General features: G+C 48.2%; 5 protein-coding genes and 1 pseudogene across 6 annotated transcripts; 3 read left to right on the forward strand and 3 right to left on the reverse strand.

The window, feature by feature from the left end:
• The first annotated feature begins 726 nt into the window (after positions 1 to 726).
• LOC136640375 (zinc finger protein 665-like) lies at positions 727 to 10,320 on the forward strand (annotated as a pseudogene).
• A 6,664-nt stretch (positions 10,321 to 16,984) lies between these two features.
• On the forward strand, positions 16,985 to 28,669 carry LOC136640338 (piggyBac transposable element-derived protein 2-like). Of its 2 annotated transcripts, none has more exons than XM_066615385.1 (4): positions 16,985 to 17,054; positions 21,423 to 22,526; positions 23,866 to 23,971; positions 26,642 to 28,669. In XM_066615385.1, exons 2-4 carry the CDS (start codon positions 21,720 to 21,722, stop codon positions 28,465 to 28,467), a joined length of 2,739 nt encoding a protein of 912 aa, XP_066471482.1. In that variant the 5' UTR covers positions 16,985 to 17,054; positions 21,423 to 21,719; the 3' UTR covers positions 28,468 to 28,669. The 2 variants fall into 2 exon arrangements, with proteins under 2 accessions (XP_066471482.1, XP_066471483.1); XM_066615386.1 differs by lacking the exon at positions 16,985 to 17,054 and adding an exon at positions 19,022 to 19,070.
• A 3,563-nt stretch (positions 28,670 to 32,232) lies between these two features.
• LOC136639156 (zinc finger protein 271-like) lies at positions 32,233 to 49,728 on the forward strand. The gene is made up of 5 exons (XM_066613166.1): positions 32,233 to 32,378; positions 34,367 to 35,392; positions 39,434 to 39,792; positions 44,217 to 44,547; positions 47,820 to 49,728. The coding sequence occupies exons 2-5, from the start codon at positions 34,636 to 34,638 to the stop codon at positions 49,052 to 49,054; spliced, it is 2,682 nt and encodes an 893-aa protein (XP_066469263.1). The 5' UTR covers positions 32,233 to 32,378; positions 34,367 to 34,635; the 3' UTR covers positions 49,055 to 49,728.
• A 6,605-nt stretch (positions 49,729 to 56,333) lies between these two features.
• On the reverse strand, positions 56,334 to 61,851 carry LOC136640408 (zinc finger protein 397-like). The gene is made up of 4 exons (XM_066615528.1): positions 61,777 to 61,851; positions 60,435 to 61,063; positions 59,166 to 59,295; positions 56,334 to 58,231 (listed from the first exon to the last, which is right to left on the reverse strand). Exons 1-4 carry the CDS (start codon positions 61,802 to 61,804, stop codon positions 57,165 to 57,167), a joined length of 1,854 nt encoding a protein of 617 aa, XP_066471625.1. The 5' UTR covers positions 61,805 to 61,851; the 3' UTR covers positions 56,334 to 57,164.
• A 5,592-nt stretch (positions 61,852 to 67,443) lies between these two features.
• LOC136639157 (zinc finger protein 721-like) lies at positions 67,444 to 94,926 on the reverse strand. Its single transcript, XM_066613167.1, has 8 exons — positions 94,823 to 94,926; positions 88,145 to 89,145; positions 87,548 to 87,674; positions 85,007 to 85,979; positions 79,516 to 79,574; positions 71,746 to 72,566; positions 71,508 to 71,607; positions 67,444 to 69,379 (listed from the first exon to the last, which is right to left on the reverse strand). Exons 2-8 carry the CDS (start codon positions 88,958 to 88,960, stop codon positions 67,830 to 67,832), a joined length of 4,446 nt encoding a protein of 1,481 aa, XP_066469264.1. The 5' UTR covers positions 88,961 to 89,145; positions 94,823 to 94,926; the 3' UTR covers positions 67,444 to 67,829.
• Positions 94,927 to 102,504: 7,578 nt separating this feature from the next.
• On the reverse strand, positions 102,505 to 109,113 carry LOC136640470 (zinc finger and SCAN domain-containing protein 2-like). Its single transcript, XM_066615632.1, has 2 exons — positions 108,698 to 109,113; positions 102,505 to 105,578 (listed from the first exon to the last, which is right to left on the reverse strand). Exons 1-2 carry the CDS (start codon positions 108,807 to 108,809, stop codon positions 104,527 to 104,529), a joined length of 1,164 nt encoding a protein of 387 aa, XP_066471729.1. The 5' UTR covers positions 108,810 to 109,113; the 3' UTR covers positions 102,505 to 104,526.
• Between the last annotated feature and the right edge of the window lie 2,126 nt (positions 109,114 to 111,239).

Consider the following 111,239-nt stretch of genomic DNA (forward strand, 5'->3'; position numbering starts at 1 on the left):
ACAGTTAAACAAACCAGAGTGAAATATCTCCATTCTGTCAAACGTTATGGCCAAAAAACCAGAGAGCAAAAATACAGCTCTTTGCAATGAAAAGGAGATTTCCTAAACTCAAATGGACCAATGAGACTGAGGATCGGAATAGTCCATGAGATGTTACTATGACAAAGAGCGGAACCCATAAGGTGCTAGTCAGGTGACACGCTTGGGGGGGGGTGACACAGGGGCTGTGTTTTGGGGAGGCATGAGCACTACCTTAACTACAGAGCCCAGGTCAACCAGGTGGGCAGCAGCATCCAGAAGCCACCAGGAACTGCCAGGGCATCCCAGGACGACCCCCAGAGGGGGCTGCGCACAAGTAGTGAGGACCTGGATGCAGGGAAAGGGATGCGGCATCAGGAAAGGAGCCAGGTGGGAGGACAGCAGGGGGAAGGGGCGCCCGGAGGGTCTTCCAGGCCTGCCCCACAGTGCTGCAGAGAGACCAGGCAGGAGGGAGACGGGAAGCCCCCAAAGACGCCCCTCGCCCGCCCCGCTGCAAGCACCAGGCGGGGGACCAGCAGAGACCCCCGTCTCGCCCTTCGCTGCGCATCGGATGCTGCGTCCGGGAGGAGGAGGAGGGGAAAGGAGGGTCCAGCCTGCCAGTCCTTCCTCCGCACAGGCACTGCGAGGGTTAACAGGAGGAGTGAATGGGAAGCCAGTCCCTGCTCCGCCCCTTCCTCTGCCTGCCTTCTCCAGGCCAGCAGTCCTCCCTGGTGGGATCCTTTGGGGCGGTGAGTGGGTCCCAGGGCTCCTGGGGTGGGAGAAGCCCCCATAGGGGAGAGACAGCCAGGCTGAAAGGCCATCCAGGGAAGGGAAGGGGGGCTGGAGAGGAACTGTGACACTCCTGCCCCTCCCCGCTGCACGCTACCCTCTGGGGCTGCCTTAGAGGGCTCTGCTTCTGTGCTGGGGTTTGTGTGACAGGGACAAGGCCAAAGGGGAAGCAGTGTCAGAGCTGGAAGAGCGGCAGGAAGAGCCGGGCGCAGGAGGGATGCCCGAGAACCATGTTTGAGCCCTGGGACTGTCCCTGAAAGGGAAGGGGGTGGGGGCTTCTCAAGTGTGTTGTCTTTTAATTGTGTATCCTTCAGATCCTCCCTTCTTGCTTGGACTCTTCTCAGCTTCTTCATTCCTGGTGTGAACAGAGGCAGGTGGAGTAAAAGTCTTTCCAAAGAGAGCTGGAGTTTGCAACCGGAAGGGGTTCTTCCAGCATCCTGGCCTGGCCCAGAGAAGACAAAGCCCCAGATCTTGGCCCTGCCCTCACACAGCCTCAAAACTTCTGCATCATTCCAGGTGTGTTTCTCAGTGGGACGGGTGATGTGGTGGTGGGGTTTCATTCCACTTACACAGCATTTCTCCATATTTGTCTCCTGCCACTGGAAGGAACTGGTGACAACATCATCACGAGTCACTTCCAGGTTGGGTACTACTTACTCCAAGGGTGCCCTAAATGTGCTTTATGGTACGTTTATGACACCTAGCGATGGCTTTGAGCTCCAGCACTATTGGCGATTAGGATTGGGCCCTTAGAGAGATAATAGATCTTCCACCCACAACTGTTCTGGGAAACTGCCCTGCCAAGGCCCCCCCCCCCCATTACACCTGACTTCTCCTGCCCCCTGCATCGGCCAGTCAAGTTTCCCCTCCTCATCAGGTCGAATCGCCTGAGTTGCAGGACATCACCTGGAATGGAAACAGCACCTGTCTTGTGTGCTGCTCAAGGTCACTCCTAGGGACTGGGCTTTGTGAAAGAACAGCTGTAGGAAGACTGACTGGAGGCAGACACTGCAGCAGAAAATGTGGGTTTTGAAGGGCCTGAAATGCTCTTAAGGAGCAAGGACTGCAAGGAGGGGATGGAGGTGACTAGACAGGCAGGGAGGGGAAGAAACAGGGACCAGGTGGCAGAAAGAAGCATGTGAAGAAAGGGAATGCGGATGTGAGTGTCTCACCCAATGGAGGCATTTCTGGGTTGGGGAAATCGTGTCAAGTTGCAGAAGGAAGAGGGTACGAAGGTTCAATGACCTCCCATTAGGCTTGTCTCCCTCACAGGCAGTGGGATGGCATCAGGGCAACGTTCCAGACCATCTCCTGTTTTGCATGGAGCAGAATCAGCACCTCTGCAGCCTGCTCAGGTAAGGGGGGAACCCCAGAGCAACTTGCAAGGAACACCTTGTCCTCCTCCTGTCTTCCAGGCCTTGAAGGAAGCCTTTTTGTCTGGTGCTGTAAAATAGTGTATTTGACCACACAGAAGAGTGCATGCGAACTCCAGAGAACGCCAGCGACTGGAGTGTCGGTTAACCAGTAAAATCCTGTAATTAGTCTCCTTTTATTGGGATGCCCTCACATGTTGTCTGACGTTCCTTGGTTTAGAATCTGTGTCTCTAAGCAGCTCTCTCCCTTTTCCACTGCATGGGGGGGCCCTCAATCATGGTGGCTGGAGTGAGGAGCTGCATGGAGCCTTTTCTCCCCAGCCCTTCAGGAGTCCGTCACACACAGCACTGGCCTTCCAAACTGTTGTAATTGTCCTTTGAATCTCACCGGGGATCCTCAGTCCTCTGCCCTTGGACACCATGGCCCAGCTGCTGCTGTTCACCAGTCGCTTCATCATGATTTGTTTTAGATTTGGGGGTTTGAATGAATGCCAGATGGACGTTTGCTTGTGTGTGAGTGTGAGCAAGAGAAGGTGGCTGAAGGCAGGCTGAGGTTGTGACATGGCCAAACACAACAGATTATGGCTCAGGGCAAGAGCAGCTCAGAGAACATTGGCTGCCCTCCTTTTCCAGACAGACCTTCAGTGAGAGAAGCTGAGCAGAGCCAGCAGACAGCTATAAAACCTGGAATGGCAGGCCATGTGTTAAGAACAAACTCTGCCCACAGGAAGAGCAGCGCAGTGCTGAGTGGGCAATGACTGAAGGGAGAAGGTCCTGGGGAGGCACTATGGCTGTTTTGTTTTTGGCAACCTTCAGTCTCGAGAGACTGGTATCGCGCTGTGAAAGGTGGTTTTGGAACATCGTCTAGTGTGGCTGAAAAGGCCAATCCAGGAGTGACAATCCCTTCCACACTGGGAGCAAGTGCAGTCTGTCCCTGGTCTGTCTCCCTGGCTATGGGCCTTCCTTCTTTGCCTCTTAGCCTCAGACTGTTGGCCAAGTGTCTCTTCAAACTGGGAAAGGCCATGCTGCACAGCCTGCCTCCAAGCAGGCCGCTCAGAGGCCAGGGTTTCCCACTTGTTGAGGTCCACTCCTAAGGACTTCAGATCCCTCTTGCAGATGTCCTTGTATTGCAGCTGTGGTCTACCTGTAGGGTGCTTTCCTTGCACGAGTTCTCCATAGAGGAGATCCTTTGGGATCCGGCCATCATCCATTCTCACAACATGACCGAGCCAACGCAGGCGTCTCTGTTTCAGCAGTGCATACATGCTAGGGATTCCAGCACATTCCAGGACTGTGTTGTTTGGAACTTTGTCCTGCCAGGTGATGCCGAGAATGCGTCGGAGGCAGCGCATGTGGAAAGCGTTCAGTTTCCTCTCCTGTTGTGAGCGAAGAGTCTATGACTCGCTGCAGTACAGAAGTGTACTCAGGACGCAAGCTCTGTAGACCTGGATCTTGGTATGTTCCGTCAGCTTCTTGTTGGACCAGACTCTCTTTGTGAGTCTGGAAAACGTGATAGCTGCTTTACCGATGCGTTTGTTTAGTTCGGTATCAAGAGAAAGAGTGTCAGAGATCATTGAGCCAAGGTACACAAAGTCATGGACAACCTCCAGTTCATGCGGAGAGATTGTAATGCAGGGAGGTGAGTCCACATCCTGAACCATGACCTGTGTTTTCTTCAGGCTGATCGTCAGTCCAAAATCTTGGCAGGACTTGCTAAAACGATCCATGAGCTGCTGGAGATCTTTGGCAGAGTGGGTAGTGACAGCTGCATCGTCGGCAAAGAGGAAGTCACGCAGACATTTCAGCTGGACTTTGGACTTTGCTCTCAGTCTGGAGAGGTTGAAGAGCTTTCCGTCTGATCTGGTCCGGAGATAGATGCCTTCTGTTGCGGTTCCAAAGGCATGCTTCAGCAGGACAATGAAGAAAATCCCAAACAAGGTTGGTGCAAGAACACAGCCCTGCTTCACGCCGCTGTGGATGTCAAAGGGGTCTGATGTGGAGCCATCGAAGACAACAGTGCCCTTCATGTCCTTGTGGAAGGATCTGATGATGCTGAGGAGCCTGGGTGGACATCCAATCTTGGGGAGAATCTTGAAGAGGCCATCCCTGCTGACCAGGTCGAAGGCCTTCATGAGATCTATGAAGGCTATAAAGAGTGGCTGTCGCTGTTCCCTGCATTTCTCCTGAAGTTGTCTAAGGGAGAATGCCATATCAGTGGTGGACCTGTTGGCTCGGAATCCGCACTGTGATTCTGGATAAATGCTCTCTGCAAGTACCTGGAGCCTCTTTAGTGCAACTCGGGCAAACAACTTTCCTACAACGCTAAGGAGAGAGATGCCACGGTAGTTATTGCAGTCACCCCTGTCGCCTTTGTTCTTGTACAGCGTGATGATGTTTGCATCCCTCATGTCTTGAGGTACTCCACCTTCTCTCCAGCAGAGACAGAGGATTTCATGCAGCTCAGTAGCGATGATCTCTTTGCAGCACTTTAGGACTTCAGCAGGGATGCTGTCTTTTCCAGGTGCCTTGCCAAAGGCAAGGGAGTCCAGGGCCACGTGAAGTTCTTCTAGGGTTGGTTCACTGTCAAGCTCCTCCAGCACAGGCAGGCACTCAATGTTGTTCAGCGCTTCTTCGGTGACTACATTTTCTCTGGAATATAGCTCAGAGTAGTGCTGCACCCAGCGTTCCATCTGCTGCATCCGATCCTGGATGACCTCGCCTGTGGCAAACTTCAGAGGGGCAATTTTCTTCTGTGTTGGACCTAGGGCCTGCTTGATACCATCATACATCCCCTTGATGTTGCCCGTGTCAGCTGCTATCTGTATCTCGGAACAGAGCTGGAGCCAGTTTGGAGCTGGAGCTGCTATCTGTATCTCGGAACAGAGCTGGCACTATGGCTGGGGGGGTCTGAAAGGGGCACAACCAGCAGCACGATGGAGGTTGTTCACTCAGGACAGGCTAAGTGCATGTCCAAACTCTGGCCTGCTATACTAGAGTCGGCTATTCCTGTTACATGCAGCACAGTAATGTAAGGAGTTTTGTGCTTCTCTGTAAGCAGCAGTGCACGATCTTTGCCTCTTTACACCATCAAGGTGGGCAGCAGTCCCTCCAAGGGAGGCCACACCTGGGCATCCCTGTCTGGCCCGCGCTGGGACAGAAGGATTGCCGTGTTGTGTATGTGGTGAAACAATGAGGCGGTCTGTGAATATTTCCTGGACCACTTTTCAATTGCTGGTAAGTCATCCTGCCTCCTAGTCTAATACCATTGATGTGGCCACTGAATACCATAGAGGTGGTCACTCAAGCGATGTGATATTTTTCATCAGGACCACGTGTGTCATACATGGATGGCGTCTGTTTTGTTAGAAAAGGGAGGAGAAAATTACGTGTAAAGAACTGTTCTGATTTGCTAAATATACTGCAGGAAAATACCAGTTGATCCCAACTTAATTTCTCTTTCAGGCTGAGGGCAAAAGAGCAGGAAAATGTTCTATCGAAAGGGTGGGACATTCTCTCTGGGAACAGAATCATTATATTTTTTTCTTCCAGGGTCTGGTGTCCTTCCAGGAGGTGGCTGTGCGCTTCACAGAGGAGGAGTGGGTTCTGCTGGAGCCAGGCCAAAAGGCTCTGTACAGGGACGTCATGCTGGAGAATTATGAGATGGAGGCCTCTCTGGGTAAGGGTGTCCTTTATTCTTGGTATGTAGGAACCAAAGACATGAACTGCTATTCTTGTTTCCCACTGTTAGAATTCCACAATAAAATGGGGCATGTAGGGTTGAAACTTGTGTTCTGAACATGCTTGATGTTCATTGCTGTTATAGAGCTGAGCATGGCCTGACTGATGCTTTCTGGACCTGCAAAATGCACCACTTCTACCTGACAGTGCTGGTCACGCCTCCTCAGGTCCTTCTTCTGTATTGTTCAGCTTCTTTCCCCATGAATTGGTGGTTTGTCGACGACTAGGCACTGCTGCTAGGGGGATTTTGCATGACCTGCCGCTTGATCCTATCACCAGGGAAATGTGGGATTTCTCAGACTGACAGAAGGGGCTGTGTATCCATGACCTGTACCTCATGTCTCCAGACAAACACTGAACTGTTGCACTGGGGGCATGACGTGGGTCTGCTCTGGTTCCCTCTATGGGTGGTTTGATGTCTAAAGTGAAGGGGGCTTAGGGTTGAAGATTATTTCTCCCAACTCCCACATATGTTTTCCAGACCACCTCCAGGACTTGTGGTTTATGCCATCTTGGCTGTTGTCTGTTGTGGCATCAGCAAGGTCTTTGGAACCTGTTGATTTGCCAGCTCTATTTGGGCATCAGATCCAAGTGGAGAAACTGCCAACTTAAGTCCTGGTTTTCTTCAGTGACAGATCTTAGCACTTTCTCCTGTTAGGAAAAGTGGGTTTGCTGAAGAAGAACATTGTGAGCTGAGGGGAAGACAAGGAGTGTCTTTGCCCTTTAAGCTCTTCCTGCTCAGCCTGGGCTTGTCTGGGGAGGCATTCATGGTGCTCTGGGACAGAGGGAATCTGCCTTCTGAGTCACACCCATCTGGCTCACTACTGCCAACACTGTTTGACAGCAGCTGTCCAGGGTTCAAGCAGGGATAACTCTCAGCCCTCTCTTGAGTTGATGCCAGGGATGTTTTCTGGGCCCTTTGTGCACAAAACAAGTACTCAGTCACTGAGCTATGACTGTTCCGGAATGAGAATCTGGTGCTTTAGTGAGAGTTGCTGAGGAGATGAGAAGGCCACCTTGTTTCTCTGCTTGCCTAAATTCCCAGTCACTTTGCAGAGAGGGAATTGCCAGAAGAGGAGGGGGACAGCTGACCTTCTGGTTAAGGCTTTCCTTGCATGTGATCAGAGGTAGATGAGAGAAGCGTGGCTGGTTTCACATTTGCAACTGGATTCCCAACTGGTCCCTCATTCCAGCACTTTTCAGCAGTGAGCCTGTACTTACATAAACCAGACTGACCCTTTCAGAACTGACCATTCAGCTCATTCATGTGAAGGTGTTCAGCGAGGGCACCTCTTGTCCCGTCCCATTCCGAGCCACTCTGGAGGTGGGCGGCAGTCGTTTAGGAAAGGCTGGATATTTTGTAAGCAGAAGGAACTCATTCTCTTGTTTCTTTCTCAGAGGAGTTTCCCAAACCTGCCTTTGTTACTCAGCTGGAGGAAGGAGAGTATGCATTTTTCCAGGAGCACCAGGAAGAAGAGGAATCAGCAGGTAATTCTATTACACACAACACAACTGAATACAGCAGTAGCTTTGGATCAGTGTGTGCTGGCTGACCGGGGACACCTCACCACTGTAAGCAAAATTTTGGCCACAAGTCTCCTAAGGGAAAAGGAGTTGCGGACCTGACCCCTGTGCTGTCCTTCAGCACAGACAATATGGCATTGAAACTGTTGTGAAGCCTTAGAAAATTCTGAGGGAGGACCCCTCTTGTGACATTGGGCACAATCCTAACCATGTCTACTTGGAAGGAAGTCCTATTTTGTTCAATGGGGGTTACTTTCAGGAAACTGGTTAGGATTGCAGCCATTACCTACAAGGGATAGAAAAGCTGCTCCAGTCCCAGGCTGAGTCAGGTTGCAACAAGCCAGGCAGTTGTAATTTTTTACTCTTGCACAACAGCTAACTATGAATGGATTACTGAGAGGGCTGCAATCCTAAGCAAGGCTTTGAATGGCTGCCTTGGGACCCTTTGGGAGAAAGGAAGCAGAAAAGTACTGGAAATAAATTAATAAATACCTTCCTGGGAGTCTTTAGAGGTCCCATTTTTCTATTGGGCTGCTCATCAAGCTTCTTTCTTTGTTCCAGGAAGCAACAGAGTAGAGGATGAAAGAGAACCACGGCGGGTGTCACCAGGAACAACCACACATGATGTACAGGAAGTAACTTTTAGAGACCAGGAAGGTTCAAGGAGGGGGAAGGGAAGTCCAACATTTATATTGTCTGAGACAAGAAAGAGCTTCAGCACCAGCACAGATCTTATTGTCCATAAAAAGACCCACACAAGGGAGAAAGCTGTGCATTACGACAGACCAGAGGAACAGAATGAAAGTAAGACAGAGGCATCAAGTAATCAAGTTGATGTCCTTTATAGGAGGGACTTCAATGTCATCCCAAATCCAGAAAAAGGCACTGGAAAGACTGTGCGTCAAATAAATGACGCAAGGGAGAAACCTTATCAATGCTTGGAGTGTGGGAAGAGCTTCACAGTGAGGTCATCCTTGACTGTGCATCAAAAAACCCACGCAGGGGAGAAACCATATAAATGCCTTGAGTGTGGGAAGAGCTTCAGTCGGAGCTCACACCTGTCTGTGCATCACAGAACCCACACAGGGGAGAAGCCATATCAATGCTTGGATTGTGGAAAGAGCTTCACTGAGAGCAGAGGCCTGACTGTGCATCAAAGAAACCACACGGGGCAGAAACCATATCAATGCTTGGATTGTGGAAAGAGCTTCACTGAGAGCAGAGGCCTGACTGTGCATCAAAGAAAGCACACGGGGCAGAAACCATTTAAATGTTTGGAGTGTGGAAAGAGCTTCAGTTGGAGCTCACACCTTTCTGTGCATCAGAAAACCCACACGGGGCAGAAACCATATAAATGTTTGGAGTGTGGAAAGAGCTTCATTCAGAGCTGCGAACTGACTGTGCATCAAAGAACCCACACGGGGCAGAAACCATATAAATGTTTGGAATGTGGAAAGAGCTTCACTCAGAGCTGCAACCTGACTGTGCATCAAAGAATCCACACAGGGAAAAAACCATATCAGTGCTTTGAGTGTGGAAAGAGCTTCATTAACAGCTCACACCTGATTGTGCATCACAGAACCCACACGGGGCACAAACCATATAAATGCTTGGAGTGTGGGAAGTGCTACACCCTAAGGAAAAGCCTGATTGTGCATCAAGGAAACCACACAGGGGCCAGACCATATCAGGAGTGTGGAAAGAGCTTCAGTCAAGGCTCACACCAGACTGTGCATCAAAGAACCCACACAGGGCAGAAACCATATAAATGTTTGGAGTGTGGGAAGAGCTTCAGTGCAAGAAATAACCTGACTGTACATCAAAGAACCCACACGGGGGAGAAACCATATCAGTGCTTGGAGTGTGGAAAGAGCTTCGCTGAAAGTGGAAAACTTACTGTGCATCTAAGAAAACACACGGGACAGAAACCATATAAATGCTTTGAGTGTGGGAAGAGCTTCAATCAGAGCTCACACCTTACTGTGCATCACAGAACCCACACAGGGGAGAAGCCATATCAATGCTTGGAGTGTGGAAAGAGTTTCAGTGATATCTCATGCCTGGCTAGGCATCACAGAATCCACACAGGGGAGAAGCCATATAAATGTTTGGAGTGTGGAAAGAACTTCAGAGAGAGTGGAAAACTGACTGTGCATAAAAGAACCCACACAGGGGAGAAGCCATATAAATGCTTGGAGTGTGGAAGGAGCTTCAGTGTGAGCTCAACCCTGAGAGTGCATCAAAGAACCCACAGGGGAGAAACCATATAAATGCTTGGAGTGTGGAGAGCTTCAGTATTTCCTCAAACCTGACTGCGTATCAAAGAACCCACATGGGGCAGGAACCATATAAAAGTTTGGCATGTGGGAAGAGCTTCATTCAGAGCTCATACCTGCCTGTGTATCTGTTGTGATATATGCCCCAGGCCCATATGAATTTACAGGCTGGATAGGACAAGGCTAGGCCCTGATGGCCTGAATGCATGCAGTATAGCACTGCAAGTATTCTTGGCCTGAATACATGCAGTATAGCACTGTTGCATCATGGGATTGTCTGATGCAACAGGGCATAGCAGGGATGATGCAGTACCAAGTCACAAGACTATGAGTCATACTGTCACCAGATCGTAGCCCGCTTCCCATTGGCCAGTGCCTGTATATATTTGAGCCTGTACAAGCTACTGTGTGGGAGATGTTATGTGCCAGCCCACTTTGCTTTTAGGGGGAGTAGCCCACTTCTCTTCTATCAGCAGCCTGAACAGCTGAGGGACAGGAAAGCCCTGAAGTGCCTCCTGGAAGTGCTGGAAAATCTGCCGAAGCACCCCATTTATTGCCATCAAAGACTCATTTGCATATTAATCTCTGTTCCCCCATCACTACAAGACCACTTGTGATGGGGTCCTGCTGACTACTCAGGTAGACTCCAAGGTAAGCCTAACATCAGGTGTTGTGTCCTTTGTCAGACTTCAGGCCCTGAAGGATCCCAGCCAGGATCCCAGTGTTTGGATCCCAGCCAGGCTGACCCCCCTCCAAGCCAGTCTCCCATTGCCTCTGGGGTCACAACCTCCTAATGAAGGATGATGGGGTTTAAAGTTGGACCAATCTAGATTTGGATTGACCCCTCGAGTTGCTCATCCTAGTGCTCGTTCTTGGAGAATTAACTCTTGAGCTTAAGTGGAGTGCGGCCTTCCCACCAGTGGCAGACGCAGCCCTGGCAGGGATCGATGATGGAGAGGGAGGACTTGGAAGGTCAGCAAATAGAATATATGCCTGAATGATGCTCTTTGGTCCAATCCAGGCACCAGGGTACCAGACCTTCAGGAACTCTGACCTCATCGGCTGATGCAATCCTTTCCCCCTCTGACCCCGAAAGTCACAGCTGTATCATCCACTTACCGCTTAGTGTAGGAAAAATCACTCCCAGAAGCACCAGGGTGTGTGTTTCCCCTCAGGATAGTGGGCCCTGCGAGGTGGCAACGCAACAACACGTGGAGGTGACAGTACAACAGATTCCTTTAAGCTAAGAATAAGGATGAGATAAGTAGCATGTAAACATACCCATGCGGGTTACAGATTTCGCCCGCCCAGGCTGTGTCTCGCCTCCCGGCTCAGTCTCAGCCCAAGAGGCCAACCACCGCTGTACCGTTTCCAGTGTTAGGAGTGTGAGGATTCCCATCAGCACGACCTGCATCTTTTATACCCCCTTAACGGAAGGTTCCAGAGTCAAGCGCACATAAGGACAGTAGTTCTACCAGCCTCCCGCAGTGCAGAAGGTCCCTCTCTGGTACGGTGCATCCTCCCAGACCCACAACATGGAGTCAGGCCTAACGAGGTGCAGCCCAGATAATAGGGGTTGCTTCTTTGTCCACATGCGGTGCTGTTTCCCAGCCAGAATTCCCAGGTTTAGCAGCCTTTTCCATTGTGTATACAGATGTGTTTCTTTTTTCCAGAATGCTTCCTCGGAGGGAACATGATCCAAGGCTGCCCTCCTTCCATGTGCAGGGAACACAGCAAGTCTGAATGGTCTTCCCTTGTTCTCTGGAACTATTTTTCTCCATTCAAGTTTATTTTGGCTTGAGAATTATGAGAAGCACACAACAAAGCACTTTGATACCTTACCCAGTTGTTCTCACACATTTAGCACCAGGACCCACTTTTTAGAATGAGAATCTGTCAGGACCCACCGGAAGTGATGTCATGACTGGGTGACATCATCAAGCAGGAAAATTTTTTAACAATCTTAGGCTGCAATCCTACCCCCACTGATCCAGGAGTAATTCCCATTTACTATCATTGTTAAAGAATTTACATAGTAGCTTGATAAAAGCACAGGTCTGTATCATTTCCCCAAATGCAGTCACCTATCATGCATCTATACCGATCATATCACCTATCACTATATATCACTATACCTATCACCTATCATCAAGTCTAACATATTAAAAATAATATATTGAAATGAATGGGGACCCATCTGAAATTGATTTGCAACCCACCTATCGGCCTCAACCCCCAGTTTGAGAAACACTGCCTTATAATCGATAGACTGTGAACCTAGGCATAGGATAGCAGCTTGGATGGATGTCCCCACAGTGTTTTGATATGAATCTTGACGGGGAATAGTCAATTGCTTATAGTTACACAGATAGGAATTTTTCTCATATGGCTGCAGGCGGCAATTCTCTGCATCAGGTATGAATAGACTGTCTTGTCCTTCCCAGGGCAGAGACAGAACACACCGAGCTGCTGCCTAAGGAGGGTGTTCATAGGATCTCTGCAAGAGTCACTGCTCTGGTCTGGCCCCCTTTCAATCAGCCTCTGCTGATTGTGGAAAAAGATAATTATTCCACATGTCTTTGCAATGGGGTGACAATCTTCTATACCAGGGGTGTCAAACATAAGGCCTGGGGGCAGGATGTGGCCCATGGAAGCTCAGCCTGCTCTCCTGGCGCCTGCTCTCCTGGCACCTGCTCTCCATGTGGCCTCCACCTTCTGGCAGAGACACTCCTGAGCATCCCTGTGCTCAAACAGAGGTCACCTTGGTTTCATGATGTCATAAAGTTCATCATGTCATAGAGGCACCTGTTTGGAGACTACCTGGCCCTCCCATCCCATCCTCACCTAGTCAGCCAAGTTGGGCTGCCAGTACTAAAGTTGCTACAGAAGCACCAGTTTTACGTGCCAACGTATCTAGATGCCCATCTGGCACCATTAATTGTTTCTTCCAGAACCCATACACACAAATGGACGTGAGGGCAGGGTTGGCTGAAGAAGCATGGCACTTCACTTCTGGAATGCACACATTTCTTCCAGTGCTGGTTCTCACAGAAGCTCCAGGCGGATCTTGGTTGGTCTGAAGGCGAACGGGACCTGGGGCGGGAGTTGCAGGAGCGCAAGGGTTGAGGGTGTGCTCCCTCACCAGCTCCCCGAGAGAGGCGAGAGGCGCATGGCCCTGCAGCTGCCAGCTGGAACTCAGTTTGGATAAGGCAGTAACATGATTGGATCATAGCCCTTTCTCACACAGGCTTGGAAAGATTGCCACGACCTCCCAAATCTTTTTAAATAAAATAAATAAATAAATAGTTCCATCAGAGGTCTGTGTTTCATTATGTTCTTTTAATCATTCCCCTAAAGTCTGCTCTATCAGTTACAACTGCTCTCAGAACTCTAAACAGAGAGGAATGGATGGCTTCTGCTATAAAAATGACACCCAAGGTGGTTCTCCGACTTTTAGTATCAGGGCACACTTCTTAGAATGACAATCTGTCCAGGACCCACCTCAGAAGGTGGAGCAGTTTCAAGGAGACCCATAGGGGCAGCTTCCCAGTCGTGGCGGGCCCAGGACCTACCAAGGATGATGAAGTGGGTCTCAAAGGTAAGAAGTTTCCAGCAGAAGTTTGGGAACCACTGCTGGAAAGTATTAAACCCTCCCCCCCACTGGCTTTCTACCTTCTGGGGTATGATGCCGCACAACCAGGAGTTGGGATTTCTTTCACAGTTTGGGGGTTTCTTCACATTTCATGTGGGTTCTTTTGGTTGAGTCATTTCAGGTAGGTGTGAAGCCAGAGAAAGAATCCGGAGTGGGGAATGGGAGAAAGAGAGAGAAGTGATAAGAAGGAAAACGTCTTTCTCCTTTTTTTCTTCCCCATAAATCCAGACGAAAGCTTATTTTATTCAACTGACTCTGGCTTCTGGGGTGATTCCCACTGGGACACTTTCACCATGTTCACTCATTGCTACTCCTCCTCCGAGTGTCTTAGGAGAGACAATTTTATTTATTATTAAATTGATTTGTAATGTGTTTTAAAATGGATTTAGCAAAGTGGCGAACAGATCTCAGACATAATAACAAGGCCTGCAGGGAACCAGCTCAGTCAGCCTCATGGATGGTGTCGTACACTTGAGCTCACTCCCAGGGTTTTGAAATTTTAGAGCAGACCTGCTGGCAGCTGTACTTGGCATGTTGTACCTCTGCTGATTGCTCTGGTTCTCTGGACTCCATGATGCACATGCTTGGAACTCTTGGAACTCCAGGAGTTGAGCTTGATGCATCCCTGAGTGTGATCTCGGGTGCCTCTCATCCTCCATGCTCATCGGTGGTGCAGACTTAGGTCTGTAAACCCCTTCCAACAGGCTTGGGGATTGGGAATCCAGTATGTTGACTGGCATCGGTCCCACAGTCCCTTCTACCTCTTCAACAGCATACAACTGATCTCTGTACATCATGTTGCTGTTCTCTATCCTATGCTAGTTCTGCTTAACGTTGCTGAGGCAGAACAGCCCTTACTGCCAAAATAACAAACCACTGAAATCTTTGTAGAGGTTTTGCTCTGCCTTAAGTGTAACCACTTTTGGGAACAAAGTTCAGTCGGATCCCAGCGCTAGGCCACCATGTCGTAAGACTTGAGCTCACTCCCAGGGTTTTGGGGTGCTCAGAGTTGTTGGTTCTGAACCCTAGAGCCCTCAAAGATCCCTGTTCGGTAGTACTGCCACCACCCTGTAAGAGCCAGTGCCTCAGTCCAGGGAAACCGAGACCCTCTAGGCTTAACTATATCCCTTGTAGGCACTGAGCACTTTCTTTACTTAAAGTCTCAGTCCTCAAGTTTCTAGTCCACAATGAGGATTTTTGGTAGCTTGCTGAATGGCTAGGCAGGATTCTGAACCTTTGTCCCCAACAGACAATGAACCAACATGGTAAAAGGATTTTTTACTTTATTAAGTACATAGAGTTACAAAAAGGCAGCAAATGCTAGAGGCATAAAACTTCTAGGAAACATATCAGCATAAAACAATAAAGCTAACTGGCTATCTCTATTATTCCCTAACGCTCACCTGGGTCAGCTTCTTTTGTAGATCCTCAGTTACCTATGAGGCCACATGGTCCTGGCCTGGGGCAGGATGTGCACCCACGCCAAAAGACAAAGACCAAAGACTTTGTTCTTATACTTCTCATGCCAAGAGGATGGTGTGACTCTCTACTCATTTCAAACTGCCCAATCAGAACTCTTGGGGACAGAATCTTCTCGAAGTGGGGCTGGATGCTAGTTCTCTTAGTTCTCCCCCTCCCCACTGGGGATTCCTGGGCGCCTCTCTGGCTACTGAGGTGCTACATCTATCACCTTCCATGAGTTGTAAATACCTTTCAGCTAGGATTCCAGCCATTCTATGTTACTGGGTTACTTTGGTTCAGGCTTTGCAATGCTACTAGGCCTGAACTGCACATATTCATGACAGATGGGTAGGCCCAGCAGGAACTGAAAGGGGCTTGAAAATAGACAAGTAAACAGTGTGCCCTTGACTTCCAAGCCCACTAATTAATACAGTATTGGTCCACTGTGGCATAGCAAGAGGGGGTGCAAAGCACTAAGTTTCACAGGGAGCCTCACCGCGGTGTGCAAGCAGCCCCTCCCCTTTGCAGCCATTCCAGACAGTGGGAGCAAAAGGGAGGCGTACACCCAGATGGCCTCCCTGAAACGCTCTCTGAAACATTCATGCCTCCGTTTTGCTCCCATCGCCTGGAATGGCTCCCAAGGGGAGGGGCCCCTTGCATTGCCATGTTTTCACCCTACACTGCTTACGCTATGGGCAAAGCCATGTTCCTGACAGGTTTCTGCATTTGGGATGCGTTCTTTATTCAGTAGAAAAAACGTGGAAGTGACTTTTTCAGCATGCTGCTAGGGTGCTTCCAGCGCGGTTACTTTAAAAATGACAAAACGGCACCCCGTCATTAAAATCAATTGAACTGAGGCCGTCACATTGTCACCATAAACTGCATGCACTATGGAGGCCAACGTGTTCCTGACAGGTTCCTGAATTTGTTTTGATAGAAAAGAGATGGAAGTGAGGTGAGAATGGTGATGGCCATCCTTTCTAGCTCTGAGCTTGCTAGGAAAAATTCTAGCATGGTGTGCATTTTCTTCCCTGGGAGCACTGAGGCTGGGACACAGGGCTCCAGTTTTGGATTACTGTTGGCAGAGCCCTGTGGGCCAGGGCATGTTGGCAACAAATGGAACTGGAAAAGGTGCAGAAGAGAGTGACCAACATGGGCTGGAGGACCTCCCTTATGAGGAAAGGCTACAACGTTTAGGGATCCAGTCTAGACAGAAGGCACCTGAAGGAGGGGGGGTGGTCATGATTGAGGCATATAAAATTATGTGTAGGGCGGTGTTTTGCCAAATTCCCAGTCCAAGCTTCACTTAGAGAACTTATGCCCACTTTAAGCTAATTAGCTTAAATTTTAGCTCCCCTGCATTCCCCAACAATGACCCCAGTTCTCCACTGCAGAACTCCAGCACCAGGATAGCTCGCCTGTTCAACCTGCAGAGGTTCTCCTTCCTCCCCTTTCCTACCAGCAGCTACTCCAGCCACTACAGCAGCCTCTTGGTCCTCAGCAGGTCTTGGGCACGGCAGCCACACACCAATCTCCAGCAGTCCTCAGAAGTCCATTTATCCATCTGTCTGTTACTCAACCAGTCCGTTGGTCAGTCAACAGGTCCAGTAAGTTTCTGTTTAGACAACAAAGGCAATAGATTGGACTGAATGTTCACTTAATTACCTAATTGCATAAAGACGAGGATTGGAGAGCGTATCCCTAATTGGCACACACCTGTGCTTGGGCCTCACAGTTTGCAATTGTTTTCCATGTACTCAGGAGTGTGTGTGTGTGTGTGCGCGCGCGCTATAGTCTCTGCTGCAATAAATGTTTTTCATGATTTTCTTTCAGGTGCCCCAAACAATCTTGTTCCCATTTGCTGTAACAGACCACCACAGCTACCCGTCAGGACTGAAGTGTTTGGAAAGTTCATGCGTGGGCAGGGAAAGATATATTTTTGGGCTTTAAAGGACAAATTTAAAGGAAAGAAGGAAGTTTTCTGCTCTGGAATTTGTGCTTCAAGAGTTAAACCAACAGAGCGCTGATTGTTAGAGAGGCCTGGAAATTTGAAAAAAAAAAAAAAGAGGTGGGTGGGAAGTAAGAAAGAAATCTCTTTCCTGCTCCTCCCTCCCTCCCTACTGAGAAGAACTTTTCAGTTCAAGTTGCCCAGGCTTGGACACCACTGGAGTGAACTGGGAAAAACTCCATGGAAATTGGTGCTGCAGTTCCCACGTGTGGAGTGTGAGTTAAATAACTTTTGGGGTAAGGTGGGTAAGAACAAGAAAGGGAAGTAAGAAAAGGGGTAGAAAAGTTAGAAGGCTGTTGGGGAAGGTGAAATTCCTCAATAAGTATCGCAACCCAAAGGGCTCCCAAGGCTCTGTTTAGGAGTGTAGTGTAAACCAAAAGGTTTGAGATCTGCTGCCTGACAGCCCTATCCCATGCATGTCTACTCAGAAATAAGTCCCATAATAGTCAATGGTGCTTACTCCCATGAAAGTGAGGATAGGATTGCAGCCTCTGATACCTGCTGGGTGCCACGCAGATACTTAGACACTATTTGCCTTAGACTCTGCAGCATCCAGTTTGGGGTGTTGCTTTGTAAAGGATTTGCTGAATTTGGAGTTGGGGGGGTTGCTGCTGCTGCTTCTGTTTCTGTGATGTTTGAAACTGTGTTGCATGATATTTTCCAAAACAGGAGGGCTCTTTGTGGGGATTTGGGCTCCCAGGGGGCAGCACTCTGAGCAGGCGCATTTCAGTGCAATCTTCTATTCCAGGGGTGTCCAAATTTTTTTGCAGGAGGGCCAAATTATCTCTCTGACACTGTGTTGGGGGCCGGGGGCAAAAGCTGCTCTTTTTAAAAACTTGAATAAATTTACATAAATGAACATACTATAGATGGAACTTATATGAATGAGTGAAGGTCTCATGATAGCTCAGCACCTGTAGAAGGCCTTGTGCAAAGCAAGGCCGGCCTTTTCTTTGCACATCTTTGTTTCACAGATGTGAAACAGCCGCAGTGGAGGGAGCCCTCGGCCTGCAGCTCGCACGAGAGGTCGAGCAGTTGGCCCTCGCACTGAGTGCAGTCGCATTGGACCAGCACAGGCTGCAGCAAGTCTCCAGTGGGCCAGAGGCTCAATGGAGACAGAGGTCCCCGTGAGCTGGATTGGGGGTCCCCAGGCCAGAGTTTTGGCACCCCTCTTCTATTTGGAAGGAACTCCAAGTGATGTCAGTGGGACCGACTCCCAAAAAACTGTGCGCAAGGCCGCAGCGCCAGAGGGCAGCAACTAGAGAGGTCAGGAAATTTAACATCTTCCAGCACTTCTCAGGTAGAAACAATAACTTATTTGCAGGAAGCTGGTGGATTTATAGCGGGCAAGGGAATGAGGGCCCAATCCTATCCAACTTTCCAGCACCAGTGTAGCTGCATTAATGGGGCATGTACTGCACCCTGCATTGGGGAGAAAGCCACTAAAGCCTCCACAAGGTAAGGGAACATTTGTGCCCTTACCTCAGGGCTGCATTGCAGATGCATCCGTGCTGAAAAGTTGGACAGGATCGGGCCCTCAGATGCCAGTCAGGATTTTTCTGGTTTGAATCTCACCTCTCCCATGAATTCATTGGTGGATTTAAGACAAGCTGCTCCCTCCCAGCTGCAGTATGGACCCAAAACTTCCTTTAGAAGGTTATTGAGAGGAGTGCAAACAGATAATACTTATGAGGAGCTTTGAAAGTGCTCTGCAAATGCTATTTATAAATATGCTATTATTAATGCCAAGCACTGCGAAACTTGGACCTGCAGCTCTGCAAGCATTGCTTGCTCACTGCCCAGTTTGGGTCAACCTGAGTTAGTCTGTATGTGCATGTGTGGGTCAACCTGTGTGTGTGTGTGTGTGTGTGTGTGTGTGTGTGTGTGAGAGAAAGAGCACAGAACCAGCAGCGGCTCCTCTGCAGCTCAGCTGCTGTGAGCAGCCCTGGCAGTTCCTTCCATGCACCAGGATGGAGCAAGGAGAGGACAGCCCTTCTCTTCCCTGGGAGGGAAGGTGCTTTCTGATTGGCCCCCACGCCTGCCTGTCCTGCAGCAAGAAGGGTGGGGACAGGTTGCCAGGGAACCCCCTCCTCCAATCAGGCAATCCGTGACGTCATAATAGCCAATGTTCTAAACAAACCCAGAAAGCGGAAGTGGTGCATTGTTGCTCCTCCAGAGCCCAGTGTAGGAAGCTTGCAGGGAGCAGCGCTGGGCAAAGTCCAGGACTGCAGGTAGTTCTTCTTCCAGGTCTGCCTGGTCCCTGGTAGGAGGCTGCATTGCTCTGCAGGCAGCTCTCTGGGAGGGGTGTTCATAGGAGCCCCAAAGGTTTAATGATCCCATGGGGGGGGTTTCACCCAGATGGGCTCCTCTGCTGGTCTGATACCCTGGGCTGGTGGCAATACATTGATACTACCAAGACACCCCCCCCCACACACACACACTTTCAGCTATGTGTCCATATTGGGGGAGGGGGGGAGCTTGCTCACCACTAGGTGCTGCTGCCCTGGGTCAGCCTGCACTGACAGCCCCTGCTTGACAGCCCCTTGTGATTGCCAGCCTGGAAGGTTCAGCAGATCTGCAGATGAATGCAGGTCACTGGGACTGTGGTGCTTCGGGGGGGGGGGGGGACATTAGTGGCGAGGGTCCCCTCCCTGCTCTCTTGAGTGCTCTCCAGGCATTCCTGTGGGTGGTTGTGGGACGTCTGAACAAGATTGGTGAGAGAGTGGGGAAAATCCACTTTTGACCTTTTATGCCAAAGTTCCTACTCTAAAGGGTTAACTAATCCAGGCCAGCCATGCTCTTTGAAGGATTTCTATGGTATCTCAAGGCCAAACTAGCTATAAGGGACAGAAGTATGGTTCTCCCCTCCCCCCCATGAAGGAAAGAGAGGTGAATTTGAGGTGTCTGGGCTCCTGACACCTTCGGTTTTTCTTGTCTATTTCCCTCTCTAAATTGTCTTTCTGATGCTTTTCTTGCAAGATGACTACAGAGGTACCAGAATGCAAATAGCAGCTCTGGGAACAAGGAAGATTTGCACTGACAAAATGACATGGGCTGGAGGAAAGGGCTTATCACCTCCTTTCCTCCAACAGATCTTCCATTGTCATCTCTAGGTGTGCTGCTTTCTGTAGGTTAGGATGCCATAAAATTGGCTGTCAGTTGTCAGTGTGTTTCATGGCAATCTCTGAAGCGTGCTCTGATGGCCCATCAAGCCCAGAAATGCCCTTGCATTAGAGGCACCTGCTCTTGGACTGGCCTCCCTGGGTCCTCCAATAGGTTTGCAATGGCACAAATAAAGGCTGCTTGCGTTCCAGTCCTTGGATATGCCCACACTTCATGTCAGAGCAAACACCCCAGGCTCTGAGCAGTAGCATTTTGAAAACTTCTTTTGACTTTTCTTGGGGGCCAGTTCAGAAGATGCTTTTATTGTCTGACCAGCCTTGTGTGTTAAAAGCATATGCCTGCATGTGTGCCTTGGGCCCTCCCTTCACTTCCCCAATATGCTCGACCTCTTCACTACCTGCCTTCCAAAGGACAGTGCAGAGCATATTGTTTTGGCTGCTGTTTAGATCTTTTTAAGTGACCTGGTTGGTATGTCTTCCATTTTGCTTGGGGTGTGTGTGAGTTCCTTAGGTCATGTGCAAAATGTAGTCCTCCAATTACTTGATCATGCACCAGCTTTGCTCCTCTCACTCCCTGGATTGAAAAAGGAAGGGGGGGAGGAAGTGTGGTGGAGTGGAGAGTAATGGGCAAGAGCGTTAGAGGCACTCTCCTCCCCTCAAATCCTCTTCTGTGGCATCCTTGCTTCCATTTCTAACCCAGGGAGTGGGGAGGGAGAAGCAGCGCAGGGGACAGCTAGGGTTGCCACTCCTTGCTCAGGCATCAGATCGGCGTGACTGCTCTGGGTATGCGTGTTCTGTTGTGGGTTTATATTAATGTGTTGATGCATCATTTGAACATCAGCTGCCTTGAGTGGACTTCTGTGCAGAAAGGCAGGGGATAAACTAAACTAAATGGGACAGGGACACAGTGATCTCCTCTTAGCTCTACACTGAACTACTAGAACAGGGGTGTCCAAACATTTTGGCAGGAGGGCCACATCATCTCTCTGACACGGTGTCGGGGGCCGGGGAAAAAATGAATTAATTTACATTTCAAATTTGAATAAATTTACATAAATGAATATATTATAGATTGAACTTGTATGACTGAAGGAAGGTCTTGCAGTAGCTCAAGGCCAATAAAAGACCTTGCACAAAGCAAGGCAAACCTTTCCTTCACTGCCACTGCTGCATTACAGACGTGAAACAGCAAGTAGTGGAGGGAGCCCTCATCCTACAGCTCAGGTGAGAGGTTGAACAGTCGTCCTCATGCTGAGAGCAGTTGTGTCGGGCCAGCACGGGCTCCAGCAAGTCTCTGGAGGGCCAGAGGCTCATTGGAGACTGGGGGCTCCCCGAGGGCCGGATTGGGAGCCCCTGAGGGCCACAAGTGGCCCCCGGGCTGGGGTTTGGGCACCCCTGTACTAGAACTGTAATACTTTCCTTCTGCTTCAGCTTACATTTTTTTGTTCCTCCCCCCTCCAGAAGAAAGCTTCATATTTTTGGATACAAAACAAACAGAGCACACCCTGTTTTGTGACATGAAGTACTCTTGGGCCCCATTGATCCAGTGACACTGCCCTGCCAGACCACCGTTGCAGCAGGCGCAAACCCAGAAGCAAGTCGTGTCTCGCTAACTTGAGAACGTGCCCCATTTTCATCCTGAGAGAGCAGCCAGTTTGCAGTAACATCGCTACAGACAAAAAACAGCTTGGCTGGCCATTTCTCTTCCGTTTGTAGAAAGGCTTGGACTGCAGCCCAAGTCGTCACCTAGAGGAGGAGATGGCCGCAGAGCAGGTGGATGGATCAGTGCTACGATGCTTCCAAGCTACAGTGGAGCAGGGGCTACAGGCGGAAATGGGCCATGATAGGCCCGGTGGCTTAGAAACAGTGTTGGGGAAAGCTGGAGAAGCCCCGAGCCTCATCCAGGTGGGAAGTCCCGAGCCATGCCTGAGATGGGCAGCCCAGCGGACTGTCATAAGGGAGCCCAAAGAGGTGACCTCTTCTCTGCTCTGGGAAGCCCAATGTCAAGAGCATGTCAGGAGGGTGCAGCGCCCTCAGTTGAAGTGGGGAAAAGTACAGCTGCCAGAGACCGCACAGTGGGCCGATGCTAAAACATCTCCAGGTCCCCTGGAGTGCCTTTCTGCTACCCCTGACAGCCATTGGGATACTGAGGAGGGGGTGACCAAACCCCTGGATGGATTTCATGGAGCAGCCCAACAGGCTAGCAGCAGGCCGGAGGCCACAAAGGAAAGTGACCATGACCAGCTGAAAACGGTCAAGGAGGAGGAAACGGTGAGCTCAGAGGTCCAGCGCCAGAACTTCAGGCAGTTCCTGTACCAGGAAGCCCTGGGCCCCCGGGGGGTGTACGTGCAGCTCTGGGAGCTTTGCCGCCAGTGGTTGGAGCCAGAGACGCACACCAAGGAGCAGATCCTGGAGCTGGTGATCTTGGAGCAGTTCCTGGCTATCCTGCCCCAGGAGATGCAGAGCTGGGTGAAGGACTGTGGGTCTCGGAGCTGGTACCATGTGGTGGACCTGCTGGAAGATTTCCTTTGGAGACCACGAGAGGCTGAGGGACAGGAGCAGCAGGTGAGTAGACCTGGGCCAGTGAGCTGTACTTAGTAGACCAGGCCCAAGGGCCACATTCTAGTCTGTCCATGCAGTAGATGTTGGGTGGGGGGAAGAGTCCTGAGGTGGTCAGATGCACAGGACCCCTTCAGGCCGCAGGGAGGAGATGCCTCCCTTGAGTGCTCCTTCGCATCGTAAAATCCCTGCAATCAGAAGAACCAGGATATTCCTCTTCTGGCTTTAAGATTTTATAGTGAATTAATGCAAGAAACCCCACCTACTCAGCCTATTCGCATATAAGTGTCGTCCTTCTTATCGTCTGAAGTTATAAGTGAGCAGATCACCATCCTTGCCCTGATCTACATTAGGAGGTTCAAATAGTTCCCTCTGCTGTGAAGTCAGTAGGGCCGCAATCCTAAGCTCATTTACCTGAAAGGAATCCCCATTGAACAAAGTGGGAACTGTGTTCCAAGTATAGAATTGTGCTATAAATAGCCGTAGGTGAGCCACTCTGCCTCTCAGCCCCAGTTGCCCACACCTGCAATATGGGGATAGTGACCTGCCTTTCAGAGTTTTTTGTAGAGAGTACAAGAGAACCCACATGGCAAATTTAAATGGTTATAGAAATGCTCTTTTTAGATTGTGAGCCCTTTTGGGACAGGGAGCCATTTAGTTATTTGATTTTTCTCTGTAAACTGCTTTGTGAACTTTTAGTTGAAAAGCATATATATATAAATATTGTTATTATTGTTATTTCTCTCTCTCTCTCTCTCTCTCTCTCTCTCTCTCTCTCTGTGTGTGTGTGTGTGTGTGTGTGTGTGTGTGTGTGTGTGGATGGATAGCTATGCCACTTTCTGGTGACAGAGCCCCCCCAAAAGCAACAATTATCTAAAGCAGGGCTGTGCAACTCAGGCCAGAAGGCCGGATCCCTCATTCGCCCGGTGAGTGGACCATTTGGCCAACCAGTGGACCATTTCCACTCAGGCGCTGTGCAATGTCCTCCTCTTTTGGAAGGCAGGGATGCTCTGGGCAGTCACGTTTACCTGGATGTCCTGTTGCGCGACCTTCTAGGACGCTGGGCAGACAATGCGACTGTCCAGACCGTCTCTGTCCTCCGAAAGAGGAGGGTGATGCACAGTGCCTGAGCAGATGCCATCCGAATGGGGACCACATTCCAAGAGCACAGCAGACGTAAGTTTGAGCACCACTAATCTAAAGCAAAGCACAGTGAAAATGGATCTTGCAGCCTGGCCCTTGCATACTAAAGCGTCTACCTCATTTTTCTGGAAGGCTTTCACCTTCCTGCTGCTTTCCTTTCTGCCCCAATATGTGACTGAAATGTTCACTGCTTTTCCAACAGGTGTCTGCTGATCTCTCCGTGGAAGAGGGAACATTGCAGGAAACGGAAAAGAGGCAGACCTGCAAAGAGGTCAGGCAAGAGGACGAGGGCGATCCTGGCTCGCTAGGTAAGGCCCGGTTGCTTCTCAGAGACTTGTTGCTTACTAGTGCCAGAAAGGGCAGCGGGGCTGTTTGCTTGAACCTTTCCTTTCCATAGGGCTGAAGACCCATGGACTGTTTTTCCTGTACCCAATGTTTCCCAAGCCCTGGGTTGTAACTCATTGGTGGGTCACAACCCAATTTTTGTTAGGTCCCGGGCTCACCATGACCAGGTAGCTGCAGATGAATATGACGTGTGACCCATGTCATTGACCACATTATTTCTCCAATTGTGTGTCTTGCTGGTGAGTTGCATATTGTTCAGCAACTTCCTGGTTGTAGTGGGCCTGAGATCCACTGTAGATGACAAGGTGGGTTGTGAAGATAAAAAGTTTGGGAACTGCTGTTCTCATTGACATTGCTAATGGGGGCCATTGCCCTGGGCCCCACACTGGGTGTGCCAAGCAACTCATCATCCCATCGTTCCAAGTTTTGGCCCCATTACCCATGTATGTCCTCCCTGTGATTCAGAATGCCCACTGGAGTCTTTAAACATGGATTTCGGGTTTAATGAAAGAGCTCTTGAAGCCTGGAAACTTGGGGCAATGGGGGGGGGGGTAGGAGGCAGTCTTAGCCAGAAGGTAGCCCCATTTTTTTTGTTTAAAAAAAAATATATATATATATATACATACACACACACACACATACACAGTGCTTTTTTTGTAAAAAAAATAGGTGCAGGAACTCACAACTTTTTATTTATTTATTTATTTTTAAACCATTTTTTATACATGCGCGCGCGCGCACACGCACACACACATGTCCATCCACAGCCTCCAGCAGGGGGCTCACTCCAGGAGCTTAACTGTGGGTTAAGTCCTAACTGGAACTTAAAAAAAAAAAAAAAAGTTAAAAAAAGAGCCTGCCTGGGACTGAACTTTGAGGAGTTTTGCAGCCTCAACTGGCCCCCCTTTTGGCAACTAGCAACCAACCTTTATATTTTGCAGCCATGGAGCACCTTCCCACCTTAAAAAAAAAAAATTATTCTTCAGTGGGATTTGAACCCCAAGCCTCTGGCTCCAAAGACCTATAATTTAACCACTGAGCCACCAGAGGTCTTAGATTCAAAGTGTTTGGAACTAATACTTGAGGCACTGATAGCCACCAGCTGGGCTGAAGACCTTATATATTAGTTCTGAACACTTTGACAACAGGGTTTCCTATAGCCTAATGGAGAGAGTGCTAGGCTGTGGAGCACAAGGTTGGAGGTTCAAATCCCTCCCTAGCCAGCAGTGCAGAGTGGGGTGGTGCAGGCAGGGGAAAAAAAGGTGGGGGCAAGGAGGTGGGAAAAAAAGGGGGCGGGTGGTGCAGGCAGGGGGGAAAAAAGGTGGGGGCAGAGAGGAGGGGGAAAAAAAGGTGCCGTGCGTTCCATTGCAAAAAAAGCCCTACACATACACACTACCTTTTAGCTAAAGTTGCAAAGGACCGGACCACAGGCCTCAGGCACATTACCTCCTGCTGCTCTTGGCAAACCTGTCTGACATAAGAACATGAGAACAGTCCCACTGGATCAGGCCTTAGGCCCATCTAGTCCAGCTTCCTGTATCTCACAGCGGCCCACCAAATGCCCCAGGGAGCACACCAGATAACAAGAGACCTCATCCTGGTGCCCTCCCTTGCATCTGGCATTCTGACATAGCCCATTTCTAAAATCAGGAGGTTGCGCATACACATCATGGCTTGTACCCTGTAATGGATTTTTCCTCCCAAAACTTGTCCAATCCCCTTTTAAAGGTGTGCAGGCCAGTCGCCATCACCACATCCTGTGGCAAGGAGTTCCACAGACCGACCACACGCTGAGTAAAGAAATATTTTCTCTTGTCTGTTCTAACTCTCCCAACACTCAATTTTAGTGGATGTCCCCTGGTTCTGGTGTTATGTGAGAGTGTAAAGAGCATCTCTCTATCCACTCTGTCCATCCCCTGCATAATTTTGTGTGTCTCAATCATGTCCCCCCTCAGGCGTCTCTTTTCTAGGCTGAAGAGGCCCAAAGGCCGTAGCCTTTCCTCATAAGGAAGGTGCCCCAGCCCCGTAATCATCTTAGTCGCTCTCTTTTGCACCTTTTCCATTTCCACTATGTCTTTTTGGAGATGCGGCGACCAGAACTGGACACAATACTCCAGGTGTGGCCTTACCATAGATTTGTACAACGGCATTATAATATTAGCCGTTTTGTTCTCAATACCTTTTCTAATGATCCCAAGCATAGAATTGGCCTTCTTCACTGCCGCCGCACACTGAGTTGACACTTTCATCGACCTGTCCACCACCACCCCAAGATCTCTCTCCTGGTCTGTCACAGGCAGCTCAGAACCCTGACAAGGCTATAGGGTGCCATCCTGGCCACAGTAACTATCAGCTGACTGCCCCTGCCCCACAGACCCATCCCCAAGGACATAAAGACTGAGCTCCACCCATCTGAGCACAACAGAAGGGGTCTGAGCTGCTCTCAGACCTCTTCTGCTATGTCCCTGGGAAAGGCACGAATCCAACGAGATGCCTTTGGGAAGCCCAGAAGTGGGACACACAGGTAAATAGCACTGCTGTTCACTCCCCAGTTTCGGCTTTTCAGTGGTATGGCCAATAGCTACTGATAGCATTCAAGAATTTGTCTAATTGTCTTAATTTTATTTTGTTAGTTACAGGTCTTGGAAAAAGCTGTAGCCCTGCTGAAGAACTTCTAACTATGGAAGAACTGGAAGCTCTTGATGCTTATGCTGTAATTATTCCTCCCGACTCTGACGAACTGAGTGATGAGGAGGAGGTTGATGACAGCCACCTTGTACTGGATGATACAGGACAATTGCCAAGAGATATAATGAGGACCTTTGAAATCCATGCTTCTAGTGAACAGGAAACTGGGCCAGAACCAGCTGAATCTCCAACAAGAGGCCAGACTCAGCCAACAGAAGGTGAACCAGCACCCAAACAAGCTAGAATCCCAGCCGACATTAAGCCAACACCAAAATGGGAAAAAATTAGGCCTGAGTTTAAATCTTTCCCGGAGAACCATGAAAAACGCTCACTGGAAATGTTAGCAAATAAATATGGTTCCTACTCGCCAACGGATATTGCATTACTGTTCATGGACGATTCGATGCTCACGCTGCTGGTTGAACTTTCAACCAAATACGCTCGTGATAAAAATAACCATCTGTTTTCCGTCACCAAGTCAGAGATGAGGAAGTTTATTGGAATTCTCTTACTCACAGGTTATCACCCCCTACCTCAGTCAAAATATTACTGGAGCATGGACTGCGACAAAGGAGTCCCTGCAGTCAGGGAGACGATGCCAAAAACCAGGTTTGAAGAGATTAAAAAATACATTCATTTATCAGACAACAGTAAGTTGGAGAAGAGAGACAAATTTTGCAAAGTGCGTCCCTTTTTTGATGAACTAAATAAAAGGTTCTTACAGTTTGGAGTATTTTCTTACAGACTTTCAATTGATGAGCAAATGGTGCCATATTACGGACATAATGCTGCTAAGAAGTTTGTTCGCCGAAAACCACTAAAATTTGGTTTCAAACTGTTGTGCCTGGCCTCTGCCAATGGCTATTTGTACCAGTTTGTGCCATACGCGGGAGCAAGTGAAGCCAGTAAGGATGGTCTTGGGCTTGGGGAAAGGGTTGTCTTACAGCTCCTTGACATCACCTCAACCAATCCCAAAGAGCATGAGATATTCTTTGACAAATTTTTTTCCAGCTATAACCTAATGCGCCTTTTGACCGAAAAAGGTTTCTATGCAACTGGATCCGTTCAAGAAAACCGCCTGATGGGATGTAGCGCACTTCGAAACCCAAGACAAATGCAAAATTCTCCAAAAGGGGATTATAGTTATGCTTTTGATACAAAGAAGAACATTTTTGTGGTTCGATGGTGTGACAACTCTGTTGTCAACGTAATTTCCAATTTTAGTGGATTGGAACCGATGAGCACAGTGAAACGGTACAATCAAAAAACAAAAACGCATGACATGCTGCCACAGCCAAATGTCATCAGAGAATACAACCAAGGTGTGGGAGGGGTAGATGTGCATGACAGCGCCATTGCCGATTACCGCATCGGTATCCGAGGCAGAAAATGGTGGTGGCCCTTGTTTATAAATGGCATCGACAGCGCCATTGTAAACGCTTGGAAATTCTTTTGCCTCACTACAAAGTCCAACATGTCTCAAATAGATTTCAAGGCGGAGGTTGCAGTGTCCTTCATGAAGTGTGAGTTTGAGCAATCTGAAGGGGAGGGAGACCAACCAGTGACTAGCCATGCAGCCAAGAGGCGATCTTCCCGGAATGCTCTCCTTGCAAGCATCCGTTTTGATGGGAGGGGTCACTTTTTAACAAAAAGTGACATTCGCGCCCGAAGAAGGTGCAGGCAATGTAAATCCCAGACTGTTTACAGCTGCCGAAAATGTAAAGTACACGTGCATCCTGCTTGCTTTGAGGAGTTTCATATACAACGCTAAAGATGTCTGTTCCACAAATAAGACCTTACACATTGAAAACAGAGGTTTCTTTGTGATGGGCTTTGGTTGTGGTTTTTTTTAATGTGAGGCCCAAAGGACACCTTGTGCATCTCCACCCCAGAGACTTGAACAAGTTGAATTGTGCTGTTTTTGTTTCCAAAGGTTTTTTTAGTATACTCCTGTGTTTTGTCTTAAGCTTGTTCGTTCTTTTTTCTAAATAACTTTTGTCATGAATAAAAGATCTTTTTTTGCCCCTCTGATCATCTTTTAACAATGAGAGTGTAAGGTTTCTATAAATATGAACATACCACTGAAGGTTTCTTCAGTCTGGCTTTTATCTAGCCAGGAACATGGGGGAAAAAATTTTTTTTTAGAAAATGAAAGTTAAAAAATGCTTTTGCCGTGCTGCTCCTTCAAGCATGGCTTGGAGGTGAGGCTGGGAGAGAGCACCTTCTCGAGGTCCACAAAGTGAATTCATGGTAAAAGTAAGACCTGATTGGCAGCTCGCTCTCTCACCCATTATGGTTCCATCAGCTCCCTGCAAATCCAAAGGTTGCAATCCTATCTATGTTTACCTAGGAGTAAGCCCCACTGACTACAATGGGACTTACTTTTGAGCAGACATGCATAGGATTGGGCTCATAATTTCTACCTGAGTCGCATTAGATGGCATGGATTTCCTGTCCTCTTTGTTTGGTGCCCTCCAATGCTGCGGTCTTGCATGCAGTAATTTGGGAGTCAGTCTCCGTGAAATCACTTGGAGTTACTTCCGAACAGAGGATCCCACTGAAATGCGCCATCTCAGAGCACTGTTCCTTGGGAGCCCAAATCCCCGCATGGAGCCGTCCTGTTTAGAAAAAAGTCATGCAACGCAGTGAGGTAGTGTAACAAACATCGCAGCCCCCCTCTCCAAATCTAGAAAAAAATACACTGCCAAAAACAGCTGGAGAACATGCTGGCGTGTCTGAGGTAAATAACGGCGGCTCTGCTTGGCACAAGATACCTGTTTTTGTTCACACCCATCCCTGGCCTTTTGTTGAAGTATGGATATATATAACAAGAAAACCGCCTGATGGGCTGTGGTTCGATGGCATGACAACTCTGTGGTTCGATGGCATGACAACTCTGTTGTCAATGTAATTTCCAATTTTAGTGGATTGGAACCAATGAGCACAGTGAAACACTACAATAGAAAATCAAAAGCAAAATGACAGTTGCCTCAGCCAAATGTCATCAGAGAATATAACCAAGGTGTGGGAGGAGTAGATGTGCACGACAGTGCCATTGCTGATTACCGCATAGGCATCCAAGCTAGAAAATGGTGGTGGCCCTTGTTTATAAATGGCATCACAAGCCATGCTGTGTATGCGCAACCTCCTGATTTTAGAAATGGGTTATGTCAGAATGCCAGATGCAAGGGAGGGCACCAGGATGCAGGTATCTTGCAGGATGCATCTGGCGTGCTCCCTGGGACATTTGGTGGGCCGCTGTGAGATACAGGAAGCTGGACTAGATGGGCCTATGGCCTGATCCAGTGGGGCTGTTCTTATGTTCTTATGCCACTTTAAATGCCTGGAAGTTCTTCATGTCCTACAAAGTCCAAATAGATTTCAAGGCACAGGTTGCAGTGTCCTTCATGCAGGGTGAGTTGGAGCAAGCAGAAGAAGAGAGAACAGCCAACAACCCGCACTACAGCTAAGGGGAGGCCTTCCTAGTATGCCCTTCTTGCCAGCATCCGTTATGATGGGAAGGGTCATCTTTTAACCAAAAGTGACAGTCATGCCTGGAGAAGATGCAGGCACTGTAAATCCCATACTGTACAGCTGTTGAAAATGTAAAGGACACATACATCCTGCTTGCTTTGAGGAGTTTCATATACAGAGCTAAAGATTACTGCTCCACAAAGGATCAGACCTTACACATTAAAAACGGAGGCATTGTTTTCTTGTGATGAGTTGTGGGCTTTTGGTTGTGGTTTTTTCATGTGAGCATCTTATGGCCTCTCTTTGCCACTTGTTCAGCCACTGCTGATTTATCCACCTGTAGCAACTGACAGTGCTTCTCATGTTCCTTTGCCCTGGTGTTCACACTCTTTCTCTATGGTGCCTATGTACACTTGACCACAACTACATGGGATTCAATAAATCCCTGCCAAGGAGGAGGACAGTTATTGTCAGTTGCTCTGGGGTGAGATGAACAGCCTGTGGTTCTCACTTCTAGTCCTTTGAAAATGCCCACCATAGTTGTGGGTGTTAACGTTGGGAAATAAAAATCTTCATAGACCATGGCCAGTATGCCCAAACATTTCGTACTACAACACTAATAGTACTGACCATGAAAGCCTTAGATTATATGTGCTCTTTGTGTTTGCAAAGTTTTTTTAATATACGTCTGTGTTTTGTCTTTCATTATTTAAGCTTGTTCTCCCCCCCCCCCCTCTAAATAAGGGCAGGAGGGTCACATCATCTCTCTGACACTGTGTTGGGGGCTGGGAAAAATAATTAATTTACATTTTACATTTGAATAAATTTACATAAATGCACACATTAGAGACAGAACTTAAGTAAGTTTTGCAGGGAGCCTCACCCTCCCCGTCTGAGCCATTCTAATGTTGCTCCATTGCATTTGAGGAAGAAGAAACCTAAAGCTACCCCCCAATGAATGTCTACTCAGAAGTAAGTTTCATTGTGTTTCACAGGGGCTACTCTCAGATAAATGTGTACACCAGTGGTTCTCAAGCACCGGGACCCACTTTTTAGAATCAGAATCTGTCAGGACCTACCAGAAGTGATGTCATGACTGGAAGTGACATCATCAAGCAGGAAAATTTTTCACAATCCTACCCACACTTACCCAGGAGCAAGTGCCATTGACCATCATTGTTAAAAGCATATATATATATATATAGTAGCCTGTTAAAAGTACAGACCTGTGACATTTCCCCAAATGCAGTCACATACCATAATAGCACCAAGTCTAATATATTGAAATGAATGGGGACCCACCTGAAATTGGCTCACGACCCACCTAATGGGTCCCGACCCATAGGCTGAGAATCACTAGTGTACACAATTGCAGCCATGGTTCAGCTTTCAAGCTGATTCTGACCTGACGTGACTTTTCTACTGAAGACAACTGCGGTGATTTGTCTGCACAACTCTGATGCATTAAAACTTAATATTTTTCTGATCCATTTTTGAGTGCTCCTATATGAGGAAATATACATACTGCCTTTCCTATGCTCGGAGCGGTGTACAATACAATATTCCATCATTCTCCAATTTGAGAAAAGTGGTGAGAAAAGTGACTTAATAAAAAGTCATTTGATTGATTGTTTGATTGTGGTTTTTGTTGCTCCAATGTTGCAATTTGTTGCTCCAATGTTGCAAGCAAATGCTGCAGGAAAATGCTTAAGTGGTGTTAATATGCAAGATTGGGGCAACAGTGCAAAGATCTTATTGCAGATTTTAATTTGCAGTCATACATGGGGGGGATCCTGGAAACCCCTGGAAAAACCATGGCTTTGAAAGATGCTTTAGGCAGAGGAAATCAACTGAGATTTATCACAAGCAATGCACATTTTATCACAAGCAATGCACATTTTAAATGCAGAAAAGAAACTCCAAGCATATGGGGGGGTGGGGGAGTCAGAGCTTCTGAGTACATAATGTCTCTATTAGGCATCCTGCCCTCTTTCAAGATGGCGGCACTGCCTTGACTTGCCAGTAACAGGGCTGCCCTGTTTCAAGATGGCCGCACTGCTTGCTGTCCACTTGCTTTGAGGCCCACTTGCCCTCTTCCAAGGTGGCCGCGCTGCCTTCTTTGCCAGCTCCTGATCCTGGAACGGAATGTTGGAGACACACAGGGAATTGGAGCCAGGTAGTCCAGAGGGAGGCAGCCAGCAGTGCAAGGCAAGGCAAGGCAGCAGTGCAACTGTGTGTATTGGAATTGTGGAAGATATTACCGAGGAGATAGGGTGTGGTGTCCACAGTGCCCCTTGCTCTGAGTAAATGCGGGATTAAAGCCCAGGTGGTAGCTGGAGGTGTGCTGCACAGCTGCAGCCACTAGAGCAGGGGTGTCCAAAGTTTTTGGCAAGAGGGCCACATCGTCTCTCTGACACTGTGTCGGGGGCCAGGGAAAAAAAGAATTAATTTACATTTAAAATTTGAATAAATTTACATAAGTTTACATAAATGAATATAGTAAAGATGAACGCATATGAATGAATGAAGGTCTTGCAATAGCTCAAGGCTGATAAAGGGCCTTGCACAAAGCAAGGCCAGCCTTTCCTTTGCTGCTGCTACTGCATCACAGACGTGAAACAGCAAGCAGTGGAGGAAGCCCTCATCCCACAGCTCATGCGAGAGGTCAAACAGTCGCCCTCACGCTGAGAGCAGTTGCATCGGGCCAGTGTGGGCTACAACAAATCTCTGGAGGAACAGAGGCTCATTGGAGGCTGGGGGCTCCTTGAGGGCCGCATTGAGGGGCCTTGAGGGCCGCAAGTGGCCCCAGGGCCGGGGTTTGGGCACCCCTGCACTAGAGCATAAGGAGATCCCTCAGGTATATAGGGAGCACCTGAGGCAGAAAGGGTTTGGTGGGTTTTTGAAGGAGTGCAGGTTGGAGGTAGGAGACTGACTGACTGACTGACTGGGTTTATGGAATTGGGAATCAGACTGGATTGTAACTGGACTTTGGCTGTGGACTTTGATTTGGATACCCTGATGGATTGGACTGACCTACCTGGAACCTGACTTTGGACAGTAACTTGGCTTATTGGCAACTCTGATTGATTGGACTGGTTTACAAGGCCCAGTGGATTGGGATTTGGCAAAACACTGTGGTGTGCCTGTCTGTGCATGAATTCTGAAAGAAGAGGGACTGCTCACACGTTACACTGTACACGTGTACACCTAAGGATGGAAAGTGTGACAAATGCTTTCATTGATTGTGACTCCAGGGGTGTATTTGGTGGCAAGACTGGGAGGATTGCAGCTTTGTAATGTGTGGATAGGTGCAAAATGTGGAAGGTGTGTATGTGCAGCTAACAGAGGCATAGCTAGAGGGGGTGCAAAGCAGTAAGTTTTGCAGGGAGCCTCACCGCGGTGTGCAAGTAGCGTGCAAGCATCGCCTCCGTTTTGCACTTGTGGCCCAAAACAGCTCCGAAGGGGAGGAGCTGCTTGCATGCCATGGTGAGGCTCCCTGCAAAATGTACTGCTTTGCACCCCCTCTAGCTATGCCACTGGGTTGATTGGTGCTAAAGCACATTCCATGCATGTCAAAGAACCTGGGTCTTTGGGTCTTTTGGGTCTAAAAGGGTCTTTAGTTGCAGGGCTGAGAAAGACCTCCCACTGCCCGAGACCCCCTTCAATCTGCTGCCAGCCAGAGCACACAATCCTGGGCTAGGTGAACCAGGGTCTGACCTGTATCAAGCTGCTTCATCGGAAGCATCCATCTCCTGGCAGCCAAGTGTGTGCTTTGCAGGCAGAAGGTCTTGGGTAAAAGAACCGTACAGGGCTGGGAACAACTTCAGTACAAGTCCCTGGAGTGCTGCCACCAGTCAGAGTAGACTGGGCTTGATAGACAACCAATCCGACTCTACATCAGTGATTTTCAACCTTTTCCATCTCACGGCACACTAACAAGGCACTAATATGGTCAAGGCACACCACCAGGTTTTTGACAATTGACAAGGCACACCATGCTGCCAGTGAGTGCTCACATCTCCCATTGGTTCTATTAATAAATGACCTTCCCCCAGATTCCTGTGGCACACCTGTGGACCACTCGCAGCACACGATTGTGCCATGGCACAGTGGTTGAAAATGGCTCCTCTACATGAAACTGTTTTATATCATCTTTAAATAAATGTGCACTCTTTGTGCTTGTTCTTTTCCCGCAGGGAGAAATGCATGCTGGCAGGGAAAATGATTGCCACGACACTTCAGTGTTTCGTCAGGGACCCTGAGGGTCTATAGAGCTGATGACGTGACCCATTAATCTGGTGCTGTTGTCCTGCTACACAGATGCAGCTGAGGGTGCAGAACCAAGACGGGAAAGCAGGGTTGTTGACAGAGAGCCTTGTCAGTCCTGACAAACCGCCTAACTCCAGGGCAAAAAAGAAAACCACTGGCTGAATGTTGAAGTTGAAGTCAACCCATGTGAGAGGAAATGGCAACCAAACAGGAAGGAGGACCCTTGGTTTTGGGCCTTCAGCTCCAAGATTCTTCAGACCAGAGGGTGAAAATGGAGAAAGAGGAGATAACAGAGATGGTGGGTCCCAAACCAGAGATGGGGTTGGAGGGGACAGGAGATGCCCCTTGTATCATCCAGGTGGGGATGAAAGAGGAATGTCTGGACTGGTCCACACAAGTTAAACAGGAAGCGGATGAAGGGATCTTGTCCAAGCACTGGGAAGCTCAGTGGCAGGCTTATCTGAAGACCCTCCAGCCCCTTCCCTATGGATGGGCCGGCCCACGGTTATCTGAGGCATATGCAGAGGCCTCCCTGGCGCCCACTGATGTAGCAGGTGCCACTAGCCAGCAGACTAAAGAGGAGGGGGTGATCAGACTCCTGTCCAGATGTAATGGAACGACTCAGCAGGTTCGTAACGGTCCAAAAAAGAGACAGGACAGGCTACTGAATGAGCTAACGAATGACGAGGCCATCAGTTCGAATGCCCAGTGCCAGCGCTTCAGGCCATTCTGCTACCAGGAAGCTTCTGGACCGCGGGAGGCATACAGGAGGCTCAGGGAACTTTGCCGCAAGTGGCTGAAGCCGGAGGTGCACACCAAGGAACGGATCCTGGAGCTGGTGATCCTGGAGCAGTTTCTGGTCATCCTGCCCCCAGACATGCAGAGCTGGGTAAAGGAACACGAGTCTGAGAGCTGTTTCCATGCGGTGACCCTGGCAGAGGGCTTCCTCCTAAGTCAGTAGAAGACTGCGAAGTAAGAGGAGCAGGTGAGGACACTTTCTCCCACCCCCCCACCCCCGCTGCACCATCTAGCTCGGAGCAGTCCAGCCTTAGTGCCGGAGTAGCATGTGCAGTAGCGTGGCTGGAGTGGGCAGCGTGGTAGGTATTGCAGGCACGACAACAATGCCATGTTGCCGGCCCCTCTCACTTGCTGTTGGAACCATTCATCATTGTTGTGGTTGCCTAGAATGGCTCCGATGGCAAGTGGGAGGGGGCTGCTACAGGGCACTTTGTGGGGCCTGCAATACTTGCCACGTCGCCTCCCCCTGTAGCTATGCTAATGCCACAGTGCACGGGATGGCAAAGGAGGAAACCTCAAATGTGTGCAAGGTATCAATTTATTCAGCAGTGAATACATGCTAGGGATTCCAGCACGTTCCAGGACTGTGTTGTTAGGAACTTTGTCCTGCCAGGTGATGCCGAGAATGCGCCGGAGGCAGCGCATGTGGAAAGCGTTCAGTTTCCTCTCCTGTTGTGAGCGGAGAGTCCATGACTCGCTGCAGTACAGAAGTGTACTCAGGACGCAAGTTCTGTAGACCTGGATCTTGGTGTGGCTGTGCAGCATGGCCTTTCCCAGTTTGAAGAGACACTTGGCCAACAGTCTGAGGCAAAGAGGCAAAGAAGGAAGGCCCATAGCCAGGGAGACAGACCAGGGACAGACTGCACTTGCTCCCGGTGTGGAAGGGATTGTCACTCCCGGATTGGCCTTTTCAGCCACACTAGACGCTGTGCCAGAACCACCTTTCAGAGCGCGATACCAGAGTCTTTTGAGACTGAAGGTTGCCAGTACAATACAATACAATATCAATTTATTTTATCCCATTGCAAATCTCCACTGGGGGCACTACAGATATTCGCCAGCCTCCTAAAATAGAATACATGTGAATGAAATCATGAATACATCATGTTTAAAAAAATGTTAATACGTAATATAAACTCTATAATAACTTTTTTAGAAAACAAGCTTTGGAAAAGGGATAGCATCAAGCAGATATACCATAAGGAAAGCTGGATGTAATAACTTTGAAACTGCTGACATTTGTACAAGAATTCAGCCTCAGTGTTTAAAAAGAGCCCTTTTCACTTAAACAAACCCTTAAGGCTGCCATCCTGTATGCACTTAGCTGGGAGTATGTCTTACTGAACTTAGATGTGTCTGGGATTGTGCTTTTAACTGGCAAACCTGTAGAGATAAAGCCTTGTGCACCTTGGAGGCTTCATTATTGTGTTGATGCCTTCCTTTTTGTCTCTTTTCCCCTTGTGCCTTACTTACCCCATCTTAAGAACATAAGAACATAAGAACAGCCCCACTGGATCAGGCCATAGGCCCATCTAGTCCAGCTTCCTGTATCTCACAGCGGCCCACCAAATGCCCCAGGGAGCACACCAGATAACAAGAGACCTCATCCTGGTGCTCTCCCCTACATCTGGCATTCTGACTTAACCCATTCCTAAAATCAGGAGGTTGCGCATACACATCATGGCTTGTACCCCATAATGGATTTTTCCTCCAGAAACTCGTCCAATCCCCTTTTAAAGGCGTCTAGGCTAGACGCCAGCACCACCAGCATCTTGTGCCTTACTTGACCAAGGGCACAATCCCAACCAGGTCTACTCAGAAGTAAGTCCTATTTTGTTCAGGGGGGGCTTACTCTCAGGAAAGTGTGGTTAGGATTGCAGCCCAAAACTGATATTTTCAGGTGATATTTCCCTGCGGATTTCCCAAGAGCAGCAGCAGCTCTGTCAGGAAGTGCACATAGGCAGCTTGGCAGCCACATCAAGCAAAATGGTGGAGGGTGTCCCAGCACACTCGGTAAGAAATGGTTGCATCTGAAGAGTGGAGGCTTGTGTGTGATAGTGGTGGGTCATCTTGGGCATCTCCTTTCCATGGAACATGAGGCCCAGGGAAGCACGAGGGCTTCCTGTTTATTATTTAGACACTGGCAGTGTGACTCGCTTTCCACATGCGCTGCCTCCGACACATTCTCGGCATCACCTGGCAGGACAAAGTTCCAAACAACACAGTCCTGGAACGTGCTGTAATCCCTAGCATGTATGCACTGCTGAAACAGAGACGCCTGCGTTGGCTCGGTCATGTTGTGAGAATGGATGATGGCCGGATCCCAAAGGATCTCCTGTATGGTGAACTCGTGCAAGGACAGCGCCCTACAGGTAGACCACAGCTGCGATACAAGGACATCTGCAAGAGGGATCTGAAGGCCTTAGGAGTGGACCTCAACAGGTGGGAAAGCCTGGCCTCTGAGCGGCCCGCTTGGAGGCAGGCTGTGCAGCATGGCCTTTCCCAGTTTGAATAGACACTTGGCCAACAGTCTGAGGCTAAGAGGCAAAGAAGGAAGGCCCATAGCCAGGGAGACAGACCAGGGACAGACTGCACTTGCTCCCAATGTGGAAGGGATTGTCACTCCCGAATTGGCCTTTTCAGCCACACTAGACGCTGTGCCAGAACCACCATCCAGAGCGCGATACCATAGTCTTCCGAGACTGAAGGTTGCCAACATGAGAACATGAGAACATGAGGCAGTGTGACTGTATCACTGTATCACTGACTGTGTTACATTAAGAGTGACATCATCGTGTAGTTGGTCAGTGGAACACCTTGCCACAGGATGTGGTGATGGCATTGGGCCTGGATGCCTTTCAAAGGGGATTGGACAAATTTCTGGAGGAAAAAGTCAGCAAGGGTTACAAGCCATGATGTGTATGTGCAACCTCCTGATTTTAGAAATGGGCTATGTCAGATGCAGGGGAGGGCACCAGGATGCAAGTCTCTTGTTTATCAGGTGTGCTCCCTGGGGCATTTGGTGGGGCTGCTGTGAGATACAGGAAGCTGGACTAGATGGGCCTAAGGCCTGATCCAGCAGGGCTCTTCTTATGTTCTTATGAGGTGCTTAGGCTGAGTCCAGGCATTATGATTTTCCACTATAAGAATGAGATTCTGAGGGCTGTGGGCTAGTAGCCCACCCCCCCATTACTCACAAGAGCAGATGAATGAAAGCTTCTGGCTACAGTTTGAAGTAAGCCAAAGTTCTGCTTTGCATATAAACACAAGGAATTGTAGTTCAGTTCAAACCCCTGTTACATAAAACAAACCAGGTTTAAACCATGGCATGAAGGCAACAGCCCTTCCTCACTGCTGCCTTTCCTCTACCCCCAGCAAAAGCCCTACCTCTGCATTTCCCACCTCTGGGTATGCAAGAGGTAGTTAGTCTTCTGAGCCTGAAGTTTCCAAAAGTAATTTCCTATCTTCCATGAATGTATATAATCTCCTCTTTATTCCAGAAGGTGACAAAGAGCAGAGCAAGAATGAAGGGGAACCATGTCGGGCATCACTGAAAGAAGACAAGCAACCTGAAGTAGAAAAAAATAATGGGTGAATAGTGGAAATGGAAAAGGTGCAAAAGAGAGCGACTAAGATGATTACGGGGCTGGGGCACCTTCCTTACAAGGAAAGGCTATGGTGCTTGGGCCTCTTCAGCATAGAAAAGAGACGCCTGAGGGGGGACATGATTGAGGCATACAAAATTATGCATGGGATGGACAGAGTGGATAGGGAGATGCTTTTTACACTCTCACATAATACCAGAACCAGGGGACATCCACTAAAATTGAGTGTTGGGCGGGTTAGGACAGACAGAAGAAAATATTACTCAGCGTGTGGTCGGCCTGTGGAACTCCTTGCCACAGGATGTGGTGCTGGCGTCTAGCCTAGATGCCTTTAAAAGGATTAGACAAGTTTCTGGAGGAAAAATCCATTATGGGGAACAAGCCATGATGTGTATGTGGAACCTCCTGATTTTAGAAATGGGTTATGTCAGAATGCCAGATGCAAGGGAGGGCACCAGGATGAGGTCTCTTGTTATCTGGTGTGCTCCCTGGGGCATCTGGTGGGCCGCTGTGAGATACAGGAAGCTGGACTAGATGGGCCTATGGCCTGATCCAGTGGGGCTGTTCTTATGTTCTTATGAACCCATGCAGTAGAGAAACCGCATGAATGCTCAATATGTGGGAAAAACTTCTATCAGAGGCAGTATCTTAAGAATCATCAGGGAATCCATACGGGAGAAAAGCCATATGAATGCTCTGACTGTGGGAAAAGATTCTGTAGGAGATCAGAACTTAATAGCCATCAGATAATCCATTCAGGTGAGAAACCACATCAATGTTTGCACTGTGGGAAGAGCTTCAATAGAAACACAAACCTCATTTCCCATCAAAGAATTCACACCAAGGAGAAACCATATAAATGCTCAGACTATGGCAAAGGCTTTTGCGTCACATCTGGCTTGAATACGCACCGGAGGATTCACACAGGAGAGAAACCATATCAGTGTTCTGTGTGTGGGAAAAGCTTTTGTCAGAGCCCAAATCTTATCAGAGAACACACAGGAGCAAAACAGAATCAGTGCTCTGAGATGGCTTCTCTTGTAGCGCATAAATTAGATGCTAAAGAACTCACAAGACAGAGTAACTGAATCAATGCTCAGATTGTAGCAAAAGCATTTGTTGTATATCAGGTGTTTTTTAATTATTCCTCAGAAGAATCATACAAGACTTGACCTGCATAGACTGTGGGAAAAGGTTTGGGACCCCAAATATGTATAAAAGATCACAGCATCTATATGGAAGGAGCAGAGAGGTGTTAACCCTTGAGAAAAGTTTTCACTTGCGGCCACACTCTCCATGGACCCAAAGGCTGCCACCTTCAAATACCTAATCAATCAGATTAACTGATCAAAAACACTTTAACTATGTATCAAGACATCCCTGATAATAAGGCAAGATGTTTTCAGAAAATGTCAATTGTTTTTAGTATAAATATTTCTAAAAACTGCAAGTGTTGGGTGCTGCTTTTGAAGAGGCTTTGTCACAGGATGGAAATGCCTCTTCTAAGGTGTTGCCTGCTACAAAAAGTGTGTGTACCCATCTGTGAAGTATGTGACTTCAAAACTCTCAAGTAGAAGTTCGGTTGATCAATTAAAATGAACACAATTAACTGGAATTTTGTTGACCTCATGATAGCCCAGTAGACATCATCGACAGAGAAGAGATTGTGTAGAAGGGGTAACGGTGTAATGTGGTGGCTGGAATGTCATACTAGGAGGTGAGAGGCCTGGGTATAGTTCCCAATTGCCACACAGTTTCAACTCACAGGATCATCTTGGACCAATCACTCTCTCTCCTAACCAATCTCACAGGGTTGTTGAGAGGATTAAAGCAGGTATGGGGAGAACTTTGTATGCTGCCCTAAAAGAAGATTGTGAATCTTTCTTATCGGGGAAGGGGACATGGAATGATCCAAAAGGCCTGAACCAGCTTTGCCAAAGGAAGCAATATGAAAGGATAGGTGAGAGTGATTGTAGATATTTGGGGACAGGTTCCTGGAATGATTTTGGGGGTGGGCAATTTTCAGTTTGCCAAGCACTGTATTCTTTTTGGTGTGGGAAAAAGAGGGGGAGCCTGGGAGGGCGGATTGTGTTTGTTTTGTTCCATATATGCCATAGCCAATAAAGTTTACACTGAAAAAGATCACACAGTGTATCTTACATTGACTTCTTTCAGTGGCATAGCTGGAGGAGGGTGCAAAGCACTAGATTTTGCAGAGAGCCTCACTACGGCCTGCAAGCAGCTCCTTCCCCTCCTCTTCGGAGCCATTCCGGGTGGGGGGAGCAAAATGGAAGCAAATGCCTCCATTTGCTCCCCCCCACTCAGAACAGCGCTGAGGGGGAGGGGCCACTTGCACGCCACGGTGAGGCTCCCTGCAAAAGTGCTGTGCACCGGCCATAGCTACACCACTGACTTTTTTTACCAAGACCTGGAGATTTCCAATAAATCCCTGGATTCTGGATAATGTTGGGCTCCCACCTCATTTTTCCTCCTGCTGAGCTTTCGGTTTTATTGTCAATTTCATTGACTGTATACAGTATTTTTTTTTTATAACGTGTGGTCCTTGCACACTGATCTGAATGCACTTTTGTGCAGAAAGGTATGTTTTAAGTTAAATCAAACAAATTACTGGCTCCATCACAAGCAAAAGCCTTTCACTGACCAGAAGTCAGTGGGAAGTCACCTTGGGTTGCTTAGGGCTGCAGAAGCATTGCTTTCCCACACTTAATAATGCTGTATCAGCCAACAATACCCTACCCTATAGTTGAGAGCTGTCGTCATGGTTGGCAACTTTCAGTCTCGAAAGACTATGGTATAAGCCTACAGCACCCGGTATTCCCAGGCAGTCTCCCATCCAAGTACTAGCCAGGCCTGACCCTGCTTAGCTTCTGAGATCAGACAAGATCGGGCATGGCTGAGGGTTCAGTTTTGTCCTCTCTTGAACCCCAAAAGCTGCCTTATACTGAGCCAGACCTTCTGTGTGCAAAACAGGTGCTCTTGCCTCTGTTTTGTACACAGTCAATAATATCTGGTGCATGCATGTATGCATCCTTTATTTTTCTTTATAGCGAAATCATCCTCAATCGCCTGATGAGCCTCATTTAGTATCAAAAAAACTGGGGCTGGCCCAAAACCTCCTCATGTCTGAAGCAATGCACCAAATGCTGACATCCCCCTTACCTGGTACCAGCCTCTGTTTCTCCCACTCCCTGGATTGGCAGGGAAGAGGATAGCAGAGCAGAAAAAGAAGTGTGGAGGAGAGAACAGTGGGAGCTACATAGAATGTTTTCCTATCCAGTAAGGCAAAGGTGGAGCAGTACGTGGACACAGGAGGGCATCCCATGCCAGTCTGCTGCCTGAGATTCCTATCAACCTCATGGATGGGGTAGCCCTGCAGAGAATGTGCACTGGAAACAAACAATCCACATTCCACCTGCAGGAAAAGTTTCCATCACAGTGTATATTTTGTGAATCATAAATAGACCCACAGCTAAAAGTTTGGGTGGTGGTAAAACATTTAGAGCACAATCCTATGCTCATTTACTCAGAAGCAAGCCCCACTGTCTTCAAGAGGGCTTACTCTCAGGAGCGCATAGGATTGCAGCATTAGTACCAAGTTGAGAATTACTAATTATCTAAGAACTCACATGAGAGAAATATATGCTCTTACAAAATAACTTCCTTTATTTATCACATCTTACATTGGAGTCAGTGCTAACTGTAGGTGATGCTGAGCAGCTTTCCTTAGAACCAGTTTGAAATCTGTCTCCAGCCCTGGATTGATACTTTGGTTAAGAACATAAGAACAGCCCCACTGGATCAGGCCATAGGCCCATCTAGTCCAGCTTCCTGTATCTCACAGCAGCCCACCAAATGCCCCAAGGAGCACACCAGATAACAAGAGACCTGCATCCTGGTGCCCTCCTTTGCATCTGGCATTCTGACATAACCCATTTCTAAAATCAGGAGGTTGCACATACACATCATGGCTTGTACCCCGTAATGGATTTTTCCTCCAGAAACTTGTCCAATCCCCTTTTAAAGGCATCCAGGCCAGATGCCATCACCACATCCTGTGGCAAAGAGTTCCAGGATATGGTGATGGCATCTGGCCTGGACGCCTTTAAAAGGGGATTGGACAAGTTTCTGGAGGAAAAATCCATTACGGAGTACAAGCCATGATGTGTATTACGGGGTACAAGGTTCTAAAGGCAGCCTGAGTTCACACTAACCATGGTTAGCATCAATGCAGATATAACTGTGGCAGGAACATTAAGAACACATGTTTTCACATGGTACATAGTTCACTCCCACAAGATATGGTGACAGCAACCACCTTAGATGATTTTAAAAGAGATTAGAAAAATTAAGAGATTACGTTAGTCTATCAATCGAGATTACGTTAGTCTATCAACCGTAATCTCCATAGCTATTGTAGACAAAACTTTTCTGTTCGCTGCTGCTCTGAAGAATTTTGAAAGACTGATGAGACAAGATTCCCCTTTGGAGATGCCAAGTTGATCCTTCCTCACCAAGATTTGGATATGTTTGACTATTCTAGCCTGAAGAATGCTTTCCACTGGTTTGCTTCTACAGAAACATGCCAGGATTAGGTTGTGGCACTCCAAAGTTGCGCACATAAGCACTTGAGAGTGAATCCCATTGAATACAATGAACCTTGCTTCTGATGTAGCATGCATCAGCTGAAATTCCAGCTGATTTCCAGCTGAAATCCTGGGTACATTTATAGAGTAAGCCATACTGGATACTGAGAGACCTTTAAAAAGCCATCTCTGCCCAATGTTGCATATACGCAACAGGGACCAAATGTGTACACCGGTGGGCCAAATGTGACCCACCGGTGGGCCAGTGTACCAAATGTGTACACCGGTGGGCCAGTTCTTCATGGGTTGACATGAAAAAGCACAGGGTCAGGCCGGAAGCTGAAGACCTCCAGTTCAACTGAAAACCTCCAGGTGCCTGAGACAGTGTGCCAAATGCTGACATCCCTCCCAACATGTTGATGTGCCAGCCTCTGCTCCCTGAATTGGAAAAGGGAGAGCTTGTTGGTGGGCTAGTGTTGGAGCCTTTGGGATTTGTACATGAGGAAACACGTATCTTGTGTTGGAGTCTCCTATTCCTTGGCAGTTCTGCTCCACGCTGCTTTTTCCAGTCAGGGAGTAGGAGGAGCAGTGGAGGTGAGGGGACACCCTCCGCCAACCTGCTGCCTGAGGCAACTGTCTCAGTCGGCCTCATAGATGGGCCAGCCCTGCCCAGATTCATGTACAACTCAGATCAGAGGCTTCCATTTAGGATATGCCAAAGCCAGAAGGAGTCAGGGATTGCTTTCTATCCTCTCCTTCCCTCCGCCAAGCCGGTGGCTGTTGCCGGAGGAGCAGCTGCATTAGTCTCTGGCAGGGAGAACAACAAAGCCCTTTGTGGCACCTTAAAAGGAGGGCAGGCGTTGCAGCATCAGTGCACTGGGAGCTGCAGCGTGTCAGCGCCACGATGCCTAGAGAGGCCCATGGAAAGCAACTGCAAGGGGGACTGTGAGCAGTGCACTTCCTCTTCCTCTCTGCCTCCTCCTGGTCTCACCCCCCCCCCTTCTGCCTTTGCAATCACCCAGCTCAGCCTGCTCCATTCGGGCATTTGCATTGCTATAGATCTGAGGATCAGGCACTTTTTGCTGCAGCCTTCAGGTGGAGGTGAGTTGTGCAAGGAGGGGGAGAGTCATTCCTTGCTGGGATGTGCCCCCTATCTGTTGTTTTCCTAGCTGGGGAGACAAAAGGAGCAGGAGAGGCACAGCAGCCAGGGACAATGGGGGAGCACAGCGACCTCCCCTTGCCAGCCTCTGTGCAGCTGCAGCTGCCTGGCCTTGGTGCAACTTGCAGGCATTTTTCATTCAGATCTCTTGTGATCAAGGCCAGGCTGGAAACTGAGGCTCTTCTCCTCTTAATGCAACCTTGATGTGGCTGCAACTGACCAGAAAAGCTGTGGCGCCAGGCACCTTTCAGGGCAACTGGATGTGAAGAAGATCATCAGCCCTGCAGACTTTTTTTCATGACCCGGAGATAGCTGCAGGATACAGTACTGGCTGATGTCTCTGCACACTGGGTTTGCTTTTAAAAGCACAGCTGCAGAGAAGCAACTGGACAGTTGGCAACCTCTTGCCCTTCTGTCTTGGCAGTCTTGTTGGAGGCAGAAGATACAGGATAGGGTGGGAGAAGAGACTGTCTTCTCTCTAATGCCAAGTTATTGGACTATGAAAGTTGCCGACCAATCAATAAAACACCCCCCTGGCTGCCTCTTGTGGCTTTGATGTGCAGGTGAAGCTTTTCACAGCAGGAGGTAGAACATTAGCACCTGCAGCATCTGCATAGTCCACTGCTTTCAAAAGCAGAGGTACAGAGCCTGGCTGAAAAGTTAGTAACCCATCTGTCCATCTAGCTTTAAAATATTATCATTTATACAAGGCTTTTCCCCAGAGGCTCTGCAATTCAGAGGAAATCCAAGGGGATGCTGAGCCTTTGAAAATACCCCAATAAGTAGATAAATGTGGGATTTTTTTTTGTTTTGTTCTTGTTTTTATTTTGGTTGCATCCAGTCTGAGAACTTCCTGTGTGTGCTTATATTCCAAGATTATGGGACGAAGATTGTGTCTGTTGTCTTGTGTGCTCCCTGAGGCATTTGGTGGGCCACTGTGAGATACAGGAAGCTGGACTGGATGGGCCTTTGGCCTGATCCAGCAGGGTTCTTCTTATGTTCTTAAGATTGACTTATCAGACTAGGAAGCTGTGGGTCCAAAACCTTTTATAAAATAGATCTTTTCCCCTTCTTTCAAATAGTTGACACCCATTATTTTGTTAGAACAGGGGTGTCATGCCGGTTTCATACAGCGGGCCGCATAGCATTCATGACACCTGCTGAGGGCTGGGAGTGATGTCATTAAGCAGAAAGTGACATCATTAAGCAGACAGTGGCCAAAAAGAAGCACTTTGTTCGCACGTAGAAACTCCTTAGCTGCAAATGACAGAAGATAAAATGTGCAAATCTCAATCCTATTTTCAAGATATGGGACAGCCCAATCATCACATGGACTGCACTTTCAGCAGTGTTGCTTCTGCCGAGGCCTCACTTTGCAGCTCGGCGACTGATGGGCTCTGCAAAGTGTTGCATTGGCAGGAACGGCACTGTTGAAAGGCGGCCCACATTATAATTTAGTTCTCCCAGTACATCAGTGGCATCTCCTTTCTTCCTCTCTCACCCCTCTGTGTCTTTCTTTCCCCCATATTGTTCCTCACTTTATGAGGCTTCCTTCTGTCTCTGCCTCCCAGCGCTTCTGCGAAAGTGGCACTGCTAAAGGGGTGGTCTGTATAGTAACTGGGCTCTCCCAGCTTTGCCATTTCAGCAGTGCTGCTTCTGCCGGTGTAGCACATTGTATTTCAGCAACTGAGAGCAGCTGCTGGTGGTGATAGGAGAGGCTAGTTATCCTGGGGGTTGGATAAAGAGCTTCTGCAGTTCATATCCAGCCCATGCGCCTTATATTTTGACATCTCTGCACTAGAACAATTCATAGCTTTGGGTACCAACCATCTCTGACATGTTCAGGAGTGGCAATAACTGCTTGTCCCTGTAGGTCCCTGGCTGGCAGAGCAACTGACTTTTCCCAGTGTCCATATTTTGACAATGCTGAAGTTGGAAAAGAAAGATTGGGGTTTCAATCCTTACTCAGCCAGGAAGCAACCTGTATGGTCTTGTGTCAGTCACTGTATCTCAGCTTTGGTGTAATGAAAAAGAGAGAGAAGCACATGTAAACAAGACTTGGGAGTATAGAAGAATGGTGGCCCTGGGAAATGAGTGTTACTGAAAACTATAGCACTATATTCAATGCTGCATGGAAGCACTGCTCTGACTTCGCTTTAGCATGGCAGTCTCCAATCTTGGAAGAGCTGCAGAATGGAAAACCCTCCCCAGTGCAACCAGAGCTTACTGTTCTGCAGGGGAGCCTGCCATCTCCCCTTCCTATCTCCCCCAAGTGTTGTGCCGGCCAGCCGCGTCTGCTCGAAAATCCAGGCTCAGAGCCCACTGGAGCAACAGAATGAGGAAGTGGCTGGCCAGTGCAGTGTTTGGGGGAGACTGGAGAAGATAGCAGGCTCCCCTGAGAAATGTTAAGCTCCATTCAAAGGGTTTCATCTTTGAAGGGTTTCAAAATGGGCACCAGATCTGACCCTCGGGCCGGGGTTTGGTGCCCCCTGCTTTAGGGTAACTGCGGGCAAAGTAAACTGCAGCAGCATGAAATGGCCCAGTAGTGGAAGCAGCCTCTTCTGCAATGGGTGCCTTCCTGGTCATAATTTATTTTTATTATTTATTTTATTAATTTATACCCCGCCTTTTTGCCCAACAGGCACACAAGGCGGCTTACAACACTTTAAAAAATACAACATTAAAAACAATCATTAACAACAATTTACAATAATTAAAAAATCTAAAAACAAACAAACCCCGTGGATTTTCATATAAAAGCAAGAACACCAGCCAGCCTGTCAACAATTAAAAGCTTTTTGAAATAAAAAGGTCTTCAGTCCACACCGAAACGTTAGCAACGAGGGAGCAGTTCTCAGTTCTAAGGGGAGGGTATTCCACAGTTTGGGGGCCACCACCGAGAAGGCCCTCTTCCTGGCCGCCGCCCCTCTCACATCTCTTAGTGGCGGCACAGTCAAAAGGGCCCCCCCCAGATGATCTAAGAGCACGGGCAGGATTGTAGGGAAGGAGGCGGTCCCTCAAATACCCTGGACCCGAGCCGTCCGGAAGGCATATTGCTTTTAAAGAAATGTTGTGACTTGCGGGGTGTCATGGGAAGTGTGTGTTTCCTGTGGCACCCCCCACAGTGCCCAATGGGCATGCAATTGGTTCACCTGCTTCAATTGGTATAACGATTGATCGGTGTCTGTGTTCTCTCTATCTTTTAACATTTTAGTTATCGGTGGACAAATGAGTGCAAAGGAGGAGACGGCCATTGAGCAGAAAATCCCTGAGCAGATGGAGCCATGCGAGCCATTGCTGGGAACAGCGGCAGACATAGCCAGCTTTCATGAGATGCAAGGGATTTATGAGCTTCAGCACAGGCCAGAGGACCTACCGGGTGTCATCCCAGGGTTAGAAGAAGGAAGCTCTTCAGAAGGGACTTCTTACATATGCTCGGATTGCGGCAAAAGTTTCTGCAGCATACCCAGCCTCATTAGCCATCAAAAAAGGAATCATGTGGGAGAGAAGCCATACAAGTGCACCGATTGTGGGAGGAGCTTTCACCAGAGCTCAGACCTCGTGAAACACGAGAGAATCCACACAGGAGAGAAACCATATAAGTGCTCTGTGTGTGAGAAGAGGTTCAACCAGCGCTCCTACCTTATTGTCCACGAAAGGTTCCACACAGAAGAGAAGCCTTATAAATGCTACTTGTGTGGGAAAAGCTTCTGCTCTAATGCGCACCTCATGACTCACCAAAGAACCCACACTGGAGAGAGACCTTATCAGTGCCCGGACTGTGGCAAAAGATTCACTACCAGCTCAAATTTTGTTAACCATAAAAAAACTCACACTGAGGAAAAACCGTATAACTGTTCCCTCTGTGAAAAAAGCTTCAAGCGGAGCTCCAATCTGATTCAGCACGAGAGAACCCACACAGGTGAGAAGCCCTATACGTGCCTCACCTGTGGGGAGAGTTTTGCTTCCAACTCGGGCCTTGTGAAACATCAGAGAAGCCACACTGGAGAGAGGCCTTATAAGTGTTCCTACTGTGGCAAATGCTTCAGTCAGAGCATGATACTAACACAACACGAGAGAACCCACACAGGAGAGAAGCCGTGTAAATGCTCAGCCTGTGGGAAAAGCTTCCGTTCCAGCTCAGACCTGGTGAAACACAAAAGGATCCACACGGGGGAGAAGCCTTATAAATGCTCGTTGTGCGGAAAAAGCTTCACAACCAGTTCTGATGTCGTGAAGCACGAAAGAACCCATACGGGGGAGAAACCGTACAAGTGTGGAACCTGTGGGAAGAGCTTCAGTCAGAGCGCACACCTTATGCAGCACCAGAGAATCCACACGGGAGAGAAACCGTACACATGCCTCACCTGTGGGAGAAGCTTTACATGCAGTGCACATCTAGTGGTGCACAAAAGAACCCACAAAGAGGGAGAGGCCTTACAAACATAAAGGGTTCTGATTGGCAGGCATGGGGGAGCTTTGCAAGCACATCTGGTGCAGTTGTGGATCAGAAAGTCCATGCAGGGAGAAAGCTGATGAGGGCCCTTCCATGCTAACCTAGATCTTTATCAAACAGTTTAGAACCCATTAGAGGGGAGTTTTTAAGAAATAGCCCTTAGTAACTCATCTAATCTTATTATGCATGTAAAAGCCCAGCTAGGAGCAAAGCCATAGAATTTTCAGACTGTAAGAAAGTATTGGCAGAAACCTGGCCTTCATTAGCAAGATGGGTGCTAAACCCAAAGTGAGCCTGACTAGGGGCCTAGTCTGATCCAGCTTTCCAGCACCAATGCAGCCCTGAGGTAAGACAGCAAAGGTTCCCCTGCCTTGAAGAGACCTCCATGACTGCCCCCTCCCCGCAGAATGCAGCACGTGCCCCATTGGCACGGCTGCATCCGCAACCAGAAAGCTGGATAGGATCGGGCCCAAGATTTCCTAGTGATTTGGTCATGGCAGAGCTGATGTCAACTCCCATATGAATTTTGAGGAAAGACACTTCAGGCTCATAGAAGCGCATACAGAGGAATTGCAGGAAGCAAACCACTGTGGAATAACAATCATCCGTGCAAAAGTCAACGGGGGTTTTGTGTGTGATAGTATGTAGTTCCTTTGTAATAAATAGATGGTTGTTTGTGTGCATCGTATGGGCCTCCTTTAATCAAGAACACCAGTTTATGTGGCAATCTCAGTCCTGTTTGATTTTGCAGCCCACGGTTTCTAAGAAGAAGAGCTGAGCTGCACCAGATATTTTGCTTATTAATTGGTGGTGGGGGGGAGGCAATGGGATCTGGGAGAAGTTTTAGAATGCCCACCTTCCACTTAGTGGTTTGTGGGTTTGTTTTCACACTCTATTTGCTGCCTGTACTTCTGTACTTCAGAACAGAGCTTCTATTCAGCAGCCTTCATACCATTAAAAAAACAAACAAACTGAACCAGGGTTTTCCTGCGGAGATGATCCCAGTCAGGGATGACCTGGGCAACCTGACAGTGTTAGGTGGAGAAGCACATTTGGCTGTCTGATGACATCACAGACGATATCAAGGAGGACACCAGGATGCAGGTCTCTTGTTGTCTTGTGTGCTCCCTGGGGCATTTGGTGGGCCACTGTGAGATACAGGAAGCTGGACTAGATGGGCCTATGGCCTGATCCAGTGGGGCTGTTCTTATGTTCTTATGATCCATTCCCTTGGCACCTCCAGCACCCACCTATTTTGAAACACCCCCCCCCCCCATTTCTGAGTTTTTCATAGCATGGCTGTGTTGAAATTCAACCGGTCCAGCCGTCTCTCCCTTACTGGGCCTGAGTGCATTTGCTGCCCCTTTGTGCATTTGATGCCAGCATGGCGCCTGTTGGTGTCTCTTCCGGGTCTTATTGTGGGCCCTTTGGGGATAGGGAAGCATTTCTTGATGGATTTTGCTCTGCAAACCACTTTTTGTTGAAAAGTGGTATATAAATATTGATAATGACGATTTTCTGTGGTGATGGTGAAAGGCCTGGACGCCTTTAAAAGGGGATTGGACAAGTTTCTGGAGGAAAAACCATTACGGGTTAAAAGCCTTGATGTGTATGTGCAACCTCCTGATTTTAGAACTGGGCTATGTCAGAAGGCCAGATGCAAGGGAGGGCACCAGAATGAGGTCTCTTGTTATCTGGTGTGCTCCCTGGGGCATTTGGTGGGCTGCTGTGAGATACAGGAAGCTGGACTAGATGGGCCTTTGGCCTGATCCATTGGGGCTCTTCTTATGATGCGGCAAGGTCTTGCAGTGGCAAAATCAAACCACTTCAAACTGCAGGTTGGAAATCACATTTTGGAGTGCACCCTTACATTAAATTTAAAAAAATGTACGTGTACATAGGAAAGTAGCATAACATGGGAGACCGCCTGGGAATACCAGGTGCTGTAGGCTTATACCATAGTCTTTCGAGACTGAAGGTTGCCAACCAGAGCACAACAGGGAATAAGTGGAGCTGGAGGCCCCCATGTGCCATTTTTACTTGCAGCAGGCTATTTTTTACTACAAGGAGCATTCCAAACTGATGTGCCCTTTCACTTCATGCGGCTGCATCAGGCGTAAACCGCCCCTTTTTGCAGCTGCTGCTTTCAGAGCTCAGGGATACTTGGTGACTTAAAAAGCAAGCAACTTTTTTGGATGAGAGGGATTCCCAGCCATTACTTGTCTTCTGACGGCTGGCCAGTATTCATGGCACCCCCTCCCTCCACATTTGAGCACCTAAGACCACATGGGATACTATCTGTTGTTCTCTGCTTCTCTAAGGGGTGATATCCAAGTTTATTCCCCTTCCTGTTTTATTCTCATAACAACTCTGTACGGTACATTCGGCCGAGAGTGGGGACTAGCCCAAAGACACTCAGCAAGCCTCTGGGGCTGAGTGGGGATTTGACCCCAGGTGTCCTGAGTCCAGGTTTACTGCTCTAACCACTATCTCTCCCTACCTCTCTTACAATACAATACAATACAATACAATACAATACAGGTATTTATATATCGCCTTTCTATGTCCTCAGACTTTATTCAAGGCGGTTTACTTGGGCAGGCAATTTAAATCCCCGTAGGGATTTTTACAATTTGAAAGAAGGTTTCTATCCTTCAAGAAACCACAACAATCAGATGTTTCTTTCTTTATCTGGCCGCACATTCTGGCCTCCATCCTCCCACGCTCAGAGCAGATGGAATAACTCGGCTCAGCTTGTCAGCTGCTTCAAGGTCGCACGGTGCCGGTGGCTTTGAACCGGCGACCTTCGGATGTTATCTTCAGGCAAATGGAGGCTCAACCCTCTAGCCCAGAACTCCTGCCCCCTTACCCTCCTGCTCTTACCACGATTTCAGCCACATGTCCTATTTGTGCACCAGAAAGAGTGGCAGGAAACAAAAGATTCTCCTGCCAATTTGCCCTTTCTATGGGGGGGTGGGGGGGTGGGAGGCCTGCAACGTCATCAGAGAATCTTGGGAAGTGTGGAAAAGGAGAGCAGAGTGTCCTATGGACTAGTTCAGAGAAGGCAAAGAACTCTGGTAGAAGAGAACCAGAAAGCAAAGGGCACTGCAAAAGCCCCTCAAGGGGGCATGTGAGGTGAGTGGCTTGGTACTTATTTTTTGCAGTCCATGAGGAGACCATGTGGGTGACGTGTGTCACATCGTTGAGTGAGGCTCATGTGTTTCTGCCACTGAAACACAAGATAGAACAGGAAATTAGTGTGTGAGGGAGAGGGTCTCAGGGACATGCGGGGGGGGGAGGCAGGTGAGGCAGAGCCTTCCCACCGAAGTCCTTCGAAAAACATCTCTGCTGTATGAGGCTCTTTTTGAAGGACTGCAGTGGGGAGGCTCTGCCTCACCTGCCTCCCCACCCACCACACATCCCTGAAGGGGCTGAATGCCTCATGGGCTTGTTCAGAGAAAATGCTCTTTGGGGCATTGTTCTGTCTTCCCACACAAGGTTGGCAGAGGGCCGACCCCTGCCCCCCCCCCCCAAGTATTCGTGCACGTTTACCTGCCCCTTGTGGCCACACTGATTTCCTGGCCGTTTCCAGATCCAGCACAAATTCTTACATTTACTTTAAAAGCTCTTCAAGAAAAAAATGGTGGAGGGGAACATGACTGAGATGTATAAAACTAAATATGAAATAAAATAGTAGCCAGTTATAACCAGTTATAGTTAAAAGCCATATAGTTATAGCCAGTTATAGTATTCTTTAACACAGTCCTGGAACACACCAACAGTCTGAGGCAAAGAGGCAAAGAAGGAAGGCCCATAGCCAGGGAGACAGACCAGGGACAGACTGCACTTGCTCCCGGTGGGGAAGGGATTGTCACTCCCGGATTGGCCTTTTCAGCCACACTAGACGCTGTGCCAGAACCACCTTTCAGAGCGCGATACCAGAGTCTTTCGAGACTGAAGGTTGCCAACAAACAGTATACTTTAAAATATTTATAACTATTTTAAAGTATGAAATGATAGAAAATTAAAAGCCCTTCACTTTAAAAGCCATGAGAAAAAAGACACCTGAAGGAGGACATGATTATGAAAATGAAATATTTTAAAATAATATTTTAAAGTATAAAATTATTTAAAATTAAAAGCCCTTCACTTGCTTTAAAAGTCCTTCATGAGAAAAAGGGTACCGGGGGGGGGGGTGTGTGTGTGTGACATAACTGAGACACCTAAAGTTGTGCATGAGATGGACAGAGTGGATAGAAGGATTTTCTTTTTCCTCTTACACAACCCCAGAACTAGGGGACATCTGCTAAAACTGAGTGGTGGGAGAGCAAATAAAAAGAAATATCTCTTGACTCAGTGTATAATTAATCTATGGAACTCCTTGCTATAGGGCAGCATGTCTCGACATTCGTCCCCCACCATACCACTTCACTTGGTCCACCTATTGGAAGTACCAGCAGAAGTAAGTGGCAATGATGTCACCAGTTACTTCCAGATTGGGAAGCCAGATGCAACACGACAAACACTGGTAAGAGGCTCACGGCAGATGGGAGGGCTTTTTTGAGTGTGTGAAAAGTGCACGCTAGAGCACTGCCCACTGAGCCGAGCCTCTTACTGCTGCTTGTCACATTGCTGGTCTCACTGCCTGGTGGCGAGGGTCTGTGGGTGGGGGAGGAGTTTTATGAGTACCACCGGACACCACCTCCAGTACCACCAGTGGCATGAGTGCTACTGGTTGGCAAACACTGCATAAGATGCTGTGATGGAACCTGAAGGCCTAGATGCCTTTAAAAGGGGATTGTGGACAGCTTCATGGAGAAGTCCATCACAGGTTACAAGCCATGACGGGCATGCGCAAATTCCCAGTTTTGGAAGTAGGTGACCTCAGAATGCCAGAGGTAAGGGAGGGCCCCAGGATGCAGATATCATATTGAGTGCCATCTGGTAGACCCACTGTAGAAGCTGGACTAGGTGGGCCTTTGGCCTAACCCAGTGGGGCTCTTATGTAATGAACACTCGCTCCTAAAGGTGCTCAGGAATATATCTCGGTGGAACTGGAAAATGAGGGGGCCTTGCTCAAGCACTCCAAAGAGAGAGCAAGACAAGACTGTTGGGGCAGTCGGGTAGATCTAGTGGGTGGTCAGGCAGCAGGTCACGGGAGCAGGGTGTAGAACATCCCCCACCAGCTTGTCACTTCCCCCCAGCCCTCCACCTGAAGCAAGTACTAAATTGGCCTCATGGAGGGACCACCCCACACATGCAGCACCAAACAACAAAGAATCCTGTCTTGTCAAAATCACGTTAAATATATGTGGGCTTAATCAATTAAAACTCAACTGATTAATCAAAGGCCTGTTCACAGCACAAGCCTATGCATGTCTAATACTAGAATCTGGGGAGGGGGTTTCACCCACTGAACTTGATCCAGCAGTAAGGCATAAAACCTTCTGTACAAGCAGTATCATTTCACACTACATAGTTATAATACAGAATTCCTTGCCACAACCTATGATAATTGTTTCTAGTCAAGGGGGCTTTAAAATCCTTGAAGACTCCCAATGGAACCTCCATGTTCCAAGCCAGTAGACCCCTGAATACAAGTTTTTTTGGGGGGAGAAACAAGGAGATGGCTGTTGCCGCCACGCCCTGCTTACGAGCTTTTCAGAGGCATTTGGCTGACCCATGTTGGAAGCAGCACGTGGGACTGCCTGGATCTGTGATCTGACCCCACCGGATGCTGATGTTCAAATGTTCATGCATCTTGATGGCTAGTTCACCAGTTCATCAGCTGAATGTAGGTGCTGATACTTGCAGAGGCTCTTGGATACTGACACGACAAGGAACAGCATCTCCTATCATTTGCTCGCCCTTCCCTGGACAGGACACAGTGGGAGAGAGGGACTGAGTGGATGGCGATGGCAGCGAAAACATCTTGCAGTTGTACTTCCCAAACCCAGGCACTGGCCAGTGTGGAAGAAAGGGGCCTCCCTTGTGAGGGTAGCTTCCCTTTTGAATTACGAGTAATTCCCTTATCTGCAGTATTTCTTTGCTGCTTTCCAAACTATGATGGTTCTTAAAGCAATTCATAACAATCAAACTAGAACCAGGAATTACACAAAGAAACCAGAAGAGACAAAAATAGCATCTGTCATAGCTCCAAAACTGGTGGGCAATGGATGGAATTGTTCAGTGAGAAACAAGCTTCAGGGCCACAATATGTGCTTTTACACAGCTCTGCTACCTGAAGTCTGGTTGGCCTAAGGCAGTGGTTCTCAAACTTTCAGCAACGGGACCCACTTTTTAGAATCAGAATCTGTCAGGACCCACCGGAAATGATGTCATGACTAGAAGTGACATCATCAAGCAGGAAAATTTTTTGCAATCCTAGGCTGCAATCCTACCCACACTTACCCAGGAGTAAGTCCAATTCACTATCATTGTTAGAAGTATATGCATAGTAGCCTGTTAAAAGTACAGATCTATAACATTTCCCCAAATGCAGTCACATAGCAGGGTAGCATCAAATCTAATATAGTAAAAATAAAGTATTGAAATGAATGGGGACCCACCTGAAATTGGCTCACGACACACCTGGTGGGTTCTGACCCACAGTTTGAGAAACACTGGCCTAGCATAATAGAACTACATTGCTTGTCAGAATTCTTGAGCCCGGTCAGAGCTAGAATTCTTTCTAAAATAATTCTATGACTTTAGCGGACCCAATCCCTTCACTTCCCCACCTCTTCACACGTCAGCTCCAAACAAAGAGGTTTATTAAAAGGCAACAGGTGTACAGTAAGATAAATCAAGAAGGAAGCTTCTAGAATCGCACAGGACTGCTTGTAGACTAAATGGCAGTAGATACCTTCATTGCAGCATCTTGGGGTGTGCTGGAAACAGCATCGCCGATACAGACAAAAGACCCACTGCCCAAACCTTCTGCTCTTAGTTTTTGCCTCTCCCTGCACATATCTGCTACTAAGCTGGTCACACACAATCCAGTATCATTCTCTCTCTCTTTCATTCCCACCCTTGCCTAAGAGGCTGGAACTAGCCCAGCAATTTTCAACCAGTATGCCATGGTTGAGGTCTGCTGGTGGGCCACAGTTTAGAGGACAGCGGTTGACAATGCCTGAAAAACTCTTCTGGGTTCTGGGCAGTGGCACAGCTAGAGGGGTTGCAAAACACTTAAGTTTTGCAGGGAGCCTTACTGCAGTGCTCTGTTTAGCTGTTTAGCTCCCACCAGCTGGAATGGCTCCGAAAAGTAGGGGGAGGGGTCCCTTGCACACTGCAGTAAGACTCCCTGCAAAACTTTGTGCTTTGCACCCCCTCTAGTTACACCACTGGTTCTGGGGCACTGTTTCTAGGGCAACTGTCTGTAGTAACGAATCGTCTGTCCTTCCACTATCAGAGCTGCACTGAGCAACAGATTCAGAGGGGGCTGAGGGTTTGGTGAACTCAGACTGCTTTCCACCCCGTCTGCTGCCACCACTCTGTCCCTCTTTCGCTTCTGCTTCATGCTCACTCGAAGGCAGAACAGATCATTCCTTTACTTACCGCACTCCTCGTGGGCCACCTGACACCCAAAAGTTCAGGTCTTCCGGTTTCACTGGAAGCCCTGCACTTGCAGGTTTCAGGCAGCACACAAGGGGTGTGTAAAGGGTGTTTTGGGGTTTTTTTAGGGCAGGGGTGGAGGAACTGAGCTGGCATTGAGTGGCATGTCATTTCATGCTGCCCCTGGCTGTGTAATCATGTGATCGTGTGAAAAGCAGACCTCTTTGGATTGCTTTGGGACCTTGAAGTCACCAGCTACAGCTAGAGGCAAAGAAGGTGTATATTGGTTAAGCATTCCCTGGTAGGAGACATGAGTTGCATGACATAAAACAGTCCTTGTGCCCAGGTAGAAAAGGAAAATTGCTTATTTATATGGTTTTTCTTCTACGTGGCTATTAAGATTTGGGGTCGCATATTCTTTTTTTCACACAGTTCAAGCATCTCTATGGTTCTTGTCCTATATGTCATGACTATTAAGGTGCAAACCAGTAGAATTCCTCTCTCTCTCTCTCTCTCTCTCTCTCACACACACACACACACACACACACATCACATGCTTGTTCTCCTGTGTGAGTGATTTTGATGACGAATAAGGTACTGGCTCTGACTGAATCTCTTCCCACAGTCTGAACACTCGTACAGTTTCTCAGTTGTGTGTCTCCTCTGGTGCCTAGTCAGATACTGACACACGCTGAAACTTTTGCCACAGTCCAAGCACTCGTACGGTTTCTCCCCTGAGTGGATTCTCTGGTGGCTAAGAAGGTTGGACTTGTTGGAGAAGGTCTTGGCACAGTCTGAACAGGTGTACGGCTTCTGCCCAGTGTGGATCCTCAGATGGCTAAGAAGGTTGGAGCGATCGGAAAACGTTTTGGAACAGTCCGAGCACTGATACGGTTTCTGTCCTGTGTGGATTCTCTTGTGGGTATTGAGGTGTGAGCTCCGGCGGAAGCATTTCTCACAGTGTGGGCATCCGTACGGCTTCTCCCCTGTGTGCGTGCGCTTGTGGCTAATCAGGTTGGAGCTCAAACGAAAGCTTTTCCCACAGTCCGAACATTCATACGGTTTCTCACCAGTGTGTGTCCGCCGGTGGCTAGTCAGGCTTGAGTTGCAACGGAACCCTTTCCCACAGTCTGGGCACTCGTACAGCTTCTCTCCAGTGTGGGTTCTCTGATGCCTATGAAGGTTGGAGCTCCGGCGGAAGCTTTTCCCACAGTCCAAGCACTTGTACAATTTTTCTCCACCATGGGTCCTCTCGTGCCTGTGAAGGTCTGAGCTCCAACGGAAGCTCTTCCCGCAGGCTGTGCATTCGTATGGTTTCTCTCCTGTGTGGGTCCTCTGATGCTTACTCAGGTAGCCCTTGTCTCGGAAAACTTTCCCACACACACTACACATGTTCTTCCTCTTCCTGTTGGGGATTCTCTGTTGGCCTGCGATGCCGTGGAAGTCACTGCCTCGATAAGTATCGGATTTGTTCTTCCATTCCTCCATTTGGATTCCTTCCTGCTGGTTTGGTTGATCGGGATTCCCACCTCTTTCTTCCCGCATGTGATGCTTGATTTCTTCCAAGAACACAGGATGTGGTTTCCCCTCATTCTCGCCTTGCCACTCGTCCGCTCCTGGAATCCAAAGAGAAGACTGAGTTTTCATGGGAGCCAAATCTCACCAAATCCATTCTTGCAAAGGGCAGACAAGAGAACACATCCCCCCCCCCATGTATTTCTTCCAAAGCAGTGTTGGACCTGCCATGGCCTCACGCGACTTTAGAACCACGTGGGCGCCTCCCTGAGACTCCTAATGCGATCGGAAACTGTGCTTCCAGTTTGCCAGAAGCACAGTTTAAAGCATGGGAGAAGCTTCAGGAGGCTTCCCCGACGCGTCCTGGAGTTGCACAAGGCTCCACGCACTCCAGGTAAATAGGGGGGCAGATTCATGCACAAGGGCAGCAGCATCCCGCAGGGGGTCGCCATCATTGACCTTTGCCCCAGGTTGCAGGGCTGGGGTGGTTCGCTACTGGTCCACTCAGACAAATACACAGCAGGCATCATAGCAGAAAAAAAGATGACTAAGGGCACAATCCTAACCAGGTCTACTCAGAAGTAAGTCCTATTTTGTTCAATGGGGCTTACTCTCAGGAAAGTGTGGTTAGGATTGAAGCCTAAGTGGTAGTGGGTACCATGATAGAATTTACTAAAATTCCATATAGGGGTTAAAGAGAGCTAATACTATGACACTGAATGGCAATAGATGCGGGATAGACAAAAGAAGTTATTGTTGACACAGTGCACAAGGAACTCATGGAACTCACTGCCAGAAGCATGAGGTTGTGGCCAATTGCTTAGATGGCTTTGAAAGGGGGATCCCTAAGCCATGATCCAGCAGGGCTCTTCTTATGTTTGCCTCTTTGAATCCTGCTTTAATGCTTATAAATTCTGTCTGTGGTCAGACATAAGCTCTTCTTGAATCTCAAACTCCTGCGGGTTGAAGGTGGGAGGAGGCCCCCTACTAAGCACTCCAGAGTCACACGTTTATTCAGGCACCAGCAATCCTTACCTAGTGAGCCGGCATCTTCTTTGCTCTCCTGTTTGACTTCCCTGCACATCTGTGTATGTGCAACTTCCTGGAGGGCTCCTTTCTCCCCTGGGAGATTTTCAGACACCTCCTGGAACAGCCGCTCTGCCCCCTGAAAAACAATAGTGCTATTTTAATCAAAGCAGGATGAAACAAGTCAGATTTTTGCCTCGTTGGCTGAGGGACTATGTCGTGCCAAGGTGGTTTTGAAGATAACCTCTCCGTAGGATGCCCCATCTCCTGTGCCACAGGTAGTGTTCCCTGGCAAGGTGCACTGCTGTCACTGTGACTCAACGGCGCCATCTTGGCTGCAGTACCAGAACATCTGAGCATTCCTTCAGTACCAATGGCCAATCTGAGACTACCAGGTCTTATAATGCCATAGCCCAAGCCAGCAATTTTCAATTGGTGGGTTGTGGGAGTTTGGAGCACAGCGGTTGAAAATAGCTGAAAGCTCTTCCGGGTTCTGTGTCTCTGTTTCTAGGGCAACTGTCTGTAGTAATGAGTTGTCTATCCCTCTTCCTCTGCCAGCTCTGCTGGGACTGACCATTTTGGTACTACAGACAGTTGCCCTAGAAACAGAGCCACAGAACCCAGAAGAGTCTCTTGGAAGCTGGAAGTGTCTCTATGGCAAAGACCATAGAGAAGACCATAGAGATCAGTGTGCTTGAGAAGAAAAACATTGAAAATTGCTGGTCTAAGCAATGCATCTCTGTTGAAAGGACATCTAAGCTCCTGCTCCTTTTTCCCAGCAGCTGCCCTGGATCTTAATCCTTCCTTGATTTAGACCAGCAGTTTTCAACCTGTTTTATCTCACGGCACACTGACAAGGTACTAAAACTGTCAAAGCACACCATCAGGTTTTCGTGAACTGACAAGGCGCACCATGCTGCCAGTGGGGGGCGCACATCTCCCATTGGCCCTACTAATAAATGACCTTCACTCAAATTCCCGTGGCACACCTGTGGACCACTCATGACACACCAATGTGCCATGGCACAGTGGTTGAAAATGGCTGGTTCAGACTATACACGTGGCTCCACACCCTCTGATCCTTGTTTGCTGCTCTGGAACAGCCCCTTTCCTCGCATGGGCCAGTGACCTGCTACTGAGCCACTGGGGTGGGCAGACAGACAGCTCTCCCACATCTCAGAACTTGACACTCGGAGTTTGACTCTGACAGTGCCACCATGTGCTATGTATGCGCCATTACCAATTCTGAACCAGCCAAGGCAAAGGGGCTGTATTCACCTGTTCTTCTTGTCTCTGAAGCTCCTGCTGCCTCTGCAGGAAGTTCTCTGCCAGGGCCACTGCGTGGCAGCAGCTCTCAGAACCATGTTCCATCACCCAGGTCTGGATTTCCTGGGGCAGGATGGCCAGGAATTGCTCCAGAATCACCAAGTCCAGAATCTGCTCCTTTGTGTGTCTCTCTGGTTTTAGCCACTGGTGACAAAGTTTCTTGAGTCTGTCGTAGACTTCCTGGGGGCCTGACTCTTCCTCGTAGTGGAACTGTCTGAAATTCTGGCGCTGTCCTTCTAAGCTGACGGCACCCACCACCGAGACAAGGCAGGTCTTAGTATCACTCCACAGGGCAGACTTGAAGAGTGGTGTGTTTCGCCATCCAGATGGAGGAGATTGCACTTCCTGCAGGAACTCCTTCCACTGGGCTTCCCAATGCTGGGGTGACACCCCCTCTTCTGGTTCCTGTTTAACATGTTGTGGTGCTGTCCTGCTGAAGTACTGCTTGAGAGTCCCCACTTGAGCAACGCGAGGGGTTCCTCCTGCTCCCCTAGGTCCCGTCTCTGGCATAGGGCCTCCCAAGTCCTCCCCCTCCGTTTTCATTCCTGAATCCACTCCCAGTGCTCCAATGCAGCCCTGAACTGAAGACAGAGGAGAAAATCATTTTACATAAGAACATAAGAAGAGCCCCACTGGAAGAGGCCAAAGGCCCATCTAGTTCAACTTCCTGTATCTCACAGCGGCCCACCAAATGCCCCAGGGAGCACACCAGATAACAAGAGACCTCATCCTGGTGCCCTCCCTTGCATCTGGCAATCAGAGGCAGCCTGCCTCTCAGAACAGGAGCATGCACATACCTACCATGACCTGTAACTTGTGATGAACTTTTCCTCCAGAAACTTGTCCAATCCCCTCTTAAAGGCATCCAGGCAAGATGCCATCACTACTTCCTGTGGCAAGGAGTTCCACAGACTAATTACACGCTGGGTAAAGAAATATTTTCTTCTGTCTGTCCTAACTCTCCCAACACTCAACTTTCTTGAATGTCCCCTGGTTCTGGTGTTATGCGAGAGGGAAAAGAGCATCTCTCTATCCACTCTGTCCATCCCCTGCATGATTTTGTATATCTCAATCATGTCACCCCTCAGGTGCCTCTTTTCTAGACTGAAAAGTCCCAAATGCTGTAGCCTTTCCTCATAAGGTTTCCTTTATCTCCAGTAGAAAACTGTTGCTGCTCACACTTGCTGTTTCTGTAGAGGAAAATACTCAGCCACTGTGTTTAGAACCGTCGTTACATCTCCACCAAAGGGGTTTTGCCAACACCCGTGGGACACTTCTAAACCACATTTCTTACCATTTGGTTCTCTGGAAAAATGCTCCATACATCATTCAGAGACTTCCCTCCTGTGCCGAAGTCACATTTCTCCCTGTGGAAAGAGAGAGAAATTACCCTTTCAGTGTATTTATTTATTTTATTGACATATTTCATAATCTGGCCCTTCAGCATCAGATTGTTCCCAGGGCAACTTACAATAAATTAAAACAGACAAAGAAACACAATACAATAATGTGAAAACAGTCACAGCAAAAATGATCATGGCATGATTCTATGAAACTTTCCAAAGGCTCTGGGCAAACTAAAAAGTCTTTTCTGGTGTTGAAAAGACAACAAGCTTGGCACCCAGCAAATCTCCCTGGGGAGAGGCAGGTCCTATCTCTGGTCTCAACCTGCTTCAGTCCAAAAGGCGGGGATGCCTAGAGCAGGGTCTTTTAAGATAGCTGTCACTATCGGGCAGATTGTGGAGGAGTGGAGAGAACTGTCTCACAGGACTGGGCCATCCATGAGGCTGGCTGAGAGCCCAAGCCTATGCTTGTTTACTCAGAAGTAAGTCCCATTATAGTCAATGGGGCTTACTCCCAGGTAAGTGCGCATAGGATTGTAGTCTGAGGCAATAGCATTTGCTCTCACCACTGGAAATGACTCCAAAGGGGAGGGGTCCCTTGCAGGGCGCATTCAGGAGCCTGCAAAATTTAGTGCTTTGCACCCCCTCTAGCTACTCTACAGATCCAGGCCTTCAGTTAGAGGCAGGACTGAGTGAAACTCCCCCAGTCTCCTAATTTTAGCCAAACCATGTTCTCCGATGTTCTTCTAAAACAGTAGCTAATGGGTCTGTTGCAAACCTTAAGGGGGTCAGGCCCACTCTGTCATCCAGGCAATGATAATGTGAGACTCTGATCCAGGAAACTTGTGTTCCAATCCTCACACAAAGACATAACTTGGAGATTTGGGGGCAGTCACACACTCTCTCTCAAGCTGACCTACCTCACAGGACTGTTGTGATAAAATGGTGAGAGAGGAGGGATAACAAAGATGATAAATAACAGAGTAGCTCTAAAGATGGTTATGATATTTTGAATTCTGTCTCACACACAGTTGTGGCTTTTCCCTCAGTTCTGCTTCCAGGAGCTTTGGAGGTATCACACAAGGCTCTTCCAATATCCCCACTAACCTGAAAGAGATTAATTAAAGAAAAAAATGTATATTCTACTTTTCTGCACAGGAAGGGGGATGACAGTGCATTGTAAGAGGCACTTTACAATGTTCATCCAGAAAATAAAAACCAACAATAGATGGTAGCAGAGAAGCAAGCAAAGGCCCCAGAGGCAGTGGTGTAGCTAGAAGGGGTGCCAAGCACTAAGTTTTGCAGGGAGCCTCACTGCAGCATGCAAGCAGTCCCTCCCCCACCCCTTTGGAGCCATTCTGGGTGGTGGGAGCAAAACCGAGGCATACACCTGGCTCTGAAGGGAAGAGGGAAGGGTTGCCTGCATGCTGTGGTGAGGCTCCCTGCAAAATTGAGTGCTTTGCACTCCTTCTAGCTACGCCACCAACCAGAGGGACACATGCAGAGACAGAACAAGGGCTCTGGGATGGCTGAAGCTGCTTCATCCTGAGTGCAGCCCATCTAACGGGGTCCTGTCTACACTGGCTGGCTGCAGATATCTCAGGGTTTCAGTCTTTCCCAGTCCTAACTGGACATAGCAGAAACGGAACCCAGGATCTGATGCATGCAATGCAAGTGCTTTGCCACTCAGATATGGCCCCATCATCCCCTCCACTGTTTGTGGAGGAGCAGACACCAGCAAATGTCCAACCTCACCATCCCACCACCTCTTGTGGGCGGGGGGGGGGGGGGACGACAATCTGGGTTGGGGGTCCTCCTTAAAGAAGCTGGCAATTCCTGAAATTGAGGGTGGTGGGCCAATTTATTTCCCCTGCCCACCCATTTTTGCTCAGTCACCCAGCTGAGATTGTCCAAATGTGTGATGCATGTCCAGTGCTTTGTCTGAATTAGCTTTTGTGGAGGTGGGGGTGCCCTTATTTCATTCTGCTTGCTACCACTTCAATTCCCTCTTCCCCACTGCCCGGCTCCCCCCCCCTTTTTTTTTTTACCAAGATCCCCCTTCAACTCACCCCCTACTTGAGAACTGCAGTGAAGATTTTTCCAGGTTGCACTAAAAACCCTCCTAGGCACAGGGGTGGGAAATTCAAAAGGCAGGCACTCCCTGGGCAGTGATTGGAGGCAGGAAAGGACTTTGCAACATCCCCCACCTTTTCAAATGTCCCTGGTCCTCTCTGGGAACCAGGGCACTGTTGGTTTTAACCCTGCACAGCCCAGGATGTGCAAAAGCTCTCAGCCTGGCTTGAAAAGGACAAAGATCGACACCTTAGAGGTGACCAGATTTATTGTGGCACAGAACTTGGTGCCCTTCATCAGATGCCTGATCTCGTCTGATCTTGGAAGCTAAGCAGGGTCAGGCCTGGTTAGTACTTAGATGGGAGACCGCCTGGGAATACCTGGTGCTGTAGGCTTATACCATAGTCTTTCGAGACTGAAGGTTGCCAACCATCTGAATGAAATATGTCCAGAGAGAGGGAGAAAATCAGTGGGTGGCATTCAAAGATGGGAAAAAAACCAGAACCTGCCCACAAGTTTCCGATCTATATACAGGGCATCTCAAGAAAATGTGCACACACTTCATCTAGCAGATGTTGGCAACCTTTTTGGGCAAAAGGGCCGGATATTTGGTGATGCCACAAACAGAAGCAAAGGTCCTGGAAGCAGCTGCCCAGAGCTTGGCTTAGGAGGCAAAGCCTCCTGGTGGATGGGGAACAGCAGAGCTGCCTGACAGACAGACAGACAGACAGATAGACAGACAGATAGGACTCTTTGTGTTCTTTGGAGTCTTTGTGCCATTGTCATGTGTGAGGCAAATTGGGCAGGAGGCTTCATCTCCCAAGCCAAGCTCTGAGCGGCTGCATGACTTTGGTTAGCAGGCCAGATTTGGCCTGTGGGCTGTAGGTTGCTGACCCCTGCTTCATAGTGTTAAACTTATTATGCTATAATTCACACGTGTATGCTCTTATGTTCTTACCTCCTCTTGTTTAGCCTCGCTTCCATCTTCTTCCTTCCCCTCTGTGGCCTCTGGTCTTGAATTTCTGATGGTGAGCTCCTTGGTTCAGGAGAGGCAGGATCGTAATAAAACCACTGTATTCTTACAAGGATAATGAGTTCATTTTTGGGAGAACATAGATCAAGGAGGGTCCTGATGATGTTTACTCCCACAGTCTAGCAAAAAGGGCAGTTGACTGGGGATTTAGTACCACCAATACGCATTGTGTAGGCATCACTAATTTACTAGCATATGCACTACTAGCCCAGCAACCACCCCCTCCCTGAGCACTGTAAAAAAAGTTTTGGGATTTTAGAGAGGACTCTTATTACTGTATAAAGCTTATTCTTTGTTTTCACCCCAGTGTTTATGGCAGGGAGCGTTCCTCCCTAGTACCAGCAACTCTTTCTGAACCTTTAAAACTCCACAGTCCAGAGTGGCTGCCCCCATACCGAGCTCTGGGGATCCATCTATTTCACCATTACAATCGCTCAGTTTCTCTTTGAGCTTATGGCCTCATAGGCGCACTTCAGGATAAAGGGAGCCCCGATGCAGGATTCTATCTAAGGGTCCTTTAATCAGCAAGGGGCACATCTCCAAAGCTGAGAGGGAATCCTACACGCCCATTAGCTTACTCATGCAAGCAAGCCATGTTGCATACCATTTTTTTTCCTGAAAAAATAACCCCGTTCAGTTCCCCCTTTAAAGGACAGCGACATTATTTCCCATAAGAGTGCCTAGTGATGATACAGTACTAATTAGACAAGATGAAAGAGAAGTAGTAGCCATGTAATGCCTTTGTTGGCATGTGGGGCATGTGGTGGGTGGGTAGTGTGTCTTAGACTGATTTTCTAGCAGTCAGATTTTGGCATACGTGCTTCCATTGCAAACCCAAGTTCACTGCTTTGAGGTCATCACTGAGACTGCAGTACATGCGTCCCACCATAGCTGTGGATCCCATATCCACCGTTTCACTTAACTGCACATCTCACCCTTCAGTTTGTAGGACTTACTTCTGAGCAGACATGCTTAGTATGGGCTGTCACTCCTCTACTGCAATTACTCCACACTGAGCAGCCCACAATTTGACAGAAGTCCCTTAACCCATTTCTACCCAGCCCACAGATGTACATATTTGATCCCTGCTGCTGAGACGTGGTCTGCAAAGTGATGCCTAGGAAGGCCCCATAATAATTGGGCTCTCCCCAAACAACCGCAGCTTCTCCCTTTCTCACCCTTCTTGGTCTGCATCTTCTCCCAAACTGTTCATCGCCTTCCAAGGCCTCCTTCCGCCTCTCCCTTCCAGCGCCTCTGCAGAAGCGATGCTACTAAAAGGGCAGCACCGGGAGAGCCTAATTATCACACAGGTCCCCCCTTTCAGCACTGACTCAGTGCTGACTCAGCACTGCAGAAAGGGTGGCCTGCCTGATCATTGGGCTCTCTCAGCAATGCCCTTTCAGCAGTGCCACTTCTGCCTGTGTGCAGCTTAGCAGCTGGTGGTGGTGCTGGGAGAGCCCAACTAACATGTGGGTCAGATAAGGAGCTACTGCGGGCCGTATCCAGCCCACAGTTTGACACCCCTGATCTGGCCTACCACTATAATAATAATAACAGGTATTTATATACCGCCTTTCTTGGTCTTTATTCAAGGCGGTTTACATAGGCAGGCTTTACTTAAATCCCTTATTAAATAGGAATTTTTACAATTGAAAGAAGGTTCTTTCTTTCAAGAACCACTACATTCAGGTGTTTCATTCTGATCTGGCTTCACATTCTGGCCTCCATCCTCCCACGCTCAGAGCAGATGGAATAGCTCGGCTTCAGCTTGTCAGCTGCTTCAAGGTCGCACGTGCCGGTGGCCTCGAACTGGCGACCTTGTGGATGTTATCTTCAGGCAGACGGAGGCTCTACCCTCTAGACCAGACCTCCTGCCCTCTTCTCCACTACCACTCTTCTCTCCTCCACACTTCCTCCTCCAATCCAGGGAGCAGGAGGAGGAGGAGGAGTGTAGTGGGTGTATGGAGAAGGAATTGGACCAATTTCTGGAGGAAAAGTCCAGAAGTCACTGGTTACAAGCCATGATGTGTATGTGCAACCTCCTGATTTTAAAAATGGGCTACATCAGAATGTCAGATGCAAGAGAGCACCAGGGTGCAGGTCTCTTGTTGTCTTGTCTGCTCACTGAGGCATTTGGTGGGCCACTGTGAGATACAGGAAGCTGGACTAGGTGGGCCTTTGGCCTGATCCAGCAGGGCTCTTCTTATGTCCCTCCCTAGCAACTGCTGCCTGAAGCGACCATTTCCATTAGCCTCATGGATCGGCTCAACCCTTACCGTTACCCTCACCCTGAACCACTGAGAATTTTTTTAAAATTGGGAAATGAATCCTAGTTGAGGCTCAACAACTTGTCTTATTGCTGCCCTGAAGAAAGTGGGTCATAGGCTTAAAAAAAAACAAAAACCCACAACAGCCTCTTCTACTCTGTTTGCAACTCACAACAGGATTAATAAAGAATGGATTTTTCTTCTTCTGTTCAATGTATATTTATTTATTTACAAATATTTGTACCCCGGCTTCTCTAATTCCAAGGAAAGTTCAAGACGGCACTATAATGAAGACACTATAAACACTATAATATTTAAAAAAAGAAAAAGAAAACCCAGATCTATACAATCAGATAAGGACAAACTAGAACCATGTAAAAAAAACCACCATTGTTAATTCATTGTTTAAAATCACCATTGGTTCAAGTCACGATACAGCCAAGCAGATACAAAACACTATAGTTAAACTGTAGTAGGCAGGGGAAGTGTGACAGGTGTGGCCCATCTTTCTCAGTATGTGAACAACTTGTAAAGCTTCTCCCCTTGAGGTTCCACTCAAGGCTCATTCAGTTTCACTTACAAGTGAGTTCCTTCATGTACAGTAAGAGCGGACTTTGTCGTGAAGCTACTCTCACATGCGAAACACTTGTTCTTGAAACGGCTTCTCTCCTGCGTGCACTCTCTGGTGTTTAAGGAGGTCAGAGCCCCGAGAGAAGGCCCGCTCACAATCTGAGCACTTAAACGACTTCTCTCCTGTGTGAGTTCTTGCATGCACAGCCAGGTTGGATTTGTCACTGAAGCTTTTTCCACACGCAAGGCAATGGTAAGGTTTCTCTCCTGTGTGGATTCTTTGGTGCTTCTTGAGATCAGAGTTCCGAGAAAAGCAAGTCTCGCAGTAAGAACAGTTAAATGGTTTCTCCCCCGTATGAGATCTTTCGTGTACTATAAGGTAAGATCGCTGATGAAAACTCTTCTCGCACACAAAACATTTATACGGTTTCTCTCCGGTGTGAAGCCTCTGATGCTCAACAAGCTCGGACTTCCGACGGAAGCCGTGACCACAGCTGGAGCACTTATGCGGCCTCACTCCCCGATGGTACTTTTCATGCACAAGAAGAGTGGACCTTCGACTGAAACGCTTCTCACACATAGAACACTGATGTGGTCTCTCCCCTGTGTGGATTCTCTGGTGTTTAATGAGATCTGGCATCCGAAAGAAGCAGACCCCACAGTGACAGCATTCAAATGGCTTCTCTCCAGTATGAGATCTTTCATGTACGATAAGATTTGACTTGTCACTGAATGTCTTTTCACACAAGGAGCACTGGTAAGGTTTCTCTCCTGTATGGATTCTCTGGTGTTTGATAAAATCTGAACTCCGCTGAAAACCTTTCCCACACTCAGAGCATTTGAAGGGTTTCTCCTCTGTGTGAGACCGTTCATGCGTAAGGAGGCTCGATCGCACAAGGAAGCTTCTCCCACACACGGAACACTTGAATGGTTTCTCTGTGTGAGTTGCTTGGTGTTTAATGCAATCTGGGTGCTGACAGAAAATACGCCCACTTTTAAGGCACCGATATGGCCTTTCAGTGTGAGATCTTTCATGAACCTTAAGTCTCGATTTCTGATTAAAGCTCCTCTCACATACAGAGCACTTATAGGGTCTGTTTCCAGGGTGGATTATCTTGTGTTTCATGGGTTCTGAGCACTGACAGAAGCTCTTGCCACACTCAAAGCAGCGAGGCATTTCCTTGACATGCAATCTTTCATGGCCTCTAAGACTTGATATCTGATTGAAACTTTTCCCGCATACAGAGCAGTTATATGGTTTCTCCCCAGTATGGATTCTCTGGTGCTTGACAAGATCTGAACGCTCGTGGAAGCAACTTCCGCAAACAGAACACTTGTGCGGCTTCCCTCCCTTGTGGATTCTCCGTTTGTGCTTTAAAAGGCCAGCTTTCTTGGAGAATTGCTTCCCACAGTCAGTACACACGTGCTCCTTCTCTCCAGTTACCTCCTGGGTTTCCTCTCGTCTGTGCAGACTCTCACGCCTCATGTTCCCCACCTGATGAAGTCTGGAAACCTCTTCTCTTCTTCCCAATGACAGTCCAGGTGGTTCCATTTGCTCCGAACTTTTCAGCTGAGTAACTTCCTCATCTTGGATTGCGCACCCATCATTCCCTGGGGGGTGGGGGGTGGGAGAGAAAGATCCAGTAAGGGAAGACAAAACAATTGCTACACAGACAATGATTTCTATTCAGCTTACCAGGGTTGGCAAAAGCCTGCAGGAAGAAAGGTGGATGGCTATTGTCAGTGGTATACCTAGAACATTTGATACCCAGGGCAGGTTACTCAAAGCAAAGAGTAGACCTGGCCTCTGTCTTGAGATCCCCTGGTGGGGGCCAAGTCAAAACAGGAGGTAGACCTGGCCTCTGTCTTAAAATTATCCATAAGAACAGCCCTGCTGGATCAGGCCATAGGACCACCTAGTCCAGCTTCCTGTATCTCACAGCGGCCCACCAAATACCTCAGTGAGCAGACAAGACAACAAGAGCCCTGCATCCTATGGTTGGCAACCTTCAGTCTCGAAAGACTATGGTATAAGCCTACAGCACCCGGTATTCCCAGGCGGTCTCCCATCCAAGTACTAACCAGGCCTGACCCTGCTTAGCTTCCGATATCAGATGAGATTGGGCATGTGCCCTCCCTTGCATCTGGCATTCTGATATAGCCCATTTCTAAAATCAGGAGGTTGCACATACACATCATGGCTTCTAACCTGTGATGAATTTTTCCTCCAGAAATTGGTCCAATCCCCTTTTAAAGGCATCTAGGCCAGATGCACATACACATCATGGCTTCTAACCCGTGATGAATTTTTCCTCCAGAAATTGGTCCAATTCCCTTTTAAAGGAATCTGCATCTAGGCCAGACGCCATCACCATGTCCTGTGGCATGGAGTTCCATAGATTAACTGCATGCTGAGTGAAGAAATATTTTCTTTTGTCTGTCCTAACTCTCCCAACACTCAATTTTAGTGGCCTCCTAGTGGAGGTCAGGTCTACCGGCCTCAATTTCAAGAAAATCCACCCTCCTCCGCATTATAGGCCAGTTCTACCAGCCACTCAAAGCAAAGGGCAGGCCTGGCCACTCCCTCAAAATCCCGTGGTGGAGGCCAGATCTACTGGCTGCTCAAAGTGAAGGGTTGACCTCCACTGCGAGATCCCTGGGGAAGGCCAGGTCTACTAGCCACTCAGTGGTGCATTTGATACCCAGGGTGGCCCCCCCCCCCGGTACACTACTGGTTATTGTGAAGCAATATGCTGAAAGGAACCATCCTTGCCATCTCTGCCTCCTCTGCTCCCTTGGTGAGAACAGCAGGCAGTCCCTCCTATGAACAGAGGAAGCTGTCTTGTACTTAGCCAGACCACATGTCCATCTGTAGCAGCGCTACACTGCTTGGGAGGCACCCAAGGCTTTTGGCCTTGTTGCCTGAGGGAGTGCAGAGTGCACTGAGAGAGTTGAGACTATGAACAGGAACAGTGAGAAACAGAGCAATGAATGAGAAACGGCAGACAGGTTTGAATGTAGAGATGCATCAGGGAGGCTTGAAGCTGGAACAGATCTAAGTTCCTCACTCCGCCTCTACCAAGCTTTTTATTGAATCTCAAAACACATGAAGCAATACTTGATAAAGGGCCAGTTACAGCTAGCTGGGCCTGAGCTAACCACAAAGCACATTCCTACATATGATAACATCCTGTTGTTCAGGCAGTGGGCTTGGGGGCTCAGCATATTTCCAAGGCCAGCAAAGCATTTGCCAACATACTAAGGCTAAGCCCAGCGCCTGTGCATAATTACCACACCATCCAACAGAGTGCTCTCTATGCTGACCAGCAGGGGCTCTTAAGGACTTTCAGACACAAGTTTTTGCCAGTCCTACCTGGAGATGCCTGGAACTTTCTGCCTGCAAGGCAGGTGTTCTGTCACTGAGCTACAGCCCCATCTTCTCTTCCTGGGCCCTGTGTGATGCATTTCCCTGACACCCATATACATCTTGGCCCCTCTTTCTTTCAATTTCCTGCTTCCGTTCCCCCTATTTGCTCTCCTGCCCTGTCAGGGGAGAAGCTCTTCCCCATCCTCACATACTTGTCGGTCCCAGCTTTCATTAGTTCCGCCTTTTCAGCCCCATCAATCCTCTCTACCCATATGTCTCTAGCCCCAGCTGCTCCACCTCCTGGACCATCACCTCCTTCAGTAACCTCAAGAGTGTGTCACCAGTCCAACCACAGGCAGCAGAAACCCTTACCCAATGAGCTGGTATCCCCACCTCTCTTCTCCTTGTCCTCACTGTACAGCTGTGTCCGTGTGCTTTCTAATGATGTCTGCTCACAGAGCAACCTCGGCACCTGTAACAGCAAAGAGCATTGTACTGAAGGAGGAGTGAGTGAGTGTGTCACCAACGACTTGGACTCACAGGCTAACAGGACACTGTTTTCGCCCTCTCTCAATATTTCACTGGGTTCATCCAGCATAGAGATTCTCACCTGCTTTTCTCGTTCCTCGTTCTCTCGCTGTCGCAGCAGGAAATCTTCTGCCAGGGCCACTGCCTGGGCACATGTCTCTGGCATGCTGACCTGGATGCAGTTCTGCATTTCCTGGGGCAAGATGCTCAGGAACTGCTCCAGGATCAGCAAGTCCAGAATCTGCTCCTTGGTGCATCTCTCTGGCTTCAGCCACTGGTGGCAAAGTTCCCGGAGACGACTGCTGGTCTCTTGGGGCCCCTTGGCCTCCTGGTAGAGGTACTGCCTGAACCGCTGGCGTTGCAATTCGGTGCTGGCAGCACCCCTGTCCGTCTCCTCCTTCACTTTCCTGCAGTCCCCCGTCTTTCCGGAGTCTGGACCACTTCTGGTCTGCTGCATCCCACCACTGAAGGCTGGAGGGTCCTGGGACAAACATCTTTCTTTATCTGGGCAGCTAATTACAGCTCTTTCCCCAACAGAGGTCAAAGCAGTATTAAAACCACCCCATGGAACAGTCTCTGCCATTTGTGGAGTTCCCTTTCTAGAATGGGGATTCTGTAGGCCCCTGACAAATGTTTGCCATTGGGTGTCCCACAGCAGCGACAATCCTTCATCTGATTCCTCTTTAAACTGTTGGGTTGCCCATCCCAAAGATGGCCTAATAGTTCCCACTTGGACAATGTAAGGGGATTTTTCTGCTCCTTCTCTGGATTCCATCTCTGGTTTTGGGCAAGATGACTCTTGTGCCTCCATGTTAACTGTTGGATTCCACACCTGGAACTGAAGAGCCAGCGCTGATGCTTCTCTCTGCTCTGCACCCATCTTCTTCTTGAACAGATTTACCTCTGAGAGAGAGAGAGAGGGGTGTAATACAAAGCAAAATGATAGCTTGAGGGATTGTTCGAAGAGAGAGTTTCCAAAGCAATGGAACAGAGGGAGGATAAGGTAGAAAAAGCATCAGACCAGGACTGAAGAGACCCAGGTTCAGATTCCGTCTCAGCCATGAAGTTCACTGGGTGGGAGTTGTATATACTCTCCCTTGAGCCTACCTCACAAGGATGTTGTGAGAATAAAATGAAGGGGGTGAATGGGAAGGAAGCCACGAATAACAAGCCGAACTCCTTAGATGGAAGAGTGGGATAAATATGTCGTAAAGAAAGGCAGGAAATTAAAAGTACTTATTCTTTTTGGGGCAGGGGTGGGCGGTTGGGGAAAGAGAAATAATTTTGTTCAAAATTATAGTGGGCATATGCTTGACCTGAGAGAGTGTTAGTTCTGTTATTCGGGCCTGAGAAAATGCCTCCCCTCTGAAGGACTGGGTTCCTCCTCCTCTGTATAACACCCTCTTGCCCAGAGACACTCCAGTACTATTGTATCCGGATTGGCAACCAGTTTGTTTTGGAGGCCAACTTAAAGCCCAAAATGGTTTGGGACCAGGCTACTTACAGGACCACCTGCTCTTTCATCCTCTCTCCCACTGAGATCTTCAGAGGCAGTGCTACTTCATGTCCCACCAGCACCAACAATGTATAGTGCAGGACCATTTTGGATGCAGCACCCAGACTTTGAAACTTCTTCCCAAGGCGACTTCCTGGCCCCTTCCCTATTCATTTTTTTAAACAACTGATTTATTTATTGGATTTGTATTCCGCCTTTCTTCCTGAAGGGCACCCAAGGCGGCTTAACAACTGATGACCATCTTGTTTGTTTATTTTTCACATTTTTATACCGCCCATCCTCCAAAGAGCTCAGGGCGATGGACACAGCTGCTCCCCTCCTTTTGTCCTCACAACAACCCTGTGAGGTAGGTAAGGCTGAGGGAAAGTGACTGGCCCAAGGTCACCCAGGAAGCTTCATGGCTGAGCCGGGATTTGAACCTGGATCTTCCAGGTCTAAGTCCACCTCCCAAACCACTTGTGACCCGATTCGCTGGCTCCACACCTGATTTTGCTTCTGTGATGCTTAAAATTTCTGATTGCATTTATGACTATTTTTTTATTTTATGCTTGTTTTTCAGCACTTAAGTAAAAAAAACAACAGCCCTGCAACAGTGCTGGTACCTATGAGCCCCTCTTATATCAACATCTGTTCATTACTTCACAGTGTCTATACATTTTTTTTGCTTCTAAATGTTTTTTGTTGAAAAGCAGTATATAAATATTCTTAATTGAGGTATAGAGATGCCTGCGTTGGCTCAGTCGTGTCATGAGAATGGATGGTGGCTGGATCCCAAAGGATCTCCTCTATGGAGAACTCGTGCAAGGAAAGCGCCCCACAGGTAGATCACAGCTGCGATACAAGGACATCTGCAAGAGGGATCTGAAGGCCTTGGGGATGGACCTCAACAAGTGGGAAACCCTGGCCTCTGAGCGGCCCGCTTGGAGGCAGGCTGTGCAGCATGGCCTCTCCCAGCTTGAAGAGACACTTTGCCAACAGTCTGAGGCTAAGAGGCAAAGAAGGAAGGCCCGTAGCCAGGGAGACACACCAGGGACAGACTGCACTTGCTCCCGGTGTGGAAGGGATTGTCACTCTGGAATCGGCCTTTTCAGCCACACTAGACGCTGTGCCAGAACCACCATTCAGAGCGCGATACCAGAGTCTTCCGAGACTGAAGGTTGCCAACTAAGTAGGGTCAACTAGAGAGGACAGGCTCAAACACCCAGTCTCAAAATTCACCGAAACATCAGTTTATAGAATCAAGCATGTGTGCGGGTAGGGAGCGCTTGCACACCTTCCACGGCTTTTGAAGGACTCTGGTGGGGTCCAGAGTCCTCTGGCTCTGCCTCACGTGCCTCCCCACCCACTGCACGTCTCTGGCTCAAGATCACCCAGCACATTCTTGTATAGTTCCGAGCAGATTTCCAATTGAATCAGTTTGGATCCTTATAGAGTAATCCAATGCAGAAGCAAGCGCTCAGAAGTAAGTTCTGTTGTGTTAAATGGGGCATACTCACATGAAAGTGATATAAGATTACAGGTATGAGCTTGCATGTGGGTTGAGAGTGCTTGCGTGCCTCCCACGGCAGCGGCTCTTTCTGAAGGACTCAGGTGGGGAGGCTCTGCCTCACCTGCCTCCTCACCCGTCACACATCCTTGCCTTGAGCCAGTCAAAGTCACTCAGTCTAGCCTACCTCACAGTGCTGTTGGGACACCACAGAGGAGGAGAACCATGTGCACTGCCCAGGAAAGGGGGAACAAACCAGAAAACTCCACTGCCTCTAAAAGAGCCCCTTGCTTGGCTTACCTCCATGCTAGGAAAAGCTTCTCCTACTGATTCCTACATGCTCAGCTGCTGCTGCTAAGGCACAGGAGCACTCCAGGTCAGGGGTTTCTCAATCAGTTGGCAATAAAGACACTGGTGATCCTCCCTAGAGAAAGGACACTGTACAGTGAGGAGCAATCTACAGGCACTCAGAGCCTTCCTGGCGCTACAGGCACTCCAGCAGCCCCACAGTCAAGGCAACAGGCTCAGGCAGCTCTGAGAACAGCTGTACTGGAGGGCACAGGCACCAGCAAAGCTCTGTCTCCTAGAGAGGCACAGGCAACACCCCACCTGCTCTGTTGACAGTCTCCTCCTGGCATGCTCTTTTGCTCCCCCTAGGAAGCCATACTTTATGGTTTTAACTCTTCTATAGTTGTGTCACACAAGTCTATAGATCAGTGGCTCTCAAACATTTTAGCATACAACAAAATTAAATTAAGGCTGCAATTCTAACCACACTTTCCTGAGACTAAGCCCCATTGAACAAAATAGAACAAAAAAGAACAATATTATGTTCTTATGTTATGAGTAGACCTGGTTAGGATTGTGCCCTAGGTAAACTAAAAGTTTACAATAAGTTCACAATGTTTACAAAAAGTTTACAAAAAAAGTTTAAAAAGTTACAAGTAAGTTTACAAAAAGTTTAAAGATTTCCTTAAAATAAATGCTTCTATCCCTCCCAAGCAGTTGCTGACCTGCTTAAGCCATCTCTGCCCATTGCATATACGCAACAGGGATTAAATATGTATTGGCCAGGCACCCATTGGCCAGGCAGAAATTTCTTTTAAAAATGTTCTCCAAACATCCCAAAGGCTGCAATCCTATCCACAATTACCCGGGAGTAAGCCCCATTGACTGTCATTGTTAAAAGCATATATACAGCTGCATTGTTAAAAGCATATATACAGCTCACCTCCCTGCATTACAATCTCTGAGCATGAACTGGAGGTTGTCCATGACTTTGTGTACCTTGGCTCAACGATCTCCGACACTCGTTCTCTCGATACCGAGCTAAACAAGCGCATCGGTAAAGCAGCTACCACGTTTTCCAAACTCACAAAGAGAGTCTGGTCCAACAAGAAGCTGACGGAACATACCAAGATCCAGGTCTACAGAGCTTGTGTCCTGAGTACACTTCTGTACTGCAGCGAGTCATGGACTCTTCGCTCACAACAGGAGAGGAAACTGAGCGCGTTCCACATGCGCTGCCTCCGACGCATCCTCGGCATCACCTGGCAGGACAAAGTTCCAAACAACACAGTCCTGGAACGTGCTGGAATCCCTAGCATGTATTCACTGCTGAAACAGAGACGCCTGCGTTGGCTTGGTCATGTCGTGAGAATGGATGATGGCCGGATCCCAAAGGATCTCCTCTATGGAGAACTCGTGCAAGGAAAGCGCCCTACAGGTAGACCACAGCTGCGATACAAGGACATCTGCAAGAGGGATCTGAAGGCCTTAGGGATGGACCTCAACAAGTGGGAAACCCTGGCCTCTGAGCGGCCCGCTTGGAGGCAGGCTGTGCAGCATGGCCTTTCCCAGTTTGAAGAGACACTTTGCCAACAGTCTGAGGCTAAGAGGCAAAGAAGGAAGGCCCATAGCCAGGGAGACAGACCAGGGACAGACTGCACTTGCTCCCGGTGTGGAAGGGATTGTCACTCCCGGATTGGCCTTTTCAGCCACACTAGACGCTGTGCCAGAACCACCTTTCAGAGCGCGATACCATAGTCTTTCGAGACTGAAGGTTGCCAATACATATGCAGCTGTCTCTTAAAAGCCCAGCACACAAGCCTAACCAGGTCTACTCAGAAGTAAGTCCTATTTTGTTCAGTGGGGCTTAATCTCAGGAAAGTGTGGTTAGGATTGTAGCCCCAGATCTGTAACATTTCCCCAAATTAAATCACATACCATGATAGCATCAAGTCTTACTGTTAAAAATAAAGTACACATTGCAGTGAATGGGGATCCACCTGTGACCCACCTAGTGGATCCAAACCCACAGTTTGAGAAACACTGATATGGACTTTGAATGTCTAATCATGAAGTGGATGAACAGTCCCTCTTCTATGAGTATTTTGGAGACAAATATAATGGGGAATTACCAGTACTGGCGTTCTGTACAAATGATACTGGGATATTGGAAGAACTGAGTTCTAAAGAGCACACAGCTGATCTATCACATTTTAATGGTTGTCAGGATTTTAACAGCTCAGTATGGGGGGGAGGGGGGAGAGATGTTCCATCAAATAAGCAGTGGGAGTTGGTTGTTGTTTAGGCCGCAGTTCTTTGCACACATATATGTAGGAGTCAGTCATGTTGTCATTATGGAGTCATCATGTCATTATGGAGTCATTATGTTCAATGGAATTTACTTTTGCATAGACATGCTTAAGACTGTTTTAAACTCACCAGTGTGCTTTGATGGAGAGAAGGTGGAATGAAATCTGTTGGAGACAAGGATATGACTGATCTTTTTTTTTTTTTTTAAATATATGGAAAGAACAGTTCTGAACTATACAATTGGGTTGAGAGATGATGACATATTGACATGTTTTACTCTTGGAAGATACAGCATTAGTGACCAAACTAGTTTATGGAGTTTCTATGTTTTTATAATAGTTTTTTAATTCTTGCTTTACAAACTAAGTAAAGGTGTTGTGTGATACTGAGGTATATTAATACAATTTTTGTATTTTTTTAAAATCGCAAGTCATTCTTTTGTGGCAGTGTGGCACTTTTTTTGTGGCAGGATTCCTATCACATTAATTAACCAACTGTCTGCAATGAAGAATTTCAAGTAAAAGGGGAAAACAGCACCTGTTGAACTTATGCCACTCAGTTGTTAAAAAACACAACTTTCAGCTTTCAGAATGCCCGTAACTAATGAGGATATAGTATAGCCTCATTAGTGAATGGTTCAAGCAGCTTGAACCATTCACTAAAAAGGCTATGCCGTGTCTCCAAAACTAGACGTGATAGCGCAAAAAGGATGCCATTTTTGGAATCGGCACCCCAAATATACCCAGGAATTGGTGTAACATTTAAGGAAGCAAAATGTGTGTTGGCCTGTGTAATCAACGCAAGAGCTTCTAGCAGCTGAGGGAGTGTGTCAAGCGCTGCTTACCTTTACCTGGCGTTTTATGCCAGCCTCAGCTCCTTCCACTTCTCAGACTAGCCTAGAAAAGAAAGCATCTTTTGCCAATTCAGCGAGAGGAGGGGGAGCAGCATCAGTTATAGAATCAGAGTTGAAAGGGACCCACAAGGTCATCTAGTCCAACACCCTGCCTATAGCAGGAAATGCTCCCAGAGCATCAAGCAGGTGCTTGTCCAGCCTCTGCTTGATCTCCAGTGAGGGAGTCTGCCATCTCCCTCAGCAATCTGTTCCACTGCCGAACCGCCCTTACCATCAGGAATTTTTTCCTGATATCCAATCGGGCTCTCTTGCAGTTTGTACATGTTGGGTCTAGTTCTTACTCTCAGAGGCAGTTGAGAACAAATTTCTCCCTTCTTCCATAGACAGCTTTTATTTGAAGGGTGCTATCATATCCCCTCTCAGATCAGGAGGAATGAAGCTGAGCAGGAGTGGCTTGCCAATGACTACCTAGTGAGTTGTAACAGGAGATAAGAACATAAGAACATAAGAAGAGCCCTGCTGGATCAGGCCAAAGGCCCATCTAGTCCAGCTTCCTGTATCTTACAGTGGGCCACCAAATGTCCCAGGGAGCACACAAGACAACAGGCACAACCTACATCCCAGTGCCCTGCCCTACATCTGGCACTCAGAGGCAGCCTGCCTCTAAAACCAAGAGCTTGTACATACCTACCATGACTTGTAACCCGTAATGAACATCCCCTCCAGAAATTTGTCCAATCCCCTCTTAAAGGCATCCAGGCAAGATGCCATCACTACATCCTGTGGCAAGGAGTTCCACAAGCTAATTACATGCTGGGTAATTAAGAAGAAATATTTTCTTCTGTCTGTCCTAGCTCTCCCAACACTCAATTTTAGTGCATGTCCCCTGGTTCTGGTGTTATTCAAGAGGGAAAAGAGCGTCTATCTACTCTGTCCATCCCCTGCATGATTTTGTATGTCTCAAACATTTCCCCCCTCAGGCGTGATGAGATCCAAATCACAGATTGGAATAGTTATCCCAATTCATAGCTCAGTCTCCCATGAAAAGATGGCTACTACACACTGTGTGTGTGTGTGTGTTGTAGCTTTATGTGGGTTTTAACTGTAAGCCACTTGGAAAGCCAAACTTGGCTGAAAAGCAGGGGATAAATATAATCAAGAGACCAGCAGGCAATTGGTGGGGGAGTTCATAGAAATTTGGGGGCACAGTTCCTGAACATCCAGGACAGAACATGAGCACATTTAAATCAAAAGAATATTTATTTCAGGAAAACAGCATAAACAGGCACACAAAACCGGTGTACAAGACAATAATCAACATGAATTTAAAAACCCTCCTTAGCACTGCCCTTCAGCTTTCCCCAGCTGGAGATGGCAGGGTCTCAGATCTTGTCATTACCGTTCAAGTTAGAAAGCAGAGCAGGCTGCCTGCCATGCAAGCTGGTCACAGTCAAAGTTCTGTCGTAAGAGCCAAGGTAAAGAACATGAGCATTCTCCAAGTCACTGCTTTTTATGGTGAAGAAACTCCAGCTGGGCATGTGTTGATGAGATCACAACCAGGTGGCCTTCGCTGTTCCCACACATTCTTCCCAAAGTCTTAATTAAACATGCAGATTTGAGTTGTTTAGCATAAAAGCCACATTTTCTAGGCAAAAAAAAAAGGACTTTTGGGGGGGAAGAAAGGAAACCGGGGGGGGGGGGGAACACCTGCTTCACAGCCTTCCTGTCTTTGTTCCATCTGAACTGAACCTCCCAGAAATGAACAGATAATTATTTAAGGCTTGGAGAAGATCGTTCACTTCCTAATCAGTGACCTCCCGCATAAGTCTTAAGCTCCATCTGTGGATACAAACAAGGTGACTGCAGTTTGGTCAAGAAAGTGATATTCTAGATAAGTCTAGATAAGTCGCAGTATCAAAACAAGAATGGCCTCTTTGCTCCCCAAAAGGATCCACAGGGTTGGTGTCATTTTTCATAATAGTATACAAGGATATTCATCAAGGACATACAGCAAGATAGTTTATATATGCACCAATTGCTAAAATTAAAACTCACAACACACAACATGCCAGGAAGAAGATACAGAAAGTCTAAAGAGGAGAGGTACCATGCATTGCACAAAAATGTCTTTTAGATGCCAGGGAACTATTCCAGGAGGTGTGTCTGCAGCATCTCCTAAAAGGTGGACAGAGTTCATACTCCAATGTATTCAAGAACTTGAAAAGTAAGGCAGGTTTGGACAGAGCTACGTGCCAAAACTGGAAGAGAGCTGGTCCTTCCCCCCCTCCGCCCCCCCTCCCGGCTATCATTGTGTCCTAACAAACACAATGGCAAAGGGGAATGGCAATGATTTTATTGAGGACTAGTAACTTTTGCAGACATACTTGAAAAGACTGGAGTAAGGCAAAGAGTTCTTTGGCAAAATCAGGTGTAGAGTTGGGGGAGGCGGGGTTGATGTCGCAAGCAAAGCTTCTAGAGTTGCATAGCTTGGCATGAAGAATCATGGCTACCTGAATGGTGTCGCTGACCATACACGTATACAGTCGGTCAAGGCATTAAAAGGGTGCAGATTATATACAGGCAGAAAACAGAACGGCTCGAAATACGGCTATTAACATTTACCCATGCATCTCCCAGAACACAGAGAGGGACAGATCCCACTTAGACAGTACAGCATCTGCCTCAGTCAGAAGCTCCAGCAAATGAATGCTATGTCAGAATGCTGTGAAACAACTTCTCATGTGGACACTATAAGTAGTTCAGAAATCCAGAATCAGCGCTGGCAGCCCAGGGATCCAGTTCAGCCCCCATGAGCTTTCTTACTCCCTCATCAATGCTCACGATCCCAAGGATTTTGACCTCCACCCCTTTTATGCACTGCAGGAGTTATGTGATAACATGCAAGGCATAGCAAAGGGTTCCTCCTCAGCATGAACAATGACAGGGATTTTTCAAGCCAAAACAGAGGCATAGGAATGAACAGCTAATGCGCATGAGGGGAGTTGATGTTCACATCCGGAAACAGAGGGTTAAAGAGTCCTCCGCCTCCCAGGGGAATGAACCAATGGCAGGAGACCCAGGCACTGGCTCTTCAGCTGTACAGGGTGTCTCAAAAAAATGTATAGCCCACACACCATAATTTATACAAACTTCATTGTAGAAAACACGTAACCCTCAAACATCTACAGGAAGACATTGAAGAGATGCACGGAACTATCTCAGCATGCACGTCGGGGGATGACTGCAGATCTCTTAGCCAATGATGCCACCCGTGTACAAGCACCAACGGGGAACATTTTGAGCACTTGGTCCAATTCATTAACCAAACCATCGATTGACTGGGTCAAGCAACTGCTTCGGTGTAGACCATAGGCAGTACACATGTGAATTATACTACAGTGGTTCTCAGCTGTGGTTCCGGGACCCACCAGTGGGTCATGACCAAATTTCTGGTGGGTTGTGAAACTGACAAGGCAGATTATGCCATGTGCATCAAGGGTTAAACAAGCTGCTACTTGGGGGGGGGCACTGCTGCCCAATCACCATTATAGCCACATCCCTTGGAATTATAGCTACACCACTTGGCAGGCAGCAGCCTCTAGGAGAGTGGTGTCAAATATAAGGCCTGGGGCCAAATGGGGCTCCTGGAAGCCCCTGGGCTCTCCCAGCACTACCACCAGTTCCACCATCTACCAAGTCTTGTCCCACCAAGCTTTACATCCAAACTGATTGGAAGAATGATGGATGGGGTGAGAGCTTGGCACTAGGCATCACTGCCCTGGATCAGGTGGTCATCTGTAGTCCCCCCCCTTTCATGACATCAGTTGCTTTTCACTGCTGAGCTAGACTAAGGTGTCTGCTGAAAGAGCTGTCAGCATGATAATTGGGCTCTCTCATATCTTAAAAATATGGTCAAGATTTGCATATTTTCTCTTCTGTCATTTACAGCTCCTAAGTGAGAAAAAAGTGTTTATTTCTGGCCACATCCTGCTTAATGACATAACTCTTGGCCCACAGCAGGTATCATGAATGCTATTTGGCCCACTGTATGAAACAAGTTTGATGCCTTTGCTCAGGTCCTCTAAAGCGTTTGAGAACTACTGATAGTGTCATAGCATATGTGCGAATTATGGCATAATAAATTTGACACTGTAAAGTGTGTGTACATTGTCTTGAGACGCCCTGCAAAATTCAAAATATAGTCTGGTTTACCCATCCAAGAGGTAATAAGAGTTCTCGGGTGAATGAACAGAGCACATCACTCCAGGTTGCGGATGGGTGCTACCTCAAAAATCAACCTGGGCCTGTTTTGGAGTTTCCCACAACTCCCTGCAAGCAGAAAATTAGCACAATAAGGAGTGAGATCAGCTAGAACGTTTCTCCCTGATGTGCAAGCTTTCTCCTTGCATGGTTTTGTTTTGCCTTTTAAACAGAATCGCCTGCCATTATCAGCTCAGGATTCTACAACTTCATTCTGCTGCACGAACAAAACAGCCCATGCCTGTTCTTAAAAAGCAGTTGCCATCCACAGCCATCCCTGCATATCCTGCAGTTTGATTCCCCCGTTTCAACTCCTTTCCAGGTAAGGGAATAAGCCTACTGTGTCCCACTCACACGGCTACACAGGAGTTCCATCGTGAGGAGCTTCTTTCCTGCATTCCTTCCCCTTCCTGATGGGCAGGAAGACAGGTGGTTGATCATTCTGGGTCCGGCTGATGAAATGCCTTAAGTCTGAGAGTGCTGGAACAAGTTCACATGCTCGTTGATGTAGTGATATCACAACCTTGTCCAACATCCATCATGTTAGGAGAGCTCTGCTGGATCAGCCCCAAAGGGCCATCTAGCCCAGCATCCTGTTTCCAACTAGTGAACAGCTGGAAGCCTCCAGACAGCCCAGAAGCCAGGCATGAGACAACACCCCCCTCTCGCTGTTGCTCCCCATGCAGTTCATGTGCTCATCTGTAGGAACCTCCACACAGTCCTGTTTCTCCATTTGTCTTGCTGACCAGAAACGTGAACGCCATGCCATGGCCTTCTTGTCCTGATACATTCCAAAGTTGCACCTTTCCCTTAAGCATGGGGCCACCCAGCCCAGGCGAGGTCTGGCATTCAGTCCTGAGCATAACACTTACTCTCACGAAGAAACCAGATTGGGTGGCTTCTATTTCCCTGCCAGCCGAGTTCTTTTCCAAACACATGAACTTCCCTTCTGGACCAGAATGAAAGCCCATCCAAGTCCAGCATCCTGCTCCAGCGGCAACTGCTCAGCCACCTACAAGTTGCCAAGCATGGAGGCAACACCCCTGCCTTTGTTGTTTGTCCTCAGCATCTGGCACTCGGAGGTATCCTGCTCCTGAACATGGAGGTTCTCTTCAGCTATCATGGCTTATAGCTGCCAATTGACCTCTTCTGTACAAATTTATGCAATCCTTTTTTAAAACGCCATCAAAGTTGGGGCCGTCACCGCTCTTTGAGGTCGTAAGTTGACTTAAGGACTGTGTACAGGAAGGACTTTCATTTGTCAGTCCTGAACTTATTGCCAATAAGCTTTTTTTGCCGGTAACATTCAGTTTGTAAAATGTCAGCATCTTCCTTTTCTTCCTCTATTCTATCAAGCATTTTAATTAGTTCATTTGTAACTATTTTTGTCTATAGCAGATTGTAGCTCTCCTCAGACAGGAGAGGGGCTGTTTACTTGTGCGCTGTCCAGTGGCGTAGCTAGAGGGGGTGCAAAGCACTAAGTTTTGCAGGGAGCCTCACTGCAGCTTGCAAGTGGCCCCTCCCCTCCTCTCCCCTCCCCTGTGCACCCACTGCCCAGAATGGCTCTGAAGGGGAGGGGGAAGAGCCACTTGTACGCTGTGATGAGGCTCCCTGCAAAACTTAGCGCTTTGCACCCCCTTTAGCTACGCCATTGGGGCTGCCTAGTAGCACTTAGATTTTTAGGAACCAAATGATTTAGGCTGCAAATCCTACACTTGGGATTTTTACCTGGGAGGGGGTCCCTTTATATTCAAGGGGGCTTACTTCTGGTTAGACATACATAGGATTGCTGTTCCTGTTTTTAATTTTAATAGACCCTCAGGTTCCACAACGGTGGGATTTGATTTGTTAATTTATTCTGGTATGTACCGCTTTGTGAACGGCTTTTGTTGAAAAGTGGTATATGAATATCATAATAAAATAATAATAATAAATTCTCTTGAACTGCTGCCTCCACTGGTTTATTTCAAATATTAGCTGGCTTAGGGCGTCATCCAATCCAACTTTCCAGCCCAGGTGCAGCCGCAGTGAAATCCCGTGAACTGCCTCCCCTCCAGAGGATGCAGCACACACCCCACTGGCATGGCTGCACTGGCACTGGAAAATTGGAGAGGATTGGGCCCTTAGTGAAGTATGAGAACAAGAAGATGCCTTTCTGTCTTCTAGCAGGCAAGCGATTACTGGCCTTCTTTCCCTTATAGAAATTTTGCACACCCAATCAACGTTCATTGAATAGCTTTCCCCCACACCTGTCCTCAAACCATTTCTTGCCTATGGCTGTTTCAAAACCTAAAATCCCATCTCCATAATCAGCAGGTCTATATTGTGAAGTGGCTCCTGGGTCTATACCTCTTCAGGCTGCAAGGTACAAAACTTGCTTGAATGCTCCACTCTGTATGAAATCTCCCCACACACAGAAAACTACCATCTCAGGGAGAAGGCCTGGTGACAACCTTTCGCCTCAATGTACTAGTTTTCTACATGCAGGGATTTGATTAAGGGAAAGCATTCAAATATTCATGTTCTCAACCTGCAGACTGAAGTGGTACAGGACAATTAGCCCATGACGCCACTAATGGGGCGCTTGCTCTGAGAAGGCTTAACAGAGCAGCATGCCCTCTGCTCAGAGCATTGGCAGTGCTTCTTGCCCCAGGTGCATCCTCTGGTGCTTCACGAAGTATGAGCTGGTGGTGAAGCTTTTCCCACAGAAGTTGCACTTGTAAGGCTTCTCCCCAGTGTGAGTCCTTTTGTGGAGCACGAGATGGGCTTTGCAGCTGAAACCTTTCCCACAAGCAGTGCAGGTATATGGTTTCTCCCCTGTATGGGTTCTCTCATGATACAGGAGGGCCGAGCGCTGCCTGAAGCTCTTCTCACAGGTGGAGCACTTGTATGGCCTCTCTCCCGTGTGAATCCACTTGTGCTTGACAAGATCCGAACTCCGGTGGAAGCTGCCCCCGCAATCGGAGCACTTGTAGGGCTTTTCCCCCGTGTGGATTCGCTCGTGCTTCACGAGGTCTGACCTCTGGTGGAAGCTCCTCCCACAGTAGGAGCACGTGTGGGGCTTGTCGCCTGTGTGGAATCTCTCGTGTACAATGAGCTTGGACCTCTGGCTGAAGCACTTCTGGCAGGTGGTGCACTTGAAGGGCTTCTCGCCAGTGTGGATCCTCTCGTGCCTGGAGACATCTGAGCTCCGGTTGAAGCTCTTCCCGCAAAAAGAGCACTTGTACGGCCAGTCGCCCGTGTGGAGCCGCTCATGCGCGATGAGCTTTGCTACCTGGCAGAAACTTTTGTCGCACACCGAGCACTTGTAGGGGTTGGTTCCTGGGGGGATTCCCTCTGGCCCAAGGAGCCCTGAGCTTGGATTGAAACTTCCCCCACAGTTTGAACACAGAGACTGCTTCCCTCCAGCAGAGTTTCCTTCCATACCCGGTGGATTAGTTCCCTGCGGCCCCTTCGGTTTGGTCTGACTGTGGTAGCCCCCATCCGTCTGGTGAAACCTGCCAAAGTCTCCGGCTCCTTCCAAAGATGACCCCTGTGGCTCCACCGGGTGGGGAGTTTTCCACTCGGCAGCCTCCAGGTTTCCACTCATACGCTCGCCATCTCCTGGAATAACAAGGATTCAAACAAGTTAGGCTGTATGCCCAGGGAGGAGTCTCCTCTGCTGGCTTAGCAGTTTTAGAACCACGTCTCAGTTTAAAACACACTAGGCCCTCAGTATCCATGAGACATCCTTTCCAGGACCCTCCATGGATAGCAAATTCTGAGGATAAATCTGCTAAGGGGTCCCCAGAGGACTTTCTGGACTGGATAAGAAGGCACTTCCGGTTCATACCAAAGACCCCAGAATACCTTCCAGTTGCATCTGGAGGTATTTTGAGGCATTAGAATATGAAGCCTCCCCACACCTCAGAATACCTCTGGATGTGCCCGGAAGTGCCTTCTGGTCACCTTTGAGAGGTCCTCTCAGGCCCTCCAGCCATGGGCTCAGCATCTACAGATATTCAAATCTGCGGATAAGGATGGCCCACCGTAATTTTGATCATTATTATCAGTGCTTAAAGGCCAGTCATGAATATTAACCATATAAAAACTTTCAGTTATTATTTCACATCTGAATTCAGGGCCACCAGCAAGTCACAAAGCTTCTCCCTTTATCATACCACAACCCCTTCTCTCTGCTCCTTTGGCAAAAACTTCTGGTTTACATGCTGGTCGTCCCTTGCCTTGACTGCTACAACCTTCTCTTCTCCAGCAACCCACATGACCTCATCTCAGTCCCTTCCCCTCTGCTGTGAAAAGCAGTCACTTCCCTTGTCACATCCCTGCAATGGATATTGGTTCCTCCAACAATGTCACCCTCAGCCACTTAAACTCCTCCTGCTTTTTTTTTTTCCTTTCACACAATGCCAGAACCAGGGGACATCCATTCAAACTGAGTATTGGGAGAGTTAGAACAGGAAAAAAAAATCTTTCTTGACTCAGCATGCAATTAATTTGTGGAACTCCTTGCCAAAGGTTGTGGTGATGGCTCCTGAAAGCCTAAACACCTTTAAAAGAGGGCTGGACAGATTTATGGAGGAAACAACCATTGTGGGTTACAAGCCATGATGAGTATACACAACTTTTGGGTTTTGGAGGTACCCTATCTCTGTGTGCAAGGGGGTGGCAACATGATGCAGGCATTTTGCTGTCTTGAATGTTCCCAAAAGCATCTGGTGGGCCACTGTGACATACAGGAAGCTGGACTAGATGGGCCCTTGGCCTGATCCGGAACCTATTCTTATGTTCTTATGCTCATTCCAATAATTCTGCGCTCTTGCTCTCTCTCTCCCTCTCTCGCTGCCCTTTATGGTTGAAACTATCTCGTTTGCTTCTCTCTCATCTCAAAAGCTTTCCCAGAATCCATCTTTTCCTTGACCTGACCCTCAAAGCCCTCTACAGATTGACCCCTTATCTACCCATTCTTGTACCCCAACACATCCCTGCCTGCGACCGCTGCTCCTCCAGCTTCACCATCTCCAGCTGTCCAGAGGTCTCCAGGGTCCTCAAACTCTCCTGCATCTTCACCATGGTTGCACCACTTCCTCCCAGTTCATTCTGTGCAACTTGGCCTAGGCCTCCTACCCCCGTTCATCGTAGCATCAGGCCCAATGGTCATCAGAAGTGCTCACCAACAGTGCGGCCATCCTCTTCCACCTCCTCTTTGACAACCCCGCCATGCTGCCTCTGGGCGTTTTCCAGTGCACTCCGCTCAGTGTCGGGGAAGTTCACAGTCACCACATGGAACATCCCGGGGCCCTGAAAAGAGTGACAAGCCTTTTAGTCAAGGGTGGGCAGTGAGTGAGAACAAGCAAGTGCATCTTCCTAAAAAGGCTTCTCAGGGGCCCTGTCCTCTGGCATGTCACTCAGACCTGGTGCACCCATGCAGCGGATTGAGGTGGTGGAGTTTGGGGGTGGTAGAAGGGACTGTACCATTTCATACTGAATGGGGTGGTGGAGAACCCCATTTCTGAAGGCTTCCTTGTGTGAAAAGCTCCCTGCAAAGTACGGAAACACAGATGGTAGTGGGTTGAATTGGAACCTTTCTCGTTGACAAGCTAGATTTTTATTTCAGGGAGGGTTTTTCTTTTATACATAGGGGAGCATTAACGATGTGATTCCTCTACCAATCTGATGTGGTACGGTCCACTCTACTGCCTGCATATTCTATCACCTCATTGAGCTGCACAGGTAACCCAGGCCTGAGAATCCAAAAGAAATCCTCTTACCTTCTGCTCCTGCTTCTCCTCCTCTTGGTGCCTCAGCAGAAAATCCTCAGCCAGGACCACTGCCTGGGCGCAGGTCTCCGGCCTGCCCTCCCGGACCCAGCTCTCCATCTCCTGGGGCAGGATGATCAGGAACTGCTCCAGGATCAGCAGCTCCAGGATCTGCTCCTTGCTGAGTCTCTCCGGCTTCAGCCACTGGTGGCAAAGATCCCAGAGGCGGCTGCAAACCTGGCGGGGCCCCTCAGCCTCCTGGTAGAGGAACTGCCGGAAATTCTGGCGGCTGAGCTCTGAGCCAACCTCGCCCTCGCTGTCCATCTCCTCCTTCACTTTCCGGTACAAGTTCCTGCCTCCAGAGTTCAGGCCGCTGTTTGCTTGCTGCATTGCTCCATCAAAGCCTGGCCCTGACTGGGCAAACTGCCCATCCATAGGCGGCTGGTTGGTTGTGGCGGCACCCTCAAAGTGGGGCATGGGCATCTTGGTTTCCTCCCACATTGCTGGCCCTGGCAGCTGCCTGCTCCCCCACCCTAATCGAGGTGCCTGCACACCCCCCAGGAACTCCTGCCATTGGGCCTCCCAGCGCTGTGGCGATAGGCCGTCGTCTGGTTCCTGCTTGATGTGCTGTGGTGGTCTCCATCTCAGACATTGCGCAGGGGTTCCCATCTGGACAGCATGAGGCTCTTCTCTGGGTCCCTCTATCTCTGGCTTCAGGTCCACGGGCTCCTCCGGCTCCTCCATTTTCAAAGCCAGGTGCCTGCCGTGCTCTAACCCAGCCTGGAATGGGAGACCCAGGGCTGACGCTTCCCTCTGCTCGGAAGCCATTTCCTATTCTGGCAAGCAGCTTTCAGCTCCGTTCTGTGCCTTCGACTGTTGGTCTGCACTTACATCACTACGAAACAGCCGATTGCGCAGGTTCAAAGTGATTTTGCCTCTCCTTCAAGATCTCTGGAGAAATGGGGCAGCACAGAAATGGAGATATTTTCTCCTCTACCAAGAGGCATTTTTCCCTGGTGGAAAGAAGTAAACAACTGAATTAGTTTTTAAAAATTCTTAGATTCCTGTTGTCACATATGGCATGGTCCTTGGGTTCTACCCAAGCCTCACTAGAACATAAGAACAGCCCCACTGGATCAGGCCATAGGCCCATCTAGTCCAGCTTCCTGTATCCCACAGCGGCCCACCAAATGCCCCAGGGAGCACACCAGATAGACCTCATCCTGGTGCCCTCCCTTGCATCTGGCCTTCTGACATAGCCCATTTCTAAAATGAGGAGGTTGCGCATACACATCATGGCTTGTACCCCGTAATGGATTTTTCCTCCAGAAACTTGTCCAATCCCTTTTTAAAGGCGTCCAGGCCAGATGCCATCACCACATCCTGTGGCAAGGAGTTCCACAGACCAACCACACGCTGTGTAAAGAAATATTTTCTCTTGTCTGTTCTAACTCTTCCAACACTCAATTTTAGTGGATGTCCCCTGGTTCTGGTGTTATGTGAGAGTGTAAAGAGCATCTCCCTATCTTTCGACTAGCTTTCAACATGCAGGGAGTTTTTGACTTTAGAGCAGTGTTTCTCAAACTGTGGGTCGTGAGCCAATTCCAGGTGGGTCCCCATTCGTTTCAATATTTTATTTTTAATATATTAGGCTTGACTAATGGCATGTGACTTCATTTGGGGAAAGGTTACAGACCTGTACTTTTAAGAAGCTACTATGTAAATTCTTTTATGATGATGATACTAACAATGATAGTAAATGGGACTTACTCCTGGATAACTGTGGGTAGGATTGCAGACTAGATTATTAAAAGTTTACCTGCTTGACAATGTCAATTCGAGTTACGACATCACTTCCAGTGGGTCCTGACAGATTCTCATTTTAAAAAGTGGGTCCTGGAGCTAAATGTGTAAGAAGCACTGCTTTAGAGCAGGGGTGTCCAAAGTTTTTGGCAGGAGGGCCACATCAGCTCTCTGACACTGTGTCGAAGGCCGGGGGAAAAAAAATGAATTAATTTACATTTAAAATTTGAATACATTTACATAAGTATACATAAATGAATATATTAAAGTTGAACTTATATGAATGATTGAAGGTCTTACAATAGCTCAAAGCCTATAAAAGGCCTTGTACAAAGCAAGGCTGGCCTTTCCTTTGCTGCCGCTGCTGCATCACAGACGTGAAACAGCAAGCAGTAGAGGAAGCCCTCATCCCACAGCTCACGCAAGAGGTCAAACAGTCGCCCTCACACTGTGAGCAGTTGCGTCGGGCCAGTGCAGGCTCCAACAAATCTCTGGAGGGCCAGAGGCTCGTTGGAGACTGGGGGCTCCCTGAGGGCTGCATTGGGAGGCCTCAAGGGCCGCATGTGGCCCCAGGGCTGGGGTTTGGGCACCCCTGCTTTAGAGAATTCAGGACACAATCCTAACCCACTTTCCAGCACTGACTTTCCAGGGCAATGCAGCTCCAAGGTGAGGGAACAAACATTCCCCTTACTTTGAGTGTGAGTGCCACCCAACTGCAGGATGACCCACACGTCCCATTGGCACAGCTATGCCAGTGCTGGAAAGTTTAGAATTTGGGTCTCAGTCATGCAATTCACCACCTACTGTCTAAAGTGGCACAGTCTCAGTAAGGCTGTATCACATGCTTTTTCTCAACATGAAGGTCAGCCCAGTGTCAGCTTGGTGACTGTGGATTACATGTGGGTGGCACAAGGAAAAAAGAAAATCTGTCCACTAGACTGGCTGGCCGGAGTTTGCATCCAAATCACTCAAAATTACGGGTTGACACATTCAAAGAGAGTTTGGTGGCAGAATTATGAAAACAGCTTCGTTCCTTGATTAATGTTCCAGGTAACAAATCTTACACTAAAGTCACCTTAAGAACAGGGAGACTGCAAAATGTTTTTAAAAAACCACCTCAACCACAACCAAAATAACCCAAACACTCCAAGGACTAGTTCTCATCAAACGGTAAACTTGGGTCTCGGCTGTACCCCTTCAGATGTGGGCTCAGAGGATTAACTGTTCCTCCATACAAAAAAAAATCACTGTACATAAAAAAATCTAGTATTTCAGGGAGGAGATTAAACTCTTTTCCTTGTCATGCTAGTTTTCCAGACGTCACCTCTAATCTTAAGAATTGTTTCAATTTTAAGAACTGCATGGCCCCACCCAGTGGCATAGCTAGAGGGGGTGCAAAGCACTAAGTCTTGCAGGGAGCCTCACCGCAGCGTGCAAAGGGCCCTTCCCCTTCGGAGCCATTCCAGGCGGTGGGAGCAAAACGGAGCCTCCCACCGTCTGGAATGGCTCCGAAGGGGAAGGGCCCTTTGCACGCTGCGGTGAGGCTTCCTGCAAGACTTAGTGCTTTGCACCCCCTCTAGCTACACCACTGGCCCCACCCCCCACTGCCTTTGCTGCTTGTAGCTAACAATACTACTCAGCAGCTATTCAGTCCTTTCCGACTTTGCAAAGTGTTACACATATATGAATGAAAGAATCCTTACAACAATATCAGTTAAATATTCGTATCCCCATATTTAGCTGGGGAAGGCTGACTGGGAGTGACTTGCCTAAGACCACCGGGACAAGTCAGGGAAGTCTCTTAACTATCCAGGAGACGGTATGCTTAGCTGGGGTGATTTCATCGAAAGCCAAATACGCCCTGCGCCATTGGCTTGTGGCATCTGTATGCAAAGAGGTGTTGGTCTCCTTCTCCTGATCAGGTCTGGACTGTGATGCATTTGTAGCTCTCTGGACAAGGCCTCCTCTGTTTGCTTTTCTTTGTCATGACATTTGGAGCACAATCCCAGGCATGTCTACTCAGAAGTCCAATTGTGCTCAAAGGGTCTTATTCCCAGGAAAGTGTGCAGAGGATAGCAGCCTGTGTATGGCTTTCTACAGCTTCTAATAGGTAGAAACATATAATAAAATTCTAAAACAAATTCTAACAGAAACTCAGGGAAGAGTCACAACACCCAATGGGGAGAAAATAAATGCCAGTGCCATCATTGTTAATTATTCCAGTGTTGCAGTTTGTGGTTGTCTGTTGTTGGTTGTTGTTTTCAACCTAATAAATAAAGCCAGTAATTTTTTTTTCTTCTAGTGCAGTGTTTCTCAAACTGTGGGTCAGGACCCACTAGATGGGTCGTGAGCCAATTTCAGATGGATCCCCATTCATTTCAATATTTTATTTTTAATATATGAGACTTGATGTTACTATGGAATGTGACTGCATTTGGAGAGACGTGACAGATCTGTACTTTTAACAGGCTACAACGTATATGCTTTTCACAATGATAGGAAATGGGACTGAATCCTGGGTTGGATTGCAGCCTGCGATTGTAAAAAATTTCCTGCTTAATGATGCCACTTCCGGTCATGACATCACTTCAGGTGGGTCCTGACAGATTCTCATTCCAAAAAGTGGGTCCCGGTGCTAAACATTTGAGAACCACTGTTCTAGTGAGGTTGGCAGTGAACTCATACTTTTGTTGCTGCTTGAACTTGTGATAAAATTATGCCACATCTCAATAAAGCTGGCAGAGCCCATATAGTTTCTCCTTGGTTTTGTCTTCTGTTACTGGGTTACAGTGGCGTCACTAGGATTTCTGTCACCCTGTGCGAGGTGACCAGCGCATAACCGCTATGACGGACCTCCTCCCATGCAGTGGGCGTGGTGATTCACCATCATCCCACCCCGCTGGTTTTTTGGCTATAACTTTTGATAAAGTACAGCTATTTCAACGTGGTTTGATTCATTGAAATTACACATCAGGTGATATATGATAATATTATTCAAAAATACCAAGATTTTAAAAATTTTGGTGAGTCATTGTGTCACCCCTCATGCACGTCGCCCAGCAACACTACCACTGGGTGAGTTTCTCAACTAAAAGACAGTTGCCACCCACTACAGTACAGTAAGGAAAGTGATTTTCACTTTCCTGCTAATTGGGTAAGAGGCACTTTTTCAAGTGGGTGCTCCTCTTTTTTTTAGCAAGGGGAGAGTAACTGGCCCACCTCAGCCCAGCAGTGTCTGTTCTAGTGGCTGTCTGCTGGTATTCATTTGCATCTTTTTAGAATGTGAGCCCTTTTGGGATAGGGTGCCATTTAGTTATTTGATTTTTCTCTGTAAAGCGCTTTGTGAACTTTTAGTTGAAAAGCGGTATATAAATACTGTTAATAATAATAATAATTTCCTTTTTGCCTCTTTTCAGTTTTTAGCAGTCTCCACTGGTCAATTTCTTTGATACCACCAAGTGCCTCTGGCTGTTTGCCGAGATACAAATACTGCAATCCGAGGTCTGACTCTGCAAGGACTTTCTTATTATCTCAAGGAAGAACAAAATAGCATACAAAAAGACCATAACACCTCACCCAACAGGGCAAAGTTAAAACAAGGATCTCTCTAGTCCAGAGTCCCGATTTCAACTGTGGACAGCCTCCCCACTCCCCACCCTTCACCTCTTAATTGTAAGAGGGCAGGCTGCACCCCAGCAGGGAGTTTTAAAAGCCATTGATTCATCCATGAATGGGTGCAATCCCCCTGCCCATATTGCATCACAGATCCATTGTTAACGCAGATCCATTGTGCCTTAGCTGTTAAGATCCTGAGTGCAGCATAGCAATTTTGCATTATAAGAGACATCACAAGACCAAAAGGGTCCTAGCACAAAATAACAAAACGCAGACCACATGGGAAGGGCCTGGTCAGCTCACCACTGATCTAACTGCAAAGCCCTGGAAAACCCATCTGCAAAGAATGTGGCAGCACCCTGGGTGCAATGAAGCAGCACCTTCCCTCTATCCTAGCACCCTACTGTGTCTCCCTTCATCCCAGGACCCAAGTTTGTGGACCCAAGTACATGTGTATCCTTCCACTGTTTTGTCGGGCTCATGCCAAGTTCTAGATCAGCATTTGACAATGTTTGTTTCTCCCCGCCCCCCGTCCCATTTCTTGTGGTTCATCTATCGGAACTACCACCTAAAGTAACTGGTGATTATGTCATCGCCAATTGCTTCTGAACTGGGATGGGAGACCAGGCGTGATGCAAGAAACACTGGTAAGAGTGGGTTGGAGGGCTTTCTTGAGCTTGCAAAAAAGCACAAGCTGGAGCCAGTGACATAACTAGAGGGGGTGCAAAGCACTAGGTTTTGCAGGGAGCCTTCCTTGGGTCCCTCCTCTTTGAAGCCATTCCGGGTGGTGGGAGCAAAACGGACACATTCGCCTCCTTGCAAAACTTAGTGCTTTGTCCCCCCTCAAGCTACGCCACTGGTTGGAGCTCTGCCTGCTGACCCAAGCCTCCTGCTGCTGCCAGGTGTGTCTGGGGCCCCCACACATACCACCAGCCACCACCTCAAGTACCACCAGTGGTAGGAGCACCACTGCTTGAGAAGATCCTGTTCTAGATTGTAAGTGCCTCGGGGCAGGGGCCTGTGGCCTTGCACTTTGCCTAGCCTGGGCCATGCGCATGTTGTTGGCAACCTTCAGTCTCGAAAGACTATGGTATAATAATCAGGGATGAGGACAGCTGGGATGAGGGCACCTGATTCACCAGGGCAGGATGGAGAGGGGTGCAGCTCAGGCAGGGATGTGGGGCTGGATGCAGGGTGGGCTGTCAAGGGCTCCCTTCCCCAGAGCCCTGGGACCCTCCCCCAAGGGGCTCCCCTGCCCTACCCATGACTCACCCCCTCTGGAGAGCTGCAGCAGAGCCTCTGGCACCCAGGAGGAAGAGAGAGCGCGCGCACCACTGGCTCCGCTGCGCCCTGGACCGGGGAAGGCAGTGGGTCCTCCTCCTCTTCCCGGGCAGGGAAGCAGGAAAGGGCCTGGGCTATTGACAGCCTTCCTGCCAGCCCAGCCCAGGCCGCTCTATCGTCTTAACTCTTCGCGGTGCACAGCCAGGAGGTGCTCCTCCTGCACATCCCTGGCCGCCTGTGGGACTGCAGGAGGCGCCTCCAACCTGGGCTGGCTGCACAGAGCAACAGGAGGGAAGGAGCTCTCTGGACCACCTTTAGGGCACACTCTGGGAAGAAGGGCTGCTGCAAGCTGCAGAGCCCAGGGAAGGATTCCTGCCTTGGGTTGACACTCAGATTGAGTGTTGGGAGAGGCAAAACAGACAACATAATTTCCATACCTGGCATGCAATTAGTCTGCGGAACTCCTTGCCACAGGATGTGGCGTCGGGCCTAGGTGCCAAAAGGACTTGAATGTCCTCTTTTTCCCTGTGAGCAGGCAGTGCAGAGCTTTCTTGTAATGAATAAATTATGTGTAGTATAGTTTTAAATTTAATAATAATGTAGCATTTAAATTAACCACATGAAATTAATATATGTTTTTAACTTTTATTTTGTCATGTCCTATATTTTTCTTGGTTGTCCTACATTTTGGGGTGTCTTGTCCTCTTTTGCGGTTGTGACATCTGGTCATCCTGATCAAGGGAGGGCACCAGGATGCAGGTCTCTTGTTGTCTTGGGTGTCTTGTGGTGGGCCACCGTGAGATACAGGAGACTGGACTAGATGAGTCTTTGGCCTGATCCAGTGGGGCTCTTCTGATGTTCTTATGTTCATTTACTTCTTGCCCTTTTCTCTCACCCTTCCACTGTACTGTATATGGTTCCTCCCTGCCTCATACCCCCTTTATCCTCACAACAGTCCTGTAGGGTAGGCTTGGGCTGAGAGATGGGGCCTGATCCAAGGTCTCCCAGCATAACCCTTTTTATGGCTGAGTGGGAATTTGAATAGGGTGACCAGATACAGTGGAGGACAGAGTGCCTATACCTTTAACCATTGTATAGAAGAAGAAGAATTTTGGTAGGTGCAGCTCAACAGTGAAGGGTTTGAAAAGCAGCACCTGCCAGGATTCCCTCTTCTCTACAATGGTTAAGGGATAGGCACTCTGTCCTCCTTTGTATGCGGTCACTCTGAGAGACACCTGAATGCAGAGCCCAGGGAAGGATTCTTGTCTTGGATTGAATCCCCTTTCTCCCACCCTTCCATTGTATATAGTTAATCCTTGCCTCATAGCCCCTTCATCCCCACAACAGTGCTGTAGAGTAGGCTTAGGCTGAAGGAGAGAGCCTGATTCAAGGTCCCCCTGCTTCAGCCTTATGGCTGAGTGGGAATTTGAATCCACCACTCCCTAAAAGACCCATCCTATGCAAGTCTACTCAAAAGTAAGCCCCATTATAGTCAATAGGGCTTACTCCCAGGTAAGTGTGGATAGGATTGCAGCCTAAACCACTCCACCACATGAGCTCCTGATCGAAGATCCCCCATCATAAGCTTTATGGCTGTGTGGGAATTTGAATAGGGTTACCAAATACAAAGTGGGACAGAGAGCCTATACCTTTAATCATTATAGAGCAGAGGGGATTTTGGTAGGTTCAGCTCAACAAGAAGAATTTTGGTAGGTTCAGCTCAACATAGAAGGGTTTGAAAAGCTGCACCTGCCAGGATTCCCTCTTCTATACAGTGGTTAAAGGGAGAGGCACTCTGTCAGACTTTGGTCACCCTAAATTTGAATCCACCACTCCCTGCAGCCAGTCTAACTTCTTCACCCTCCATCACATGAGTTCTCCTCCTAGTACTGTGTGCTCCACCTACATTACCTTCTTGCGCTTCTTGCACCAGCCTTGTAGAGTAGGCTAACTGTATTCTCATCTTACAATTTTGGGGAAGTTGAGACTGAGACTTATGGCCATCTCATGAAGTCAAGGTAGAGGTGAGAGTCACACAAAGGATGTCTTGATGCCGCTTTCAGAACTCAGAAGTCTATGGGGCCTGCTTGCCTCCTTCCTGTACATTTGTGAGTACGTAGTTCAGGATGGTGTAGCAGTTTGGGACTTGGATTTACACCTGAAAGATCCAGGTTCAAATTTCCGTTTAGCCATAAAGCTTCCAGGGTGAGCTTGGGTCCACTGCTAGCCTCACCTACCTCACAGGGTTGTCAGGAGGACAAAAGGAGAAACTGTGCACTAAGCTTCTTGGAAGGAGAGTGGTATAAAGTGCTGAAAAATAAATAAGAACAAATTATCAGGGTTGCCCCAAGTCCTCAGCCTTTTTTTCCATCAAAAACCCAACAAAGGAAATGACCTGCTTTTGTGTAATTCTTTTGACAGTGGGAAGAGCTTCCGACATGCCAGCAGCAATCTTCACAGATGCTGCAAATCTGATGCACAACACAGAAACAGCCATACTGTATGAACTGAGCAAAGGAACATGACCTCTTTCAGCTTTCCTGCAATTGGATCACAAAAGGTGCCTCCTTAATGTGCACAGATGATGTTCCTATAGCCTGGAATGCAGGCTACACTCTGTAATAGAAGATCAGAAGATCATCAGGTGGGTGATGTGGTGTTGACAGCGATTCCATGTTTTGACAGCTGTTTGACAGCTCTGGGAAGGGCAGGGCTGGCTCCACAGCTGTAATCAATCAAGGCCAACAGAGACTCTGATGGACACCTGAGCTTCATTTGATCTTGATGGGACTTTGAATGGACATGGACTGAAGAGATAGCTCACAGCTGAGCTGCATTTGGACTTAACAAGGGGCTGCAGGATAAAAGGCAGCTTCAGAAGGAGCAAAGCTACCTGACCAGTCCTGGGACTGCCAGGACTCTGCTGGAGGACACAGAAGAGAGGACTGCCAGGACCTTGCTGGGAGACACTTTGCTGGAGAGGACTGTGCTGCAGAGAAGGGACTCTGCTGCAAAAGACTGAATTGGGAAGACTGGAAATTAGACCATGGACTTGGACTGGAGGCTTTGGACCTTTACCCACTGAGTTAAGTGGAGTTTTGAGGAGGGAAAGCCTCTGGACAAGAGGACTTGCAGGGGACTTGTGTTTGTAGCAATAAATTTGGCTAATTGCTATAGATAAGGAGTTGTGTTCATTCCTTTGCACACCACAGCTGTTCTTTCTAGAGATAAAGAGGGTGTTATTTAGCCAAAAAGTGGGCATTAGAATTGTATTGTATTGGCAACCTTCAGTCTCGAAAGACTCTGGTATTGCGCTCTGAAAGGTGGTTCTGGCACAGCTTCTAGTGTGGCTGAAAAGGCTGTTTCGGGAGTGACAATCCCTTCCACACTGGGAGCAAGTGGAGTTGGAATATTTGGATGGGACACACTCAACCTGCCATGGTGGGTGGTGTAACTACTAGACAGACAGGGAGGTCTGAAAGAAACAGTTTAGCTTTGGATCTTTTAGATCTGACTGGCGCCTTGAGAACTCTTAATAGCCACTCTTTATAGCCTTCATAGATCTCACAAAGGCTTTCGACCTGGTCAGCAGAGACGGCCTCTTCAAGATTCTCCCCAAGATTGGATGTCCACCCAGGCTCCTCAGCATCATCAGATCTTTCCACAAGGACATGAAGGGCACTGTTGTCTTCGATGGCTCCACATCAGACCCTTTTGACATCCGAAGCGGAGTGAAGCAGGGCTGTGTTCTTGCACCAACCTTGTTTGGGATTTTCTTCGCTGTCCTGCTGAAGCAGGCCTTTGGAACTGCAACAGAAGGCATCTATCTCTGGACCAGATCAGACGGAAAGCTCTTCAACCTCTCCAGACTGAGAGCAAAATCCAAAGTCCAGCTGAAATGTCTGCGTGACTTCCTCTTTGCCGACGATGCAGCTGTCACTACCCACTCTGCCAAAGATCTCCAGCAGCTCATGGATCGTTTTAGCAAGGCCTGCCAAGATTTTGGACTGACAATCAGCCTGAAGAAAACACAGGTCATGGTTCAGGATGTGGACTCACCTCCCTGCATTACAATCTCTGAGCATGAACTGGAGGTTGTCCATGACTTTGTGTACCTTGGCTCAACGATCTCCGACACTCATTCTCTCGATACCGAGCTAAACAAGCGCATCGGTAAAGCAGCTACCACGTTTTCCAGACTCACAAAGAGAGTCTGGTCCAACAAGAAGCTGACGGAACATACCAAGATCCAAGTCTACAGAGCTTGCGTCCTGAGTACACTTCTGTACTGCAGCGAGTCATGGACTCTTCGCTCACAACAGGAGAGGAAACTGAGCGCTTTCCACATGCGCTGCCTCCGACGCATCCTCGGCATCACCTGGCAGGACAAAGTTCCAAACAACACAGTCCTGGAACGTGCTGGAATCCCTAGCATGTATTCACTGCTGAAACAGAGACGCCTGCGTTGGCTTGGTCATGTCGTGAGAATGGATGATGGCCGGATCCCAAAGGATCTCCTCTATGGAGAACTCGTGCAAGGAAAGCGCCCTACAGGTAGACCACAGCTGCGATACAAGGACATCTGCAAGAGGGATCTGAAGGCCTTAGGGATGGACCTCAACAAGTGGGAAACCCTGGCCTCTGAGCGGCCCGCTTGGAGGCAGGCTGTGCAGCATGGCCTTTCCCAGTTTGAAGAGACACTTTGCCAACAGTCTGAGGCAAAGAGGCAAAGAAGGAAGGCCCATAGCCAGGGAGACAGACCAGGGACAGACTGCACTTGCTCCCGGTGTGGAAGGGATTGTCACTCCCGGATTGGCCTTTTCAGCCACACTAGACGCTGTGCCAGAACCACCTTTCAGAGCGTGATACCATAGTCTTTCGAGACTGAAGGTTGCCAATACAAAGGTGCTTCTTTGGAATAAGGATCACCTGGCCATGTGACTGGCTTGCCCCTTACCAGTATAGACTGTACATTTGAGAAGAAAAAGTTTATTATGAACTTAAGTCTCCAGTACTCCACAATGAAACCAATGCTTGGAACCTCCTACAAGGAGTGGTCTTCAACCTTTTTCATGCCACAACCCAAATAAACAAATAAGGTTGGGAACTCACCGATCCACCCACCTCCTGCCTCAGTCACTGTTTACCTAGCCCATTTCTCCCTACCTCTTATGTCTTCACAATAACCCTGTAAGGTAGCAGCCTTAGCAGGCTGGCCTTAGGAGCTGCAGGGCAAGACAGCAAGAAGAGGCTCCACAGGATTACATCAAGAACTCAGTTTTGCTAAGGCAGTACTGCAATTGGATTGGTTCCAAGTTGTCTCTTCCACAGGCTTTGAAATCCACTACTACTACTGGATTACTACTACTGGACTACTACTGAATCCAAAGCCTGTGGATTACTACTTTGGATTCCCCCCTCTCCAAATGAGGCTCCTCTCCAACCCCATTGGGATCACAACCCACAGTGTTCTTCACTGACCTAAAGCTTGGGGAAACGGGAGCATGGAAAACACACACACTTGTATTTTGTGTTCCACTAGCTTATGTTAGTCTTTGATATGCATCATGCATGTGTCCCAGAAAAGCTGGAAACAATCCCTAGGAGTGCGGACAGAAAAGCTGTAGTATTCATGTATAGATTTAACATCAGTCTTATTCTCACTGATTTTCTGCAAGTAGGGATGTAGCAAGGAAAAAACAGAGAACCACGAAATGAGTATGGAAAAGAGGATTCTGAGCTGTCTGTGACAGATCAGGAGAGGGATCTTGGGGTGGTGGTGGACAGGTTGATGAAAGTGTCGACCCAATGTGTGGCGGCAGTGAAGAAGGCCAATTCTATGCTTGGGATCATTAGGAAGGGTATTGAGAACAAAACGGCTAGTATTATAATGCCGTTGTACAAATCTATGGTAAGGCCACACCTGGAGTATTGTGTCCAGTTCTGGTCGCCGCATCTCAAAAAAGACATAGTGGAAATGGAAAAGGTGCAAAAGAGAGCAACTAAGATGATTACGGGGCTGGGGCACCTTCCTTATGAGGAAAGGCTACGGCGTTTGGGCCTCTTCAGCCTAGAAAAGAGACGCCTGAGGGGGGACATGATTGAGACATACAAAATTATGCAGGGGATGGACAGAGTGGATAGGGAGATGCTCTTTACACTCTCACATAACACCAGAACCAGGAGACATCCACTAAAATTGAGTGTTGGGAGAGTTAGAACAGACAAAAGAAAATATTTCTTTACTCAGCGTGTGGTTGGTCTGTGGAACTCCTTGCCACAGGATGTGGTGATGGCGTCTAGCCTGGACACCTTTAAAAGGGGTTTGGACAAGTTTCTGGAGGAAAAATCCATTATGGGGTACAAGCCATGATGTGTATGCGCAACCTCCTCATTTTAGAAATGGGTAATGTCAGAATGCCAGATGCAAGGGAGAGCACCAGGATGAGGTCTCTTGTTATCTGGTGTGCTCCCTGGGGCACTTGGTGGGCCGCTGTGAGATACAGGAAGCTGGACTAGATGGGCCTATGGCCTGATCCAGTGGGGTTGTTCTTATGTTCTTATTATAAAACATTGTTAGTGTCCCAATGCACTTTGGGATGATACCTTGTTCTGGAGCACAAATAACACTCCTTACTCCAAAAGTGGTTTCTCATGAATGAAGACTATGCTAGCAACCTGCAGTAAAAAATATAGCACCTCAGGGAGAAAGCTCCTCTGAACCCTTGTTGCTGATGTGCAGAATGATAATTCCGTGGTTTTCCTATACAGCAATGTTTCTCAAACTGTGGGTTGAGACCCAATAGGTGGGTCGCGAGCCAATTTCAGGTGGGTCCCATTCACTTCAATATATTATTTTTAATATAGTAGACTTGATGCTGCCATGGTATGTGACGGCATTTGGGGAATGTTACAGATCTGGACTTTTAACCATTTATTGTGTATATGCTTTTAACAATTATAGTAAATGGGACTTACTCCTGGGTAAGTGTGGGTAGGATTGCAGCCTAGGTTTGTGAAAAATTTTCTTGCTTGATGATGTCACTTCCGGTCATGACACCACTACTGGTGGGTCCTGACAGATTCTCATACTAAAAAGTGGGCCCCAGTACAGTTTGAGAACCACTGCCTAGAAGATATGTTCAGTCACACAATTCCCCCTTTAGCCTGAAGCAGTTCAATCCATGAAAAGTTTTACCACTTGATTGTATAAAGTAGGCCACTACATGTAGAATCTATGCTTCTTATACACAGCCCTGTACTGTTTGGAGAGCCTGTGGCTTTATCCAACCTTATTCAGGGCCGAATCCTATCCAACTTTCCAGAACGGATGCAGCTGCAATACAGCCCCAATGTAAGGGAACAAACATTCTCTTAACTTCAGGAAGCTTCCATGAAGTCCTACGTACCAAGGGATGCAGCATCTGCCCTACTGATGCGATTGCATCGGCACTGAAAGCTGGGCAGGATTGGGTCCTCACTCTGAAGTTCAGCATCTTCCTCCTTGTTATGTCTGTACTTGACTCACCAGGAAAAGCATGGATTCTGGCACAGTGTGGATTGTTAAGGAATACGTGCCCTACCGTCACTAAATAATGATAATGACAGGCCCTGACACAGCATTGCTGAAAAAAGGTATGCAAAATTTGCAACTTTTAAAAAAATCAGCCATTTTCCCCACAAGTCTTGGTGGGACAACTGAAGAAGTCCCACAGAACAACCAAACTGTACCGTATCTAGAACAAAAACACAGCATGGGAAACATTTTTAAAATCACTATACAAGCCAAAGATCAGTTCAGAGATGCTCCAGAAGGGTGAAATTATGAGGATGCCTTACACTGCTGAGTCACTGTTAAGCAAAAGAATTTAACCTTCACATTAGCAGCACTGGAGCTTTGTTTCAGTAATTAGTAAGTAGAAAGAATTTATTTATTTGCAAATTTATACCCTGCTTTATCTCCCTCCCAGGCATTCAAAATGGCAGCCACAATCTCATAGAATCACAGAATACTAGAGCTGGAGATCACACTTGGAGGTCATCAGGTCCATTCTCCTGCTTGGCACAGGCAACTACCACATCCAGGGGAGATGGCCATCCAACCTCTGCTTGGAATTCTCAAACGAGGGAGAGCCCATAACTGAACAAGGCACAGTATTTCAGTGCTGGGCTAGGAAATCATTCCTTAGATCTAGCCTAAATCTACTTCCCTGTAGTTCTAAGTACTGCCCTTAGGATCCACAGAAAGCAAGCCCTCCCCTGTGGAAGCCCTGCCCAGGTTTGGCTATCACAGTGCATCTTCTCCATGCTAAAATATCCTCTAGCCATCAGAAAGAAGCCAAATTAGCAGTTGCACTTAGTGGTTGGGACACTTAAATCAAACTTTTCTTAAAAAAGAAGTTAGCAAAAACATTATCAAGAGTATTATCCTAGCAGCAGGGCTGTATTAACCATGGCTGAGTCCCTAGGCTTTTGCGCTCCTACAGCCAGCCCAGACCCCTAGGCTGGTGATGTGGTGAGCCCTGGCTGGCCAGGAAGGAAGGGGTGTGCTGGCGGGCAGCTCACTCCACTGGTCCAACTGGTGCTGCAGGGAGCCCTGGTCAACCGGGGAGATTGCACTGCCAGCCTCTGGGAGCTGGGCCGGCAGGTAGCCGAGTGTGCAGGTGCCATTTGACCCCAGTGCACTGAACAAACTCAGCTCTGTGACATCCACTCTGCCAACTGCTTGGCTCCCTGAGGCTGGGGAGGACTGCTTGAGGCCTTCTGCTGCAAGTGACAGGACTTGGCTCAGGCCTTGCGCCCCAGCACTGGGCGGATAAATTGATGGGCCCCTTGTCCCTGCAGACCCCTAGGCTTCAGCCTAGTCAGCCTAATGGATAATACTCCCCTGACTAGCAGGAATGGATTTTCTGATAAATGAAAGAGGACCAAGGATGCAATCCTTTGCATGCTTTCCTGGAGGCAGCCCCATTGAACTTAATGGAACTTACTTCTTACACATAGGATTGGGCTGTGACTCTGGTTGAAGCTTCTGTAATGGAAAAGCAAAAGATCCCTAGGAGATAGGCTGTGGTGTCAGCAGTAGCCCCTTTAAGGTCAAGGCCTGGAATTTCAGCAGAGGGTATGCTGCACAGCAACTGTTACCCTGCACATGCCCAATCTTGTCTGATCTCGGAAGCTAAGCAGGGTCAGGCCTGGTTAGTACTTGGATGGGAGACCGCCTGGGAATACCGGGTGCTGTAGGCTTATACCATAGTCTTTCGAGACTGAAGGTTGCCAACCATGCTGCACAGCTGTACCCACTAGAGGCAATGAGGTCTCTAGGGATATAAGGAGCAGCTGAGGCAGGTAGGCTTAAAGGACTGAGGAACTAATGGCTGATGTACTAACTGACTAATGAACTTTAAAGACTGCTGGAGACTGGTGTGTGGCTGTCAGGCCCAAGACCTGCTGAGGAGCAAGGTGCTGCTGTAGTGGTGGAAGGAGCTGCTAGCAGGAGAGGGGAGGAAGGAGGACTTCTGCAGGTTGAACAGGTGAGCTACCCTGGTGGTGGGGTCCAGCAGTGCTGCCGGGCAGAAATAGGGCCATTGTTGGGGAATACATGGGAGCTAATTAGCTTACAGTGGGCACAGGTTCTCTAAGCAAAGTTTGGACTGGGAATCCGGCAAAACAGCTTCTCACACGTGCACTGAAACTTAAGCAGTGTCAGCCATGTGTATTCTCATGTGCCGAATAAGATTCTCATGCCGATTGAAGCGTTCCCCACATTCTGAGCAGTGAAACGGTTGCTCCCCAGTGTGGATCCTCTGATGGCGAAGTAAGTCCTGGCTCCAGTTGAATCTTTTCCCGCACTCCGAGCATTTGTACTGCTTTTCTCCTGTGTGGATCCTCTGATGGCTGATGAGGTTCTGGCTCCGGTTGAAGCTTTTCCCGCACTGGGGGCAGGTGTACGGTTTCTCTCCAGTGTGAATGCTCTGATGACTGACGAGGGACTGATTCAGACGGAAGCTTTTCCCACATTCGTAGCACTTGTACAGCCTCTCGTCTGTGTGGCTGCTCTGATGCCTCGTGAGGTTCTGGCTTCGCGTGAAACATTTCCCACACTCTGGGCATTTGTGCTGTTTCTCTCCTGTGTGGATCCTCTGGTGGCTCAAGAGGTTCTGACTCCTGTTGAAAGTCTTCCCACACTCCGAGCACTTATACGGCTTTTCCCCTGTGTGGATTCTCTGGTGGCTAATAAGGGACTGGCTCAGGTCAAAACTTTTCCCACACTCATAGCACTCATACGGTCTCTCTCCCGTGTGGATTCTCTGATGTCGGTTTAGACTCGATTTATCACAAAAGGACTTGCTGCATACTGAACACATATATGGTTTCTCCCCGGTGTGGGTTCTCTGATGGGAGACAAGGTTTGTGTTCCGACTGAAGCTCTTCCCACAATACAAACACTGATATGGTTTTTCCCCAGTATGGGTTCTCTGATGTCTCTTAAGGTTTGCGTCATCTCTGAATACTTTCCCACATATGGTGCATTTATTCCTGTTTTCGTAAGGGTCTGTTTGCTGAACTTCTGGGGAATTGCCCCCTTGAAATGTACAGGATTCTTTCATCCAGTTCTCTGTTAGGTTCTCCTCCTGCCTTTTGAATCCATCTTGATACACAAGCTTTTCTTCCACCTTCAGACACTTTACCCTGTCTGGTAATTCTCCAAATAGCTCCCCGTCATCCTCGCTCTCCAAACCACCAGCTGCTGGAACAGGGAAAAATGTTTTAAGGGAAAAAAACCAAACCATGGACAATGACTGTATAAGCAACTCTGCTATCATGTCCTTTCCAAAGACTCAGGCCCAGTTTGGATGATACCATCCGTTGGCCCCATTCATCATGCAACCAGTGATTTGAATGCATGCATCCTACCCAAGCATGCCATTATGCCACACATAAGTGAATGGAGAAGGGAATCTATCTGAACTGCCCATCACTGTGCAATATACACACACATGTACATACAGCAGGCAGCAATTGTGTACTATTGCCTATGATTCCATGTAAGAACATAAGAGCCCCATTGGATCAGGCCAAAGGTCCTTCTAGTCCAGCTTCCTGTATCTCATAGTGGCCCACCAAATGCCCCAAGAAGCACACAAGACATCGAGAGACCTGCATCCTTGCCAATGGCTTGCCAAAGACTACCTAGTGAGTTGTAACAGGAGATAAGAACATAAGAAGAGCCCTGCTGGATCAGGCCAAAGGCCCATCTAGTCCAGCTTCCTGTATCTTACAGTGGGCCACCAAATGCCCCAGGGAGCACACAAGACAACAGACCCAACCTGCATCCTGGTGCCCTCCCCTGGCAATCAGAGGCAGCCTGCCTCTGAAACCAAGAGCTTGCACATACCTACCATGACTTGTAACCCGTAATGAACATCTCCTCCAGAAATTTGTCCAATCCCCTCTTAAAGGCATCCAGGCAAGATGCCATCACTACTTCATGTGGCAAGGAGTTCCACAGACTAATTACACGCTGGGTAAAGAAATATTTTCTTCTGTCTATCCTAACTCCAGGTGTAGCCTTAACATCGAATTGTACAACAGCATTATAATATTAGCCGTCTTATTCTCAGTACCTTTTCTAATGATCCCAAGCACGGAATTTGCATTCTTCACAGCTGCTGCACATTGGGTCTACACTTTCATTGAGCTGTCCACCAGTACCCCAAGATCTCTCCCTGAACTGTCACATACAGCTCAGAACCAGTGCGTTTTTAATGTAAAGCAAACTGTTTTGAGGTGATTTCCCCACAGTTTTTACTTCCGTCCCAAGGGGACATTGTGCATGGAGGCACATGTGCATTGTGGAAGAAGCACTGGGGGGGGGGAAGGTGTTTGGGAGGCTTTGGGAGCCCTTCCCAGGTACCCCTGCACAAGTTGGGCATGTGTGACCAGAAAAGGGCCGCCTTAGAAAAATGTTGTCTGTAGAATGTTTTCCCCATAGAAACCCAGATGGTGTTTAATCTCCTTGACACTCGGCAAAAGCCTTTTATTAAAGAGAAAACATGTCAGGTCTTCTATAATGTTCACTACATCCATTTTAATGCTGCTGCTGTTTTATCTTGCTGCTTTTACTAATATTTAATATTTTTGATGTTTATTGTTGCAATTTTTGTCTGTAAACACCCCAGCGAGATGGAGAACTGCAGAGGTGGGTAGTCTTTTTTTTGTTGTTGTTTTTTTTTTTTTTTTACAATAAAGGGTAGCATCCCAACTACCACTTTGGCTGCTGGGAGAATGGGAGATGCTTGTGCAAGGGGTCTAGAAGCCTCATGTGTCACTGTAGCCCAGAAGGATCCCTTGCACAAACATAATGTTTGCTTTATCAAAGAGAGCTTCCAGGAGCAAAAGCATTAATTGGGATGCTACCCATTAAAAAAAAAAAATTAAGATCCTGATTGGGCATTGCTGCATTTGAATATATTATAATTATGGGCACAATCCTAACCAGATATACTCAGAAGTAAGTCCTGGTTGTTCAATGGGGCTTACTCTCAGGAAAGTGTGATTAGGATTGCAGCCTAAGATGTATAAAATTAAGCATGGGCTGGATAGAGGGAAGTTCTCATCTCTCTTGCACAACACCAGAACCAGGGGACATCCACTAAAATTGAGCAGAGGAAGAATTAGGACTAAAGGAAATCTTGTGCAACTCCTTGCCACAGGATATAGTGATGGCACAAGGCCTAGATGTCTTTAAAAGGGGATTGGATGGATTTGTGGAGGAAGAGTCCATCACAAGTTACAAGCCATGATGGGCATGTGAAACCTCTTAGTTTTAGAAGCAGGCTGTCTCAGAATGCCAGATGCAAAGGAGTGGCAACGGGATGTCTTTCTGTGCTCCCTGAGGCATCTGGTGGACCACTGTGAGATACAGGAAGCTGGACTAGATGGGCCTTTGGCCTGATCCAGCAGGGTTCTGCTTATATTTGTGAATACTGGGTTACAACTGGACTTGCAAACATTGGACTTTTTAAACATGAATTCTTAGACAAAACCTGGTCTTCTCACCCAAATTAATATATGTTAAATTGTTGGATTATTGCTGGTTATATGAAAACGCCTGCGTTGGCTTGGTCATGTGAGAATGGATGATGGCCGGATCCCAAAGGATCTCCTCTATGGAGAACTCGTGCAAGGAAAGCACCCTACAGGTAGACCACAGCTGCGATACAAGGACATCTGCAAGAGGGACCTGAAGGCCTTAGGAGTGGACCTCAACAAGTGGGGAAACCCTGGCCTCTGAGTGGCCTGCTTGGAGGCAGGCTGTGCAGCATGGCCTTTCCCAGTTTGAAGAGACACTTGGCCAACAGTCTGAGGCAAAGAGGCAAAGAAGGAAGGCCCATAGCCAGGGAGACAGACTAGGGACACACTACACTTGCTCCCAGTGTGGAAGGGATTGTCACTCCCAAATCGGCCTTTTCAGCCACACTAGATGCAGTGCCAGAACCACCATCCAGAGCGCGATACCATAGTCTTTCAAGACTGAAGGTTGCCAACACACATATGAAAACCTCTATACTGTGTTATCTGTTTATGTCCCTCTGATTCTCCATTTTTTTCATTTTGTTACAGATGGCTGTTGTGGTCATATGGTGATTTTATATCATTTGACTGTCTGCAATTTTTGGACTGCTTTAGTGTACTGGTCTGATTTTGAAGGGTTGCCTTTTTATCAATTTGCGGGTAATCACATCCAGTATCTACCTTTGTGCAATATTTTTTGTTACAGCATGCTTCACTCTTTATTGCATTAGGTGTGACTATCACACACACTCTTTAAACACAATACAAATGCTAAAAATGGTTACTCACTAGCTTCAGTTGGGGAAGTCATTTTCTCTTGGGAGTTTCTTGGTAAAACTTCAAACTCTTCTTCCAACACAGGACTCTTGTCTTGCAGTTCATCCACCTTCCTCCCTTCCATGGTCTTGTTATCTTTGAAATAGGAAAAAAATCCTGAAAATTTCTCAGCGTATTTGCCTCTTGCTATGTGTGCCTCCCCCTGAATCTGCCTTTCCTTCACTCAGGAAAGCAGTCCCAGTGAGTTATTGCAAGTGTTTTCTGCTAGTTTTGCTGTTTGGGAGTATTGCTCCATTATTATATTCTAACAATAGTTTTCCACTATTTTTAGTTCGCTACTAAAAATAAAATCCCACTTGGGATGGATACTGGGGGAGCTACTAAAAATAAAATAGGATAAATCCTGGGATTTTATTTTTAGTAGCCCCCCTGGGGGATACTAGGAAAGAATAGGATAAATGTCAAAATATAAATAAACCCACTGTTTTCCTCTCTCCTTCAGCAACTTTGGGCAGTAGCACAAGCATCAACCAAGATCCAATTAGTTTAAACAAATGCAAATATTAAGAAGGAAAGGTGCTGCTAGACTTGCCTAGAGAGAAAAAAAATCAGATTTCTAAAGGCAAAGGAGAGCAACACAGATTCCCTCCTTACTGAATGTGGAGCAAGAGAAGGAGGGTGTGTGTAGAGTTTCTCTTTTTGGGATCCACAGCCTCACTGGTCCTGCTTGCGGCTGCAGGAAGCCTCTGCCTTGGAAATGTTGTGCTGAGCCTGATGGACCCTGGGATTGCTCTAGGACAGCTCTTCCTCTCCATAGCAGCTAGCTGGCTAGGCCAGTGGTGTTGCTAGGGAGGTGCGGCCCGCACTGGGTAGTGTGTACAGGGGAAGTGACATGCTAAAACTGTGGTTTGTAGGAATAATACCATATACCGTTTGATGTGTAATTTACAGCAGAATGCAATGAAAAAAACCCAGAATAAAATATTTCCATTCTATCAAAAGTTATGGCCAAAAAACAAAAATGCAAAAATGTAACAAAGTACATTTCCTTAATTCAAAAGACAGATTGTTCAAAGAGCCAATGAGATGTTATTGGGACACAGCATGAAACCAATAAGGTTGTGGAGATCCATGCTGGGGGTGACACACTGGCCTCCCACACTGGGTGACGCAAACTCTAGCAATGCCACTGCACTAGGCTTGAGGCTGGCTAGCTTTCGGCCTAGTCCAGCTGTGAATTCCTCATCTCCCACCAATCTTATACTGCAGTGTTCCTCAACCAGTGGTGGCTTGACTGGTGGAGCAGATCCAAAGCATGCTTTTCCATGCTCAAAGAAGCCCTCCCACCCACTCTGAGCCTCTTACTGGTGCTTGTCACACTGCATCTGGCCTCCCAACCCAGAAGTAACTTGCAACGATGCTGCTGCCAGTTCCTTCCAGTGGTGGTTCCAACAGGTGGGCCATGTGACGTGAAGGACCACCTTGAGAAGCGCTGCTCAACTGCATTTCTAGGAACACACAGAGCTTCCCCTGTACTGAAGGGCAAAGACTCTGTGGAGCTTCGCATGATGCTCTTCCCCAGACCTCTTTCAGCAGCTGAAGCCGGGCTTAGCCCGGTTGGGACTTGACTCCACTCAGCTCAGCCAGCAGTTGAGCCTGGGACCTTCTGCGTGCCAGACGAGGCCAGACTTGGCCCTGGGCGCCCACAGTCCACTTCTGCGAGCCCAGTTCTCAGCACCAGTGCAGGGGATGGGGAGCCTGTGCCTGGCCTGGACCACCTCGGGCTGGGGGGGGGGCAGAATTCATGTGACTGAACACCCCCTGTGCTAAAGAAGGTCCCTGCATGCAGAAAGCAAGGGGCTTGCATCAGGATGGGTAGCAGTGTTCCCCCCCCCGGCAGGCTTTGGGAGGAGCTACAGGGGCCTCCCTGCCCTCCTCGAAGGCGCCGCACTCACCGCAGCGCTCCGGCCGCGCAGTCTGCAGCCGTGGGAAATCCGAGGGACACTTTCCCACGGGGGGCGGGGCCAGGGGGCTTCCTCCCCTCCCCCACCGGCCTCTCTAGGAGGAGAGGCAGCCCCTGCCGCCTGGTTAACCCTTTCCAGGCGGGCTCCCTGGGCAGGGAGGCTCCTGCTGGACCCCCGCAGGAGGGGGGCGCTCAAGCCCAGTGGGGGAGGGAGAAGCCGTCCAAGCCACTCCTGGCCCTGCCCCCACCGTGAGAAAATGTCCTCTGGCTTTCCCACGGCCGGAGGGTGAGCAGCTGGGAGTGCTTGGAGCCTGGTCCGTGGGGGGGGGGGGTGATCAGGATGGGGGGGGGCTTGCAGTGTATCCCAAGGGGGGGCAAGTCTTCAGAGCTCCAGGCAGGTGCCTTGCTGTGGTGTTCCTGCTCACGAGCTGGGGGAGAGCCCCTCCGCTGTCACTTTCAACTGCAGAGCTCCCATTGCAGGACTGGTGTATACTGGGAAAGGCCCTGGGGAATGGGAAACCCGTTCAACCCCAAGGCCACAGAGGTGCATCTGCTCCCCCCAGTCCCGTCAAGCAGCATGCAAAGCAACGC

The sequence above is a fragment of the Tiliqua scincoides genome, chromosome 2, assembly GCF_035046505.1.
Source record: "Tiliqua scincoides isolate rTilSci1 chromosome 2, rTilSci1.hap2, whole genome shotgun sequence".
Taxonomy (NCBI): Eukaryota; Metazoa; Chordata; class Lepidosauria; order Squamata; family Scincidae; genus Tiliqua; species Tiliqua scincoides.

Excerpts from the sequence above, each read along its gene's own strand:
- LOC136640338 (XM_066615385.1), top strand. The coding sequence starts at position 21,720 with ATGGCCGCAGAGCAGGTGGATGGATCAGTGCTACGATGCTTCCAAGCT. Across the intron at positions 22,527-23,865 it reads CTGAGGGACAGGAGCAGCAG|GTGTCTGCTGATCTCTCCGT; the intron begins GTGAGTAGACCT and ends CTTTTCCAACAG. Across the intron at positions 23,972-26,641 it reads GGGCGATCCTGGCTCGCTAG|TTACAGGTCTTGGAAAAAGC; the intron begins GTAAGGCCCGGT and ends TTATTTTGTTAG.
- LOC136639156 (XM_066613166.1), top strand. The coding sequence starts at position 34,636 with ATGGCAACCAAACAGGAAGGAGGACCCTTGGTTTTGGGCCTTCAGCTC. Across the intron at positions 35,393-39,433 it reads GGCAGAGGGCTTCCTCCTAA|TAGAGAAACCGCATGAATGC; the intron begins GTCAGTAGAAGA and ends GAACCCATGCAG. Across the intron at positions 39,793-44,216 it reads AGAAACCATATCAGTGTTCT|CCGGTGGCTGTTGCCGGAGG; the intron begins GTGTGTGGGAAA and ends CCCTCCGCCAAG.
- LOC136640408 (XM_066615528.1), bottom strand. The coding sequence starts at position 61,804 with ATGGAGCATTTTTCCAGAGAACCAAATG. Across the intron at positions 59,296-60,434 it reads TTCAGAGACAAGAAGAACAG|GGGGCAGAGCGGCTGTTCCA; the intron begins GTGAATACAGCC and ends ATTGTTTTTCAG. Across the intron at positions 58,232-59,165 it reads AGAAGATGCCGGCTCACTAG|GAGCGGACGAGTGGCAAGGC; the intron begins GTAAGGATTGCT and ends TTTGGATTCCAG.
- LOC136639157 (XM_066613167.1), bottom strand. The coding sequence starts at position 88,960 with ATGGCTTCCGAGCAGAGGGAAGCGTCAGCCCTGGGTCTCCCATTCCAG. Across the intron at positions 87,675-88,144 it reads AGGAGAAGCAGGAGCAGAAG|GGCCCCGGGATGTTCCATGT; the intron begins GTAAGAGGATTT and ends CACTCTTTTCAG. Across the intron at positions 79,575-85,006 it reads GGGCAAGAAGCACTGCCAAT|AACTTTGACTGTGACCAGCT; the intron begins GCTCTGAGCAGA and ends CTCTTACGACAG.
- LOC136640470 (XM_066615632.1), bottom strand. The coding sequence starts at position 108,809 with ATGGAAGGGAGGAAGGTGGATGAACTGCAAGACAAGAGTCCTGTGTTG. Across the intron at positions 105,579-108,697 it reads GACTTCCCCAACTGAAGCTA|CTGGTGGTTTGGAGAGCGAG; the intron begins GTGAGTAACCAT and ends CTGTTCCAGCAG.